General features: G+C 42.9%; 4 protein-coding genes across 6 annotated transcripts; 2 read left to right on the top strand and 2 right to left on the bottom strand.

Moving 5' to 3' along the window:
* Window positions 1–3,744: 3,744 nt before the first annotated feature.
* SNTN (sentan, cilia apical structure protein) lies at window positions 3,745–6,274 on the top strand. Its single transcript, XM_042823841.1, has 4 exons — window positions 3,745–3,845; window positions 4,202–4,236; window positions 4,809–4,948; window positions 6,116–6,274. The coding sequence occupies exons 1-4, from the start codon at window positions 3,745–3,747 to the stop codon at window positions 6,272–6,274; spliced, it is 435 nt and encodes a 144-aa protein (XP_042679775.1).
* A 24,159-nt stretch (window positions 6,275–30,433) lies between these two features.
* Window positions 30,434–38,411, bottom strand: THOC7 (THO complex 7). The gene is made up of 8 exons (XM_042823749.1): window positions 38,328–38,411; window positions 37,957–38,074; window positions 36,923–37,050; window positions 36,531–36,617; window positions 35,069–35,126; window positions 31,867–31,933; window positions 31,674–31,743; window positions 30,434–30,808 (listed from the first exon to the last, which is right to left on the bottom strand). Exons 1-8 carry the CDS (start codon window positions 38,344–38,346, stop codon window positions 30,741–30,743), a joined length of 615 nt encoding a protein of 204 aa, XP_042679683.1. The 5' UTR covers window positions 38,347–38,411; the 3' UTR covers window positions 30,434–30,740.
* A 97-nt stretch (window positions 38,412–38,508) lies between these two features.
* ATXN7 (ataxin 7) lies at window positions 38,509–119,326 on the top strand. Of its 3 annotated transcripts, XM_042823215.1 has the most exons (14): window positions 38,509–38,575; window positions 54,254–54,346; window positions 61,575–61,775; window positions 61,931–62,191; window positions 62,490–62,558; window positions 83,587–83,691; window positions 108,039–108,300; window positions 108,844–109,106; window positions 109,819–109,901; window positions 110,855–111,120; window positions 111,527–111,725; window positions 112,243–112,364; window positions 113,024–113,978; window positions 115,257–119,326. In XM_042823215.1, the coding sequence occupies exons 4-14, from the start codon at window positions 61,942–61,944 to the stop codon at window positions 115,272–115,274; spliced, it is 2,592 nt and encodes an 863-aa protein (XP_042679149.1). In that variant the 5' UTR covers window positions 38,509–38,575; window positions 54,254–54,346; window positions 61,575–61,775; window positions 61,931–61,941; the 3' UTR covers window positions 115,275–119,326. The 3 variants fall into 3 exon arrangements, with proteins under 3 accessions (XP_042679149.1, XP_042679151.1, XP_042679152.1); XM_042823217.1 differs by lacking the exon at window positions 61,575–61,775; XM_042823218.1 differs by lacking the exons at window positions 38,509–38,575; window positions 54,254–54,346; window positions 61,575–61,775; window positions 83,587–83,691 and having other exon boundaries at window positions 62,097–62,191.
* Window positions 119,327–122,004: 2,678 nt separating this feature from the next.
* Window positions 122,005–128,032, bottom strand: PSMD6 (proteasome 26S subunit, non-ATPase 6). Its single transcript, XM_042823219.1, has 8 exons — window positions 127,849–128,032; window positions 127,109–127,314; window positions 125,996–126,141; window positions 124,943–125,162; window positions 124,725–124,833; window positions 123,749–123,917; window positions 122,457–122,534; window positions 122,005–122,308 (listed from the first exon to the last, which is right to left on the bottom strand). Exons 1-8 carry the CDS (start codon window positions 127,991–127,993, stop codon window positions 122,212–122,214), a joined length of 1,170 nt encoding a protein of 389 aa, XP_042679153.1. The 5' UTR covers window positions 127,994–128,032; the 3' UTR covers window positions 122,005–122,211.
* Window positions 128,033–138,915: the final 10,883 nt, after the last annotated feature.

Genomic DNA, 138,915 nt, shown 5'->3' with positions numbered 1-138,915 from the left:
ATTATTTATGTAACACCTGACCTAAGCAAAGGTTGTTTCATAAAAGGCAGAGCTGGTGGAAAAGTTGAGAAGAGTAGTGACAGAGGCTCACATTCTCATGGAAGAATTGCCCCTTCCCTACTGGATTGGCCACAGGTTGGCTATTTCCTTGCTGCCATGCAGAACAGATGAGCTGGTTGTTGTCCCATACATCCCCCAGGGATTTCTTTGCTGTGAATTAGAAGGGATGAAAAAGCTTTTCATCTACGTCTTCTCAGATTAATGCACTACGGCAGCAGCAAAAGTAAAAACAAAAAAGATACATGTACTCGTCTGTGTTACATAAGAATGTATTTCTGAGTGCTTCCCCTCTGTTCCTGTGAGTTCAAGGCTTATCACATCCTTCAGCAAGCACTGAGGAATTTGAATTTATTTGAACTGAGAATAGTGGCTGCATAGCAGAATGTTAAGCAGCAAGACGGAAAAGACTTTATCTGATGTTTCCCCTTTTTAAGATAAACAGCTAAGTAAACTCTAGCATCCTCTGCTGCTGGCAGACCAAGTGCTTTTCTTCATCGTTAGTGAGTATCTCTGCCAGTTAGTTAAATAACTAGGTCAGCCTGGGAAAAAAACATTTTTTCCGTGGTCTTCTGTGCTGTCCCTCCTGCTTTCCCATGTGTTTCTCTTTCTAAACCATTTCTCAGCTGCCCTAGACAGGAGCAAATTTATGCTTTCCTGATTGGCAAAATCTCCTTCACCGCAGCCACTGAGCTGCCCGTACCAGAGCCTCCGTGATGGCTGGGACTTGGGGAAATTTCCTGCTCCTGTTGCATGGATTCATATTGCAATTGTCTGATGGGGTTAATTATTTCTAATTTGCAGGTGCTCTCAGTGCAGTCATGCCACATGCATTTAGTCTTCTGTCTACTAGCTTGGAGCCAGACTTGAATCTATACTTCTGTATGTGTGAATGGACAGCTATATAGCTTATGCTCTCCCTAACTTAGCCATTCTTTTTCAGGGTTGCCTTCCATTCCCTGCTGCTACTGAGACCAAGAGCTTTTCCTCCTGAAATTTTCTAAGAGCAGCAATAATTTGCATTTTAGTATTAATACGTGGTGTTGATTGCCCTATCATCCATCCATGCCATACATCTCTAGTGTAAAAATTTGGGTTTTGTGAGAGTTTTGGTAGAAAGTTTTAATAGTTGAGCAAGTGGAGAATCCCTTTTGTTCCATTTAGCAACAGTTTCTTTTCTTACGTTTTTATCATTGTGACTTTAATAATTTTATTATTTTTTTTAATGAGCATTGTTGCCTTTTTAAAGCCTAATCTTCCTATAATGAAATGTGTCTCAGAGGGAAAATTATTTGCTAATAATATATTTGTAGGCTTCACTCTGAAAATGAATACAGTGCCCAAACTGTTGGGATTGTCCCTTCTGTGTCAGACCTTCAAAGGCAGCGGGGAACAGGGTGCCTGCACCCAGGGAACCCTGCAGCCCTGTGCTCCTGGGCAGCCCCAAGGGGCAGCATGAGCAGATTTTGACCAACATTGCAGGCCGTATCTGAAGACTGCCTGGATGTGCAATGCCAAAGGATGTTTCTTTGCAGACAGCCTGTTTCTAATAGCTTTGCTTCAATGGCACTTCACCAGCAGTGGGATTCATTAATATTTTATTCATCCCTGATCCCAGAGCTCAATCCCAGGCTCACCTAGGAGCTACACACATGGTCAGGAGATGGGCTGAGGTGCTCGTGCTTCCTCCTCAGCTACACTGAAAGTCAAGTTTGGCAGTGGCTCAAGGTTTAGTTTTCTTCAGAAGCTTAGCAGCAGCTGAGCTCAATGAAGGCAATCAGGAAGCCTCAGCAGGAGGCTGACGTTGGTGTCACCCTCCCTCTATTGAGCTCCCTTTTTTGTTTGTGTCCCTGTTTCTAAGTAAAACCTCCACTTTGAAATGTCCCCATGTAAGACAGTGAGGAGCTACTAAGAGTTTACTGAAGGAATGGCAGCTAAGTGCATGATGGTGTGGGTGCACCTATGGCTTCAGGCCCCTGTGCCCCCTGTCCCTTGTCTGTCCAATGCAGGCAAGCCCACACCTGCCTCTGGCTGCTGTCGTATAGGGGCATTGCCAAGAGAGCTGCTGCTCCACTGACTCGTAGCGTGTCATCTTGAATGGCAGAAAGTACATGGATGGGAGGGGAAGACTCTGGCAAAGTACCAAGAAGGAAGTGGGGGCAATAATGCCTGCGAAAGCTGAACTGAACTGCACACAACGATCCCGCAGAGGTAGGTATCAGGTTGTGTATTTTATGCAGACAATATTGTTAACATGTGAAATGTGCTAAAAGTTGTCTGATAGGATCACCTGGGTATCTCACACATAAATAGAGTGTATCGAGATAGAAGCAGAACAGATGGCCCCGCTCCCTGCACACCTTGCTGACCATCAACATGTACAGCCAAAATCTCACTGTCTTCGAAGCTGATCATCTGCAAAGGCGAGGGTTAGCCTTGTGCTACCTGGTATCTGTAGTGCACTAACACTCTTGGAGCACTAATTAAAATATCCTGGAGAGAGAGCAGAGCCCAGGCTTGCCTGTACTTGTTAATGCCCCAGCAGAGCAAATCACCTGTTGTAGAGCTCAGGCTCTCAAAATCAGTTAAGTTACAAAGAAAAAAAAACCTGAGCTGAAGTCTGATTGACAGTGGAAAGAGCCCAAAGCTGGGGAGCTGGCTCTGCCTGGAGCTGATAAACATGCAACAGGGTCTGCTCCTCACTCTCATCTTTACCTTGGATGCTGCTGAGCCCAAACGTTGCTGTTCAGTGGATTAACCAGGATTGTAAGGCTTTTCATGCCTTCTTGTTGGGTTCAACAGATGTAAAAGGGAATTATCACTTCGATGTGATATCAAGACTTTTTTTTTTTTTTTAAGCTGATGGCAGATTACTAAGGCTGTATTCTTGTTTAATTTTAGTGTGTTAATTGATGGGATAATGAGCATTGATTATATGTGTTTTGGCTGCGTCATTGCAATTACGGGCTCTGTTTTATTCATGAGCCTGTCCTAAAGAACGCGCTAGAGATCTAAGACAGCTTAAACCTCTCAGAAAAAGGCTCTGAATTGTTTGAGTAATGACACTCTTAGATGGAAAATTAAAGGTTCTCTTTTCCCATGCTTTTTAAGATAATTAAAATCCACGAACAGTAAGGTGGTGAACATCCTTATTCATTAGCCTTCGGTAATTTAGCTTCTACTAAATGAGGAAAACATTTTAATTCTCTAGGCCATCTGTTGCAGTCTCCTTTATGTGTCCTGTTACATAAGGACTCATTCTGGGAAATTTTGACATCACCCCATATCCTTTCCCTAGAAGGATGCGCTGGATGAGGTGGCTGCGATTGCTGCCTTTTACCAGCCACCATGGGATGAAAACAGCTGCTCAGTGCTTGGTGTCCCGGCAGGGAATGCTGACCTCTCTAGGAAAGGATCCACAGCAAGGAAGCAGGCAGTGTGACACACAGCCTGTTTTCTAATAGCAAGGTTTGTGCCAATAAATAAAATAAAACAGATCCCTCAGCACCGCCTTGCAGAGGCTGCTTTTAATCCCAAGCATTTACTGATCCTGAGATCACCAGGTATTGCTTCCATTATTTATGGGGCACGGCTGTGGGCAGGCTGCTTGTACAGAGCCGAGCTTGCAGCCACCTGTTTGCTGTTGCTTGAGTTGCTTAGAGATCACAAACGCTGATCACAAGAGCAATGTGCGGCTGCAGAGCCAGCATCCCCAGCACCAAGCATTACTCTGTCAACCCTGCGCCCACCACGAAGAGCCCTCCAGCTACAGCAGGCATGCCCAAGCGGTGAGTGATGGCTTTAATCTTTGCATCTCTAGTGATTTCTGCCTGTAAGTCATTATCTGGGTGTGTATTTCTGCAATTAGCTTTCTGGGACTTGACAGAGGTTGCCATGCCTCTCTCTGGCAATTTAACGATCATCTAAACAGCCCCAGCATTTTCAGTCTGTCCTTGCAGGGGAGGGGTTCCATCCCTGAGCATCCCTAGGATGTTGGTCTTCATGCTGTGAAGGAAAGCTTTTCTCCCTTGGGAAGTCCTGGAATTCCAGGGGATTAAATGCAGTAAACATGAGCGAGGTCATCCAGGAGAAACTATACACATGCATCAGGTGATAACCGTGCCTCTTTTCTCTCTCCCTTCAGCATACCCATAACCAAGCAGCTGGCATCAATAAAAGGTAAGGGGCTCCACCCTCAGTGTTCATGATTTCTCCTCTCCTACTCACCTTTCCCTTAACATCACAGTCAAACCACATCCAGGATCTAACAGTAACTGTGAGCAGGGAGTGTAGGGTTTTCAAGGTGTGGTTTAGGAGCAAGGAGAGAAGCCCAGCCAAATATTTCAGCAAAAATTCCAAATACATCACAAAGCTAGTGTGATGCTCTGCTGCTGATGCTTACTAGTTGGGCTATGGTTCCCTGCCAGGAGTCCTGGGAGCCAACACCTATCAGGAGGTGGCTGGCAGGTCCCTTTGGGGACCAGACAGGCTCACCCTAACCCCTGTCCTTGCCCAGCATACCCCAGCTGTGATAAAACCTGCACTCACTATGGGACAGGAGGTATGGGGCTGGCCCACTCCATATAAAATCTAGGCTAGGTCCTCTGTGGGTATAGACACTTTCAGGCTCATTAACTTTAATGAAATGGCACTGATTGCTACCCACTCAGGATGCTTCTGACAGATTCCTTTCAATTATATCACAAACACTGCTTTTTCTGATAGGCTGGTTACTTTTTTTTCCCCCCTAGCTCTAGAAAAAGGCTCAGACCTTGAAAAAGCTTTTGCTACTGCTGCACTAGTGTATAACAACTCTGCTGACCCTGAGGGCAAACTCAGCAAAGCTGAAACCAAGAGCCTGCTGCAAACCCAGTTTTCAAGATTCATACAGGTGAGAGAATCTGAGCATCTTGGGCCCTGTTCCACTGCTGTGTGTGCATCCATCCATGGGGTAATCCCAGGTGAGATGCCACTAGGCTTGGTGCAAACATCTTTGGTTGATTAGACGTAGTCTCAATATAAAGCGAGAAAATGGAGTTTGGTGAGGAGTGACAAGAATAAACCACTGTTGTTGCACCTGCTTGAGCTCTTGCTAATAAGGCACTGTGATCACAAACCAACGAGGAAACAAGCTCTTGGATGATGACAAGTCCTTGTGCGTTTATGGGATAAGAAACCTATGGCAATTGATTAGGTGGTTGGTGGTTTGCCAGAGCACTGGCCTGATACCAGGAGGGTTGTCCCCATGTTGCAGAGGTACGTATCCCACCAGTGAGCAGCAGGGTGTGGAAAGCTCCTCCTATCCATCTCTCAAAATCAAAAACAACAGGAGTTTTATCTAAGTGGTAAAAATACATTTGTAAAACGAGTGCCTTTTTTGGTTTGGATTGAGGGTTTGAGAGTGTGTGTGTATTTTGGACGTCCCTTCCAACCCCTACAGTTCTGTGATTCTGTGATTTTGTTTGTTTGTTGTTTGTTTTTTAATCAATTAAGTAAGTGAGAGAGATATTTAGGACTAAAACATATGTACCATATGAAGATAAAACATCTTCCATAGCAACAGCAATATCCAGCAGGGTAGAGAATGGCATCCATTGAATTGATGTGTCTTAAAATCCACAGTTCCTACGAACTTAGTCAAGGACCTGTCTCGATTACTAAGGTTGGGTATTTTTTATTCCTTCATCCCCATTTTACTGAGCAACAGGGCTCCATTGCTTCCCAGCAGAGCTGTTGGCACACTGCTGCAGCTACCAGCTGCATGCATCACTGCCTCCTTTTCCGTTGTCATTGGGCATCTTCTGAAGGATGTGTTCTGGATTCACATGGTTGTTCAATATTTCTGATGGAGTTTCTTGGGATAATTTTAGAAAAAGTAGTGTGAGTGTGGACTTGAAAATCTGAATAGGAAGATAGAAAATATGTTAATTGTTACATAGGTATCTTGCTTTGTTGTGGGATTTTTGTGTTTGGTCAGTTGTTTTTTTTTTTTAAGGTGATGCAATAAAAAAGGAGCTTTGTGCTTAATGTTGTTTTTCTCATTGATGATTCTCCACAGGGCCAGGAAAACAAGCCGAAGTACCAGGAAATTATTTCTGCCCTGGATGAGGAGCCAGAGAAGAAAATTGATTTTGAAGATTTCATGATCTCGCTGGTCAGCCTCGCTCTGCTGTCTGACCTGCTGCAGGAGATCAAAAACGTGAAATCCACGAAATGATGAGTGCTTTGTAAGGAAAGCAGGGGTGAAACGCACACTGAGTGCTGCATCCCTTCTGCTCTTGCCTTTGAAATGGAATAAAGCCTTGCCCAAAGCAGCTACCTGTAGGTGATGTGCTGGTTGGGGTTTTTGCTGCTCTAGGAGCTGCAGCCCTGAGCTCTGAGTGCCAATGGAGCAGTATGTATGGGGCTCCCAGTCAGCAGCCAGGGGAAAATCTGCTGCAGGTTTTGGTAAACATTGGCTTGAGTCCATGTGCTTGGCAACCCACTGCTAAGCCTTCTGAATGGAGCTTTATTTATTGATGCATTTGTTTTTATTTCCTCCTCCAGGCTCAATGGGTGACCGCTATGGAAGGAATTTCAAGTCCAGTGTTTGCAGTGGTGTGCTTGTGTAACCAAGGGGTGAGCTAGGTCCATGTGTCAACCGAGTCCATGGTTTCATGAAAATGTGAGGAGAAGAAAGCAGCTAAGGAATAGTCAAGAGAAGGGATGGTGGGCAAGGGGCACCTAACGAAGCACAGGTTTGTTAACAGAGCCAACAAAGCAGTGCAACCCCTTTCATTTCCTTTTCTTCCTAGCTAGAAAAGAAGACAATGACAACTATTTAGCTTTGGTACATAATTTTTTAAACAGGAAGGCATCAAATGCTTTGGTGCTAAAAGAGGGGAAATTAGTGTCAGCTGAGTAACAAGCTTTAACTCCTTGACACGAAAAGGGTTTTAGTGTTCTCAGAGCTAAGAAGATGACTTGTAATGGATTTTGGTGTGAAGAAAGAAGAGCTGCAGCAGGGGGTTGGAAGCCAGCTGTTTTGGGAGAACAGGTCTGCATCATCATGCAGCATGGGATGGAGCTGAGAGGAGTGTGAATAGTTTTCAGAAGGGAGCTCAGCAGGCAAGGTGCTGCTCCATGGGGCTGATTCCAGGGCAAAGATGTTTTCTGGAGGTGAAATATTCGCAGATTAAAGTGAAGATTTAATCTGGTAGCTTCACCTCCAGGAGTATCATGGCTTTGTGTTGGTAATGTGCCCTCAGCCTCTTCTGCCAACCCCTTGTTTTCAGCCCAGGCAGAAGATCTGTGGAATCATACAAAATAAGCAGGTAGGAGAAGGATTGAATGTGAGTCCCTAGAAGGCTTTTCCTATTACTGAAGTACTGAAGACATAGCACTGCTTTGAAAAGCTTGTTTGAGAGACACTCAAACTTTTCAAACCCCAACTTTGAAATAAGGAATTTCTTAATATCCCTCTGTTACAACAAAAGACAAAAAGAACAATACTGTGAAGCCAATTAAGAAAGTGTTCTTTGAAGTTGCTGAGGCCCTAACACAGTTTCTGTTACTGGTGAAAAGTTTCTTAATCTTGCATGACTTGAATTAATGACTTAAGAGCCTTTTATCAGATCAGCTCACTCTGTCATCTCATCATGTGCAAACCCTTCATATTCTAATGCAGCTGGTGTGATGCACTAGTGTTCAGACTGCCTGGATTCCATCCAAAGACTTTGTGCAATGCGCAGCAGAAATCCAGAGTTGGAAGCATAACTCAATATTGAAACGGTCAGGAGGGAATCAGAGGTGCAGAGAAACTGTGTGCATGTAGCAGAGCTGGAGCTGGGTGCCAGAGCTTCACAGGAGTGTAGTGATTGTTTCTGAACAGCATGAATGGGATGTGCAGGTCTCCATCTGCATTCATCTTTGACAGCCCTGCCTGATGCTCTAAAGCAGGGGAATGCAGGAAGATGTTAGTCTGGATATTAGGAGAAAGTTCTTTCTCAGAAAGAGTGCTGAGGCACTGGCATAGGCAGCTCAGGGAAGTAGTTGTCATCCCTGTAGGTGTTGAAGAGCTGTGGAGATGTGGACACTGAGGGATGTGGTTGGTGAACATGGTGGGGGTGGGCGATGGTTGGGTTAGATGATCTTAGTGGTCTCTTCCAACTTTAATGATTCTATGATTCTAAGAGCCCCAGCATCTCCTTCTAGACTGCAGTAGGCAGAAGTTTGCAGCTCGGCTGTGGAAGATGCTCTTTTATTAGCTCAGACTATTTGCGGCCGCCCCGAGCACTCAGCTGACAGCTTTGAAGCTGATCTGGCACAGACAGCATGTCTGGCTGCATCCTTGGGGAGCTGGCTAAAAGCTTGCTTAAAAGGCTACCGTTGTGCTTTATTTCGTTCCTAGCTTGCTTCTATTGGAAGTGATGGGAGTTCATCATCGATTTCTCATAGCAGAGCCCATGCAAGTGCTAAGGAGTAGGCAGCTAAATTGATGAGATGCTAAATTGCATCTCCTCTGCAAGTGTGAACGTCCCATAGCTGATGTTCAATAGCTGATTCCCCCCCCTTGAAGTGAAGGCAGCTTGAAGAGCAGCTACTCAACACCTGACCTCTGTGGGCTTGGGCTTGGGAAGCTCTGCAGGCTTTGGATCTCAGTTTTAAGTTCTGTTCTGAAAGCTCTGAGTCATACCTGCAGGTCTGCGTGCTTCCAAATGACTGCCAGAGGAGAAATAGGGGTCAAGGAAGCTTCATCCTCAGATCTTTGGCTCAAGAGGATAGAGTAATTCTCATACTCCAATTAGCACACCCAGGTCAATAGGTTCTTACTTTATATTTGGATTTAAATCTGCAGCCTGCTAGACTTGGGAGGCTGGGACAGTCTGACTCTAGCCCAGTCTCTGCCAGGAACCCGAGGCCACGTGCACTGGGCTTGCAAACTTTCACAAAACTTTTAGTAAAGAGAAACGTGTTCCCCAGCTGGCTCACTGTTCTTGTACCCTCAGCAAGACCTGGCTGAGACCCTGGGGCTGAAACCTTACAGTCTGAGGGATGTGTTGCTGGGTGTCTCCTTGCCTCAAGGTGTTTGTCACTTTTTTGTGTGTGTTGAATAGAACTTCTTAGTCCACCACAGCAGCAGATAACTCCACTCCAGCCCTGGGAGCTCACTTCAGAGCAGATGACAAGCTTTGTCCCAGAATTATGTACTCTCCAAAGCACTGCAGTTTGTGAGCCACAAAGGAGCATTCAAACACCAATGGAAGAAAGAAAACCTCTTTGTTTTGGGTTCAGTCAGGGAAGCTAGATAAAGAAGAAATGGTGTTTTTTATGGTGCTCTGAACCAAGAGCTTATAATTCCTGTACTGACTTTTACTGCAGCCAGTAGTTTACATGGTTTCTGGTGAAGCTACATCTTCTCTCCTTGCTTGTCTGCTGCTCCCTCATCCCACAAGTGTTTATAGCCCTAGCTCTGAGTCTTCCTCCAGCAAAGGCAAACAGTGCACTGTGTTCAGCAGCCAGATACATCAGCCTGTCTTTCTAATCCCCAGCTGCACAAATCAGCCATTAGACTTAGATAGATTCAGAGCCACAGGACTTATCTTTTATTCATTGTTATTGAAGGAGTGAGTTTATGTTATGCACATCCACAACAAGAGCCAGTCTTAATCTCTGACATGTAACAAGGACGTGAAAATGTGATCCCCAAAATGAAAATAAAGGAATTCATGGGAGCAACCCTAGGGCTAGCCCTAGTGCTGGGTGTCTGCAGCAGAATCTCCCTGAAGGTGTTCAAGAGAAGGGTAGACACGGCACTGAGGGACATGGTTTTGTGGGTATGGTGGGGATGGGTTGATGGTTGGGCTTTGTGATTTTAGTGGTCTTTTCTAACCTCAGTGATTCTGTGCTTGTTGTGCATAGTTGGTGTAATGCCCTTTTCACTCTTCCTCCTATTCAAAGGTTCTGAAAAAGCCAACTTGGGCAGCGGCAATCACTTCTGGGCCAAAACACAAGTTGGGTTGAGCACAACTTCTTTCTTCTTCCCCTTTCTCCACGGTCTGCTCTCCTCACCTGCTGTTTTCTAGATTTTATTTTTTTTTTCCATCTGGAGATGCACAAGGCACATCACACACTGCTGAAATCAATGAGGGTTTGAGATCCTCAGGCAGACTTGTTTCAGGCCCTCCAGCCCAAATGGGTGCAGAAGCTCATTAGTGGATGAAATCAAGCCCTTTTTGACCTGTTTGACTTGTGATGATCAATAACTGACAAGCAGGATCCATGAAGCTCTTCCACCCTCACAACCCCCTAGCAGCAAGCAGCAGCTGCTCAGCCTTAGGGTACCCTCATGCCACCAGAGCAGAAGACAGCAAGTCACAGTGAGCAATCTATGCACAAGTCTTGCCTTACCACTCATGATTTCTGCAGGGCTGAGTAAGGGTCAGTCAATGCTACCAAACAGCGAGCTCTCTGGGAAGGCAGCTAAAGCTAACGTAACTTTCGGCTGGATAATTTCGTGAGTGTTCACTCTCTGCTTCAGTCTGAACAATGAAGCTGGGCAGTACTGGAAATAAACCAAGTATTCCTACATTGGAGACAAGCAGAAAGATCTACAGCCCAGTGCTGAGATTTTCCCTTCTCCAAAGGTGTCCCATGGCCCTCCATCTATTCCTGTGATTCTTGTTTCTAGGAACACATGCTGGTCTACATTGGCTTCTGGGCTGTTGGAGGAAGTCTGTGTACAAATGCCAACCCATTTCCCACACCTGCTAGTGGATGTTCTTTGATTTAGTTCTGTATTTGTGTCCAGCTTCCACCTGATGCCCTTTTGGGGTTTGTTTGGAAACAGCATACACCAATAGTCACTCAGGTTAAGCCTCATGGGGTAGGTTGCTCTTGATAAGGTGTAAACACCACTGTGCTCAGCAGGTGTGACTCTGCACCAAGGGAAGACTACTAACAGGTGATCTCCTTTTCCAAGACACTGCAACTAGTGCCAGAGTTTGCTCGGGTTCATGACCCCACTCTGAGGGTTTTATAGGATTTTGTCTAATTAACTTAAGAAAACAAATTGCAAAATTACCTTCTTACTAAACTGCTCTCACTATAAAATAAGGCTGATTACCTCCCTGACAAACTTTAATTAGGCAGCTACAATAAGCTGTAATACAGACCACAAATTAAAAACAGATTGTATTAGAGGTGGCTTTGTCAAATCCTGTATTAACACTGGGCAACATACACAGTGATTAAATGATACAGAAAAGCCCTTCTTTTCTCCTCTGGTAAGATCACTCACTGCTGGAGGATGTTTCTGGAGTTTGTAGGAAAGCCTCATGTTAATACCTAACACAACAGGGAGTGTTTATGAGTAGTTTGTTTCTATCAGCAGCTCATAGCCTGTGTTTTTAAGAGATTCAGCCTTCACGATCCTCTTTATCTCCTCTCTAAATTCATGCTTGTACTACACATGACCCAAGGTTACCGTAGAGCCTCCGAGGAACAGAAAAGCTTTATTACCTCTACATTCACTCTCCAATTTGTCTTTCCTCTTCTGGCATTTCAGTGCTTGGATCCAACTCAGCTAAAAACAGAGCGTGATTTGAGGGTGATTTGCATGAGAATTTTAAGCAGAGGCCCAAGCAAATCAGGCATTAATTAATGAGCACCTGAAGTCTTCAGCTGAATGCACCCTGAGGAGGAGCAATGCTAGCAGTACTTAAGTATATGCAACAGAAGGGGTAGGTAAGCATAACAAATGAAAGACCAACAATTAATTCTTCTCAAATATTTATTGTAGTCCTTGAAAGCAGTGGGGAACTGTAGGGTTTTTCTTTATCCTTGCTAGAGCAATGCAAGAGCTGCTCTTGCAGCAGGGCTCGATTAGAGGGAAAGTGCTTGCGTGGCAGCTGGCATCATCCTTAGATGTTCTAATGAGGAGCTCCCAGCTGTAGAGTGTCTTAAATCAGCTTGAAAATGTTGATGGAAAGAAAATGCCCTTCTTCTACAGAGCCCTGGGAAAGAGGAGAGGTGTGTTGGGCTGAGCAGGTTGTAGAGTTGGTGTGTGCTCCTTTACAGGTAGGTGTATGTGTGTGTATACAAGTAGAAAATCTCCAATTTTGCTGTACTGGTCTGTCTCCCTTACAAATTCTTGCCATCAAATGACTTTATAGATGATGGCTATGGAGAACAGCCTGGCTATCTTCCTTATCTGGGGCTTATTCCAACCCTTGATTTTTTATTTTTTTTTAATCCTTCTCTTTATTAATGCATTAAAGGATACTCACTCTTATCCTGTGACACTCTAGCAGCTTTAAGTGCCTTGGAGTGGGGCTTTGTCAAAAGCCTTTTGGAATTAAAATGTTGCTAAGTGGAGCGGGCAATCACTCCACTACTGGGCCCTTCCTGCCCATGGTGCTCTTCTTGACAAAGCTTTTCCCCTGGTTTTTCGGGTGCTGAAGTCAAGAAGTATCCATGCCCTTGCTCCTATCCCAGAGTTCTCTCCTGAAGTTTGATACTGTGCCAGTCATCATCTCTGTAGTGCTGATCTAAATGAGAAAGGGGTCATCCACTCTGGGTAGTTGTGAATAGAATCTTGGAAAAATGCTTGTTGAGAGCTGAGGGCTAACTAACTGGTGGTAAGAGTGTAAAGAACACAAAACCATGTTGTTGGTGGTGGTTGTTTTTTTTTTTTGTTTTGATGGGGGTTTTTTGTAATGTAATCTCTCTCTTCTTTCCTTCTCTTTGCTATATAGCCAGAATCCCAAATACATCAAATATTTTATGAGAGTTGTAATTTTGTTGTTGTTATCCTGCCATGGGTCACTGCTTTGTTGTTCAGAAACTCCTACACTTTAATACAGCCTGTTAGTTTTTAGGCAGCCCTAATAATAGCAGAGACCTGCTGCTTTGCCATCTCCTCTGTAACACACCAGTGCATCTTCCCAAAGGTGATTACCATAGAAGTCACCATCTCTCTCTCAAGAGACCCTTTCACAGGTGTCTGTGGTGGGAGCCAAGCCCTGGTCCCATGTGAGGTGTGCTCAAGTGAGCTCTGAGATACTGCTCTGAAATAGGTCTCTCAATTACTCATTAGTTAATGGCTCCTCTGGGAGGGATAGGCTGGGACTGGGGACCCTGCCTAGAAACACAGGGCCCAAGATCCAAGTGGTTTCCATGAGTTGCACTAACAGCCTGCTGGCATTGTGCTGCACCCAGTGTTTTGCTTGAAGGTGCTTGCTGCATTAATGGTGCTGCTAACAGCCGCAGTTGGGGTTGTTGCTCCAGGTGTAGCATTCCACCTGAACCCCCCTCTGCTGAGGGCAGGAGCCCAGCTTCTGGCTGGCTGTGACCACGGTGCTGGGAAGCCCACCTGCCCAGTCCTTGCCCATCAGTGCCGTTTTGTACCCGCTGCTCGGTTGGTCAAAGCATCCAACACGAAGCTGCATGCAATCCTTAATTTATTTTCCAAGTTTTCTCTTCTTTCCCACAGGGTTCTTAATTTGGTGAGTTAATGTAAGGCATGCTAATAGAGCAGCAAAGTCAGGAGGTGAAGATCTGTCTGCTGATACCAGACACAGCAGACTTCAGCTGCACTGCTGGGTGGTGCATGCTGATTCCCCTAAAACAGCTATATTGTGAACAGCAGTGCCTGTGTTGGTCTCCAAGGAAGGTGTTCGTGGCTTCTCATTTCTCTTCTCCCTCTGTGATGGGACTGGGAGCAATTGTGGGTGTATGATAGGAGCAGGCTGGGAATCTGCACACAGTGCTCAGGACAGACGTGTCTTATCTGTGGTTACAGCTAAGTCCTGGCTGGTTGCATGGGGTAGTAACGTCTGTCTGTAGCTCAGCACTGCAGTGTACTTTATTTAAAGTGTAAGGGGGGCGGGGGAGGAAGGCTGAGACCACTTCCACCACGAAGTTCAAGTCAGACAAAGGTGATGGATACAGACCAGTTTTGCTCTAACAAAAGCAAGTTTAATTTTTTTTTTTTCTGGTTGACTCTTATTAGTGTGTTATCAGCCCTTGAGCAGCTCACGTGTCCCACACGTTACTTATAGAAATAGAGGAAACATTGATTACGTTTGTAGAAGCAGCTCTCTGTGGTCTCTGCGTGGTGATGCGTTGGTGCTCTCACAGCACACAATAACGATGGTGGTTTGCATGTCAAGAATTAATTTTACAGTTTTCCTGCTTCAAGTTGCCCACAGCACATCCTCAGGTCACACAGATCGAAGCAGAGCCACTTTGGGATGCTGTACCTAGAGAGAGCGGCTCCAGCCAGACAGGGCAAGATTGCTCTGTTGCTGTTCTGAAAGACAAATGACCTGACTGCAAATGGCTGCCTGCTCATCCAAGCAGCATTTAGTCATTTGGCATAGAGAGGAGTATTTAAACCATTAAGGTGTGTGGTTCTGCAGTGCATAAATAGGTTACAAATTAGGGATTCTGTGGGGCTGCTTGCCCCTTGTGTGCAGCACTCCAAGTGATTACTGCTCTCCTCTTAGTCTAATCACAGATCCTCAACTCAGAGCAGGTTTCTAATTTAAGCACTTGAGTACAACGTATCCCACTAAATTAAATAACCCTTACCCAGACAGATCACTGCAGGAATCTCAAACACAACTGATTCTGCACCTGCTCTGTGTATGAGTTCTTTATTTCCCCCCAACTCCTGAACAGGGAGCAGAACAGTCATTCCTGTTGTTCACAAATATGCTGTTTCTACTCATTTAGTTATCAACACAGACTTCTGGCTTGTGCTTGAAACTGTGCAGACATCATCTTGGGCTGCCTTGAGTCTGCTCATGTCTTAATGCTCATCCAGAAGATGGACTTTGTAAGTGGGAGTTATCAGTTAAAAAGCTTATCCCCAAAAGATTGTGAATCAGACTTTAATACGCATGAAAATATTCAAATATGTGGCTTAATGTATGAATGAAATCGTTTCTCAGTAGACATTTGTGGTGTGCAGTTATTGCAGATGGAACCTTCTGGGACCCTGTGTGGAAGAGGTCAGCCCCATGGTTTTCTCATGGAAGGTTTCTCATTGCTTTTTCTAAATCAAGCAGTGCTGCCTGTGCTCCTCCATGCAAAGAACTTGAAGGCGTTGGACAGCAGCAGCACTAGTTTTTATGGCTTTCCACACAGGACTGGGATGATGACAGCAGCACCATCCATCAGTAACCTAGTGGCAGCTCTCTATGGGAGCTGATACAGCCAGGTGATAAGCTGCAAATTAAATCTCTTTCTCAATAAGCAGTCATTTAGATGGCACTTTTCTATTTATTTTTGTCTGTGCATGGTCAACAGCTCATTGCTTCTGGATGAGCATCCTCCAGACGGGGCAGCTTGCAGACAGTTCACTGGAATCGTTCCTGCCTTCTGGTTTTGATCTAAACCATCCACTGATGAACAAGATGAATATTTTATGGACAAGTGAATGGTAGATGCCATATTTCTTGTGTAAACTTTGAATAAGGAGGCACACATTAAAGCTCAGACAGTTTGTGAGCATCTCTCAGAAATGCCAATCTTTCCTTGGCATCCAAATAATACTTCAATTATTAATTAAGCTGCTAACACAAATGTGAGCCTATGGTTTGCCAGCAGAGCAGGTGTTGCTTCCCGTTGTACAGGTAAAACTTGGGGAGGTTGTGGAGTGTTCTTCTATGGAGACACCTACCTGCGTGCCCCAGTATGGTATAGCTTTAGCAGGGGGTTGGACTTGATCTCTTGAGGTTCCCTCCAACCTCTGTGATTCTGTGACTCCCAAAAATGGCTTCTCAGCGAAACCTTTGCTTTTCCACTGTGATCTTTCCAAGACTTGGTTCACTCTGCAGACTTGTAGGCTGCTTGGGGCTCTCAGCATCCTGCACCACGGAGGGATGGGTCTTTGTTCCCTCTTAAAGGGTCTGTAAAAGATGCAGGAGTGCCACCTGGAAGCTGCTTTTACTGGGCTGTGATTTGCCTTTGCTGTTTCTAAGCCATCACATTGCACCTGTTGGGATGGAAAGAGCTGTGCATTTTTAACCATGATAGCTTAAGTGAAATTAATGCTGTTGATTGGCTCATTATCTGGTCCTTCTAATAAACTCTGCTTTCTAAATGTCGTGAAGGACTTGTCTGTGCTAGATGTGGTAACAGCTGATCCAAAAGAAATGACTAATAGCTTGTCTGTAATTGTCGCGTGCTCAGGAGGATGCAAACATGTCACCTGGTGCTATGTGAGCAGTGCTGCAGTGCAGCTCAGTCCCTGCCATAACAGCTCAGCCGAAAACTGCTGAGCTTTGTCCACTAGTAGCACTGCCAAATACAGAGAGGTCCTGTTAAGTGGCTGCTTGTTGCTCTCCAGTGTCATTGTGATCTCACAGGCCTTGAAATAAAACAAGCTGTTGACACGTTAATATTTTTTATGTTCCCTCTTGTGCATTCTGTAGACCACAGGCATCTGTGCAATCGATTTACCCAGTCCTGATGTGGCTCAAAGACTGAAACTCCTCAGAGAGGCACTGACCAGCACCCAGACAGACAGCTGCTGATTTCACTGCTGCCCATCAGGGTGATAGGTTTACTTCGGTACAGCCCAGGTCTGTGGCATTCCAGCAGCTCATATCTCAGCCCAGGTCTGTGGCATTCCAGCAGCTCATATCTCATTTTGCTGCAGGAAATCTGGTGTGTCAGACAATTTTCTGTTAGTGTAAAGTCAGTGGCCAAAGATCTTACAATGGGATTTGGATCCCAGTCTTGCTATCAAGTGAGGAGACAGTTCTTCAGCACCTGAATATGATGATCCCAGTGCAGATGCCTGCATGGCTCCAGCTATCAGGAGTGGATCATATGGGGTGGCTATGGTCACAGGAGGGAGCAGATGTCCCCATTAGGATTGAGAGAGGAGTGGGATCTGTGGCTCCAGGCTGGGGGGGTGTTCCTAGTGCAGGAGATGGAGAAACCCGAGATGGAGGAAGTCCACTGGCAATGACAATAACTTGAGGCATCTCCCATTGGTTGCGTTGACTTCTGGAAAATCTGCATCCAGGCTCCCCTGCGTTCTCCTCAGTGCAGCACCCCCAGCAGCTCTGCTTGCTGGAAGAAAGATGCTGTGGCCTCGGTGTTTCAGCTGCAAAACGTGACAGCTTTGTGTGCGCCTGGGGAAGCATCGTAACCTGGTCAATTCATTTGTTGTATTTTAAAGGAGGGATGCAGTTCCACGTCTCCTAATAGATGAAATACTGCTCACAGTGCATCCTAATGCTCAGTCCTTGTGCTTGTTTCTGAATAGGTGTTGTTTGCTCAGGAAAGAGGGATGGTAAGAAGGCAATGATTATGCTCAAGAGAGAGCTATTAGAAGAGCGTGGTGAGGCTGTATCAGAGAAGTTGTAGCAGGATGTGGGAGGCTGATGGCAAACAAGTCGCTGATTGTTCATGGGAACTTCTTTATCCGAGATTAATGACAGGAGGTTATGGCATCCTGCTCCGTACACTTTTTTGGCCCTGGGACATTTGCCAAAGTTTAGACTCCAGCTCTGAGTGTTGACAGGCAGAGAGATCGCTTCAAAATGTGTTATGGACATAATTAGTTACTGTTATCACAGTTTTCTTAATTAGAATATCATAAAAAGGGGAAGTGTGATGATTTACATGGGGAAGATCGGAAGAGCAGTGATTCTAAAGGCCAGAGACTGAATGTCAGATGGAAGCATAAAGGTTATCTGCCTTTGGATGAGCGATGGTCCTCACCTGGGATGTGCAGAGGGATGCCTGCAGGTGCTCTCACTGATGACTGAATTATTTTTTCCTACTTTCACAGCCAAATTGCACGAGCCTTTGTTCGGCAATTGCCCATCCATCTCCTGCAGAATGGCTCACCCCTGCCAGGATCCTTGCAGTGCTGATAACTTGTAAATGTTAAAAGGAAGCTTATTTTTCACAAAGGCAGCCGCTTCTTTCATAAGCCGTGTGTGGTTTTTTCTTTTTTTTTCTTCCTGCTGTTTCTAGACGACCAAGTTATTTATTTTAATGATTATGGGGAGAAACTACAAAATTGTTTAAAAGAAAGGAATCAGTTAAAGGAAGCTCAGGTATTTTACTGGTACCTTCACCAGCAGATCCCATGCCTCTCCTCTCCACATTGCATTCCAAATTTCATGGAATCATAGAATTGTTGGAAGGGACATTAAAAATCATCCAGTTCCAGCCCTCTGCTGAGGAGCTGGTTGCAAACTATTAGCTCAGGCTTTGCAGGGCCCCAACCATCCTGGCCTTGAGCACCTCAAGGTGTGTGACACCCACAGGTCTCTGGGTGGCTGTGCTGCTGCCTCAAATACCTCAAATGTCTCCCTCTTTCCAAATGCCTTTGGGCATGATGCTGCAGAACCTTATTTGGTCTCCTTTTTCTCATGAAGTGTTGGACCTGGGGATATTTTGAGGACCTTTCTGACCTGTGCTGTTCTGTGATTCTATGAAGCAGTGATAAAATTGTTCCCAATGAATGGATATGTTATATTCCTGGTGAAGGTATGTCTTGGTCACTCCATGTGATCCCAGTACCCCATGACCCGAGGGAGCTCACAGCAGCACTGGGGCTGCTCAGAGAGCGCCTTGCACTCGCCCTTGCACAGAGCCATGGTGCCAGGAATCACAGGGATTGCCCAGAGAGGTGGTGGATGCCCAGTCCTGGGGATACTTAGGGTCGGGCTGGGCAGGCTCTGAGAACCTGATGGAGCTGTAGGGTGTCCCTATTCATTGAGGGGAGCTGGCCCAGTAAACCTTTAGAGGTCTGTTCCAACTCCAATGATTCTATGGTAATTAACCCCTGCCTCTCTCTCTTCCCTTGACAAACACTTTCTGGTGAACATGAATTTGAAATACTTAAAACTCAGTGCAACTTTTTTCCTCGTAAATCTGAATCATAGTTTTCTTGAAGGCAATAGCAATGTGTTTTTCTAATGGCTTTCCCTGTGAGTACAGTTGCATGAGCTTTTTTCTTTATACACCCAATCCGTTGGCACACACACACACTTATTGCTCAGTCATGATTCTGGGAGTCGTGAAGTGTCCGTGTCCATTGGGAACTGCTATTGCTACAAATACAGAGGATTGGGATTTTGGCTCTGAACTCATCCTGGGGAATGAATCCCAGCTGTATCCCTTCAGCCAGGATCAGTGGGGACAGCCCCAAACACGGCTGTGACTTCACTGGGAGGAAAAGAAAAGCAATATGGGATAAAAACCCACCAAACCCAGCGTGTTTGCATGAAGGGTCTGTAATTTTCATGTTTAACACTCCGTTAGATCTAATGGAAAGCTGGTATTTTTCTGGAGGTGTGAAATTAACCTTTCAATAAAACTAAAAGCCATCTCAAGCATTTTCAAGCTGGAGTTTAAAGTAGAGCAATTATGAAACTCGCTGAAAGGCTGCCAAGTTTTCTTGTTGAAAACTGCTGCAAATGAATTATGTTTCCCTTGTGATTTACAGCGGCGTGAGGGACTTTGGTTTGTATTTAAATCTGTTTCTGTTGAAGACTATTTGTAGCTTAAAGAAATCCAATTTCTTTGGACAAAGTTGTCAAACTCCATCAGAGAAAATTGCTTGCGGTGTCTAATACTACAGATTGCTCAGAAACCGCATTGTTTTCATGAATGTCACTCGTAGCAATTACATGTCTGCATGAAAGCAGATTCTTTCTGTTGCTCAGCAGAGCAGCTCGGCTGCAGGCAGCAAGGGAAGGAGAGCTTTTCCCTTCCTTAAATCTTATCAAAGGGAGGCTTTTAGGGGCAGCACCTTCGTGCCATGCTCTGTTATTCCTATCTGGGTTAAAAAAAAAAAAAAAAAAAAAAAAAAAAAAAAGTAAAACACAGGCTGTGCACTCGTGTTTGTCTATCCATCTATCTATAAATATACTTGTGTGTGTGTGTATATATATATATATACATAAATACTTGTGTACATATATATACGCGTATATATATACTTGTGGTCTCCCCATAGAGAACGATGTATAGCAATGGGATTGATATGGGGTGGTGGATAAACACTGAGGCAGCACCCCAGTGTCTGGAGCCAGGCTGAAAGCTGTTTGCTGGGAATGGGATTGAACTTCCTCTGAAATTTGCCTTGGGGGATGTAAATGGCAGATATGTCTGCAGAAGGGAGAATTAACATTTAAAATATTTGTGTGGAAAGGCCTCATGTCACCATATACAAATAACCTCCTTCAGTTTGTGTTGACACCTGCAGCTTCATTTGGAGCCTCATAAACCAGCTCCTCAGCCACCCTGAAAGCCCAGCAGAGCCGTGCTGCTAATGCTGGGTGGGAATTGAAATGCACGTGGCTGGAGTCATAAATTACAGCCCCTTCACAGCTTCATTGCTCTCTTTCAGATGCACTCTAGGGCCTCAATTTCTTGTAGTGAGGGGCCTTGTAGCATAATAGTTGCTCTCCAGCCTTGGTCCTGCCCAAAGGATGGGCTGCTCTTTGGTAGAACAAGGCACCCTGGGGGCCTGTCCTGCTGATGGCACAAGAGCTCAGCAGCCACTGCATTGTTTGCAATCATCTCTCTGCCTGTGTACCTAATGAAAGAGATACCATTAACGTGTCAAAGTAACTGATATTCCAGCAATCTCTGTAATTATCCTCTGTAAATGTCTGTCAGCTGTATGGGTTCGTATGTTGCCATCCATCCTAATGGGAAATGTGCTCCTGCAGATGGGCTTGGTGCTACTAGCATTAGCACAGTAAGGATGATTTACTTCCCTGGAAACCTATTTGGATACATAGAATAGCTGGTAGGTAATTGATTTCTTGGTAAAATTCAGCTGAGTGTGTCATGATTCTTCAAAAGCACAGCAAAGTGGCTCCTAAAAGTGATGAATCATGTTTCTGCTCACTTTTATGTCAGCCTCACGTTGATGTAGAAGTGGGGTTTGGAGGGGCAGGCTCAGCTCCAGCAGCACTGAAGTCAGTGTTGGTTTAAGGAATGCTGGATGTGGCTCTGCTGTCCCCATGTCATCGGGGCAGCATCCTGGAAAAGTGAAGGAGCTCTAACAGATGCTGACTGTTTTGCTGCATGTATTCTTGAAGAGTGAGCTGTACCTGAGTTACAAACACCAGCAGGAGCTATCAGAAACTCCCCATTATAACTGATGGTGTGACCTCAGGGAGGGTAGCAGCAGCTGTGGTTGGGGCAGGTCCTGCTTTGTGGTGTGTCCCAGTGCCAGAGGAGGTTTAGTACATGAGACCTCCCTTGTAGTTCTTTTGTCTCTGATTCTTCCCTTGCAGCCTCATCAGAATGATTGAATTAGCTCAGATCAGCTGCTAATGTTTTGTGCAGCTGCTTTGGCTGAGTAGTTTTCTACAGTAAGATGCATGAGGGGAATATTTGTGCAGGATTCCTGAAAGGATTCAGTGCTTATGCAGCTGTTAACCTCGGGAACTGATCAAAAAGGCAGAAAATTGCATTTCTTATTTCAGGGTATTACATGGTTATATGCAGTTAACAGCACAAGAGGCCTCATTTTCGTGCAAATCTCCAAATTTTTAGCATTTTAGAAAGCAAGATTTTTCTTCAGTGCATCTCCTCTGCCCAAGGCCCTTCAGGATGCCAAACCTTTCTGGTTTGGAATTATGTGAGAGTCAGTCACGACCACTTGGGCTGTGCTACTCAGGATTGTGGTTTCCTATCCCCATCACCAGGCCCTAGTTATGAGTTGGTGTGCTGCCTTCTTAAGTTTGGTCTCCCCAAAGTGGAGGAGTGGTGGTGTAGTGCAGAAGTTTCTGACTCTGCAGCCAGAACAGGGCCAAAAGCACGACGTGCATAGAGCTCCCTGGAAGCTTGGGAATTTCACAAACTCTCTGGAACTAGGGCAAAAAAAAAAAAAACAAAAAAAAACAAAAAAAAAAAAAAGCCTGTTAACAACATATTCAGGGAGAATAGACTTCTGTACTTAGCAAGGTCATGGCCAGACGGTGTGAATATGAAAGTGCAAGAAAATGGCTAATGAACAGGATTCATCCGTACTAAGGCACTCTATAACCTCTTTGAGTGCTACAAGTGGTGGGGAAGTCACTGCTGAAGTGACTGGAATTAATGAGCTGTCTCAGGAATTTTATCAGGTTTTCTATGCAAGTCTTTTACTTGCTCCTGAGGAGATGGATATATTCAGAGAGAGGCAGAGAAAAATTTCCTTTGTATCTGCTTAAAGGCAGAGTGATCATGAAGAGCTCCATAAGCTCAGGGGGTTTATAGTCTTCATGCTGAATTTTTATGGGAGCTTTGAACAGCATCAGTCCCATTAGTAAAGAAATACATTTAACCTCTTCAATCTACTGGTTTACCTCCTGTGGCTCCAATCTGACAGGATTCCTTGGTGCATGAGCACATCTGAAATGATGCAGTGGCACGAATAGCTGGGACTGGGTGTGGGATTTAATGTTGATTTTTAATAAAGACACTTGTCTTCAGCTTGCACAGAGCTGTTATTACGTAACGTTTTCCCAGGGCTAAGGTGATTGAACCATCCTTCGTTACACTGATTAGCAATCATAACAGTTTCCAAGGAAAACAAAAGCTTGAAGATCTTAGTTTGCTGTGTCAGTGACTAGATAGCAGATGAAGCTGCCATGTTTCTTTGCCTATGCTTAGGGTGGAGTAGAAGGAAAAGCTCCAGTTTTCCCTCCTGTAGGTGGTAGCTGAAGCTCACAATCACCATGTCACAAAATTACCCTTGTACATCGTAGAATCATGAAGGTTGGTAAAGACCACTGAGGTCATTTAGTTCAGCCATCAACCCATCACCTCCATGCCCACACATAGAACCACAGAACCACTGAAATCATTAAGGTTGGGAAAGACCTCTAAGATCAGCTAGCCCAACCATAAAGCACTACTTTGCATTACTGAAGGGTAAATATTATACCAGAGTAGCTGTGCTATCAAAGACAAGTTATTCATATGCCCATGTCATCTTATGACATGCCGTCTTGGATTGGAGCTCATGGGTGAGCACTCACCTCCTTCCTTGCTGCTGAGCTCTTGGTTGGCGTATGAACTGGAAGAGGGACATCGCCCTTTTCTGTTAGCATTTCCTTCCAGAAATTGAAAGGCTTCAAGGCATCAGGATGTGTTTGGCAGTGTGTACATGCATGCATCTATTCATAACTTCCTGTGGCAACAGTTATCCTCTTTTTATTAGAAAGTCTCTCACACATATCTATCTATCTATGTGCACATGTATAAACTGCATGCAGGAGTTGCTCTCGTGCCCTGAGAAGAGTGCAGAATAAGGGAAAACACAGGGCAGAAATGTGCTTCCCTGACATTGTGTTGTGCCTGTGTGTAAAACACTAAATATAAGTAGGCAGTACAAGCAGAGAACAGCGGTTGTTCCCCTGCTTCTGCTTTCCTACTCAGGAGCCCAGGGACATGAGCTCTGCTCCAGGTGCCATGCAGGGATGTCAGCAGGGAGAGTACCGTGTGCCAGGAAGATAAATCCTTTCTTGGGGTTTGGTCTTGATTAAGAAATTAAGTTGCTATTTCTATTCTTAGAATAAAACATGGAAAGCTTGAACAATGAGCTGGAAGTAGGCAAATGGGAATCGTGTGTCACCTGGAGAGCTGGATGTGCAGAACAAGTGAATGGGTTCAGAGTTTGCTATCAGCCTTCTAAAGTGTACAGCTATAAGGTTTGGTGGGGGGGATTTCTTTTAATCAGGAAAAAAAATGGAATGAGCTGTTTTCAGTAGTTGCTTTTATGGTTTTAGAAGCAAAATGCAGCCTGTTCAGGGAGAAAGAGTGAAAACTTGATGAAACTGGTTTAATATAAAGAGAGGTAGCCAAAACACTTTGAGCTAAGGATAAAATAAATACATTCCAGACTGAAGGAGGGTATTGTAGAAGTGGTTCCAGTACAAAAGCAAATGCTTTACTCCTGGATAAATCTCTGCGCAGTCTTAGGGCATAGATGGAAAGATGCTGTAAATCCTATAGACGTAACCTCAATGTTTCTTAGTGTCTGATGTTGAGAAGAAGCTAAGGCCAAGCACAGGACGCTTATAAGTAATAGCATCCCCCTGTTTCATAGAATCATCAGATCATTAAGGTTGGAGAAGACTACTAAGGTCACCAAGTCCAACCCCACCCCACTGTGCCCATTGATCACATCCCTCAGTGCCACATCTCCATGGTCCCTGAACATTTTCAGGTACAGCGACACCACTGCTCCCTGGGCAGCCTGTGTCAATGCATCACTACCTTTCCTTAGAAATTTTTCCTAACACCCAATCATTCAGTACAGTTGTTGAGCCTTCATCATCATGCTTACTGAATCATAGAATCATTGGAAGATAACTGGAGGCCCACAGCTCGCTGACATAAGGATCTCGCTGAAATTTCCCCAGAGCATTAGGTAGGCAAGAAGCATATCTTATTTTTTTTGTATTTCTTGCTAGTTCTCCCTGAAACTTTCATTGCTGGTCTATGAGCATGGAACTGCAAATCTCATTTTAACGTGACTGCTGTACAGCTGAACTGTCAGCTGCTGAAGTTACTAGATTATAATTATATCCCTTAATCACAGACACTGCCACGGTGTTGTTCACCACTGCAACTGTTTCCCTTTCCAACGACTCTTTGGGATCCTCAAGCACAATGTTATTGGGTGGGATGCTGTCACTGTGTCACCTCCCCGCCAAAAGCAGAAGCATGCAGTCCTGGTGTGATGCTCTGAGCGGGGGGTTGTACATCACTGCACAACCTGCTCCCTTTGCACCCATGCAGAACTGGTGTTGAAATGGGTGAACAGGAGGAGGACTGGGTGCTCACTGCCCCCTGCAGCTGATGAGTAATTGCAGGCACAGCCACTGTCAGGCAGTGATTTAAGGATAATGCAACCAGGAACCTCTCTTGTTCATTTGCACTGACGTATCCATGCAATCAGCTCATTTTGGTTGGTTGCTATTACTTCTTGGGGGAAATTGCTACTTGCAGCTCCCCTGGGAGATGTGTAATTGCAAAGCAAAGTTTGACAGCGGGTAATGATGGGACAATGCAAAATAGCAAGGTAGGCCAACTCTGCCGTGCTTCTCTGAGTGTCAAGGCAAACGATAACAAGCACTTACTCCTCCATGTGGCTCCATTTCTGCATCATGGTGGAAGCATGGTGCAGTGCAAAGGGGCTACAGCTTGGTGGTGCCTGGGCTGCTTCAGTAGAGGAGCAGCGGTGTGTGTGGGACTTTGAGCCAGAAAAAAAAGAGAGCCAAAAGTACATTTAATCCATTGGAGTTTCCAGAGGTGCTTTTGTGCTGTGTGCCTGTGCCCGTATGTGATCCAGAGGCATGTGCATGTGTGCACGCACTCGTGCATGTAAGTGCACATAGAGAGGTTAAAGGTCTGGTGCTGCAGAATAGGAATAAGGCAGAGACAACCAGCTCACAGTTAGTTTCCTTTGCCTTTCTATTCTGTTTTTTTTTCTTTCTTTTTCTTTTTCCTTCTTTTTTATTCTATTCTTTCAGCTCTTCCAAGCAAACAAGCCTGCTGGCTGTGGCTTCTCAGGCTCTGTCCCTCCCTGCAGGCAGTGCAGCAGCTCAGCCGCCTTTCAGAACTCTGCTCTGAGGATGTGTTGTAGTTTGGTTGTTTCTCCCCATGGAACAACATCCCGCAGCTTCGTTTTGTGCTCAGCCAGGCTCGGTTTGCAGCTCCCTGCATGCAGGTTAGAAGGTTTTTGAAGTCCTTCACTCGCGACTTGCATTAGCAGCAGAAAGTAAATATTCCCACTGCTTTTCAGCAGTTCTCCTCCTTGGGAGCTGTAAGCAGCATAAACCATCAGTGTGTTGGCAGCAGGCTGCGGGAGGAAGCAGCACGCTTCAAAAACTCGTGGCATCCGATTAAAGAGCACCCAGGGGCCAAATGAGCACCGGCAGAGCCTCAATTCCTCTGCTCCTGCAGAAGAGTGCTGCTGTCAGAAGGACCTTTTCCCTTCCTTAGGATTTTGCCCTCAAACTGTGCTATGATTGGTGATGTTTTCATTCTTTCTCTTTTGATTTTATTTGTTCCTGAGTGGCTTTGCAACCTCTGTGTGATTTCCAGCACAGCCTCTCACTGAAGTCATGGGATCTGTATTGCTGCATCCTTAAGGTTTGCCCCACGCTGTCCCTAAGCGTTTGCAGTGTGCCAGATGTTCTGCAGCATTTAGCAAGTCAGCGTCGTGTGGCAAGCCTGCAAAAGAAGTGAGCTGTTTCATTTTAACACTCGCCATGTTATTTGGTGTAGGATGGCACAAACATTAACCCATGTACTTGTAGATTTGCAGTCTGTGTTTAACACTGAGGCTTAGGGGATGTCTTTGCATCCTGGCACTGAGAGACAGTGCTCTGGAACACAAATCCCCTTTCAGCATCCACTTCTGTTCAGCAAATGTGCTGGTTGTTCACAGTGCTGGAGCAAGGAGATTACATGGGTTTCCTCCTGTGCCTTGTGATCCTTTGTTGTTGCTTGAGGCGCTCAGTGCCACAGGCAGCTCGCTGGGTTGGGCAGTGAGGAGGAGGAAGGCAGAGCAAGGTGTAAATACCAGTAAAATCTCTGCCCATTCAAAGAAGGCTTTACTGTCTCTCACAAAATCCTCCAGCTTCAGTGTTGTTTGGGAGCTCTGTTAGTTACAGAACAGTGCTTGAGGGAAAACACTGTGTTTGGCTGAAATCTGTGGAACTTGTGCAGAAAGTTCAGCGTGAAGAGGGATTTCTCTGAGGTTCATAGGAAGAGTGAAATGATGCATTATTTGAAAGGTGCCTGCAGAGCACATCCCTACTACCTCATAAAACAAACAAACCTGAGTGTTTACTAACGCCTATGCCAGCTGTTGCCTACTTTAGGAGTTCTCACACAGGATAGATAACACTCTCAGCAACTTCTGTTGGGTTTTTCAGTACGGTGCAGCAAATTCTGAGCATTGCAGTGTGAAATGATCCCCAAATGGCTCTTGCCATGGCCTCAGGCTGCTGGGGCAGAGTGTGCTCAGGCAGGAACGCAGCAGCATGGCCACAGGGCTGGGCTGCACTGCTGGGCTCTGTTCTCCCTGCCCCAATGTGGGAGAAGCTGCTGGAGGTTGTGTCGGCTTTTTGGCTGCAGTAGGCTGCTCCAAAAGTAATGTCTCCTATTTTATTACACTGGCCCACAACATTAGAGGCAGGTGTTTGTGGTATGGTAACAGATGTTGAACCTTTCCACTGATGTTCCATTAGATTTTGTTGTGGTGCAATGAATGGCAGCAGAGGGGCAGTCTGATAAAATGGCATCTGATAAGGAGCAAAGGTGTGTCATTGAATTCCTCCTTTTGAAAAAAAAAATTGCACCTGTTCATAGATGTTGATGAAGATCAAACAGTGGATATGAGCACAGAGAGGCAGTAGATGATGCGATCTGATTATGGTGACAGTGGAGCACCTCTGTGGGTGCAGATAATTATGAGAATGGCACACAGGCTCTTGTTCATTACAGGTGAAAATGCTTAACTAATAGTGATGACTATGTTGAAAGACAGTGGTTTTGTAACAAAGAGTTTGCTCTATCAGTGTTGTGCTTTTTGTATCTGTTGTAGTTCTCACTGATGTAAATATAGGCTGCTCCAAAAGTAATGCCTTCTAACCTTGGTTGCAGGCTGCTCACATTATGCCAAGGGGTGCTGACTTCAGTGCGGGACCTTTTGCTGCTTCACAGCTTTTTATATACCTGAGTGTTTCAGTTGAGGCTTTGGAAATTAGGGTAGCTTAGGTGAGAGACTCTGAAAATCCCCCATGCTGGGTATGCATAGAAAACCCAGCGCGACTTTGCAACCTAAAGAAATATATATATATATATATATATATATATATATATTTATTTATAAAGAAATATATATATATTTAATTCTTATATATATAAGAATATATATATATATATATATATTTTATATATATTATATATATTCTTAAGAATCACCACTCCTCGTCCGCTGTTCGGGTCGAACCACCCGCGCTGCTCCCGTTCGCATCCAGCTCTGCCGTCTGCTGCCCTCTGCCGCTGCCGCAGGGCCCCGCAGCCCCGGCCGGGCGTTCGATGGATGTGTTCAATGGTTCACATGCAGCACAGCGTTGTTCTCAAGTATGTATTCTATAGAATAAAAAGCACGCGGGTTCTCAGAGCAAAACTGACACTACTTGGCCAATGTTCCCCTTTTCCTATCTCTTTTCTCCCTCAAAAAGGAGCTTCGTGTCAGCTTGTCACTTCAGCATCTCCCTGTCTGCCTGTTTTTTTTTTCTTTTTGTATCCATGTGGCAATGAAATCTAGCTGTTGCATTTAGAGATGCGGTCATTTCTCAGCTGCTATGGGAAGAAGGTAAATCATAAAAGCAGGAAGGATTTCTTATTTAAATGCCACGGTTGTCTCCGTGTGTACTTTGGGAGTCAATGCAGGTAAGAAAGGTTGTAACGGGAGAACTTTCTAGGAAGGGATCAAATAGGGGCAATCATCTGTCCTGGTACTGGAACAAAAAGTCAACAGAAGAATGAAAGGGATACAGATATGTATTTTCAACACATACAGAGCAGATTAGAATCTGAATCTTGTCTTAATAAAAGACTTTGAATGTCACCTGGCAGTAGAGTTCCATTTGATTTTCTCTTGGTGCAAATCCATTGTTCAAGAAGCAAGAGGTTTAAACACTGAAAAAAAAAAACAGGAGCTAAGATTTCTGAAGTCCCACCAAGGCTGTACTTGCAACGAATTGGTGTCATACATGTTCTGGCTACTCTCCAAGGCAGCATGGTGACACCACCTTCTTACTTTGTCATTTATGGTCTTCATCATTCATAGATTTGTGATGGTGACTCCTCCCTGATGTAGCAATAATTTACTATTGTTGCTTTGCAAAATATTTTGCTGTTCACTGTTGTTAGGAGGAGGAAAAAAACACAGAGCAGTACATACTTCTTGACAGTGTTATTTTTCATATAAAATCCTTTGTTTGCTCCCCTCACCCCCATTCTGCAAAATCTTAAGTGCACAAGAAGAGCATGTCTATACAGGCTTTAACAGGCAAACCTGAGCTTCCCCTGTGTTCTGAGTTGACCAGCTGTGAACCAGAAGACTTTTGACAGCTTATTAGTCTACAGCTGCACTGTGCTACTGAAGTTGTACGACTTCTCATTCAGCTGGCTTGCCTTTAGCAAACTTGGAATACAAACAAAACAATCTCAGATGCCTGCTCAGCTCAATGCACGCAAATTCACTGTCACTGAGAATGGGAGTTACGTGGCATTTGGCCTACAGAAACCCAAAGCTGCAACCCCAGAAATACCACTTAGCTGCCACCTTTTTTGAGGAGGTGGCTCCATTCTGTACAGTGCTGTTATTTTAGGAAAACAGCATATCATAGAATCACAGAATGGCTCGGATTGGAAGGGACCTCAAAGACCACCAGGTTCCAGTCCCCTCAGCACAGGCGGGGATGCTAACCACTGAATCAAGCACCCGAACAGGCTGCCCAGGGCCCATCCAACTCGGCCTTAAACACCTCCAGACATGGGGCGCCTACAACTTCTCTGCACAACCTACTTATGTTGTGGTCTGATTGAGATCCAAAATGTTTTCCTTTACCCAAACCACCAGAAGGGCTGTTTTAACAGGTGATATTCGAATATGGGTAACAGGTACTGGTACAACCTCCTACTGCCCCAGGATCTTTGCCTGCTGCCTTACAAAAGCTTACAGCACACTCAATTCTCTTCTGTCAGCAAGGTTGAAAGCTGTATTTCTTACCTCCCAGCAAACTGCAGGACAGTCCAGGTGGGTGCACTCTACGCTCCCTATTAATAACCAAAATATCTTGGATTCTTTAACATTAACGTTACAATTGTTGCCTACAGCTTGCGTTTGTTATCACGAGGAAGGAAGGGCTCCACAACCTATTTCATAATACACGGTTAACAAATAAAATCCAGACGCAGGAAAAAAGGAATTGTATCAGGACTAGAATCCAAGTTCTACAAGAACAAAGTACTTAAACTGCAGTTTTAAATGTGTCACTTCAAAATGCACTTTTGAAATGGATGCACAGAACACAGCATTGTGAGGCTCAGATCACTGCAGTGCTTTGGATCAGCTTATGGGGAAAAACAAACAAATATAGTATAGTATGTTGGTTTACACTCCTTCAGAAACACTGATAGAAAACACATCACTTCTACAGAATTAGACTAGTGTGTTCTGGTCTACTTAGAAAGTTTAAGACCTTGTTTCCGTTTTAGATCCCACTTGGACTATGGCATTGAAACTGGGACTTGTGCAAAGGTGCACTGACATGTAATATCAAGTAAGAGGAAGAGGCCTTACTATTCAGCTCAGTGCCTACCAAATAATAGAAAATTGTTTGTAAACACTTTTTATTGACAGTGATTTGCAAACACCTCAGTTCACAATTGATGTACAGAAGATTCACCTTTTGTAAACCAAAACATATTTCTTGTCAAAGTTTATGGATTAACACAAAGGGTCCATCTGTACAGATCTGGAATTGTTTGTACCAGGAACAAAAGCAAAACAAGTACTTGTGTATTAAAGCTCACAGAAGCAATAGAAAGTTTTCAGCTCCCGTTCTTTTTCTATTGGCATGAAAACAAAGCGAGGACGTATGTGTATTCTTCAAGAGTATCATCAGTAGTCCTAACAATGTTTACTGTTTGGTCTCTGCTTCCATCTGAGTTTCTTGAGATTCTTCAGCTTCTGAAAGTTTTTCATCATCTAAAATAACATATTATTGTTATTTAAATGTGCTTAGATTATATATATAAACTATAGTGCAAAGCTGTGCCAGCTAAAGTATTTTGTGTTGATTGCCTTAAATCTGTAGTTGAGTATTGTTTTATACAAAATGCTATCTTTAAGGCTGATTCTTCCACAGTTATTACAGGAAATATAGGGTAAATCCTGCAGGATCAATTCAAACAAATAGTGCCAGCCTGCTTCAAATTTTATGTCCTATCTTTGTTTATTGATGTTTTATTTCAGCTAAGGTGGTTCTTCCACTAAACTCTTACTTCCTTTACAAAATTCCAGAAATTGAAAGCTAAACCTTATGGTCATACAAAAATGTATTTCAGAGACTAATACTTCAGCAAGTGTCATTAATGCTTAATAACAATAACCTTCTGCTAAACTGCATCTAGGATTAACAGTTCATTCTGCTTAAGAAGATCTAGAGGGCCTTAGAGAATGAAAGTCTGCTCTTATAGCAACATGTGTATGTTAATCAGGTCATGCTCACAGACTATACCAATTATTCTGTCTTCAAAAGACATAGCAAGCATCCAGTAAATAATATTTAAAACAAAATTATCTGTATTATTAGAGCATAAAAAGTAAACACCGATTTTTTTTAATATGGTTGGTATGATTGAAGTATGTTTTGACTGTGTTTTTGAATTTAGCTCTTGTGTTTGACAGCTTTATTCCCCATTCTATCACGGGCTCCCTGCCTCACAGGGTTAAGTCATTTAGCTTTTTTGTATTCAAATTTGCATGTAGCTTGTCCACTGCTGCAAGCTATCTCATCTTCTGATCTGCCAAAACCCAACCCATGCATGTGTTACCTAAGAAAATCACTTACTTTCTAGGGTTTGCTGAAGCTCGTGGATGGTGCTCAGGAGAACATGAAACTGCTTTCTTCTCAGCTCCAGCTGGAATGATCAAGAGTATATTCAGAAAACTCAGAGCATATACAGCCAAACAACTCATAGCAGATTCTTGTTTAATTATGTTCCTATTAAATAATTACGCAATAATCTCTATGAAAAACCTACCTTATCTTCAACATTTTCTTTAATGTGAGAAAGGTGTTGAAGTTCTTTTCCCAAAGCTTCTAGCTGCCTGGAAAGGAATTGTCACAGTAATTTATTTATTTTTTTTAAAGTTCTCTGAATTTACTGAAAAACAGGTTTAAACTAAGTAATAAATGAGCAGTGTGGCTAATAGTACTGCAAAGGTAAACAAAGCATAATAACAGGAATGACATACGTGTAAGGCTACTTCACCTAAAGAGGCAATAAACACAGCAATTGTCAGATAAAGTACTCCATCTCTGACAATAGCCTGACCAGACACAGTAGTGGATATCATGAACTTTACAGTAGATTTACACAGAGTAATCCACATTTCAGATGATACATGACTTAGCTTATTCCTTAGAAAGCAACATTCAATATTTGTACTCCTGTGATCCATAGATATGCTCTCATTTTCTTCTCCCATCCCAGTTATTATTTTAATTAAGAGATAAAGGAAGTATGCAACATCTATAATCTTTGTTATTATTCCTGTCTTCTTTGGATATGTAACCTGTCAAGCCCTCTTTAGGACCCTTCTGCAAGCATTTGTTTTCTGTTCTCATCTGGTCCACTACAATCCTTTCTGAGATCTGGCACAGAATAATCGGTACGGTATTCTAGACTAGCTTTCAAATGAGGATGAAGCAAACCTCCAGTTTGGCCCTGCTCATTTTCCTGTAATGCCTCTTGTAATTTATGATCCATACGATGAGATCAACCTGTTTCTTTACAGGTCAGGTGGATTGAGGCTGATTAATTAGCAGGCAGAGCTGTATACAGGTCAGCAAGGGAACAAAGTTGTTTTTTTCTGAAGCACTGAGAGCTATTGCAACTAGTCTGGGCAGGGAATCACAGAAGGGCTTCCAGTCACGATGGCTGGGAAAAAGCTCTGGTTTAATGCAACCTCAGGGTGTTGTCTATTTCTGAGGTAGTACACTGGTATCTGGAGGGGAATGCCTTAAATATGGTTGGGTGTGGCATTGTAAACCTTCCTATTATGGAAACAGACTGACAGCTTATAGGCTTATGCAATGATTTCACTACCTGGCTTCTAGTTTCTGAAAGGCTTCTGTTTCACCAAACATTGTTTATGCGTTGCTGTCAGCTATAAGCAGGCAGTGAGAAGACAAGCAATTTTCTAGCAATGTCCGAGCTACACCTGGTGTTTTACTTCTCTTACTTTCAGCTCCAGAAAATCTTTGCCTGATCTTCTCATTTTTCTGTCTCCTTTTCTAAGACTGGTGTCGTTGCTTCATGCTGTAACAGCTCTTTTGATAAGGCAGGTAATTACACTGGCGCTGCCATTTAGTGGTCCGGCTCCTGTCACTTCCTGACTTGGCTACTATGCATTACTCATGACTAAGTCAATAACAATTTCTCCTCCTTTGTGCTGCAGGACTAGTTGTTCCAAGAAATAGCCCCTTAAAAGCATTAAAAAAAGTGTTTTTCTGAACTTTGTCCTGTTGTGCTGTATGACTTGCTAAAGCTGTAAGTGCAGCCCTTGCAATAAACCATGGTGTTTCTCCTCACAAGTTTTCTCTAGAGTTTTTAGTAACTAAGAGTTGATGGTGAGTCTCCCTCCACTCTGACTTAAGGGTGGGTTTTCCTGATTCACATTATGTGATTTTCTATATTTTTCTCTCAAACTAGGGAAAGCCTTGTAATTAAAACACTTTCTATTAAAACAGTTTCTATGTTTAGTGTTCACATGGGGAAGTCAGTTAAAGCTGGAATACATATGAAGTAAGCTCTCTCTAAAGATGTTTCCATTCTCTTACTATGTCTGATTTTTAAAATCTGTAAAATAGAGACTCTGCAAGTCCACATCTTGGCTTACAGGGGGGATATGTTGCAGACACTCTTACAGTGCATGAACAAAGGGTTATTTCTAACAATATACTCTTCCAAGGTGATAAGAAATTAAGTTTAAGAAAAGTTAAAATGCTAAATTCATTAGCTGACCTTATTGACATTTACAGCTCCGCTCAAGAAACTGACACTTGGATGTGTTGTGCAAAATTAAAACAACTTCCCCTCCCAGACCTTAACAATCTGGCATCTTAAAAAAAAAAACAAAACACAAAACTATCAATTAGTTGTTTCCATTCTAAGTCAACTGACTTATCTGAAAAGCTTCACTTTTAATAATCCTTTTTTTATGAACCCTTGATAAATGGCACATGCTGAGTAATGAAGTAAAGAAATAAGTAAGTCACAAGAGAATGAACTGTAATAACAGAGATTGAGGCAATGAAGTCCAAGAAAAATATAATATATGAGAAAGAAGCATATGAAATAGTGTCAGAAGTTTATAGCTAAACAAATTGCTAACATTAGGATAAATAATATGATAAATTCTTCCTGCTGCTATAAAACAGCATGGGACATGAAATAATAGCTTCCCTCTACAATTTCATTGAAAGCTGACAGCAGGATAGACACGAGCTACATTTAAATGAGAAAGTAATCCATGTCATGCTTTTAATCAGGTAAAGAAGAACAAACTTGTAGATGCTGTAAGTCCTGGAATGTTTCTGTGGCTTAATAACATTCAAAAGATGATCTCCTCCTGACTGCTCAAAATGACCCAAAAGCACAGGTAGCTGATCCAAACCCAGCTGTGACAAGTAATACTGGAGGTTATATGCAGGACGAGTTGGACAACAGGTAGGTCTTACCTACATGCCAGGGCAGGCTATACTGTGGTACACAAGGTAGTAATTTGTAAGCAGGCATGCAGGAACAACTACTAGAAGGAAAACACAGAACAACACTACAAGCTTTCTCTACTTCTTATTCTATCTTACTTGCCTGTGTGATACATATTCTGCATGATTACTTGCTGCTGCACTTTACAGCACTGCCGTGCTATCTCTCTTTCCTGATCAACTTGTCACTGATAAACTGCCGTGCATTTACATCTGAGTTCATCCATTCACCTTAACAATGGAAAAACTTCAAATACAAAATTATTAGTAATGCTTCTGAACCCATACAGATAGAGATTAATGAAGGAAAGCTGATAAGGGCACAATTTTAAAATGAAACACCAGTTTTTCTTGCATCAAAAGAAACTATGTAACAGGGACAAAAAGGTCAAATTGTGAAACCAAGAAAATGTCAAATCTGGTGACTTAATTTGCTGGTTTATTGTAATCTAATGCAGTCTCATACTTACTTCAGTGTTTCGTGTCTGTCTGGATGGTGCTGTATGACTTTGGCCAATGCATCATATTCTGAAAGAAATTTAAATATTATTAGTCTAAATTCTGAAGGTATAGATATAAGAATTTAAAATTCCCCATCAGTTCTTTCTACTTCTCAAAAAAGTGTCCTAACATTTTCAAATCTCTACGTAACATCTTGCACATAAAAAAGGAACATTCATGTAAAACTGTATAAAAATATACTATAACAGATCCAAGTAGATGACTACATGAAAGTCAGTTTTAAATAAAGATCAGGTGATACTAAGCCTTTAATTACTTACTCAAACTTACCCAGTTCTAGGGATTTTTTAAAGGATAAGAAAACATGACCTTTAGATAGCTCTGCACTGCTTCAGATGTATTTGTGTATGAATCTTAAGTGTTGCTTTCATATATAATCTAATACATATAGGAAACTGTGGATAGGATACTACACAGACATTTCAGATTTTTAGAGAAAAATAAAACGCTGCAAGAGAAACAACAGCTTGATTTAACTTTTTTTTGCACGTTAAAAACGACATGATGGTTATGTAGACAATTAAAGTGGGCACTTCCTAAAGGTAATATTTTACATACACTGATCACCTCATTCAGATGGAAAATGTGGGCAGAATATCTTTAAAAGCAAACACTTCTGACCTGTGCTTGTAAAAATCTAAGTACTCTACTTTTCTACTGCTTAAGGCTCTTTGCAGTTTCTAATAGAGTCTAAAATTATCCACAAAACACACCTGGATGTGGTTTTTAAAGGTTTTAAAGCCTTTTACCTGTTACAGCTGTTCTTCTTTTTTTTTTTTTTTTTTAACTATTTATTTTCACATTTCAATTTTTAGGAAGCAAACTTTTGCTTTCCCAATTGCTAAATTTTGATAAGACTATTGCAGGGAAATGTTTTAAGTTTCAACCAAAAATATCAAATCCCTACTTTTAAGAGTAGGGAACAGATGTGTCTAATAGGTGGTTTAGAGGTATTCTGCAAGGCCGTATTGGTTGGTGGGTATGCAACTGGCACAACTGCTCCTGTATTAGCTCTTACTTTCCTCCTGAAGAGCTGAAGGAATACACACATGATTTTTGGTGCTGGGTGGAAGCCTATTTAACTCTTTTGTCTTGCTGCTAGTAATGTGCTTTAGCTCTTAAGTCAGCTGAATTGTTAAAGGATGCTTGGGAAGGTTTCTTTGGCTTGAGAACACCTCTGAGCTACTCTCCAAATTTTCCTGGTGTTATGTGTCACTGAGATTTACCGGCTTAACCTCAACAACCAAACTTTCAGCAGCTTGTGTGGAACCCACCAGATAACGCTACATGTAGCGTTAATGACAGCATTTTCTTCTGCATTTTCAAGAACGTGTAATCTATTTTCTGGTACAATGTATTTTAAAAGATAACACTGCAATAGAACCGCCCAGTGTAAATATTGCTCCTTACCCTGGCGATTTTTTCTAATTCTTTTTGCTTGCAGGATTTGTTTCTTGCATTCAGAAATCTTCTCGTGTGCTGCAGCTATACTATTTTCTTTAACAGAAAGACACAAATCAAACAACAAAAGCCAACAATCCATTCTGCTAAACCATCACAAACAGCTCTTTACACGATGGCCTGCAAGCTCCACGAGGTTCAAAGCTATACTTCAACAGACTAAAAAAAGTTTTTATTCATACACACTTTAAACACTGATAAGATACAAGGGCAACTATGACTGGTATTAAAATATTTTTAAGTCACCCATTATACGTTTACATTTTGTTTATCAGACGTGACTCGAGCTTCTTTATGAAAGAGAAATTCAAATAAGATTGACTTTTTTTCTCATCCTTTACCTATATCCTTGTAGATTTTTTCATAATTTTCCATCTCTCTCAGGTTCATGTCATATACCAGAAGAGTTTTTCCCATTGAAAATTCACACTGTGATAAAGTACTCAGCATTCGTTGGTACTGACTGTAACTGAAAGCAAACAAGACGTTTATTCCTCAGCAGCATGAAAATACCTGCCCCTTTTTATATAATCAGAAAACAAAGCCTCAGGTAACATAAGGAATGGTTAGAACAACAGCAATTATTCAAGTAATAAAATATTTCTAAGATTCGATGTGTAACTATTGAAAGTGCAGTTAAAAATGAATGCTGCACCAATTAATTCTATCATCGTGTCCTTAAAGGTGCAAAGCAGCATTAGAGCATGGGCAGACTGCTCCAGGGATTACACCCTTCCCAACTAGGGCCGGCTCTGTGACCACCACGATTAATATTTAAACACTCCAGCGCTTCTCTGTGCACAGCATCATCACAGAATGTCCTCCTGGAATTTATATCCAGCATCAGCACAGACCCTGCAGCAGAACAACATGTTGTTGCTCAACCTTTAGTTCTTTGGCCTGTTGTTTTCCTCCTTCTTTTCAGGGCAGCACAGCAGAAGCAGCACAGCCCCCACCTAGCAGAACAAATGCAGAGCCGCCAACTGGAGCACTCAAGTCGTGATCCTGTTGTAATAACAGGACTGCTGAATTGTGAAGCAACGTGCAGAGCCCTCACTGCTCTGTTAGATTCCAGGATGGTTTGCTCTGTAATTTTTGACATTTCTTGCCGCAGCTCCTGGGCTCTGTCCTGAGAACCACACAGGGCTGAACATAGCAAAGATCATAGAATGGCCTGGGTTGAAAAGGACCACAGTGATCATCTAGTTTCAACCCCCTGCTGTGTGCAGGATTGCCAACCGCCAGACCAGGTTGCCCATCCAGCCTGGCTGGATCCATTTGAACGCAGTTTACTTTCTTTGTCTAAACAGAAACTCAGTTTTGTGCTGAACCGCAAAGCAATGAGTTTCAAGACTTAAAAACAGCAAACAAATACCCTTCCTCCTGAGATCCGGAGTTGCACCACTTGATGAAACTCTTCACCAGCAGATTGATCCTCCTGTCGTCCCCGGCTCCGTCACCATCAATGAGAAGCCGTTTGCGGATAACTTCATCTGTGGAAAAAACGGGGTTTAGCGCTCCGCGCAGGGAGCACGGCACGGCAGGGGCTCGGCCAGGAGGACGCGGGCGAAAGAAAGAAGCGGGGCCCGAGAGGCCCGGCGGAGCCCCAGGCCGCGGCGCAGAGCGTAGCGGCACGGAGGGCCCCGCGCGGGGCGAGGCCGAGCCGAGCAGCCGCGGGATTCCTCCGGGGAAAGCGGCCCGGAGCGGGGGCCGCGGGGAGGGAGGGCGGCGGGGAGGAGGTCTCACCGTCGGTCACGGCCCCCATGGCGGCGAGCGGCGGAGCCGGCGGGGCGGCGGCAGCAGCGAGTGAGGTCAGCTTCCCACAATGCAGCCGGCGAGAGCGGCGGCCATGGAGGGGGAGGCGGCGGCGGCGGCTGGGGCCTGAGCCGGCTGGCGACGAACGCGCGGCCCGGCGGCGGAGCGGCGGGGAGGGCCGGCGAGGAGGCCCGTGCCCCGCGCGGAACCGGCCCCCTGGCGAGGGACGGCCCCGCCAGGTGAGCGGCCGACGGGGGAGGGAAGCGGAGGTCCCCGCGCCCGCGGCCAGGCTCCACCTCCCGACCACCGCGCCCCCGGCCCCGCCGCCCCCCGCCCGGCCACTCCACCATGCCCTCGGCACGTGGCCCTCGCCTTTCGACGCTCGGCATCGAGCCGCGGGCACGGCGCTGCGAGCGCGGGGGAGCCGGGCCGGGCACCCCGGGTCGCGCTTGGGGACGTGGCTGTGGTGTGTGCATTGACACGAGGGGCAAAGGGAAGGGCGCGGAAATGTTGTCCCTGCGGGGTTTCCTTTGGGTGCTAACCAAAGCAGGCTGTGTCCATGGAAAAGCTAACCAGCGCTGCGCTGAGCCAGGAGAAAAGAGGCGTTAGGCTGTTGGATGAGATCAAGTATTGGGTTTTTGCCTTTTGGACCAAAATGTTGACACCTGCGCCGTGCTAACGTTGATAATGTTGCTGTCGGTTTGGTAATGGTGCGTCAGATGTGTGCCCAGGCGCTGACATCGCGGCATTGCCTCCTCTTGGTTGGACACTAAAGACACGCAGGCTCGCTCCGCTTGGTGCTGTGCTTTAACACAGAATGGGTGTAAGGAGGAAAGAAGCACACCAGCCTGCAGTCTCATCTCCATCTTCCTGGTTTTAGAGCTGTGAGTGATGATGGGATTTTTTTTTTGTTAGGGATGGAGGTGTGTAACAGGAGTTTTACGTATTGCTAGATTGTTGCAAGCCAGCAGTTTGGGTCCTGAAGTGACACCTGGTGGGTTCTTGGCCAGGTGCTGCTGGGGAGGGCTGCAGCCTGCAGTCATTAAAGCCCCATCTGAATTTTTCAGAATGAAGAATTTCCAGGGTAGAAAAACTGGGTAAATATGCTTTCTTCTTCATTTTTATGCATCGCTGTATGATCTGTGAGTGAAATAATTTGATGTGATTTGCAGAGTTATGCAAAGTTTAGGCCAAAGAGCGGGCGATGAATCCCTGAACTGTGCGTGTGCATGCAACAATACCTTCATGAAATCTGAATGTTTCCATTTAATGTATTTAGTTTGATGAAAATGTTTGCTTTTCCCAAGGCTTTGGTCCCTTTGGTATTGAGTGTTCTGGCAAATGGTGAGAAGGCGGCCTAAGTGAACTGTAGAGATTTTATACAGCACGGTTTGTTGCTGCTGTCCCCTCTCTACCCACTGATTTCCTCTTAGAACTTCAGCATCTTGGAGCATCCTGGTCTTATCAATACTATTCTTGCCATACTCCTATCTCTTTCCTTTTCTACTGTGATGAGAAGTTGAGCAGAGCTGTATTTAATATAGGAGGGAACTCTATTATTGCAATTACTGGTTTAGTAATGCAAGAATACTTCTGTTGTTTCTTGTTCTTTAATATTTTCTCACTTTTTGTTTATCGTTGCAGTGTTGGTCAGATCGCTTTACTAAACCCTCCACAGTGACAAATACCTTGAGTAATTAATTTAGAATACAGCAATCTGTATAATTAGTTAATTATTTTTAATGACTTTTATGCCATTCTTGTCTTCATTCTTGTCTTATGTCACTGATTACAGCATTCTTATAAATGCTCTGTCCTGGGTCTTATAAGAAGAATTTAGGGAACAAACCCATTATTTTTTCTTTCTGAAACAGTTTTCAGATATCATCAGTGTTCATTAACTTTCCTATTTCAAAATGGGAGCTAGAACTTGGTAAATGCATCATGAAGAATCTCACTAAGCTACATATTGATGTTAAATCCTGCTGTCTTTCCTCTTCTGTTTTGCCACAACGTGTTTTGCCCAAGATGCCAGTTCCAGCTTGCTGGATTTCTGTACTCATTCACTGTGTCTTTGGAGTCTTCTTTCAGTTCGCTCCACTTCTAAGCAGAGTTCCTCATCTTGTAAGTATAAAACAACCTTTGTTGCACATGTATGGGGTGCGTGTTGCACTGGGCTGTACCCAAGGATGTTTTTTGCATTAATTCAGTGTTTCATGTAGGTCTCTGGAACGGGCTCTACTCATTCTTATTTATTTATCCTTCACCAGTTCTTGTATTCTGTGCAGACTCCATCAGCTACAGCCGTTTATATAACCCTTCAATTAATAGGCAGAAATACTGAGTAGCATTGGACCTTCACTAAGAAACCAGTATTGCAGATTCATGCAGTAGGAAAAAATGTCTTGCACAGGGCATAGCATATTCCTCCATGCCGGGTAATTTGGATTAAGTACCTGTGCAAGCTTTCAACCAAGCTAAACATGATGTAGATTTTCCTCTTTCCTTGAATTCCTTTACATGTGCCACATGGTAAGACCTTGAAGCAGCTTATACATAATAATTTGTTACACACCTGTCCTTGTCTAACCAGTGAAATGATCCTCTGTAATGTTTCCAGGTGTCCCTGGATACAGTGTAAGCTGGGTACCTTCAGTGCTGTGAGATGTTACACATGCATGGAAGTGGCTTAGAGTTTCATCATCCTCTTTTTTTCCTAAAAAAACGGCTTTTAAGTACACTTATTATTTTTTTAATTGAAGAAATCTGTTAGTGTTGAGGTTTTCTTTCTTGAAAAAAAAAAATCTGAAATAATTTCACAGAGTTTAAGCTAACTTTATACATCCTCCCCTTTAACTACAGTGTATATATATATATACACTTTCCAACTGCAGAAAAAATTAAAGGTAAAGAAGCTTTTCATAGTATTCAAGGGTATAATGAGCTATGATTTTTAGAGCTAAGAAAACATCTTTAACTATTGATGAGGTGGATTTAAAATATTTTTCCTAAGCCACCCTAATAATTTATGAGGTGGTTTTAGATTCCAGGTTTTCTTCGTGTTGAATAACTTCTAAATCAGACTGTTGTGTGGCATTAAATCTTGCAGAGATCTAAGTATAGTAGGTCAGAAACTACAAGGTATTTTTATCCAGTCCAACCTATATTCTTGTCAGAAAGTCGCGCCAAATTTATTTAGTGAGACCTATTTTCTGTAAGCCTAAGTTTAGCATTACTGTCCTTTATTTCTTTGTTGATTGTATTCCGTGATTTTGTGCACGACTGATATTGAGCTAACCTACCAGTGTCACCCTGTTTTCTCTTGTAAATTACTGTTACGTTTTGTCTGCAGTCTTCTTTGGCTTCTTTACCCTCGGTATTTACAGCAAATCAGCAGCAGTGTTTCAAGTAATTGCCATATTATTCAAGTAAAAATTCTTAGATGCTTGCTGTCTAGTTCTGCAGATATTCAAATATTCACTCTTGGCAGATAGGACTGAATTTTTTCAAAAGAATAGTTAAAAAAGAAAGAAAAAAAAAAGCTTTTTCTTTTTTTTGTCTTAACAGTGTGATTCTTAGCCTTGTAAAAAGCTTTCCTAACATGGATCCATGTGTTTCCACGGAGCTAGCCCATTTTCATAGAGTTACAGCATAACAAGAGAAGGAAGAGCAAGAATGCTCTTTGGGACTATGGGTTCCTGCCTGGTGAGAACATCAGGGTGCTTTAACACGTGTCTCGTGGAGCTCAGTGTCATGAAACTGCAGCAAGCTGTGTTAGGTAGTTAGATTTTCTCTTAATGCAGAAGTCATTAACCCCAGAGGTTTCAGCTGCATGTGTGATGCCTAGGAGGTTGTATGCCATCTCTGTGATCCATGATTTAAAATGGCTTTGAGGTAATTTTTGGGTGACATTTTGTATTTCATGCATGTTATAAGGAAGCAGCCATTTGTGCTTGTGGAGCTGTTTTGAAAAAATTAGTCACTTATCTGGTAGTCTCTTTGTTGGCAGGATGTTTTAAGTGTGTCATTATGTTCATTGGGTGAACAATCAGAGGGCTGCAAATACCTTATTTACTCGTGTGACATCTAAATAAATAGCTGGTGGTGTTCCTGAGGAACTTTTGCAGAAGGTTCAGAGGGAAGCCAGGTGTTTCCTGCTTGTGCCTTCCTTGAGAGAACCCCATGGCCCAGTGTTGGCCTCAGGAGAGCCACACACAGCTCTTGCACAGGGCTGAGTCAGCCCTTCAGGCCTTACAGAAGGTAGTTTGTTGTTTTTTGGTTGTTGCAGTGTGTTTCTTCTTACAAGCAGCAGAAATCTGTGGAGGAACACCTAGAAATTTTACATGGCTTTCTGAGCTTGGCAAAGTAAGATCCTGTGCCATGGGAAGATGTTGGAAGCAGCACTTCTGTCTCAGAAGATGGAGAAAGTATTGTGTCTATTTTGATTAACATATGGTTTCTGTTTAAAAGCAGTTTTATACATTGCCATGGACCACTTTATGGCTTAAAATCATATTTTCTTTTAATAGAGTAACTCTGTCAGTTGTAGTGTTTAAGAAGAGCTGTGATTCGTGGCTCCAGAACAACGCAGTACTCTGAGGCATTTGCTCACACCCTGGCTTCTGAGTCTGAGCAGGGAAACAGAGGCATGGTCACATGCTTTGGTGATGCCTGCTCATTTTTACATTCTTATGTTTTAATGCATCACGTCATGTTTCTGACCATTATTACCCTACAGCAGTGACTCAAAGCAGGGCAAAACCCCCAGAGAGAAGCAGTGGCCTTCTTAGGAAGAAGACATGCTTTCCTCCCTCTCATTTTCTTTTTCAAATGGGCCAAGCGTTTCTTTGAAAATATTGCTTCAGTCCTGTGAAAGCAAATGGTTTAAACAACTGTTTCAGAAGATGTATGTGGAGAAGATAGTCCATCTTTTCCAGCAGAGGCTGTGATCCAGATAGGGAGATGCATGTTGTGGCCCTTCATCACTCTGCTCAGACAGGTTGTACCAAAGGGAAGACTCAACCTAGCTGAAGCCAGAGGGGTTTCCATGAAAAAGGAGAGGGCCAAATGCTTCGGGATTTGCAAGTGTTTCCTTAGAATTACACCAGCTGAAGCAGCTGGAAGGAGATGATGAATATGCACATTTTCTACCCAGTAGCTAAGTAGGAATGTGCTTAAATCCTGCCTGTATCCAGGGCTAAGCACCTTTCTCTAGGGAGCATTTTGGATTCACGCTCTCTTGAAATTAGGATCATAAGCTCTTTCTTTCAAAGGGGGGAGTAAAGGTCAGTCTTTGCTTTCAAAACCCGGGAGGTGGTGATGGTTCTGGTTCCCTTTTTGTCATTAGCGGGGCTGTTATCCGCTAGAACGCTCACCACGTGTGGGAGCCTTCAACCCAGCCATCCTCCATCCGGAGGAGATTAATGCTCTTAATTCCTTCCATCAGAGCGAATTTTGTAATCAGCAGGCTGTTGGCTAGTGTAAGGTGGTAGTGCTGTCAGAAGGACAGAATGAACTCGACTCTGTAGCCCAGCACATAGCTATTAGACGGCTCAGAACTAAAGCTTTTAAGGAAATAATGCATAAAATCAAACCAGTCATTTCAGAAACACGAGAGAAAGACATGCAAGCATTGCAAAAATCACTTTCAGATTGAAGACCTTTCAGATTCTCTTCAAAGATGTGTATGAGTGCCTTTGTGGTAATTTCCAGATTTTATGTGCAAGCAGGAATAGAAGTTGGACTTGAAAAGTGTAGGTAGAAAAAAACACCTTGTGAAACCATAATGAAAAAATCTGTCTGATAAACTGCTTTGGGGGAGGAGCAAAAGGTAGCTGGGACAATGGATTTCACACCTGCTGATAAGGGAGAGGTTGGACACAAATACATTATGTATTTAGATAGTGTACGTAGATATATACGTGTTGTACATCTATGCAGATTTTCTATGCAGTTGAGATATGAAGGTGGTTATATGTGTGGCTGTGAAAGTGACTGTGTATGCAGGTTAAGGTCAATTCATATGAAAATCTATGCATTCAGGCCAAAATGTTATTTCTGAGTAGGATTTACAAAGCTCCCAGTCCAATCTGTGTTGTAACAATATTTTGGTAGAGACTTGGTATAAACAAACATTCTGTTTTGGGTTTGTTTTGAAAAGTGTTAGTGCAGAATGTCTGAAATCTGTAAGGCATTCTTTCTGGCCCTCTGTCTTTTGCCTTTATTTTAATGAAAATATAACTATCGATTATATGTGGGTAAAAGTGCTCTAATAAAGGAGAAAAGGCAGAAAGATTGGATTTTATTACTTAAATGAATAAAGATGGGCTTCTAAGAGCTGAGGATAAAACAAAGCCATGCTAATAATAACTACAACTGTGCACCTGTGATTTTGTGGTTCATTGTAAATGTTTTCACTCCGGTTTCATTCCAGTGTTGCTTTGGCAGTTACATTTATTGAACGTTTTCTTCATTTCTGAGATCCGCTTGTGGTTTGTGGGGTGTGAGCATAAAGTTAGAATGGGATTGAACAAGAAAATGGCCCAAAATGAAATCATGCACATGTGTGTTAGCACATATGGGGATTTTTTTACATGATGTAATGAGTTTGAAATTGAATAAAATACCTAAAATGCACTTGAGCTGCAGGCACTTGGCCCGGGTTGGAACGGGAGAGTATTTACAGTGCAGTTTTCTAGTAAAGCTTTTCTTCCCTCCTGTTACGTCAAAAAACTTGAACAAACAGCAGCCACTGGCTGTAACTGTAGATCAAATGTCATCAAAGAAATGGAAGGAAATAGCTCAAGAGCTGCTGTTTTCAAATGTTTATGTTAAGGAAATCTGTCCTGATCTTTCAAGCTCTTGAACGTATTTTGAGCTGTAGTACTGAAAGGCATTGAAGTGTTTTCAATGGGATTTTCCGCAGTGCGAAGGGAGATGGCTGGTTTTGAAAGGAGCACTTTTAGCCTTAACTCTGCAATGAGTTGGGTTTGCTTGTTTGTTTGTTCTAAGATTGCACTTTTCTGTTGGATGAATTATTAAGATCGTGCACCACATCCCCTGTGTTAGAATTTAAAATGGACTCAGGGTAATCACAGCTCAAAACAGGGCTGCTTTGTGTTTGCATTTCAAAATAGACTTCATCTTTAAAAATGTCAGCAGTAAAATGTATGCACTATGTATGTATTATTGTATTATATGTATTATGCATATTATATATGTAATATGCTTGGCCCCTATGTGTGGGACATGGCTGATGTCCCCTGGGAGCAGATACAGTACGCACAACAGGGATGTGTTTCAGAGAAGCAGGCGTGTTCCAGCAGATCTCAGATGTTGGAGTCGGCTTTTGATGTGGTGGCGACACAGGTAGCGAGTTTCCTAAGGACTGGTGTATTCTCACTGAATCTTCTTTGTTTGTAATTGCCTCTTCATAGAGCCACTTCCCCATCCTGTCTTTCTAGAACTTGGCGCAGAGATGACAGTTCTAAGACAGCCCTTTTGCGACCTGCCTTTTCTTCTCTTTCTGCTTGTATCAATGAGCGCAGCTGCTCTTCTGTATCTCTTTTCTTGGTGGTTGTTCTTGGTGCTCTTCTGCAGGCATTGCTCCTTCCCAGAGACCTCCTGCAGTAAGCAGTTGTTCTCTGCTGCCTTCCACGCAGGTGGGATCCTTTATTCAGCTGCAGCACTGTCACTGCTTGGGGAAAAGAGCAGCCTAGCACAGGATAGCTGCTGGTAGGTACAGGCATTCTTTTCACTTCTATCAAGTCACATTTTGTAAAGATTTACTTTGAAGCTTTTGGATTAATCTTCGTCTGGTTATTTTCCTTCATATTTGGAAAGCAATTTTCTATGTTTCTAATGCTTCACCAACTCTCTGTGCACCATCTGTGATGTCAACAGGAATGTGCACAGTTTTGCTGCAGAGCGATGGGGACAACCTCCTTTTTATGTTTGTGCTCAGACCATAATAATGACATTTTATTATCTCGGGAACATTGAGTTTTTAAAGTGGTGGAATATCACGCGTACTTTTGTTTATAGGTACAAAATGCTACATACAGAAGGAGCATTGACTGTGTTCGAGCTGAGTCTCCTAAACTTTGCTATGCAGAAAATTACGTAGATTATTAAAAATCCTGAAAATCAGCCTATTTGACATCCTTAGTTTGAGATAAAGTATTCATTAACTGCCCACATGCAGGACAACAGGGTCGGTACCAAATGAAATCAGGAAGGAAGAGGTGTGAAGGTGCCAAAGAAATTGCCTAAAGAGGTGAAAAACACATCATGGAAAGAAGTGCTGAGAGAATGTAATTCCTTAGCTTAAGTGAGAGGAGGCTGAGAGAGTGAGAAGACAGTTCTGTTGGAGGGCATTGCAAAGCGAGGAGCTTATGGCAAGTAAGGAAAGAACCAGGTCAGATTGCAGCAAGGTAGATTCAACATGGACAAACAATTTTCTGGTGAAGTAAAGTTGGAATAATCTTTTGCAGGTACAATGGTGCTTCCATTGCCTGAGGACTTCAAGAACGGGTTCAATTACCTATTTTGTTCCCAACAGATAGTCTGGCTTTGTGCCTCGGGGCTGAGTGATAGGCTGTCTGACCTCTGGATGTTCCTGCTTCCCCTCCTTTGGTTAGCAGACATCTAAATAAAACTGCACAGATTCTACTAGGATCAGAGTATAAGACCAATATACACTGGAACTTCTTTTCCCCCTCTGCGGCCTGTTCAGCAGCTTTACTTCAACTCGAGTTTTCCGTATTTGTAAGAAAGGCTATGACAGTTGTTAGGTAAAGATTTTGGTTTTCAGTGGGTTTTGGTAACTAACACTAGTTAGTTACACATACACGTTACACTAGTTAGTTACGACGCTGCAGTATCTCTTCCTCTTTGAATATTCTTTGCTCTGATGTTACATCCAGGCTAGTTATGGGATTGTTATTCTACCTGGAAAAACCAAGAGAATTTGTGCAGTGCTTTGTGCAGGTCAATGTGGCCCGAGCGTGGATCTGAAGGAGCAATTGTTGCATGTCACTGCATGCATGCAAGAGGTAGAAATTGTTGCTTTTGATAGACTACAGTGTGACTTTGGTTCATAGGTGCTGTGAGCTTTGTAATGGCATTTAATTTTGTCTGTGGATATACACCTAATTAGGGAAAATGTACTTCTTGGTGGGACTGGCAGTAAGAGGGAGGTGCAGTGTGTGACCTGGACATTATATGTCTGTTGTAATGATAGAGGTGAGAAGAAATCTAATACTTTCATTACCAGTCTTCTTGACTGTAAGAGGAGTGAGGAAACTGGGGAACTGATTTCTTCACAAGACATTAATAGCTATAATTAATAAATGGCTTTAATTGCCAAAGACTTTGTTAGCAGATACACACCAGCGGCTTCTTACCCATCTGTGGTTTGCAGAGAAAGTCACTGCTACAGGGATGCAAGTTATAATGCAAGTTATTTGATCTCCAGGTAAATAATAGCAATGACAACAAATCCTTCCTTTTATTTAGGTAACGAGCACCCAGTGGTTGCTTGATTTGTGAAAATTGAGTGTCCTGTTAATAGCCACGTGAGTAGTGATGGAAAAAATAAGATATTTTATATAGTATAATAAAGAGCCCTGAGTTAATATAGTTATAACCATGTGACAGATGGATACTGTGTGAGAAGTCTTGTTGGCTAAGTGGGCTTTTGTAGACATTTGAGCCATCGGTTTGTTGGTGTCAGTATGAATACAGATTGACTTGCCAGCTAAGGATGGCATTTTGCACTCACCTTCGTAGCGTGAGCACACAATGTGGAACACAGGACTTACTTGCAAAGCAGTATAATGCTGCTTTATGTCTATTTTCCCCAGGTGTACAACTCCAGTGTTCATAACAAAATGAAATTGTCTTTTCAACTTAGAAAGAAAAGACAGGAGGCACGGACCAAATGCTCATTAGTCATTAAGAAGAGAAACCCAAATAATTTTTGAGGTACTTGTAGCCTTTTAGAATATGAGTTCTCGTTGTTGTTGTTTTTAAATGGTTGGGATTAACATTTCTCTCATTGCTCTGACATTTTTCTCTGCTCCTTAACACCAGCGTTGTGTGCGAGCTGGTGGCTCCGACTCTAGGTGGCAGTCAGTGGTAGGCAGAAGGGAAGGCTGCTGGGTGCTTTGGCTTGAACCCTGCTATCTGCTCTGGTTGCCCTCTCTAGTTGGAATTTTTGTGGTGTTCGGTAGCAGTAAGTGTCACTTCAGCTTCTCCCGCTTTCAAATGGAAACAGAGATGCTGTGAAGAAAGAAATAAGCAAAAAAGAAAGGCAAAAAATAAGGGTAACTGAGAAAACGGTGCAGTGAGACGTTCACAAAGGAGAGCTTTGGTGATGCTAAAAATAGTGAAGAGACTTCTTTACAGATCAGCAAGACTCTTGTCATAGATTAGCAGAAGCAGATTTCAGTTTATGATGGGAGGAATCCTCGTTTCCTGCTAAATTCAGTTTCAGTAGGTTGCAAAAGGTGCAACCGGGGATGAGAGGAGGAGGAGTACATTGTTGTACCCTGGTTTTTAGAAATGAGGATTTCCTGACAGCCTCTCAGGTGTGTCATTTGAGAAATACTTACTGCTTTAGATGTCATGTCTTCCACCTCTGCCCTGTCCCTCACCCTCCTTTTGCAGTGTCCGTCCTCTGCTCTTTATTTCTAACCTCTCCTGTCCACTTACAGGCAATTCCTTTCCTTCATTCCTGTCAGGTCTTTGCCTCTTGACTCTCCACTTTTTCTTCATTACAAAGTAGAGTAGGCTTCAATTTTTCTCTCTCCTTTTCCTTGAACAGGTCTCTTTGCCTGCCTGCCCAGTCACTGCTTGCAGTTGGACGTAGTGGTGCTTGCGTGCTGCTGCCTGTTGTAACTGCAGAGCAGCAGCAGTCTCTCAGTACTTGCTGCACTGGGATGATTACATTTCAGGAGATGAATACAGTTTGATAAGAAAGCTGTTGTTGTAATAAATACAGTTCAAAAACAGGAATTAATCTATAAATTTTATTGATACATGGTTTTGAATTCAGTGCCAAATTACAGGCTTGTTTACCTCTGCTCAAATCTCAGTAAGCTCCTTGAGTTGCTCTGGGTTTGCAGAGGGATACTTAAGATCAAATCTTGGCCTACAGTCTCGACAGTAAGAAAATGATTTACTGTTATGTTATATATATGTGCATGTAACAGCGTTTGTAAGGGGCTGTGATGCTTCAAGTGCTTTGCACGTGTTCTGCAAGGCAGGTCTTGTGCTAAAAAGCAGTAACTGATAAGCAAAGGCTGCTGATTCTTGCTTAATATAGTCCTAGCGACATCCCTTCATTTTTTAAACACAATAGTTTGACAGTGGAAGATACAGATTTCTGAAAAGTAAGATACCATGTTTGCAGGAAAAAGGGGAAAAAAAAAAAACAAAAAAACCCACAAAAACTAAAGCTTGAATCAGATGTTTATTTTTACATGTTTGTAGTGAAAAATACCATTGGCACATTATGTCAAGTCTTGCGATTCACAGTCAAGTGTGTTTCCAGAGACAGCTTGACAAATGTGGTCTATCATTTGTGAGAGAAAGCTTTCTGAAGAGAGTTAGCAGTGATCTAGTGCAGTTTTCTGTGTGAAGCTCATATGCAAGAAAGACGAGATAGAGATAATTTTGGAATTATGTCAAGATTATGTGTTAGTATGACAGGTATCACAGTGCCTAATAGATGGCACAGCACAGAGATAATGAAGAGTGATGCTTTCTGTTCCCAGCCCTGTGCTGGGTCTGGTAGGTAGCTGTGGGCAAATCACTCTCCTCAATTTCTCTGTAAAATTGATGATAATGATGTGTATTATTTTGTGTTTCATTTTGAGATCTAAGGGGAATACATAAAAATGAAGTGGTACAAATGCGGTGGGAAATAGAAGGCAGTAAAATAAGCGTTTGTATTACAGGCAGCTTTGTACTGGCAATTGACAATAAAATTATTGATTCTTCTGCTTTTCTTTCCTGTTGAAGGTATCAGTATGTGTTTGTTCACAGGACTACAGAAAAAATCTTGCTGTTTCTTATGATACTCTGTTTTTCAGTGCCTCCTGCGGAATTTGCTGTAATGTTATTCTGCCTTTATTCTTGCCTATTCTGGTCCCTGTGAGGGACAGAAACAGCTTCAGTTCATGGAGGATAAGGACAGAAAAGGTCTGTCTATCTCCCTTTTCTCTGTCTCCTCCCTTTCTATTTCTCTGTCTCTCTTTGGCCATTGAAAATGTAGGTCATATTGCATCACCATAAAATGGAACAGTCAGAAAGGTGTTTGAAAAATGCTGACATCCTTAGCCTCGGGTGCATGCCAGTGTCCTTTGTTTACATTGAGAATAGTGTGGTACCCATGTAAGAACCAACATCTCTGTTCAGGTTAGTGGTATGGGACCTAAATTATGAGCCAGATTTTAAGATGCCTTTCATCTGCCTGCAGTAATTTAAAATTAGACAGATAAAATGCAGCCACTCACAATAATGATATACACGAGGAGCTAATTTGTAATCTTTAATCTGCAATAACCGTGACTGTGTAGCTTGAATATTACATTTAACAGAGAAGCTCGGTAATAAATTTTGCAAATCATGTTAATCATGTATACTCTGCATTGTCTTGATTAACTGTGCCTTTTTATCTTGAGAAGTGTCTGGGCTGATATTGCATGTTTGTGCACCCTTTGAAATGAGCCAAGTGGGATTTCATTTCTTTGTGGAACAATTGATATTCCTGATGTCCAGCATCCTTTTGCTTGCTACCAGCCTTTTGTGTTGCCTGTTTTTCTGATGTAATACAAGTTGTTATGGGTGTGAAATATTCCTGTCACACAAAATACGGAACGTTTCGTTTTCTTTACAGATGCATACGAATCCAGGTTTTAAAGAAATGTATAAATATAATTTCAACAGTCCTTACTTACCTTAGTTTGCAGGAGCCTAATGTGCTTTTCAGATTGAACTTTCAAATGGTGGCATAAATCATACAGCAAAATGTAGGTATTTTCAACTAGAAGACAAGATCCTGCTTAGAGAATATCTGTCATTATTTCTGAAACTGAGTAATTTTTTAGCCTGTCTTTCCTCGCTTTGTGTGGTTGTATTTAAACTGTTGAAGTGTGATATGCGAAGGCTTCTTACGGCTTTTTAAATTGCACTGCCAAAGAAGACTTCTTGGTTGTGAGAAAAGATGTTGCAAAACAAATGTAAAATTAGTGATGAGATGATTTCCTGAGCAAAATGATCAATGCAAATCTTTTTTTGTTGCAATTAGACAGAGGAAAATGACACTAGTCGGAGTTGAGATACCTCAGGTACACCTTGCTGTGTAGTTATTTGTGTTTTGTATCAGCTCCGTTAGAATTATTCAAAAGGCTTTGTTTTAATGAGTTAGGCTTTTCATGAGAATATGTTTGTCTTAAGTGGATAATATTCATTATTCATCATGGCTGTGCCTCTGTTACCTATGTAGATACACTTTTCACCAGGTTATATAGCTTTTGCTCTGCCCAATTATGGCTTCCTGTATTGCATGGTATTGAACAGCACTTGCAACCGAGTTCCTTTGGCGTTCAGGCAGTGGGACTGACATCATGCTCAGTCTGGTTTGAAAACGCAGGCTTTCTGCCTCTCCTTGGTTTGCTGCTTTGAGAATCTTTGTCACCTTTCCACCCTTCAGCTCGCTCTCCCTTTTCCAGCACACTGAAGTGCTTTCCTTCTGCAGAGGGAGCTCCTCGTGGCTTATTCTCAATCATCTGATCCCTGCCTTACATTACTCTTTGCTGACAGTTGTGGTTGTAATTGACCTGCTGTAAATTCTCAGTAAGAATTGTTCCTGTTCTTTGCCACCTATTATCCAGAGAAAGACTCCTCTTTAAAGAGTCATTAAACTGTCACTTTATTCTTCTGAAGTTTACTCTCTTGACTTGCTTCAAACTCAAATCCAGATGTAATCCCTAGAGCAAAATTCACAGGTGGTAACACAGCGTGCTCTGATCTCTTGTACGTAGGAATAAAATGTTTACTGTTTTTTCATTCACCCTCATCTGCTCCGTTGTTTGTACTTCCCACTGATTGCCCTATTCCCAGATTTTTAAGCTTTCAGAGAAGCCTTCTGTTTTATGGGTGACTTTTTGGTTTCCATTTTTGCACGAAGCAGTGAAACCTGCCTTTTATCCAACTTGTAACATTTAAAGCAAGATAAAAGGAAGGGTGTTCTGCATGCAGAGCTCCCGAATTCCCTGAAGAAATCGGGCTTGAGATTAAGCAGTTGAGTTTCTTTCATGGCGGGAAGATCATATGCTTGAAGGGGCTGAGACTGTGAGGCTGAGCACTGAGTGATCTTCTGCAAAGGGGAGAGTCTGCATGAATTCATGTCCTAAACAGGCAATGGAAAAATGAAAACGTTTTTGACAAACATTTCCTTTCCCAGCAAGCAGCAACAAGAATTGAAGAGAAAGCTTAATGTTGTAGGATTTGATTAGATATTTCTGTGTAACATTTATTTATGATTTCTGAGACTTCTATTAGTGTAGAAACTTGCTAACAGTCAGTTACCTCGAGTCTTATTCACTGCAAAGCAGAACAGTAAATGCAGAGGGGAGAGAAAATAATACTGTGCGTGTTCTCAAGTGTTGTCCACTGCAGACAAGAATCTGTATGTATTTATTTATTTTACCAAGCAATTAGAATATCATGAAGCTCTGTTGTGCTTCTTAGGCTCAAGCATGTTACTGAGCAGAGTAAAGCTTAGTGAAGGTAAGAAACTGTAAATGTATCTGTAGGTCTTATCAGTCCAGTCCGTGTCAGCTGGTAAGCTGCAATTTAAAAGGAGAAAAAAGGGTCTTGTCCTCAGTGCACAAAAAGAATTTGAAAGCATGAAGTCAGTTTGCAGGCAGCTTCCCAGAAGGCAGGAAGAGCTTCGTTCTGCACCTTCCGTCGGGCTCAGCCCTCCCGCCCCGGCACGGCTCGGATGCCCTCTTGGACTGCATTCCTCTTGTCTGGACTTTAATCCTTGGAGAGGAAAAAATAATTCTCTCTGAAGTGTCATCCGTCCACAGCACTAGATGGCTTGTTTGTATGCATCTTCGTGGCTTCTTAGTAAAATGAAGGAAAAATGCTGGTTTAACTTCAAAACGCTAAGGCCAATTATTTGATCTTCAGTATAACCCATGCATGAGGACGGGTGAAAATTGTTTTAAAATTTTAGCCAATTAGGCATTAATTTGCACTAAAACAAAGCCAACCGTGCCAAAATTTATGTGAGCAGTAAGTTTGTAAGCATTAAATGAAAGGACTTTAAAAACTTGAGCTTGAGATCAGGGAAGTTCCTGTTGTGGGAAAAGCTTCTGTGTATCTTTCTAATTTTTATTAAATCCCTCATCAGCAATACAGTAATAGTCACTAATGACTCTTACACAGGGGATCATTTTTAGCTATCCACGTTCTGTGACATGGTGGTAAAAATGTCAGTGGCTGCGTACCGAGAGCTCCTGTTATTGGAGTCGTGTTATATTCTAGAAAAATCCTGTGCAGAAAATACAGCGCTGTCGTTTTACCAGCTGGCCATACAGACACCAATTTCTGCTTGGAAATCTGGTCAGAGGTTGGCGATGTGAGCGCAGTAACTGGGCTGAAGATTGAGATTTAAACCAATGCATACCTTTCTGGTAATGTCAGGCTGCCGTTTAAAGAGCTGTTCTGTGCAAAGAGGGCATAACAGTTCCGTGCTTACCTTTCAATTTTAAATTCATTGCAGAAAATGTGTTTGTAAAGCTGATAGAATGCTTCGTATTGGATTTTAAATAGATGTAGTCGGAGTTATGAAACTGAAATAAGGTTTCAAATGTCTTACTGCTGTACTCCTTGTTTTGTTTCAGAATTAATCAGATACAAGTTAGAGAAAGCTTCCAGAATCTGAACAGATGAAGATCAATTGATAAATCAACCCAGTGATTCGCCACAATTTCAAGGTACTGTGACATGCTTACCAAAATATTTTCCTTAAGCATAATGTTCACATACTTTAGATGTGAGGAGCGTGGAGAACAGGATATTAACAGGGTTGCAAAGCAAGCCTGAAGTGTTACCAGATGCAGTGGGGAGAGGTTGTTTTTTTTGTTGTTTTTTATTTTTTATTTTTTATTTTTTTTTAATGCAGGTGTTTAATATATGTTTCAGTGGAAAATAGAGTGACTTCACAATCGACCTAAAGGGACTTCAAGCTTGAAACAGTCAAGCTGGAAAAAGATTGTAAGCTGTACCTCAGTCACTTAGATCAAGTGATTTGGACAAGGAAGGTTTGGCGTAGATATCATGTGACAATTTAAATGTATTTATTACAGCTTAGAAGATGTTAACTTCTTTTTTCTAAGTAATTAATTTTATCTATTTCTGAATTTCTGTCATATTTTAATGTATTGGAAGGCTCTAATGCTCTGGTATGTACCGTAGCCTACCAGAAAGTACAATTGTAAACTGGGGCAAGAATTATACAGTTACTGAACGCAGTTGAGATTCTTCTCCATAACTGGCAGAACATTAGGAAAAAAAGTGAGAATTATGATAATAAGTTGAAATTTGGCTGAAGAGCTGATTTTACAGATTATAGGAACTTCTGATTTATTGAGACAGTATCTGTTTCTTTCTCTGTTTCCCCTACATGTTAATATTTGCTCTGTATCATCACGTGCATTTCACCATCTTGTGTATTTTTTCTTGATATAACGAAAGAAAAGATTTTGCTCAGAGTTTGCATTTTCCTTATACACAAACTTGGAAAATGCAATCTGCTTCAGACAAACTAGTATTTGCTGTGCAAATCATCTTTTAGTATCTTTTAAAGTAGATTGTAGCAGAAGGGGCCATTACAGTGAACACAGAGCTGGTCTGCAGAATTTATTTAAGTGGCAGAATTAATCTGGGCTCAAGAAGAGTGCAGAATGTTTGTCACAGTGTTGCTCTTAAACTGCTGTCTTCTCTTGAACAGCTCAGCAAAATTCCTTTTTAACCCTCAATTCTGCATTTGAAAGTTTATATTTTGAAAGTTTATGTGAAAGAAAGTGCTGTTTCAGGAAGAGAAATAGTGTAAAACTTACCTATGGGCTCCTTTTGCAAGACTGTACAGCTTCAGGCCCACGGATTTGGGCAGGTTTGTGGCTCAATAGTTATGGCTTCTGCCTCAGCAGAGAACTTGAGGTTTGCTGTGCCAGTTGACAAAACTTATGCACACCAGTTATACTTAATAAATCTTCTGTGTGTTATACAGTGGAGGCCAAATGGGTTTGGTGTAATATTGATCTTTGAAGTTAATGCAGGTATTTTTTGGAAAGTGTGAATTAATTGTAATAAGATATGGGAATATTCCAGAAATCTGGATTTTTGTACATAAATCCAATGATAGGACCAATGGAAAATGAACTCAAATTCCTTTTATTTATGTCATCAAATATGAAAATGTAGCTAACTAAAGAATTTGGTTAAATTTAGCATGGAAACATGGGATGTATATCCCAGGTGCTTATTTACATTAGAGCAGAATTTCTTTTTCTTCTTCAGTATGTTTTTCAACTTTCTAATCACTTTGGTGGTTTTCTGATGGACCTCACCCAGTTTTTTAACATCTTTCTTGAACTGACCCAGGCTTTCAGCTTCCAATCTCTGTACAGTGACACTTTCTTCCAGTGCATCTACTTGTTATCCAAGATTCATGTAGTGTGCGCCTCACGTGGTGAGGATGCATTTAGTCCCATCATCCAGATGGTCTATTGAACAGGATTGGGCCCACTGTTGATCGCCAACGACCTCCATTTCTGACTGGCTGCCACTTTGACTGTGAGCACAGCAGTTTAGCCTGTTTGCCACCAAATCTGAGGCCCACGGCCTTTTGAGCTAACGCTTAGCACCCATGGATATGATTTGTATACCTGCCCATGTCCAGCTGGTATGACTTTTTTGTTGCTAACACGTTGCACACGTTGTCAGTGTGGGTTGCATCAGTGAGCAGAAATGAAATTTCTGAAGAATGGTGCAAATTCAAATTTTCCTGTGTGTGAGTGCTCAGGATCCTTGTCGTGATGGTGGTCAGCATGGCAAACTTCTAACGGTACGAGCATTCGGGCACTCACATCAGAGACAGACAACTGCATTGTGGTCTCAGGGAGCTCTCAAGCTGTGTGGGCTGTGCATGGACCCAGAGTCCATGGATTACCACAGAGCCATGGACAAGCTGGCAAGAAACCAGTCAGGATTTTGAAACCTTGCCTAGTAGGTAGGTTGTGTCTTGATGATTGTTGATATCAAAGTATTCCCCTTAAGTGCTTTGATTTCAACAGATGGAAATTCGGCCCAAATATTTTGTTACAGTTAATGGCGTATTATAATCACTTTAAGTTGTAATATCATATCAGCTGTGTATAAGGTCATACCCATTTCTTATTCCTTTGATTAAAGTTATTCATCTGTGTAGCCACATTGCCAAGATTGTTTTAACATTTCCAAACTCAAAAGATGAATTCAATACCACATCTAAAATAAATAAAGATTAGTTTGATTTCCAAGTCATTAACTGAAGTATAATGTGTAGTTTTACCTACTGACATTTAAAATTTGCAAATGTTGTGTGACTAGTCTGTATTTTCTCTATTAAATTCTCTGCAAGAACTGAGAGTATTTTATAAGGCAGATGCTGTGTATTTTATAAGACGTGGCAGTGGCATACATTTATCATCTGGATATTAAAATGTTACATTATTTTAATTTAACAGTGTAGTCACTGTGAAGTTTAAATCAATATGTGAGGGCATCCGCTGTGTTCTCATCCGATTCTCAGATTTGCTTACAGTTATTAGGCTCCATTCCCTGAGTGATTCTTCTCAGAAAAAGATACTTCAAGTTAGTTTTCTCATCTGAACAATATAATTTTTTCTTTCCTGGTACAGGTGGTTTGTAGTAGACATCCACAGTAATTTCACTTTCCACTATTTAAAATAGCTCTATTCCAAAGCTTCTGAGCATCTTCAGCTCTCTTTGAAGTGTTACTCATAAATAAAATTATACTATTTCCAGGATCTGTGAGAAAAGGATAATAGGTTGTCATGGTTTGATGTTTCACTTTTTATTGTGTGCTGCTCGTGGTTGTTATTCTGAGGGATCACAGTCCTGTGTATGAAGGGAGAAGTCGCTTGATTTCACTGGAGGTGAGAGTGAGCTACAGATTACCATAATGCATTTAGTTGTATTAACATTTTCCTATGGTGGAGCTTAAATGAAATGATCTGTTTTGTTATTCTGGATAGTTCTCTCATCACCTGGACATGCTGATTTATATGAACTTTTTATCTCTTGCCTTTCTACTTGCCCAATTATATTCTTCTACTTCTCATAGTGCAGACATACTTTAAAATGCACAAAATTTGCTCCTAGTTCTGCTGCTGTCAGCAGGAGCTGACACGAGGGTCGGGATTTCGCTTCTGTGTGTTACCTCCTCCAGTTGTCATTTCAGCCTGACTCTCATCTACAAACAGGTCTTTGTAATAATATTTTTCTTTTTCCTGATTGCTTCAAACCCTTTGGTTACAATTAACTTACTTGATTTCCTTCTGTGCCCCGATGCCCCTCACTTCTTTTCCTCAAGAGGCTATGTGGTGAACGTGCTATTTTCTTTTCTCATAGCCCTCATAGGTTCTTCTTTCTCTCCCTTCAACATTTTAGTTCATGCATCCTTTCACATTTGTTGTGGAAAATCACCAGTGAGTAACATTGTACTTCTGCTCATAAGAGTTTAGCTGCGGATTCACTCTTCCTTTTCCATTCCAAATGAGAATGATCACATCTCAGGTCTTGCGCGGAGGTTGTCTCATAGATTCTAACTGAACACCTGAGTGAGGTGTTCCCTGTTTGAACAGCTTTCCAGGACCACCTGGCAGAAGAATGAAACCTGTCAGTGCATGTGGGGAAATGCCTGCAGTGTCATGACACAGCGTAGCCTTCCTCAGTTTTCAGCAGTTGTTTGCTGTTGGTAAGCACGCTTTTAGTTGAAGCATTACCAACCATGCTTAATATATTGCTGAATCTGTTCAGTGAGCTTTGAATCTGCATTATCCCCTTTTCTGTGTGTTTTGTTTTCCTGACTCCATTCTTTCTTTCCATTTACAGGTTGTGTTGTATTTTTATTTGTTTCTCTTCACCCCACTACTTGGCTGTCTTCTCCGCATGAGCTGCTACTTTCTGCTGTTCTCCTGCCTCACGTTTCCTTTTCCACTTAATGTCTTTGAGCTGAACTATTCCTCCATGTTTTGTTTTTTTTCTCTCAGTTCTTCACTATGTGTGTTGTTGTTCAGTCACAATCCCATTCCCAACATCACTTCTTGGGCTGTTTTGCTCCCTCAGGTAAGCCCTTTGAATCGACAGTGTTTCTGGACAACTTTTTGCTCTCTTAAAGGAGCATGGGCTTCTTGGCAGCTCTTCCCACTGGAGTGTACTGCCTGATCTTGACCTGATTCATCGCTCTTAATTCTGGACACCTAAGAAGCACTTAATTTAGTTGCATGGTCATCCTTGACTTTGTGGTTAGTGAGAAGAAAACGGCTTCTTCAAAAACTTTTTTGGATCAGGAGGGACCAAACTGATCTCAAAAGTTTCCTTGGCTCTCCTGATTGCCCAGCTGTGAATGACTGTACTTCCAGCCAGGGTGTGTCAGATTCCTAATAGCCATCTCTGTTCAAAGTATACAGCTTATATACATGTTTTCAGTTCTGACCTTCTAACGGGATGGATTTTCAGGGCTTTGCCTCTTTTCCTCTAAAATCAGCAGCACAACCATGCATAGTGCTTTGGAAGTGGTTTAAGAGAATGGAACTTGTGTGCTTCAAAATAAAAACAGAAACAACCTGGTCACATCTTCAGCATAGTGAGTTTGTGGGAGAGAATATTCCTCCTCTCTGACTAATCAGTCCTGTGCACTGAACTGATCAACCCATCTTTCTGCTGCCACTTTCCTCCCTCTGCTGGAACACTGATGTATTCATGGCATAGTGGGAAAAATTGTTACTAGAGGAAGGAAGCTTACTAAGGGAGGCCAGACCACAAAATTAGATCTGGAGTGGGAATGTATAGGAACAAAGCTATGGAAGAGAGAGGGGAAGAATCACAACAGGCTTGAAAGAGCAAAAAACAGCAAGGAGGAGGCAGTGGGAGATGGATGAAGTAAAGTAATTATATTTACTTGTTTGGCACTTCTAAAGCTAGAGCCACTTCTGAGTAACTTGATGAGTATTCATGCTAGAACCTGAATAGCTGGCAATAAATTAGCTCATTAAGGTACTTACCTAATCAAAGGCAACTTTATCAAATTAAGCCATTCTACCTTGATGTAATTCTTCATATATAGCATAACATACATAACATAAATGTTACTTCAGTAACATTTAAAGGAAAGAGTGGTAATGTATGAACAGTAATTCAGTGTCAGTGTAAAATCTGTTGCTGCTGAAAGGCAGGTGGTGGTGTGCTCTGTATGGACACCCATCACTATTTGCTATAGGATGAATGGAAAATAAATAACAATAGTGAAATTCTTTGTGAATTTCATGGGCCCTGCCATCAGTCTTTCAAACTGCAGCAGGGACAGCTAGCTGACAGCTTCCTTCAGGACAAAGCAGAGATGTATGAGCACAGTTTGTGAAATCATAACATCTGACAATGAGGGTATAATTGTCTGTAACACACCTTGTTCTATGGCTGGAGTCTGAGTTCAGCTGTGGGTGTTTGCGGAGCACAGAATCAATCAGTAATTGATTCATCTCCCGTCTGGCTGGCTTTTACAGCACAAAATTAGTTGAACTTCTGTTCAGAAATTCAGGATTGCTTTAACACCTGACTGACATCTCCCACTGATGTGTTTAGCTTTAATTGTAAGTCGTTATTTATATTATAAAACACGCTCTTTGATCATTAATAAAGGAATAACGCCCCTCATTCTTCAGTTATCTTTCAACTCTGGTCCCTTAAGCGCTTTGTCCTCATATGTGGCCGTGAAGTGGAAGGAGATTCCACTGTTCTGGGAGATGGCAGTTCAGTTAAAGGCATCGAACTGATCGACCCGGGATCAGGGCCCAGCTCCAGGAGCTGATGGATCACTTCACCTGGCTGTGGTGCTAGTCACTGGGCTATCTTTATCTAAATCTTACGGTGTTTGCCTTTTAAGTTGCCTTTTCTTAGGCAGTTCGAGTGATCAATAAGGGAGAAAAAACTCCCTTACAGTGCCGTGTAACATTGTAATACAGAACAGCCTGAGTTTGACAGACAGTGATCAGTGGGCTGGAACGCCGAAACCGTGCTTATAATTGCAGCCCATCCTGCAATTACAATCACATCCTGATGTGATTGTACACAGCAAATTTTACACTCCTACATTTGGAAAGGAGCACCGATAGCCTTTAAACTCCGTGCTTCTGGGGCTGTGTTTCCACGAAGGAGATAATGGAGCGTGAACCAAGCCCGGCAGGGCCGGGCCGGAGCAGCCCAACGGCTTTGTTGGGCGTTGAGGTTTTACTGCGAGGGCGCGGAGCGGGCGGCTCCGGGGGGATCGCTGCTGAGACAGCGGCCGGTCGGAAAGAGAATCTCATAGCGAGAAGCCTGGCGTCGGAATTAGTTTATTAGAGAACTCCATAGCTTCGTTATTAACAGTTAAGGGGAGCGAACGCGTCTTTCAAATACTTTCAGTTTCAGGGAGCTCGCCGAGCGCTCGTCACTTGTAGCGCCTATCTCAGGGCACGGGCAGCAGCCCTGCGAGCCGGAACAGCGCTTCTGTGCGGAAGTCAGCGCGGAAAGCCAAACCGGGGCGAGGAAGGGGAAACCGCCGCGTTCAAACGGCCCGCGCCAGCAGCGCCCGTAACGGCCGCGCGGGAGCCGCTGCCCGGTCCTGTGCCGTGCCGTGCCGTGCCGCCGATCGTCACTCGCGGCCCTCCGGCCCCGAAGCGCTGCCCGGCGAGGGGCCGCCTCCAGCACGGCGCAGGTCCCGGGGCGGGGGCGCGTTTCCTGCTTGCCGTTCGCCGCTGCCCCGCCGCTCGCCGGCGGGCTTTAAGGAGGCCCGGAGGGGCGGGGCGGGGAGACCGGCCCAGCCCCGTGCCCGCCCCTCGGCCCGGGACGGCGGCGGGAGGGAGGCCGGGCGGGGTTGTGATGCGGCCGTTGTTTTTGTAGGGTCGCGGGTCGTGCTGCGGAGAGGGAAAGGCGGCCCATGGAGCCGGGGAGCGCCTGGCGGGCGGCGTAGCCCGGCCCCCGCCGCTTTGTTAGCGCAAACACACAAACGCGCCCAAACGCGCCTCACCTGGGCGGCGAAGAGGAGGGAGCGCTCCCATACATAATGGGCACTCGGCTCCTGCCCCCCGGGCCGCCGCAGAGGTGAGTCGAAGCCGCCCCCGGGCTCGCAGGCTCCCGAGAGGAAAGGCAGAGCCGGCGGGGAAGGAGGGGGCGGGCGCGGGGCTGACAGCGGCGCGGCGCCACCTTAAGCGCGGCGCCACCTTAAGCGCCCGCTGACTTTTCTCGTTACATTGTAGCAGCGGAAAGAATGTCGGCGCGGGCCGCGGGTGACGTCAGAAGGGAGCAGCGCAGAGCGGCGGCGGCCAGGCAGCGGCAGCGGCGGCCCCGGCACGGCGAGGGAGGCGCAGGCGGAGGAGGCGGGAGCGGCGCCGGCCCCGCCGCCACCGCAGCGGCAATGGCGGCCGTCGGGGAGCGCAGGTCCCTGCCCAGCCCCGAGGCGATGCTGGGGCAGCCCTGGAGCCACTGGGTCGACGCCGCTAAACTTCACGGGAACGACGGTGAGCGGACGACCGGCCCCCCCGCGAGCCGCCCTTCTACCGGTGGGAGGGCCCGGGAGGAGGCGATCTCCCCTCTATTATCCCCCCGCTCCTTAATCCGGGGCCCGACCTCTGGGGGAGCCCGAGTGCAGCCCGGGCCGGGGGCAGCAGGTGGGCAGTCCCCTCCTTCCCGCTCCCCCTGCCGGGCGCGGTGCTGCCGAGCATCTCCGAGCGGCGCTGCCCCCCAGGAGGGTCCGCGTCCAGAGCCGGGGCTGTGCCGGGTGGGCGTGCGCTGAGCTCCGGGCGCTTTCTGTTTCAGGAACTGCACTAGAAGAAAGTTTCAAGGAATACGGGAAAAATCGAGAAGCGATGCGACTCTGCCGAGAAGGTGAGTGCGATTGGTTCGTGGGGAAAGTACCCGGAGAAGTTTCCCGGCTTGGAAGTAGGTACCGAAGGGCTCGCACGGGCAGGAGGTGGGGAAACTCCGCTTCCATCCAACCGCTTTGCTTTGGGACCTGCGGCCTGTCAGCAGGCGATGCCATCAGCGTTGTCATTAAATAATATCTAATCACAGCTGCGAGGTTAAGTACAGGTTACTTATTGTATTGACTTTACTGTGTTTCTAGTGGGATTTTCTCTGGTCCTAAGTAATCTTCAGGAAGCTGCGTGACAGCGCTGCTAAGATCTCTTCTGAGCCAGGACGTTTGCATTCGGATCGTAATCTGTGTGGTGCTCGGACGCTGCTCGCCCTGTCATGTCAGCGAGTTGTGTTTATTTCTCAGTGCTCAGTGAGAGTGACCTTTCACCTGTGATTAGCAAGAGCTCAGGAAGGGCCCTGTTGGTTTCTAAAGCGCTGCTTGGAGTTGTAACCAAATGACAGATGACGCCTATAGGCTGCCGGTAACTTTGTGACAGGCAGTGGGAAAACAGTAAAAAGCCTGAATGCTGATGTTCAGTTCTCTCTCTCTCTTTTTTATTTATATATATTTTTTTTTCGTTTCCGACTTCCAAATTTGCTTTGTAACAGAGAAACATTCTCAAGCTGTATGATTGTTAGCACAAATTCACTTAATGAGAAGTATGTGTCGTGGAATAAATGCCAGATCAGTTGCACGTGAGTCACTTATTTGACATTGTTAGGAATGGAAGTTTATCAACTTTGTTTACAGTCAGAAAAAACAGAGCTTGTAGGGAGCTCAGGAGATGATCTGATTCAGCAGTTCTGCTTGGGAGCTGCAAACAGCAAAGGAGAATTGAAACGTGTTGGCATAGACTTAATAAAGTTGGGAGGGAGTGATCTATACTGAGGCTGAGTGAAAATGTCTATTTATTGTCAAACTCCTCTTGCTAACGTTTAGGGAAAAGATGATTTATAGGACCACATTCAGTGAGCACTGGGCTGTAAGAGAGATGTGATAGAACACCATGCTGAGATATTCAAACTTGTTTTGCTATCTCTCAGTTGTGTCTGTAAGTTCTCAGGTGTTTCATTACTTAATTGCTGAGTTCCAGTCTAATAATATTTGTGTTGGATATTTCATTTATTTTTCTGAGTAGGCAGATAATTTAAGTGTTAAAACAGCCTTTATAACAGTAAGTACATGTTATCCTAGTAAAGATTTTGTTAAGAAGGATTTTCAAACATTTTTTCTTATTTCTACCTCTTAAAATAGGAGCATCTAAGGTTTCCAGATTTTAATGATTAGCTGGCAGGGTGATGAATAATCTTTAGGTTGTTTTTTTTTTTATTTCCTTCTATAAAGAGATCATGAAACTGTTTTTTGCATAGTCTGACTGAGACACAGCTTCTCTTCTCTGAATTCAACCATGAGAATGACTTGTAGGGTTATGGTTTGAAGGAAGGAAAATTAAACAAAAAAAAAAAGCCTTCAAGAATTCAATCTGAAACTCAGTTGCTATATCAGACTTTCAAATGTCTTTTTATTTTGATGCTATCATGATGTGTGAATGAGGCACTGACTTGGCTTACACGTATAGCTGGTCTGCAAGGAACTCTGCCTACAAAGCAGAGCAAAAGATAAAGTTGTACTAATTAGATTTGCACTGAAAGGACATGGGGATCAGCAAAACACACCAGCATGTGTGTGTGTTGTGTTAAACAAATCAGGTTTTGAGAACGCTGTAAATGATTCCTTTACCCAGGAAGAATTTTGTATTGAAAATTGAGAAGCAAACGTTTGTTAAGCAATTGGACTGCCTGAACAATGGACTTTAACCTGGAAAATATTAAACAAATTAAAAATTCTGTCAAACCCAATTCTAAGCCCAAGATTTTTGTCACACTGCACAGTATTTAAATAAGGTTAAATACACAACTCACTGTGCAGAGAAAGTTCTTCCATCTCAGGTTGGGAGTTGAGTCAGAGGCCCAAATTGACAAAGGATTTCAAGGTTATTTAGGTTAATTTAACCTTGTATTGCAACTCTTCCAGTTTGCATAAAGGAATTAAATATTCATGGCCTGGAGAGGGAGAGAAGAAGGGAACATGGCTTTACAGTCCACTTATTCTAACTGGTTTCAAAACCAAGAGCTGTTTCTTTTATTTAAGAATTGTCAACTTTCAGATCAGGCTCCAGCCAGTCCGTGGACCCACTGAGTTAGAGTTGCTTCCTTTTCCACATGCTCTTTTTTTGCTCTTAGTCTTCTGTTGGGAATTAGCTTCAGCATCGCTGTGCCCAATGGTGAGAAATGAGTGTCAGGCTTTTAAGCAGCAGAGTCTGGATCTCCTGAATGAAGAGTGAGTGTTCTCATTGTCGTAATGCTGTATTAAAAAGAGGGTTAAGGTTACCAGCTTCTCCTTTTGTTGTGCTTTAAAGGAAAAGAATGATGCCTGTTATTCTTTTAAAGAAATGAAAGACGTAACTGTGTTATTCCAGAACAGCATCTGTAAACTTAGAAGAGATGCAGGATTTTAGGAGCACGTTTGTTACTGGAATTTCCTATTTGCTGATCAAGCAGCTCCTCTCTCAGCATGCTGGTTGTTGTGAAGCCTGATGAGTCCTTAATACCTGTCAGGGATGCCAGTTCTATGCAGGGATCAGGAAACTAAAATTAGTTCATAATCTCAAATATTTTTTCTGCATCTAGCCCTCCTTGACGTACCCAAGCTCCCATCAAAGCACCAACTAGAAACTGTGGCATCCCAAACTCTCAGTGTTCCTCTTGTATTTCCCAGTTTCTGTTTTGCTGCTTTTATATGCTTTCTGTTCTGCTAATCCATAATATACAGTTGTTCCTGCTGGGATCCTCGAAGACCTTCACCAAAGTGAGAAGCTCGCTGGATGCTTTCCTGCATGATGCTTTCTGAGGCAATAAGAGACCATGCTGAGCTTTGATGTAGAAATTAGAACCACAGGAATATGGTACGAGCCCAAAGCACTTGGCTTGCACTGGCTGTGGGAAAATCCCCAACAGATGAAAATGAGAAATGGACATCCTTCATCATGGGGAAAAGTCTTATTTTGAAGAACGTTTTAAATCTATCTTTGTACACCAAAATCTTTTTTGTGACAAATGGTACTATCCATTTAAGTCTGTGTTATAACTGCAGTGCAATCGCTTCTTTTTGTAAGTAGTTCACACAGCAGAATCATTGCTCATCCAGTCACTTAATTACTTACTATTTGTGAGCCAGCTGAAGGTGTGACTCCCTGGCCACACGTTTGCTGTGATGAAGAAACTTCAGCATGTTGCATTGTAGTCTGCAAAAGAATTCTAAAACAGTGAAGCAGAAAGCCTAGTTTTCTTCTATTCTTCTTACATTTTGAAATGAGACTTTGATGATGTGTCATTCAGACTTGTTTGTGTGATACTTGCAGTGTGTGCCATCAGATGCATACAATGTGCTCACATGTACTTAGTTCATGTGAGAGATGCAGTAGATGTCTTGATACTTTCCCAGTTGAAGAAAACTACTGTTAGTGCTCAGCTTTGTAATAAGAATTTGAAATGTTTCAGCAAAGGCAGACATTTTTCCAGGAGATTCTTGCTGACCAATGTTGAATTTGGTTTGCTTTAAGAAAACTTTCAAACCCACTGTTTTCATGAGGATGTTCTCTAAAGGGAGCTGTGATTTCATGCATAGAGTTTGTTCACAGTAACTTTGACAGGCTCCATCAGAGCCACCTTTAACTTCTTGCAAACTTTGACAACAGGTTGGCTCCTTTCATTTGTGGATTGGGAGAGCTTTGAGTAGAAATAATGCAGCCTAAAGCCAGGCCCTGGGACTGGGGGCTTGTCCATCCCACAGCCCCCTGCACTCCAAATCAACCGTCGCTCCCCAACACTCCCATTCCCCCTGTAAATTCCCACTTGCTACCAGCTAGCCTGTAATTTCAGATTCTCACCCCTGGACCCCGTAAAAAATAAATAAAAACCTACAAAGCTGGGTTTGAGCAAGAGAGACAGAGAACATATTTGCTCTTAGGAAAGGTATTACATTTTCTGTAGTATTTATTAATTTGTGCAACTCTTTTTGAAGTCGTGCGAAAGTATTAGATTATTTTATGTGTCAATATAATAATCTTGAAATATGTCTAATAATAAAAATACTATGGAAACAATAGCATCTCCGAATGGAAAATAAAGCCTGGAAGAGCAGGAGAGAGATTTGGTTGGACAACTTGATAGGACCTGAGGAAACAGTTTCAAACTAAAAGAGGAGAAATTTAGATTGGACATAAGGAAGAAGTTTTTTACGTTAGCAGTGGTGAAGCACTGACATGAGGTGACCAGAGAGGTGATCGAAGCTCTGTGCTTGGAGACACCCAAGGTCAGGCTGGATGGGTCTCTGAGCACCTGACTGACGTGCAGATGTCCCTGTTCATTGCAGAGGAGTTGGACCAGGTGACCTTTAAAGATCTCTTTCAACTCGAAAGAACCTGTGATTCTTAGTAAAAACTGTTTTTGTTTTTAATAATGTTTCTAGTGCATGCTGAATATTTGGAGTGTCTTGCTAGAGCTTAAACATCTTATGCTTTTTGTTACACATACAGCCTTATTTCTTAATGTATTTTTAACATTCTTTGAGCTGTGAATTCCCTCAGTGCTGCCTAGATCAAGTGCTTCACTAGCTCTCCCACCAGTTTGTAGACAACTGGCAACAAACTATAGGAGAAGGAGGAGGACAGCATTTGTAACTCAGGTCACAAGCTGGATTTGATCACTTGTCATTGCAAGAACTGTTCAATCTTGGCTAAAAGGGGGTCTTTGTCACCCTTATAGCACCTGTAATGTCTGTGAGTGCTTTAACTGTTTGAACTCGGAGGTTGTAAGGATCCTGGGGGAGTCTTGATTGCTCTGTGTGTACGGCTGAGCTGTTTCAGGTGACGTGGTCCAGTCAGTGGTGATGGAGGGAGGTGCTAAGAAGACAATTCATCACAGGCTGAGGTTAATTCAGCAATGGTCCCTGATGTGCTAGATGTGCTGGGAGGTATCGCAGGTAAGAATTTATGTTGGCTGTGTAGCATGAGTCTTGTTGTATGGTATCACTCTTATAGGTTTTTAGACTCTACTGGTCTTAATAAAACAAGTGCTGAATTTTGTGTGAGGATGTAAATCATCAGTTTTGGTGGATGCCTTCAGAAGACAATTTGGAAGAATTTGTTACCATAGGGATCTATCAGGAGAGCAGGTGGGAACAAATTCTGTTCAGTGTTGTGTCACACTCTATGAACCTCTTGACTATTCAGCAGAAGCTTTGGGATTTGATCACGTTAATTGTTATTAATGGGAGTTACCAGAGCAGTGGGAGTACTGAGATGTTCCTGAGAGCTCTGCCATGAGCTGGTATTCTTCTTGAGCCTGTGCTGGGCAATCCAGGGCTGAGCTAGAAGGAATCACTAGAAGCATCTTTATCCCATAGACCCAAGGTCTGGAATTTTCCCATTGGCAGGTTTAATAAATAATTAAAGCATGGAGAAACTTTTGTTCCAAAATTAAGTTGTAAATACAAGTGAGAGACGGCATCTTATTTCGAATTTAAATTTGTTTTTCTTCAGCCTCAGGAGGTGCTTTATTGAGTTGATTTTCGTTGTGTTAGATCACATCGAAGATGCTCACAGTGTTCTATAGTCGCTTACTGCCTGAAAATACACTGAGAATTTTTAATAGACTGAAATAAATATTTTAAGGTAGCAGCACAACGTGTGATGCTGCTTTTTTGACGTTCTGTGTAGCTGTGCTCAGACTGTAATGAGATAAATCTCCTCTTCGTTTCATTGCATTTTAATTGGCTATTTACAGAAAGCATTTTAAGGATTTGTGGAGCAGTTATTGTAAAACAATTACGAGGAATCTTTGAAAGTACACTGAACTGTTTAAGAAAATTGTGGAGATTTTGTGAGAGAGGTGGAGAAATAGGGTATTTGAGAAGTTGCTACTTCTGTCCTGTTCTGCAGTATCTGGCCAAGGTTTTCTTTCTCCTTGTTATTTTTTCACTTAAATCCAAGTTTTGTGTACAATATTTGATTATTTCTGGTGAGATGAGTCACATGTTATAAATAGAATGCTGTAAAGATACTTCGCAGGTTTTAGCTATTACCATAGTATTAGTCTGTTATTGCAGGGCCTGGGAGACTTTCACTGGAGTTACAGCTCCAAAACTGCCTGAATTTATCTGTTAATATGTAAAGATGTAAGAATTTTTTTAAAAGAACCTTTGAAATAGCTATTTATGCATGTACATAACAGTCAGGAATTCACTGTTATCTTCTTTAGGGAGTATATATATGAATAGCTAGGTTATTCCTATGCAGAATACAGAAGAGATGATGTCTTAATAATTGATTAAACATTGCTTTTTCTATAATTTCTCTTCTATACTTAACAGGCATTCAGTAAGAGAAGATAGATGCAGTAAGTATCATACAGAAATATGATTTTCCCATGAGTTGGTAACGCAGCGCTGTGGTCCAAGCAGAGCAAGAAAGACACAAAGGCTTAGTGAAGGCTGTTTCTAAATAAATGGGGTTAAGAGGATGGAGGTTGCTCTCTCTGAAGTAACTGTTTTAAAAGCTGTTTCTTTCATTGCAGTGGATCTAGACAAGGAAATACCCACAGTTCTTGCACCTCTTTGCACTGTGCCTAGCTGATGGCAGTAGAGGCCAAGTGCCAGCTGGTGTTACATGTGATCTTACCACTTATTACGCAGGAAAATAATATTTAGTTTGTGATCAAGTATTCTAAATTGCCTGTAAGATGCTTAAAAATCGCTTATCTCTTTTAATGAAGAAAATCACCGCTGTGGAAATATGCATGGTACTCAATATTATTTCCTAGATACGGTTGGAGTGCATTACTGAAATGAATACAACTTTGTATTTATACTTTGGTTTTAGCAGCATTGAAGCCTAGTAAAGAGAATTCAAAGTCTAATGGAGAAGAGTAACAGGAATGTGAAAGCGGTTGTCGTGGATGGAGAGGTATTTATTGTAGTCAGTGTTCCTGTTGCTAGAAAGCCTTTGCAATCAAAAGCTGCCCTTGCTTGTGGTGTTGTGAACTAGGACAGGTGACACAGTGGCTCTCAAACTGTTTCTTATTGAGAGTTATGATTGCTAGCTTTGGAAGCAGTTGCTTTGATGGTAAATATTCTCCGTTGTTTGCTTGAGTAGATGGTACTCAAAGACTTGGTTGTTTGTGTGTAAACTGCTTGTCAGCCTCTGTGGAATAAGCTGTTTAGTGGTAACCTGTTTTCCCATGAGAAAGAACATTTATTTACAAGCTCGCTCCCGCCCTGATTTCAGCTGTTGGTAGCTTCAGACTAGGGAATAGACAAACTTCACTGATAATAGGAGGTGAAAGGGATAATTCATAATGCCTCTCTTCCCTTCTGCTGGGATTATAACAGTCAGAAAACTTACGCAGTACTCTTGATCTGCTTTACTCTGGATAAGCAGGACTTTACGTGTACCTCTCATCAGCTACGTTTGTAGTGCAATAGGAAATGCAGTGTTCCTAAGTGGCAGCGTAGGAAAAACTGTACACAAAACAGCTGAAGTGCTCAAATCCCATAGGGAGCAACTGTGAGGTTGTAAGTCTGTCATATGAACTTTTTCTTACCTCTAGATCATGTACAGCTTTATTTCCAGAAATTCTGTTGGACTGTTTGACGTTGATATGACTGCCTGAAAGTCTTACAGCAGCTTTCGTTATAGTGAAATTTAGAAGCTTTAATGCATTAAATTTGAACAGTAAATAGCACACTGAATACACAGTAAATTGGCTGTTTTCAAATTCTATTATACTTTACCCTTCATACATTCAGTTGCGTGTGTACAGTTTTTTTTCACTGACTGCATGAGCTACACAGTGTGTGTTGTCGGTGGGAAGGCTGGAGCTGTACCTGTTGATGAAGTGGTATCTGGGGGTGTGAGGTCTTGCTGTGAGCCACTACAGTCAACAAGGCTTTTGCTTGTGACTGGAGCATGCACACAGGATCGGGTTATTGGGCTCCGTGGGCGAGACGGTTTGCATTTGTAAGATAGCCACATTCACTAGAACTTTGTGATCAAACAACCAGCAGAGAAGTACTGTGCTATGCAAACATTTTAATTGTCAATCCCTAGATATTGTAGCCATTGCTTTGTCAAGGTGCATATAGCCTAAATGCTACCCTCTGGCTATTGTTTCAGGCTAAAAGACAGAACAAAATCTATACCAGTTTACACCCGGGGTGTGGTTTGTAATCTTTTATTTCCTCTCAGCAATGCTGCATTAAGCAGCCCCTCCATCTTTGCTGAATCAACCATTTGTCACATTCCAACTTAGTTGTTTACCAAAACAAAATGATGCCTGCTAAAATTAAACAAAACTTTTCCAGCACGTATTTTGTCTGATAATTCTAAAATCCATTGGGACATACTTGATTATGTATCTTGTCAGAGTGAATCTGATCTGCATTTTTCCTTGACTACCTACATGGTTTTATCGCATGGTAGATCTTGTATCTTGTTTATCTTTAAGAGGGTTGGAGATATAATATCAGCAAATAACTGCAGTAAAAAGCAGGATCTGTTATAGTATGTAAGTGTATTGTTAAATGTAAACAGCCAGTAATAGTTTGTTTTACTTAATGTCATGGTCAGTATTACCTCTTTTATAGTTTATTTCCAGTAATTAGCTATGACAGAAAGCTAGATGCGGGAATTGAAAAGCTTTGCCTGGAATTCCTGAGGTGGTTCCCTGTAATGCTCTGAGCTGCAGAAAATACCATATGCATCTATGTTACCCTGCTGAGCAGGAGTTGTCACCCACATTTCTCTTAGTGGAAGGGTGTTGCAAATGATGCCAGGAGGAAAAAGAGACTTTGTCTATACAATATACATTAATGTGAGCCTTACCAAACTGTACTTCTAAACAAATCTGCTGTGGTGGGGACTATCCAAAAGCCTCAAGTTCTGCAAAGATTTTAACTGTCTTTATTTTTGATGGATATGTCAGTGGAGTGAAAATTGTTTCCAGTAGTCAGACACAGTGTGTGGTGGTTTAGAAGATTTTTGTTGGTCTTTGGTTTGTAAAGAATTCTGGTTTTTAGGATGCTTTCTTAGCTGATTCGTTTTCTGTAATATATGGTCTGTGTTTCTTGTGTATGTTCAGCTCTGCTAAGAGAGACAGCAGTCATCCTGTTTTCCCTGACACTCAGGCACTGGGAAATATCCCTCTGGTTCTGCAGGGCTGTCCGTTTATGCCCCAAAAAGCAGGGGCACGGTCCTCTGTGTTTTTTGCTGGAATACAGCTTGTGAGTCTCTTCAGTAGTTCTTGAGGCCCGAGCGTAATCATCTGAAGCGTTGGCTTGATAGCCTTGGAGATAAGAGAGCTATTTTTATCCACGGAGTAGGTAGAGGAGACAGGAGTAAAATCTAGACAGCGTGCTGTGGCTGTGCTCCTCTGGGGCTGAGAAGGAGCAGTGAGAGCCACGCTGCCCTCAATGGCCGCAGCCATGCGAAGCTGAGCGCTGCCAGGTGGGCCCAGGCTGCTTCAGGGCCGGGCGGTGCTCCTGCCTGTGAAGTGGGAAGGCCTGATGGGAAGATGCACGACCCTAAGTTTTGCTTCTTGTTGAGTGGCAAAGTGCTGCACTGTGCTCCTGCTCCCAGCGCGGTGAAGGGAGGGACTGGGCTGAGCCGTGCTGTGCACCGTCTCGAGGCTGCAGAGCAGCCCTGTGGGTTCCCGTGGTGGCCCTGCAGTGCCCTGCCTGGGGCTCCTGCTGCATCTCCCCCAAGTGCCGCACATGGCTGCTAGAAGCAGAAGCTGTTGAGCGATTTCCAAGCGGCGTTGTGGGCTGGCTCTGGGCAGACTGGCTGAACAAGTTCGGCGGCTGCGGCTTTGGCTCCCTGCCTGCCCTGGCTAACCCGGGGCAGCTGGGCGCTGCAGCTGGGACCTCAGCCCCAGCCCTGTACTGCACGCGTGTGAGCGCTGTGCCAGGCAGAGAACCTGCTGCTGTCACAAAGCAAGGTTTCCTTTTCCCAAACATTTGCAGCAGTTCTTTAGGAAGGTGGCTGCATCTGTGTTCAGTGTGGTGAAGGCTGGTAAACTGCAAATTTGTTATGGTATCAAAGAATTCTGTTCACCTCTCAATTTTCTGTTATCGTTTTCCTGTTATTAGTTGTTGTCATTCTGTCATCTGTTTGACAGTTAACCAGGGCTTTGCAGCGTTCTTTCCTGCGTCTTTTTTCAGTGCAGATTCTGTATGTTCTTTGCTGTGTCTCTCAGTGCTGACTCCACGTGTCTCCCATGCCTGCTCTGCTGTGCCTTTGCAGACTGTACCACGAGGTGCCCAGATGCTCATGCTCAGTGGGTGATGGGGTCTGCGGGGCACCGCTTGCCTGCCTCTGCTTGGTGTGTCTGATCTGCTACATCTGCACAGCGATGATTTTCTCTGGCTTACTGCTTGTGTAATCAGGCTTATTCTTCTTACAGCCTTCTTAACAAGAGATGTCCGAATATTAAACTTGGTGCCCCGTTCAGTCCTTTGTTTTTTTTCTCCTCTAGTGTAGAACACTTTTGCTTTTTGACCTACAAAAGGGAGAACAGTTCCTTTCTTCTTCCCCCTGTGTATTTAGGCCCCTTCATATGTACCCATCCCCCTTCTTCCTGGAGGATTGACTGCAGGCTGCAGTGGGACCGGAGGACAAAAGTAGCTGTAGAAGTGTCTGTCAAAAGTGTGAGTTGAACCAAAGCTACCAGATCTGTATGTTATGTAGTTGAGTAAATTCTTTTTCTGATATACCAGCTGACTGAATTAAGGGCTTGAAGTTTACTGGCTGCTCAAGTAAGTTACTGAAATATTCAGTCATCTTTATTTAGAAGCATGATGTCCAAGTTTAAAATGAGTGTCGCTACCTGTGTGCCCAAATCTATGAGAAAAGTAGGTTGGTTCTCTTTACCATAACAACAAAAGCATTGTTTTATTTTCCACTTTATCTTTTAAGCCTATTAAATATCAAAGTACTGTGAGTTTTTTTGCTATGGAACATTTATATACTTATCGCATATAAATATGCATAAATATGCAACTTGCACATATATTTTTTAACATCGTATCAAATTAACTGTTAGGGAATGTGTGGAGCAAAGGAAGTACATTTTAATGAAGAACCAATAGTGCTTGCTGGGAGGGATGCAGAAATGTAGATTGGCATTCCAAAAACGACGGGCATTGGTTTCCTTATAGCTATATGATTGAAACAGTCTTATTTTTGAAGTGGACGTACAAGTGTATGAAGAATGGGAGTGGCAGGGTGGGGTAGTTTTAGGTAATTAGGTTGCCTAATAAAAGAAAATACTGAAATAGAATTTAGCTGACAGGTCATCTGTATTATTTTTCTTAATTTTTTTTTGTACACGCTAATTTGCTGGTTCACATATCGAGCACACGATGCAAAACAGAATTCCCTGTGAACAGCAGCATTGTCTTTGCACAGCTCACGAGCAGAGCTGTGCTGCTGTCACGCAGCAGGTCGGGCTGGCTGTGGTCAGCAGGGAATGGGGGTAGAACAGGTTCACCAATGAGCACAGCACGTGTGCCATGTGGCAAGGAAAATAATGTCTTAACTGTTTTGTTTTCAAGGTGAAGGCTGCGGTAGTACTGTCACGCACAAGATGCGTAACCCTCTCTATTGGTTTGTGAATCTTCAGATGTTTAAAGGTTATATCCTTTCTGCTATTTGTTGCCACTTTGTGTTGACACTTTTTTTTTTTTGGTTTTTAAATATTACTGTGTGCTTCATTGTTATTTTCTTACCCATTGTTATTTTCTTACCATATCTTTTGAGATATGTTTCACTCAGACAGCTTTTAATTAGTAAAAGCATGCATAAATCTTCATGTGAATGGTTGTTACTGCTCTGCTTCCTCGGTTACTGAGAGCCAAGATCTGCACTGCTGTGGTGCGATGGGGCAGTAGCATGGGGAAACATGACAAAAACTTCAACTGAGACACATGTGCCACTTTTTTCTTCAAAAGCATGCCTAGATAAGAGATGGGAGAGGGTGAGGAACTTGGGTCGCGTTCACAGTTTGCAGTCATAATGCATCAAAATACTTCCGCTGCATTGAGCAGTTTTATGTAAACTGTAAGTTTAGATTTAAATCAAACAAACTTCCTTTTTCTTACTACAAGAGTACAGCTGCTGCAAAGTACACAGAGTGCTATATATAAAAGAGGAGGAAAGAAATGTTGATGTAAAAACAGTTAATAACAGTAGCGTGCTTTGAGGTATGTGACTTAAGATGTAATGTAGGCTATTCTCTCTATGATAGAGTTAATTTTAATTGAGCCTAGTCTTGTGGCTAATTTCTTGGCCAGAGCTCTTTTTTCCACATAAAAGACACTGCTTTTCTGCATAGTAAGTGAAGTGCTTCTGTGTACCCTTTCATATGAAATCACACCTGCTATTAGTATTACTGTGTAAACTTTCTTTATTTCCTGAATTCTGTTCAAGTTTTGTGTCGCAATTGCAGAATTGAACTCAGTGCTGAGAGTCCCTGCAGTTATTTTGGGATTAGATTTGTAACAATTTATTTATTATTTTTTGCCGCAGAAACATAAATAATAATTTGTTGGCTTCCCTAAAATATGGCAATGACACAGTGAGATCATGTCACCTAAAAATAATGCGTGACTTTCAGTGAACGTTTGCTCTATGGTGATGACAAATTGTATATTAAGCATTCATGTAATATATAAACTGACTGGAGAAATTTAAAATATCCTCCACTCTGAAAAGTAATGAATGAGTAAATGGAATAGTTTTTGCAAATGACTGACTTCATCCAAGTTGCTGATGGAAACCTAATGCAACAATGCAGTGTATGTGGAGAATAATCCACTGAAAAGCTTTAAATATGGGACTTGTATTTCACTGCAGGTTTTATTAATTGATTGTTTTGAAGATAACCTTCTGTAAACTTAGAAAAACTGTGTGGTATTTTGAAGTTCTGAGGGAAGCATTTGACATATGTTTTGTGTTAGACTTTTAGAAGATTGTGGGTAGCTGAATTCATATACAAAGAATTTAACTAAATACTTGGACGTCTGCTTTAATATGTGTTTTATATGTAATTTCAGGAACATTCAAATCTTGGCAGCCTAAAATTAGAACCCCCAGCTGCACGCTAGGCTGCAGGTGCATGTGTGCATGACAGGCTGTTGGTGATTGCTGCTGTTTTTTATCAGTGGGCATGCTGTAGAAATTCCCCAAGACCATTCGATCTCAGAGGAGGCAACAACTGTTGGTGCTGTGTTCTGCATCCTCAGCGAGAGGAAAGACTGCAGGGAGAATCGCAGCGATCAGGTGTTGATAGCCTTGCAGAAGGGCTGGCTGGTGTTTGGACTTGCTCATTGGTTCTGTGCAGAGGAGTCGTGCTGCCCATAAGATGCAGCAAAGGCTTTTTGCTGGAGGTGGAGGGCTGGTCCAGGGCATGGGCCTCTGGCAGTGTGGTGTGGCTGAGTGCATGGAAAGCAAGAGCAGGCAAAGGTAGGTTGTCTGTGACCATTCATGTTTCACGGTCCAAAATTCTGTCTTGAATTTGAGGAAGCAATATAAAAAGCCATATGTTAATTTATCCTTGCAGGACTGTAGCATGTATTCCTTTGGATAAACAGACTATCTTGCATTCTAAAAGGAGACTGGAGAGAGAGAGCTGTGCTTTTAGAGATAAGATGTTGTCATCCTGTTAAAGATCTGCAGCTGATCAAATCTAGTAGTGCAGTTGCTGTGCATGGTTAAACCAGATTGTGGGCTGTTTTGGTCCTGAAGTGAAATCACTTCTCTGAGCCAAAACTTTGGAGGTTTGGGTATTCTTAGGACTTCAGTGAAATTATATGTGATTGTTCCATTTGCCAAAGTGGTAAATGCAGTAAAAACATTTGATCAAGGCTTCAGCTGTTCCTTTCTTCATCCTATCAATCAGTAACTGCGTGGTGAAACAAAGTTCATACACTTGTGCTCAGAGCCCAAGAAGAGCGATGTCTGTCAAATGTCTCCTCAAATAGCTGTGCTTTGAAAGCTGCGTGTGCAAAAAATGTAAGCTACTTAAGAATGTACAGAGCACAGTTGGCAGTGAATTTCAAAGACTGGTTGTTACCTTGCAGAAAGTACTGTGGTAGCAACGCTTCCCTTTGAGCTTAAGTGAAACAGCTTGAGTATCTTTTGGCTTTTAACTTTAGCAGTGCAGAGTGGGAATGCCCATTTACTGAGCCTTGCTTTGTACTAAGACTTTCTTTTGTATCTGAGGCAACATGTGTATGAATTGTGCAGGGTATGGTTTTGTTTTCAAAGGTATTTCTGTAAATGTGAAAGTTCTGTGTTGTTTGGTTATGCATATATTCTTTGCAAGCACAAATTTGTTGTGTCTGCTCATGTAGTACATGAGATATTTCTGTTCTTCTAGCTTGTGTTGGAATTCTGCAAAAAAACTCAAGAATCCTATTGAAATCCCTTATTGTGTTTTAAGCTCTGTGGTCACTAAGCACTCTGAATATTATGCCATTTTATTTATTTTGTTCGTGACATCTCCTTAGGAGTATTCTTTTTTTTAATTATTATCTGGTATGTAAAAAATTGCCAGAAGATAAATTTCATTTTAACATTGATAAGTATAGAAAAGGATGGGTGTTCAGGATTGATAGGCAGTTCGATTCATTTCTAGAAACAATTTGGAAAAATATCATTTAGCAAATAATATTGGAGTTGTGGAAAATAGAATGTGCTCATGAAAGGTGTATTTTGAGATGCTAACTTAAGTGAAAACAAAAAACATCATCTGACTTTCATATCAGTTAAAATAAGGGGGCTATATGACTTGTCTTAACTAAAGCCCCCAACCATTCCCAACTCACTACACTACTGCAGTAGATCTGTGGGCACAGCTCCTGGTCTGGAGGGCGATCTGTTGTAGTGCTATTGGAGCAGGAAGCTTGCTGCCCAGCAGCTTTGCATCCAACATCCTCCTTGCACCTGAATATTACTCGTTATCGACAGCTGATGTCAGCAACAGAACCTGTTGGACTCCTGTTGTGAGGATTTTTGGCACAATTTTGGCTTTTGGGGTGGACTACAGGCCGTTGGTCGGATTTCAGCTGAGCTCAGCCTTGTTCAGTGCTCCTGGTTGATGTGATGCTAAGTGCTGAGCGAGTCGCCTGCCTTCTCCCTCCTCATGCCTCATTCCTCAAGTTGCAAGCTTTTCAGAGCAGTGGTTTGGGAAGTTTTGTTTGCGTTCAAGTATCAATATGACATGCATGTTCTTCATGACTGTAAAGAATAAAGCAATAGGAATATGTTATTGCTTGAAGATGAGAGTATAGCAATGGAGCAAGAGTTGTAAGAAAATTTACAAAGGTGACACCATAACTGTCTTCCTTCAAGATGACAACCAGTGTCAAGGTACTGCACCTGAGTCTGAATCACCATACCACGTAGTTATTTTACTATTATTTTTCTTTCTTTTTTGACATTCTTTCAGACTTTAATGAAAGATTGCATTATCCTACAGAAAAGTTCTAATAAAAGCCCTTAGAAAAGGAGATCTACTCTTACCATGAGGTAAAACAAGCTGTGCTAACATTATTTTTACCACAGCGTACTCAAGACTGATTCTGTTCTAACAAGAAGGGAAAGCACAACTAGAGTAGAGCAATTACACTCGAGATAGCTTTTGTGTACTTTATTTGAACTTAAACGTTTTTGTCCATGAAGTCAGTAGTTCAAATAACTCAGATTTGGCAACATTTCAAAATAATGGAATATATTTGCAATTTCTGTACATTATAGCTCTGAAACAATTTCCTGAAATCTTACTGGAAGCCCTGGTGGTTTGAGGAGAGTTGGTACATTCATTCAGGGTGGGTTTGGCTCGGGCCCCAGTACAGAGAAAGCAAATTCTGTGGTTGGGGAGTTGTGAAGATAATAGGAAGTTACACCTGCTATGAGCACAGAGTTAGTAATCAAACACAGTGCTTTTTAATGGGGATGCAACTAATATTAACTGTAGCTGATTAAAAACGTTTTGTAAATATAACTGAGCTGGAGCACGTTATGCTGTGCTGTCTTTGCAGCCAAAAGGTTCTGCTGTTCCCATTAGACATCAACATGGGAAATGTCCACTGTCAAGATGTACTGCATTGGAAGCAGTACATATGTGCTTGTGTTAAATCAGACACAGGCTTCTGAAAAATAATATTGCTAAGCAGATGTTCATGCTGGGTATGGGAAGGAGAGAACTGAGTGTTAGTAGTCTTCTATCTGGAAAATACTTATGGACTGCTTTTATGGTTTCTTGTCACTTTTGTTTTTCCATTGAGCTTCCTGTTCTTCGACCATATCTCTAATAGAGTTTATTTTTTGCCCTTTCATTTCTGTCCTCACTGCTTTTGCTTTCTCTTCCTCTGTTTCATTTTTCACTCCTTGTTTTCTCAACTGTGGTGAGCAGACTTCTGCAAAATAGAAGGCAAGGGGATTGGACTCGATGATCTCTGGAGGTCCCTTCCAACCCCTACAATTCTGTGATTCTGTGAAAATAGGAAACTTGCATCTGGTCCCTAAGAACAGCCAGGATTTGGACTCTCTGCATTGCGCTCCTCTAAAGATTTTATAGCCTCATCTTTTTGTGATGTTTTGCAAAAATTTTAGAAAGGATGCTGCCTTTTTAGATGCTGGGATTGTTACATGGCACAACAGTCCCAGACTACAAAGGAACAAAATTTATAGGAAATTGGGTAAATTTGGGAGGTAAAAAAAAAGAAAAAAAGAAACAGTAAAAGAATGTGCAGTAGAGCCGTGCTAGTCACTGAATTCACCAGTTCTAATGACTCCATAAAAGCAAACTGACGACCTGTTATCTCACTGCCTGTTTGTAGCCTGTTCTATTTGTTCTGTTGTCTGTGACGTTCAGTAGCAGAACTGAAAACGTAGAGGCGCTTTTAGGGACTGTGAGTGAGACTGTCCCAAAGGGAAATGCTGAAAGCACCAAGAAGTCACCTGCTGACGCCTGCTTCTGCGTGCCTTGCTGGAAGAGGAAATGGCAGCTCAGGGCAGACATGTCCCTTGTTACGTGGTGGTTGGGTATGTCAGGTCCTATGCTATTGTTGTCTTTCCTTTTTTTTATTAGAAATATGCTGATTTGGCCTTTTCCATATGAAAAGCATTTTCCTTATTGCATAGTAAGCAAGTAATGCAGTTCAGATATCTCAGAAGTATCTGTGACACGTGCTTGTACTGTTCTTGGGGAAGTGTACAGGAATATATCATTAGAATTTACTTCTTTTTAAAGTGGAGCTGAGTTACATTTGAAAGAAATGAATTCTGGAGGTTACAATGTTCAGAGGTGTAATGTGGAGGTAAATTAAGTCATTTTTCTTCATGGTGTTAATAGAATTAATGTAACTAGCAGCTCGTATGACAATATTTGTGTGTTGCCACCACATAAATACTACATTTATGAAAAGTAAATTGAAAGTTTGAGGTCTTGATTTAAATTTCTAGTTTGACCTTGAAAAACATTCCCAGATGGAGAGAGTTAAATCAGCTCAGCTCTGAAAGAGGAACATATGAATCACGGTTGCTAGGCTCTTCCGTGAGAGGCATGGGCTTTACATCCACGGCTAAGTATTTCAGAAGTCATCTTTAAACTCAGAGGAACGGAGCGTTTGAAATGATACTGGTGGAATACTGTAAACTTCATTAGACTTTTAAATGGAGAATTTGCATGTCATTAAATGAAATAGGTATAAAGTATTAGACAGTGGAATATCAGTGGCAAGACTTCTAAACTGTGATACGGGGCTGTGGGGGGAGAATTCGAACATCCATCTCTTTCACTTTGCTGTGTACATTTTGTTGAACTATTCTGCATATTCTCTAATACTTGCACAGTATATTTTATGTTATTCGCATAACAGTTTCGCATTGGTGTTTGTCCTTTTGGGACACAGGAACAGAAATAAGAGTTCCTGAATCCTCTTCTTGCTCTGCTGACTCGGAATGACACGAAGCATATGAAGAGCGTTGGCATTTACGTGCCTTACAGGCTCCTGTGTTGGGCAACGTGGTTTCAGGTTTGAGCCAGCCCTTTTCCAGTGATCTTCATTGTTCTAGATAGAATCACAGTCTGAAGTCAGATGCACTGTGAAGCTCATCTTGAGTCTGTGGAGAGTGTTGGTACTGCTTGTTGCCTGCTGACACCTGCTGTGTTACTCTGTGGGTTGTCCTTGTGTCTGTACAGCTCTCAGCTGGTCCTGTGCTGGTTGTATTTGGAGCCCTACATTTACAGCAAGAAAAGGATTTTATTGCATCAATTTAAAATAAATGCTTTGGTAATTAAAAGCTAAAAGTTAATGTTATCACATAGGAGAAAACAAAGGATTTGCATTTAGGACTCCAACATCTTGGTACTCTCTCACCATCTGCATGTAGGTGATGCTCTGTATCAGTGGCTGTAGTGTACTGGAGGCAGAAGTTCTTTGTGCCATCCTGCTGCAGTCTGGTGCATGACTTCCTCTGAAATTACAGTTGTGATTTGCAGCAAATCCTTTTTTCTGCATCAACTGTGTTTACTCCTGGGATGGGTTTGGTGAGTTTATGTGTTCAGTAGTGCTTTGGCATTGCTTTCTGTCACTCAGAACTTTGGTTTTCAAATTGTAAAGAAGTGCTTCCCAGTATATAGGGCTGCTCCTAAATTATTCCAGTTTCTGGGGATCCCGAAACTGAAATGGGAAACAGGAAAGCATTTGTGTTTATGTCAACTTCTGCTGATTTGTTTCACTTGTAGTGTAAAATTACAGCTCCCTATTTCCAGCAAATATTCATAGGGTGCTACTTGAATCGAGTGACTGTGACTAATGCCAAGGAGTGCTTTATCTTGCAAGACAGAGAGAAGCAGGCAAAGGGAAGCAGGCGATCCTTTTGTCATCTTTGAGGGCTGGTTTCCCCCTGCATTTTGTACAGGCTGGTGTAAAGTCTGTGAATTCAGTGTTGTCAGAAAAGGTTTGGATCTGAGAAAAGGTTACAGGGTGTGGGTTTACAGTTCGTTAGGCATTATGCAGTAGTAGCCAGTCAGTGTGCTATTAACAATGTAAATAGCAGGCAGTGTACACTGTTATTGTCCCATTCATCACAGTGTATTAGTAGTCAGATGGAAGTGACCATGGACTATTTGTGGAAACTATTTCATGCGGACCTGCCCAAAGAACTCCTGCATGGAGTGTTAACCAATGACCATTAAGTTTGTATGTTTATATGGAATATTAATATTTATTTGTATTTCTTCTCCTTAACCAGCTTAAAGCTAAATCACATAAAGGAAACACTGAGAAATAGAGAAGTATTATTCCTCTCTTGCTTTCATCTAGGGTATGTTTACAGGATTTTGCCTAATTGATGGTGCATTAGATATACCTGGAGGTCTCAAAACATTTTTCTTTTCCCAAGTACCGTACAAGTAAAATTTTTTAAACAGTGCCACTCAGTACTTAATGAAGCACAGATCGGTGTGTCATAATTTTGTAACATAACTGTTGTTGCTGAGAAGTGCCTGCGAAGCAGATAAGCATAGCTGTGACCTGTCACAGCCACTTGAGTCGTCGTGTTTGGGTCCAAAGGCACAATCTGGTTGCAGCCGCCCTTCTAGGTGTTGTATTCGGTTTCGGTATAGCTCCATTAGTGTTTTTGAAAGCCTGGGACGTGCACCTTCTTTTGTAAAGAAGAAATCATGACGTTTCTGGAGGAAAACCCTTATTCTTCAGGAGCCCTTCACTCTGGAAGCTGCTCGGTGTGGATGTGTTCTTTTGTCTGCGAGAGGCAGCGTGCAGGCAGCGCTGCGGCCCTTGTTTGCCTTGGGTTATGTCAGCGGCGTTCTGAAAACGCAGCGACTCCATTTACTCCACAGCCAGAGTTCTGTTCATCAGCGAGAATATCTTTCTAGTGCAGTGCAGTGTGTGGTTACAAACACATCTAGGCACGTGAACAGCTTTAACACAAAGCGCCAGGACTGGTTCTAGCACAGAGGTGAAGAACGTCCTTAATTTCTAATTTACTGCTAACGTATAAATCTATCACTTGAGTGTTCTTAGAAGAAAATAAGTTTTCTTATATCAGTCTTAATCCTTTAAATAGTGCTGTAAATCCCTTAGCCATGCTCTTTGGCAGTGATGAATGAATATGCTATTACGTGTGCAGTTTCCTCTTTTTTTGTCTTCTAATGAGTAACATTTTTAGTTATATCACTGTAATAAACCTTTCAGTTGGGTTTTAAACGTTAAACTGTATTCTTAAAAACACTGTTGGGGCAACTAATTTTATTAGTAAAAGTCTGCAAGTATGTATGTTATCTCCCAAATCCACACATGCTCTGACATACTGTTATCTCTCTATTTCTCTCTTATGTAGCAGTTACACAGATCTCTGGCAGCAGATGGCTGAACTATAATGCACTGCTAAACGAGTAAAACCATTAGGCATGTAATACTACCTGCCCAACGACTGTGCGTCTAAAATGGTTTAAAAAAAATGCAGTAAACTTCGTCTTAGAACTCATTTAATGAAATTGGAATAAAATCCAAGCTTGTTTCAGAATACGTAAAAGATCCCTTTATGTTGTGTCTGTCTCTTATTACATTCTTGCATCTGCTATAAGGTGGTCAGTCCTCAATCAGATTTCTAATACATGTTTTCTACAAATAACACTTATTTTACATTTGTCTTTGTAGGGAGATTTTTACTCTTGTAGTACTCTAGCACTGAAGGATCTGTTGCATTATATGCTCTTTTTTTCCTCGTTTTCAGATTTTATACATGTGTATTGAAATTATGATTCAGCTCTAGTGTCGTGGCTCTGTAATTAAACTGTTTTTCAATCATTGTAAGCAGCTGAGAGATATGCCATTTTGTCTTTTTGTTTTTAGATATGCCAATATTTGGTCTTTGCCCGGCTCATGATGATTTCTATTTGGTGATGTGTAACCACTGTAATCAGGTCGTAAAACCACAGGCATTTCAATCACATTATGGTAAGTGCTTAACTATTTTTAATAATTAAGGGTGAGGTTAAATCAGGATTAAGCCTGGCAATTTTTCTTTTTTTAATTGATGGTACATAGAACATTAAATTATAAATAATGTCAACGAACATAACCTGTGTTTAATCATTTTACATACATAACAATGCAGTTACATGAAGATCTTGTTCCTTTCAATTTTTAATGTCTTCCTGAAGCACTGCACACGTGCAGTTCGGTGTTGAAATGACATGTGTACTGTATTTCACAGACAGGATGTGCAGCGTGTTTGTATGTGTCATTTCTCCATGTGTATTTACACTGATTATTTTTACATGAGGTTCCATTGCAGTTTGAACTGTAACTTAACCAAAAGCTAAACTTACAAATTCTGCTGTAAAACATAATATGCTTCCAAAGGAGCAGAAAGCTTATTTATTTTCAGTAGTGTCAGTCTGTATTTATTTTAATGGTTCGATGGTTTTGTATATAAACTGTGCTAGGAAGCTCTTATTACATTGGCTGGTGCTAGCCAACATTTATAGAGGACTGAGAAAATACAAAGTGCTCTGCAAGTTCAAGTGTTCCTTTGCTACCTACAAAAAGTAGCAGAGAGAGGCAGCAGACCTTCTTTTCCGTACATATCGAGGTTAGAAATTGATATCAAGCATTTTCATGTCAATATGTAAATAGAAGGTTTTTGGTGTTCAGCTGTTTGTTTCTTGAGAAATTGAGGAGATGTTAGCGCTTGATTAGAAACAAAAATAAACATCTGAACTACTCCTTCCTCCCTGTGTCTGTCTGTTTGTATGTGTTCCTTTTTTTCCTAGCCCAGTATCTGACTGCTTGCTTTGCTGCTTAAAGGATAGAAAATCTTGGATATGGGTGGGGAGTCTTTTCCAGATCTGAGAGCGAGCAGAACTTTCCTTGCATCTTAAATTCTCCAGCAAGAAAAGACACGTTTGCTTCTGCTGCTTCCTTGAGACTGGGAAATGGTCTTCCTGTGCAGTGCAGAGGGTGCACTTCTTGTTCTTTCTCACTTGGTTTTTGTGTTAGAATGCCATACAGGATACATCCCAACCCTTGCTGCTGGATTTCTGCAGTCACTCAGTGAAGAATCTGATGGATGTTATGATTCTTGCTAGTTTGTTTGCTTATCTGTGGATGGCAGTAGTAGTAAAATAAAAAGCAAACTCAGCTTATGTCTCCAGGGCTATAAGGAGCGAGAAGAGCAGAAGGGAATACGCTTCTCTTACTCCAGTTGATGTAAGCCTTTGTATATGTTGAGAGCAATTCCACCCCTTGCCAGTGTGATTCCTCACCTGTCACTGAGTATCAGTTTGGGATGTCCAATAAGTCCTTCTAAAATATCATATTAAATGGATTCTGCCAGTTAAAAATAAATTTATGGGGGAGGACTGGAAGGTAACTAGTTCTGAGTGTTGGCATCATGATTCTTGTGCCTCAAGGCCAGGAATATCAAGCTGGTTCGGGTTGGCAGTGATGGAGGAGAGCTGTTGGCCTCTGCACATGATTTGGACTGGTGTTCTGCAATGAGTTGGTGACCCCCAGCTGCTTTCTCGTAACTGGAGATCCATACTGTAGGGGCCAGTGTTGTAGTTGTTGGCGTGACAACCTTTGGGCAGATTGAAAATAGGTTTCAGGAGCTGTATTGCTTCTAGACCATGGACATGGAAGTATTGGGTTTTGTAATGCCGCTTGTATCAGTGTTCAATTCATTCTGAGAAGTGTAGTTTATTGTAAGGTCATTAATTTAAACTCTCCTGTAAGCAGTATTTGTAATTTGAAAGGAACAGCACAAAGAGGCAATTACAAAATGTAGGTATGGAAAACATATTTTCAAGATGCAACGTTCCTGTTCTGTATATGTTATAGGAGTGTAAGCCTACTAATATTAGATCAGTTCTCTGAGAGAAATGGAGAAGAAAGGGATGGAAATGACAAGGCTTTTCTTAGTATTTCTTAAACCTATTCTGAACAATGAAGACGCTAAACAAGTGCTGCAGCTTGCAGAGGAAATGGGAGGAGCCGATCTGATGAGAAAAACAGGCTTGGGTGGGGTGAAAATTATTAAAAGACCTTAGTTTGCCAAACTAATAGTCGCAGAAAGGTAAGAGGGCTGACTTTGTGATTCCACGTCAAGCCAGCAACCTTGTCTTCTGTTTCCAACAGTCTCAAGATCCTTATGTCGTTGGCCCTTGTTTTAGCAAACTAAAACCTGATAAATATGAGAGATGATTGATTACTTCAGCAGTGTACTCCTCACTCTGTGTACTTGGAGAAGGAAATAGCTGAAGTCCTCATTTGGTTCTTCTAAAACAAAAAGTAGGCTAAGAAAATAAAGTTTGAATTCGTCTCAGTCAGTTTTCCATGGATTGGGTCTTTTCTTCGTGCCTTTATTTCAGGGACTTTAAAAGGAGCGATTATTTTCATGCACTCCAAGATTACAGCATATTCCTGAAGCTGCACCTTTTTTGTAATGATCTCAGTCTTTTTATTTGTAATCGTTACCGGAGAAAATATTGCTCAACTTATGGTGGCATGTGTTGCTTGTACTTGGAGTTCTTTAACATGTGTCACATGGGATTTTGGTTTCTAAAGTAGAATGTACCCTTTTAAAATGTCACTTTTGTCAAAGGAAGGGTAAACAAACTATCAACTAGGCCTAATGAGCTAATTAATTACTTCTAAAGCATATTTGTGATAAACTAAGGTAGGCTGAAAGTGCATTGCAGGACATATGATAGGTAATTTTTCTCCCGTGTTAGTCAGTGACAATTTGAACATAATCTTATTCATCAGAATATTTTACTTTTTTTAGTAAAATATTTCGCTTTTTTAATATAAAACATACTTTTATATTTCATGGCTTTTTATGTGACTAGAAGAGATACTAATTCAAAGTTAAATATATTTGGAGGCAATCTAGGCATGTATTTAGAGTATGAAGTGCCCTTCTGACAACTTGGGTAATTGGAACAATTGGTAGTACTGTTAGTGCTGTTGTTTTATAGAGAGATAGATGTAAATACATATACAAATGCTATCATTGGCTTTTAAAATTCTGTGACATTTGCTGTATGCATATGACACCATATATATGACAGGGGTCAAAATCTGTTGGCATTTTTGGAAAGTAATCTGATCATTTTTTTTCTAAAGCACATTGATCTAGATTTCCCCTGGCCTGTGTCCATCAGCTGCTTTCAGTCTGTTCCAGTGCCTTCTCCTCTTGGTGTGGGGCAGCCCAGGGGCTGGCCTGCTATTCAGAACAAATCTTCCTTCTGTCACACCTCAGCTGCTTCACTTTCAGGATTGAACAGATGATTTAAGCACTTTATTGCCAGCATTCTTGCTGCTTCTTTTGGACTGGCTGCATTTTTGTGGCATCAGCATCTTCTTTGGAGCCGAGATCAATCAGTGGCGAAGGAGTGAAAAAGCTGTGACACCCGGGCACTCAGTCCTATGAGAGAAGCACCTGAGATCTCTTATCCTGTTGACCTCTTCTGAGAAAGCACAGTATTTTTCTCCAGCTGCAGCTGACAGTCTGGTTGATCGTGTGCCAGCCTCTCCAGCTTCCATGTGGCATATACATGCCTTCTCTATTACTGCTGGGTGCGTTTCTTGAGTCCTGTGCAGTTTCCTCTCTTACTCTATTAATTCTTACAGTAAAACTGATTTTGTCTGTCAACCATCACCCTTATCAGGAATACTTCCTTGGCAGCTAGCCTGCGTTAGGACTGAAAACGTTGCTTTTATTTCCTCCTTCTTTTTGCCATTAAAAATCATGCTAAATATATAGATGCTTGCTATACTACAGCAGAAAGCTGCTCTTTGCAGAAGACGTAGCTGCAGTTATTTCAGGTACTTCATGGCAGCCCTGAAGTGCAGTGTTTTTGGAGCCATGTGACCTTTTGCTGGTATTTCAGCCATTCCACATGGTTACTGCATCTCCCTTGTGGTGATCGGCCTCCTGTCTGGAGAGAACTGCTGCCCTTCCCCATCTGAGCTGCTCTGTGGTGGCTCGCAGGGAGGAGATAGACAGCTCACTGGTGTGGAAGTAGCATCAGTTTAGAGACGTGGATTTTCTTCCCTCTGTTTTTTTTTCCTATTTTTTCTTTTTCCAGCAGATTTTCTTGTTTCCATAAATACCAAGTGGGGTTATAACTGCTAGCAGTAGGTATGGCATGAGGAATGCTACCTGTAAAACTGATAGCATCTGAGTCACACAGTGATTGTGGAAACCATTAATACGGTAAGCATTGGAAAGAGACCATTACAGTGTGTCAGATTGTTGAGTCATTATAGAGGTATGTGCCATGTTTTGATTAGAGTCCATAGGTTTGGCATGCAAGTAACTAAGGCGAGCAACTGCTCTGAGCTTTGCTTTCTGCTTCTCTGTGAACCAAGGGGAAATACCCAAGCATCTGTATTTCTGCCCAGGACATGTTTAAAGTGTAGGTTTCAGGAAAGGAACAGTATTAGAGATTTGTACACTTGAGCTTTCCAGGAGGCTGTGAACTTGAAATGAAGATTATCACACAATCTTATACTCAACCTGCAGAGGCCAAGGAGGGCAGATCTCGGTCGCAGAGAAGGGTGTTCACATGGATCCATCCAGCAAGTCACTGTGAAATCTCACCTGAATCTCCTTCATACATCTAACTGTATGAGCGTATTCCTTTCTCCTTCACCCGGTTCTCACACCCACCTTTAGCTAGCAGGTTTACTGCTTTGGCTGATCATAGTGGTGTTCTGTTGTTTTTAATTTATTTGTTAGCTTTTGGTGTTAAGTGCCTGCATTCAGAGAGTACAAATAATAGTCATTGTGATTTTAATTGGGATGAGCGATCCGTTAGCTATCTCTGATAACATGCTCCTGTATTTTGGACATTATATCATGAGTGATTCAGATATTATCACAGAATCATAGAGGGTTGGAAGCAGTGTAATGTTCTCAGTTTCTTTTGACACTTTGTGAATTGAGCATCAATTTGTCCTACCATTTTTGTGTTGTCTCATGCTTAGCAGCAGCTAATTCTGGAAATCTAACATCAGTATTTAATACTTTAAAAGTTTTTTGAATTCTGCAGATGTTTTTGTTTAGAGTGCTTAGCAAGTATTACAAAGCCAAAGATAAAGTGTCTGTGCAAGGCAGCATTTGAGGCAGATATGAAAAGAAAGGAATGTACTGAATCTTGTTCCAAAGCCATTGGACCTGTAGTGGGAGTTTTGTTTGGTGGGTTTTGTTTTATTTGTTTTTTTCTTGTAAGAGATTGCATGAGCTCATCTGTGTTTTGGAAGGATAAGTTTTCTTTATGGCTTGCATGCTTTTGGCAACAAGTAATTTGTTTTGGTAATGAAGTGTCCACTGTTCTCTTATGACTTCTAAAACAGTATGAAAGTATTTTATATAAATCACAGGGATTTTCTTGGGTATCAGTAATTTTCTGTAGTAGTCTAATAACCAAGATAAAACTTGAATATTATCTGGTGTGTCACAGATGTGCTGGAGTAATCTGCCAAGCGTATTGCCAAACATGCACAGGTGGCATTTGGCATATTATAGCCTGAGTTAATGTATATGATTTAACAAATTATCATTGGCAGCTTCAGCAACTTGTGTTTAAACACGGAGTCCTCTTGCAGTAGTTCACGCAGTCTGTGTTCCAGCAGTTAGATCTCCGTTCCAGTCTCTGGATCCAGCAGCAACTGGTTGAATTTCTTCTTGGCAGAGATACGTGAAATTCTGCAACTTTTTCAAGAATCGTCTTGGCATATTCCCAGAAAGGAATGGGCGCAGAGGTCAGCACAGGATTCATTTCAGAAAACCATTTCAACTGATTATTTACTTATTTAAGAATAATGCATTGTTAAATAAGAAACTGCTGCCACCTGGAAAGAAACTCTGTTATTATTTTGGGGGGTTTGAAATGTGCACCCCAAAGCCTTTAGCTTGTGTGCGTTGGGATTTAGAGTCTGAAACAGTTCTGCCATGCAGGATTTGAGGAGTAATGAAAGTGTGTGCTGTGGTTACACAGGCAGTTGGTGTGCAGAAGGCTATTTTTGTAAGCGTAATGGCTGTGGTCTTTGTTTATGACATGGAAACGCAGGGAGTCTGTTCAAGAAGTCGATGGCGGTTTTGTAGTATAGTAGAACTTCCCTTTTTTTGTGGGTACATGGATTTGTCAACCTCTGGTTGAGGACATAAGGCACTAAGATCAACAAACAAAAATCGTGATGTTCAGCTTCAGATGTAAAGAAAACTGGCGTGCCGCTTAGGATGTAACTCGTGTTCTGCCCACTCACAGCACCACGTGTGCTGAAAGAATACGAACTGAGAAACGCTCTGGTGTGCTTTTGGCTTTTGGTTAACAGGAATCAAATTTCATGCCATTCAGCACTAGCAGCAGGCCTGCATGCGGAAATCCTTGTGTTTTATTGCTCGCTGGATAGGGAGTATCTTTTTATTCCGTTCTATTGATGTTAAAGTGTTTTTAAAACAAGGCTAATGTAGATAATTATACAAATGTTATGTGGAAACCCTGTTTGTTTATAATGATCCCCTTGTGAAGTACTCAAAGACTGGGGCAGACCACTCCCTTTTCAAGGTAGACATCAACACGGGGAGAACAAGAAGAAAGGAAGAAAACAACACTATTTATGTTTGTGGGAAAAGAGGAAGTAGTGCCATGTCCACTGTGGCTTACAGAAATACTTGTTCAGCAAGAGGCAGAAAGTTAGTGGGTTGATAACAGATTTCAGTACGATCTGAAGAAGGCAGGGTATTGTGATATAAGGAGCTGTTGAGTGTAATTGTCTACAGTTTCACTTTGGAAGCCAGCTGTCAGGTCTGCTATTCAAAGAGATCCAGAAGGAGAGAGTTAACTCATCTGAAAGTCAATGTAAGGTTTCGCCACTGAAAATTCATTTGGTGTTTGGAGCACAGTGCAGCTCTCAGAATTACTTCAGGTTTTCAGCAGATGCAGCAAAGGCAGTTCTGCATTGGTTTCCATGCTCCACATCCTTGGAAGACTTCCTTCTAACTAAAAGGGCTCTTTCTAATGCTTAAGCCACTCCTTTGAGCTGGAGCTCCGCCAGAGGAGGTGGCACGCATTGCGAGGGCAGGCCATGGGCACGCAGCCTTTGGCAGAGGGCCCTAAATGGAGCACAGCAGAATGAAGCTGCAACCTGTTTAAGAGCTAGGGAGCTGGAAGGGGGCTGGATGTGTTGTTAGAAGAGCAGCAGGATTTCTGCTGTCATGGAGGTGGACCTGAGACTGGGTCATAGCCATCGAGATGTAAACATGCTGTTGGGGAGCTCACCATATGTAAGTCAATCAAATATTTATAGGGACTTCCTCATTATTTTGAGAGAGAAGTATGTGTTCTCATGCAGTGAATAGACTATTCCAAGAACTACAGATCTCAGATGAGCACCACTATAATTCCAGGGAGAAGTATTCTAGGAAGCTTGTAAAACAGTGTTGAGTATTGAACTGTCATGAAGAAAGCTCTCTTTTTTTCTTGGCTACTCGTAGTTTCAAGTGGCACAGGTTGCACCCTCTCATCCCACCAGCCGTCTATCGAACAAATGCCACATTTGGAAGAGGAAGGATTTACCCATAGCCCCTTTTCCTCTGCATGTGCATCTATGAATGGCAGATAGGAAATCTCAGCAGTACCATTCAGTCAGGTTAACTTTTGGCCAAGGTACTACCACTCCCAGCTGTAATGCTGCAGGAGGGCTGGGAGCTGTGCAGCACCTGGAGGGGTGGAAAGGATGGGATGGGATGGGATGGGATGGGATGGCAGAGCCCAACTAGCACAGGCAGGAGGCTGGAGGCTTTGGCAGAGTTTGCAGTGCAGCCAGAAGTGGTTTGCAGTCTGGGTGCGTGTCCAAGGAGAGGAGGGGAAAGAGAGAACACAGGGGAATAGCTAAAAAGGGAAATGTAAAACAAAGAACTGAAGTAAAACGTGTGGAAAAGAAATAGATGAAGACAATAAGGAGGAAGCTAAATAAAGAAAGCAGGAGAAAATGACCTCACAGAAGGGAGAATGAAGAAGGTAGATTATTGCCTTTGTTACTTTGTATTGGAGGGGGAGTGGAAGAAGAAAGCGAGAGATATCATTAGACCAAAAACAAAAGCAAAACCAGAAGCTTTTTCAGAAGCATTTCCATTCTTAATATTTTGGCAGCAATGTGTGTAAGTGTGATTTGTGTAATGTCATGGTGTTCTCAGACTCAGCATGTTTTGGGCAGAAAAAATATAGTTTTTAATTGGGACATTTCTCCCAGCTTTGTGAGGCACTGACCAATGAGAAGGGAGATGGATAAATGCATTTGTGTGCACCTACCTGTCTGTCATTGTCATTTTCTTCTACAGTTACGTTGCGTTTCTTTTTGGCTGATTTTCTTAATTGTACTTAATAATCCCCTAAGTAATTATTTGTAGAGAATCAGAAGTCCATAGGATGTGTGTAGCTTTCACACAGCTTTTGCAGCAGGGCAGGGAGAGGAAAGTGTGCCAGTTCTGTAAGTGGAGAGGAGATGAGGCAGTGTGCTAGATGGAGGAAAGGTATCCGTGCAGGGCCCACGTGAAGGCAGTGTTTTGGAAGAACTTCATCTGCTGCCTCAGGAGGTGTGGGGATATTCTGAAAGCTATAGCCTCTCGCATACCTGCAGGGCACAGAAATTGTCATCAGATGTGAGCATGCGTGTCACACTTGTGGGAAAACGTAAGACAATGTAATTCCTACTAATTTAAAAGAAATCAATAGCAATTTGGTTTTGGGCACAGCTGCAGTGTACGCAGGCTGCTTGTACTTAGCTTTCGCTTAGGCACTGCATCAGGTAACTTCCAGTTGTTATTTATTTGCTTATTTTCCATCCACACTTGGCTGTGTTTGGCTTTCTAAGTAACTTGCAGCCATTCATATCATCCCTTTGATTTTTTTCCTGGGCAATGTGATACGTTTTAAATCTCACATTTGATATGCTAAGTCTAGAAACTAGCTCTTTTAAGAGGTTACCAGAAGAGGGAGTGTGTATCACTTCATGTACAGTGAGAGCTCCACATTTATTGATAAATCTGTAATCACAGAAGAATTTTTAAAAAGTAGTAATAGAAAATGCAGGCTGACATTCACTCTAAAAAAAGTACAGTTTATGCCAACTGTAGGCTTCTCACCTAGTTAAGTTTAACAGTTTAACACTAAATAGTTGTATCCAAGTAATGTAAATGGTCTTGAAGTCTATTCAGATTACTAAATGTTTTGTCATGTCCAGCTGCACCAATGATTCAAGCTGCTTTTCAGTTGCAGTCCCGGACTAGCTCTTGTAGTGCCCATCTCTGGAAGAGCTCTGTAACAATGTGAAACTTGAAAACAATGGCAATATTTTTTTTTTTTTTAAGGCAGGAAATAGAAACAGATAAATATGTTATGAAATTTGACATTAGCCTGTGTTATTGTTGTTGGCTGTGTTGCATTTATTAGATATTCCATCAGTAACAACCCAAATACTTAAAAACCCTATTATCTGTTACTGATGCAGCAAAAATACACAGTAGTGCTTGTATAGAAAATCAAGGTTTTTACCCTATATCTTCTAGTATACATGTCCTAATAAACTTGCAATGTCTGAGAGAGCTGCTGGCCATAACATTCAAACTAGTTTCTCCAGGTTGTATTAGAGAAAGAAGAGCCATCATCAAGAGACTCTTTCCTGTTTTCTGTTCTCTGTTCCACAGATAATGAGTTGCCCATGTTGGTATGAAACTCTCACTCTATGCAGTGGTTTCTAAAAGATGCAATTAGGCAAGGTTCCTGGAGAGTTAAAGCAGATTCTACATAACTGAGTTTTTCCTGACTGTTTGGCAAGATAGTCAGAAAATCTTTAACTCAAAACTCTATACATAGTAGCTTTCCAAAAGTAGTGTTCCCTTGCAGCCAGACCATCTTTTAATGTTTTTATCCAAAGGATTTTGTTCCTCCTTCAGGTAGAAGTTGTATTGTGCTGTCTCCTGTGTGTGACCCTGCAGGATGCCAAGAACCTGTTTGTCTCTTTGTCAGTCAGAAGCCCTGGCTTCTACAGTGTGTTGCTGCTCATTCTGTTAGGTAGGAGGTGCAACACTTTCCTTGTGCTCTTGCATCTCAGAGTCTGAAGCTTTCAGATGTTAGTGAATTTATTAACAGAGCTGGGTTTGAGCTGATCAGTAATTTTGTTTGGTATAATGTTGATGGGTTTAAAAGCTGTTCGTTAGCATTTGTAGATACTCACGTGGAACTCATGGCTTGTCTCCTTCCTGAGAGGAAAATTGGATCTATCTGCTTTGTTACTACATGGCTGAAGTCTTTGTTTGAGTTAGTAGGCAAAGCATGTTGATATTCTTACAACTGTCAACTATAGTAAGATGAGCTTAGTGAAGTAATTGTTTTCCATTCCTTTCACATTCCTAGATCATAGAGGGAAACCTTACAGTCCCACTCTGGCCCTTCTCATTGTTGACACTGGACTCACTAGTCCTCATTCTCTTCATTTTGCTTTGGCTTTCAATCTGTGAAGAGCCACCTATAACCAACTTTGGTGGTTCCGTGATTTTATGGTAACTATATGCATTCCTGGAAACATGTCATGTTGGCCCTCTCCTGGACTATAAAGTTCTAAACCAACAGTGTCAGTCCCCTCCCATAGTGCCAGGTACTCCTTGACCAAAGGTCATTGTGTGGGTCACAAAGCTATCCACCATTCAGCTTCTGAAAATACCTGTGATGGCCTCAATAGCTACAGAAATGCTGTAAGTCTGTATTGCTGATGCTTCTGCGTCAGTTGTCACAGAATGAGAATGACAGATTGTGTCACTTAGGAACTGTCCACTACCAAAATTTCCTCTGTCCTTCCTGCTTTAAAAGCTGCTCCAGATAAAAATCCAGTGATTTCAAAATCCATTGTCCCATGGCTCTGGAGGGCAGGGATTTCATTCGTAGTGGTGCTTCAGAGCACTTCTTTCCAGATTTGGAGAAAAAGTGAGACTTTGGAGACGTATCAGAAGCACTCCTTTACTTTTTATATAATTCTGCTGCTGTATATGGTAAGGTTGGTTTCATGATGTTGCAGCATGTGGGGGGGTTCTTTCACTGCATAGCAGCAAAGTGGTTTTTCCAAGTAACCATGAGTTCTCAATGGATCAGCTGTGAGAAGTTCGGTGTTGACTCGAGGCCTGTCGTTCCCTTCCTTCCAGGAAGAATAATAATAGTAACCCGTAACCAAACAATCTCTTTGAAGCAAAATATTTACAACAAAATCATTTTAGAGGGTACTAAATGTAAACCTAAGCAGGCTGCAGAGTAAGCAAGCCTGCTTTATGTAGTGTTGATATCAATCAGATGAAATTCCTTGCAAGTTTAAATCTTGGATATCCCTTAAAACTTTCAGCATCTGGGCAAAATGACCCTTATCACAGCTCACAACACAGCTCTTTGTCGTGGCCAGTCGTTTAGGAGTTGCTTCAGCCCCCAGCCCTTTCCCTGTGATCAAGGCACTTCTTAATACTTGCTGCTGGTCGCTCTGCTAATTGCAGGCTTTGGCACAATGAGGCGTGCAGTTTGGGAGGCTGTCAGGTCTCTGAGCTGATCATTTTGTCTTTGTTAGGGAAGGAGCAGATGGTGTGAAGGTTTGAGCAGAACAGTCAGGACTGGGGGAGAGGGCAGGAACGCTTCTTGCTGCAGCACTGCTGGTTTGCACCAGCCAGCTTCAAGTGTTGTGAAATTGGTGCCTGAGATTGCTGAATTTCTAGAGAGGATAAATGAGCTGTTTCATGCACAGTGTAGGTAATGAAACCTTGTCTGTGGCTTTGTGCTGCGTGTTTTGCCATCGCTCACCCTCCCGTTGCAACACCTCCTGCCCAGTGCACACACACCTTCAGGTTGCGTGTTGTGTTTTGGTTTGGTTAGGGGTTTTTTCTGCCTCCCACTTTAATAGGACATATGCACGCTGCTTCCATACTGGATGTGTGTGCTTAGTGACAGCAACACTCATGGTATAAATACCTTCTCATTTTTGTGTGTTCAGTGAGTAAATGTAGAAAGGAGGGCACCAATGCTGCTCTGTTATCCTGAGACACAGGAAGCAAAGTTTATTTCTTTGCAATGGTTGACACTATTCCTATTGTCCTTCTATTGGCTGCTTTCTCATCAGCCAGGCCCAGGATATCAGGCTATGCAGCACAGCAGAACTAACTCCCCCCACCTCCTGCACTGAATGATTTCATCATCCCGGTGCTACGTATAACAGGTTGCTTTTATGAAGTCAGATGACTTTTCAACTTATCAGAATGCCCATTCAGACTCCTCATTTAACTGCAGCACATCCATCCATCAGTTTCAAGGTGAAATCCCCTCAATGCTGACTGAAGTTGCTCGGAAGTCCTTGTTCATTAGAAAATAGTAAATTAAAAAAAAAAAAAAAAAAAAAAAAGCTGTGTTCCAGCATAGATGTCAAAATCATAGATTCTGTTATTGCAAGGCATAAAACCCAGTGCATTTCAGCAGCTGCGTGCTGTCAGCCGGCCGCTCGCTTTCTCGCCGTGTGAATGTGCCGTCATGCCTCTCGCTTCCATTCCAGCCCCAGCTCTGACACCCAGCTGCTGGGTTCCTACTGATTGGACTCTTTGTCCTCGCTTTCACTCACAAGGAAGACAACTTACTATATTGTTCCAGGCTGGAATTGAATGGCCCGATCTCAGTCAGTTTATTTGTGGAACAAGAAGCAAAATAAGTTACTCACCCTCTTGGTCCTAAAATGAGAATAGACCAAATCAAAGACTAAGGAAGGAAAATTTGAGTTGGTAAGAAAACAAACACATCAGTGCTGGCTCCCCACATGGTAGTTTAAAGTCAAGAGTTTTGGGAACCACTAAAATCTGTTGGAGTCTTACCCAGTTTTAATGATAGGTGTCAAGTAGAACAGCATACAACAGCAACAAAGCCTCCAGAAGCACACATGGCTGCTACTGATTTTGGCAAAGGAGAAAGATGGCTTTTTAAAACAGCTCAGTGCAGGAAAATGTGTGTATGGCTGTGCTGCCTTTAATGAACGGGATGGATGCTGGAGCTGTAGGCTGCTGGAGGAGCTGATTGCTGTGTGCCTGCCTGCAGAGAGGTGGGAAAGTTGGTGTTCCAGAAATGCGTTTGAGGATGTCTTTATTTCTTTCTGAGCTCGTTGGTTGGAGGAGTCGTCTCTGGGCTTTTGTACATCTTTGTAGAAACAAACAAAAAAACCAAAAAGGCAAAACCAGCCCTCCTAAAATGATGCTTCCTGCATCTGCTTGACTGTTGTAATGCAGTGAGCACAAAGGTATTTGCATGAGTGCATGCATATATGTCTTTCTCTTAGCAAACTTTAAGTGGAAGAGTGACTTTTTTGCTTTAAAAATGAATCTGAATGGCATTTGATAGGAAAGGCCAGAAACTTTACCTTAAGGCGATGGGCATTTAAAAGAAGGGCAGAAGCCACTAGCAATATGTTTCTTCCCATTCTATTTTTGTCATCAAGTACCACTATGCTTTCTTTTCTCTTCCTCTCATTCCCTTCTGCTTTCTCTTCATTTCCCCTTCCGCTTTCTCTTCGTTTTCCCTCTTTAGTTTCCCCCCTTTTGCCCCCTTTCTCCTTTACTCCCTCCCTTTTTTATCTTTCTGCCCCCTCCCTTTTTTTTTCCTGCGTTTTTTTCATTCTTTCCTCCTTTTTTTTTTTTTCTTTCTTCCTCCCCCTTTTTTTTACTCTCATAATTACTCAAGAGCCGCCCCAGCAAACAATAATAGCAAGAAATAAAAAAGCAGCCCCTCCTGCAGGGGGCCGCAGCCCGGAGCTCCGGGCGCCTGCTGGGGCCGCTGCCGGCCTGCCCGCTCGCTGTGCGAATGGAAGAGCGGCTTAACCTCCGGCCCCGCCGCGATGGCCATCTTCGATCGCCGCCGGCTCCACCTCCCCGTCCCGCTGGGCCGCCGCCAGCGCCACCGCGACTCCAGCGTTGCCGGAGGTAAAGCCGCGGCCCGGGGCGGCCCCGGGCGGGGAGGGGGGGGACGGGCGGGGACGGCCCGCGGCGCCGGAGCGGGGCCGGAGGAGGTGGAGCGGGGCCGTGCCGCCGGTGGACTCGGCGGATCGGAGCGGATAAGCCGAAAATGAGGATTAAACGCGAGCGGCCCGCGGGAGCCCTCCTGAAATGACATCGGGGCGATTTGGCCAAAGTTCAATAAGCGGATGGGGGAGCGGGGCTGTGCCAGCGCTGCGGTCACCGCGGGGGCTTTCCTGCGGAAATTCGGCATCCCACCCCCTTCAAATCCAGAGCGGTCGGGGTGAAAAGAGAGGGGCAGATTGCAGCGGTAAAACTGCGGGTTGATTGCAGTCTTGTCAGGCCTCTAGATAAATGGGCGGCTTTTAATCAAATCGTTAATTAAAGAAAGAAACTATTAAGGACTTGTTCACTTGAGCTTGTTTTCCTGAGCTCGTTCATCCACGTAATTCCCAAACCGGGGGGCAAATCCGTCCCTCCTTGCTGCGGGAGGAAACGGGAAGCGCGTTGGAGCGAGCGCAGCTGCAGGCTTGCTGCAAATGCTGATGGAAAGGGCGCTGGGGCTGCACGGGCGGCGTGCTGCACTGCCGGGAGCCTTCGCAGAGCGGTGGGAAAAGGCTGCTCTGTTTCGTTTGAAAGGCATTGTTGTGCAAGCGTGCTCAGTTCGTGCCCTCGTTCGGCTGTATTGGTGACTGCTGGAAGACTTTGCTGTGCTAATGCTGTTGTACAATTTTAGTTGGTGTGTGGCCAATGTGTTCAGTGCTTTTAAACACGGGAACAGTTGGTTCGTGCCGGTAATGATTGACCATGAGTTAAGCTGCAGTGATCCTTTTTTATAATTAAAAAAATGGCCGGTGTAAAGGTGTAAAATAACATAAGGATCTGACTTCAAAAACAGCAATAAAAAGCCCCACAACTCAATTTATTCTCTTTTCCACCGAGGTTGCAGTTTTGGTATTAACTTCCAAGAGATTTCACATTTCAGAAAGGCGTTTGATTTAGAAACATCTTTTTGAAAAGCTTTCCTATTTGCTTTACCACCAGTTTGTTTCCCTTTTCCACCTCTCAAAGTTGTCTTCTTCAGTCAAAACCTGTGCTGAGAAGCTCTTGCAGGGCAGGCAGGTCCCCCACATCCACAGTGCCACCCAGGCTCCTCTGCATGGTGTTGTCAGGTGTTTGTTACTGCACTTTGGTGACAAGCCTGTCTCCTCTGGGGTCCAAGATCTCCTTGCTCATCACATCCTGCAGCAAAAGGCCTCAGCAGGGTTCTCTTTATCTGTGCTGTGGATGGCAGTGCCTGGGTGTTCTCTGTTTTGTTTGACAAATGGTTTTTAAGTAGTTCTCACTCAGCATGTTTTGTAGCAGCAGGGATTGAAGTTTGCTGCAGGTAAATAGCTGCAGGGAGAATGTTAAAATTCTCAAATGTGGTGCAAAGAGAAGCATCAGCAGGATGAAAGGTGGACAGGTGTTAACTACTACATTAAGTGATAAAGGCTGGTGAGCAGCCTTGGTGATGTTGGATGAGAAGAGCGTGGTGGGAAAGGCCCATCCTGACCTCTGGGTTGGCAGCCACTGGCCAGGGAGTGGAGGAGTCACCGTCCCAGGAGCTGTCAAAGAACCACAGAGATGTGGCACTGAGTGATGTGGGCATGGCGCAGCACCTCCATTCAGTGGTGCTTTCGTTTGTCACTGTAGCTTCTCCGAAGTTAATTTCAAACAACACATTTGTTAATAGCAAAAATACGGCTAATTCAGTGCCTGTCTTTAATCAGTTGACGCAGGTAGTGCCGTGTCGTCAGGCTGCCCGGAGGTTGGTGCTCATAACGTGCGTGTTATAATCTCTGCATGGGCCGGCTGCCATCCAAGACACTTGTCTGTCTTTCTGTAGTAACTTTTGCAGTATTTCTGTTCCTGTGCCTGACAGATTTACAGGCCTGCTCCCAACCCAAAATTTGCATGGTGAGAAATGCATCCTTCCCTTGCCTCTGCTTGAGTCACTCAGGACAGCACACCACGAGTTGGATGTTGTCCTGTGGCCTCTTGTTCTAAGCTCTGCATTCAGGTCTGATATGCCCTGAAGACCCTGTCCTGTCTCTGTTTTCCCATGTTACTCCTGGGAGCTCCTCACAAGGGTCTCAACAGCTGAAGTGAACCCAAGGGAGCATCACTAATTACAGTTTGCCCCTGCAGCATGGGGCAAAACAGTGCCTGGGCTTGGGGCTGGCAGTGCTGCACGGGTGGGGGCTGCAGGGCCATTTCCCATCACTCAGGGGCAGCACATGTGTTAGAAAGAGTAATCCTACACCCTGAGGCATCTGATTGCAGAACTACTCGTGTGCTCTGTGTGCAAGGCTTTGGGAGGGATTAGTAACAAATACAGAAAAACTGAAAAATTAATGTTGGTAATGTGCAGTGCCTTGTGGAAAGGAAGCAGTGTCAGAAAGGGTGCACCTGAAGGTTGTTTATTTAAATATGTTTTAGTGTTGCTGGTTTTTTTGCTGCATTCTTAATAATGCTACTTGCAGTCTGTTCCCTCCCCTCCTTTCTGCGGCGTTGGTCTCTGGGGAGCAGTTCTGCTGCAGTTTTCCTATGGGGAAAGCCGAAGCCATTCCTGCTGACTTAGGATCGCCTGGTTAGAAAACCACAGCATCATCCTGGCTGTGCTGTAGCTGTGATGTTTAAAATGCATCATTTAAATAATCCAAGTTACGGTTGCAGGATTGTCTCCTTTTTGACAGCTGGTTTTAAAGGTTCGAAATTGGCATTGAGAAGCTTGTAAGGAAAATGAGCTTTTTCTCCTACTCCGTTTTCTTCAACAGTAACAGAAATGTAACCCTGTTTACACATAATTTCATACCCATTAATCTAAAATGTTTGCAGAGTGATCACTAGAGTGGATTTCACATCTTGTAAGTAAATCTCAAGAAAAACTTCTAATGTATGTATTTAGAAATCAGAGAGCAATTGGTTTTATAGTGTTGTAAGCAGCCAGTGCTGCTCAGTAACTACTGTAATGAAAGAGGACCCTAATGGTAGCTATTAGTATTATTCTTATTGTTCAGAAGGATGTGGTCAACTAACTAACCACCACACTTCTCAGGACTTGAGAAAATAATTTCCAGATGTTCAGTGTTAAATGTTGGGAAACTTGGGAGAGATGGAGTAGCACCCCAGTGCTCACGGTGAGAGTGGGGAAGGAAAAAGCCAGAGCCCTTCTCCATGGTGGTTCTCAGGTTCTGGACTTTGCTCTGATTTCTAGTGCAAAATGCTCTGGTAAACTTGTTCTTAAAAACAGGCCAAAGTGAGAGCTGGGCTAGAAGCTTAAATACATCATTCCAAACAGTTCAGTGGCTTTTGGCTGAACTGAGGTTTGGATTTCATGAGGAGGTGCTGTTAAGTGTGCTGGGCCATCATCAACCTGCAGATGTGCATTATTTATGTGTCTTAAATCAGTGTGAATTAAATGGAGGGGTTTCAGAACTGGAATGATACATTGAAGTCCTGTATTAATATATATGAGAGTTTTGGATTCTGAATGGTGCATTTGTAACTGAAGCACATCTTTAAAAACCCCTTTGGTCTTTGTAATTTTGAATTTCCATAATGAATCGGTGGATGCTAATTAAAGCATAGGCAGATTTTGTGTGCTCTTTAGGGAGATTCCAAGATGTGCATTTCCAAGATGATTGACAGAGGGAATGCTTTAGGAATTCCCATCTGGAGCAATGAGGCCTTGGCTCTGGTTAGGACTGCTGGACCTCCAGAGCAGGAAATACACAGCAATGCTTCTTGTAAACAAGATACAGAAAACATATGAGAGGTAAAACTTAGTGATGATTTTGTGCCCTACCAACTTAGAAATGGCCCTGGGGCATCCACAGTCAGTTCTTGGTGTATTTGTTTTATTTGTCTGTTGGCTTCAGGTTTCAAAGAGGAAAGTGATTTTTCTGAGTCCTCTTTGTCAGAGAGTGTAAAAGTTTCCTCAAATATTCGAGTTGGAGCTGCCAAGGAGCGTTTCAGTGTGAGCAAACATTTTAAGTGGAATTGTAAAGATGGTTAATTTCTGTGGTTGGATTTTGCACTGTAATGCATGACCTGACCTGAAATTCTGTTTTTTTTTTTGCTTTGGGAGAATGAGTTTATCTTCTTTGGTGCTGCAATCTTAATGAAAACGTAAAACTGAGTGCTGCAGTGTACGTGGTGAAGGTGTCATGTGAAAACATGCAAACCAGCAGTTTAAATCTCTGCTAGGCAAAGCAAACCTTTCAATGCATCAAGTTGCAGAAGTGACCGCTGGGTTTTAAAATATGCTCTTCAAAATTGGTTAGATATTGCACTTCATTGGGTTTTTGATAGCACCAGTCAGATACATTTTTAAAGTGGGGTTTCATCATTGTGACCTGATTGTCTTGTTATGGCATGTGGTTGCACACAGGCACGGGAGACGCAGTCTGCATGTCTGATGTCCTGAATATTTTTTGAGCAAGGAACTGTTGAGATATGAGCTTATATCAGTATAGCTAATTTTGGCATAGTCTATGTAAAAGATGTTACATAAACCTATTTCTTAGATAAGAAGTTTATACCTATTGCTGCTTATTTACAAAGAAGACAGTTGTGATGAGCATGGGAGCATGTGCACGTTGTGTTACTCCGTGTGTGCACTGCCCTGCCTTGTATTTCCTATGCTGCAACATCATTGCTAGGCCTGCTTAATACTTTTGCCTCTCCCGCTCAGTTGTTACTTTTCCATGAATGGAGTGACATCAGCATACATGACAATCAGGCAAGCTTTCTTTTTGGTTTTACTAACATCGAGCATTAAACAATAATATCAGCTGCTGGTTGCAAGCAGAACGTTTTTTATGAAACAGGAAGTCCCTCTAGAGACATGACAGATTGTGCTGCTGCCAGTCAGCCCTTGGCGGTCTGTCCTGCTGATGCTTGGGCTCTGTGAGAATTCTCTTCTGTAACTTTCTTGCTGGAGTGTAAAATAAAACTTAGTGTAGATGCTGCCTGCTTGGCTCCGTGTCGGTATAACACCACCCGGCTGGACACAGCGACCTCATCTTGACTGCAGTGCAAACAGAACTGATCAGATGATTAAAGGGATGTCAGCGGAAGATTAAGGCAGAATCTTGGGTATCTGGGTCCCGTGATTAGTGCAGGATAATGAAGCAGCAGTAAGTGAGCGAGCAACAGATGAAGGCCCTGTGCAGGCGATTGCTCCCAACCAGCTGCACGCTGCCAGGATGGCATCAAAGGAGGAGCATTTTGATTGATGGGCCTTGATTTGAGCTCCTGGGTTCCTCTTGCAGCATCTTTGTGGATCTGTTTTTTGGGTTTGTTTGTAATTTTTTTTGTCGCGGTGAGGTCAGTGTGGCTGAGGATTCAAGCTGGCAGGAGAGGGTTGTGTCTTAAAAACAACCTTTTTCAGAACACAGGACTTTGGGTACTCCTGGTCAAATCAGGATTTACTGCTCAAAATGCTCTTCTGAAGTTGTGGACTTCATTTGTTGAAGAAGTGGAGTAAGATTGACTCCTCTGCCTTTGTGTACATCACTTGTGATTGTATTCTGTTAAATTCATAGAGTTATCGAATGGCCTGGGTTGAAAAGGACCACAATGATCATCTAGTTTCAACCCCCTGCTATGTGCAGGGTCACCAACCACCACACCAGGCTGCCCAGAGCCACATCCAGTCTGGCCTTGAATGCCTCCAGGAATGGGGCATCTACAACCTCCTTGGGCAACCTGTCCCAGTGCATCACCATCCTCTGAGTGAAAAACTTCCTCCTAATATCTAACTTAAACCTCCCCTGTCTCACTTTAAAACCATTCCCCCTTGTCCTGTCACAATCCACTCTCATAAACAGCCGTTCCCCCTCCTTTCAAGTACTGAAAGGCTGCAATGAGGTCTCTCTGGAGCCTTCTCTTCTCCAAGCTTCTCCAAGTGGCTGTGCAGCAGCCACAGACCTCAGCCACTTCATCAGACTCATGCTGGGCTTCCTCCAGTCCCAGTCTGTGTCCTCATGGCATGCACTGCATCCCATTTTTTGGAGCAATTAGAAAATTAGTTCTCCAAAACGACAGTAGAAATGTGCACTGGAGAAAATTTATCCTCAGGTGAATGATGCTTGTTTTAATATGACTGTGCTAATTCATCTCCGAAATGATAAGTCATACAGTAGATCAGCATGATGAAAAAAAGATAAGCTTGTTTCAAGTAGCACTTATCGTGCTTTTAGTTTAGATTAGACATGTAGATAATAGTTACAGAAATGTAAGCTTATGCTTTGTTTCAGTAAACTTATTTAGTTCTGTACTCTGAATAATACCCTTACACCTAAGTTAACCTACGCTAAAACTGAATTGTGTCTGGAGTCACGACATTTTTCATTGGATTAAACTGGCCCTGTGGGTTTGAATGGGTGTTGTTGAGTTTTAGCGATGGCTCTGCCAGCACTGACACAGGTCAGTTTGACTCCTTGCCCAGTACTTACGTAAGCAGTCAGTATTAAAAAAGTGGGTTTATGAAACTCGATCTGTACATCGTGTTTGCTGCCCAAAGCTATTAATTGATGCACTTGGAGAATGAACACCACAGAACACTTCCTGAAGTTTGGGGACTAAGCGTAGATCTGGGCAGAAAAATTGGAGAACTTTTACTCTGATAATATACTTATTTTTGTTAAGTGTACAGCAAATTAGTATCTTAGGAAAATGATTTTCTCTATGAAAAGTATATTTTCTCTTATGTTACTGTGGAAATAAGGTTATAGACCAAAATAAATCTGAGTGTTTACAGCCTAGAAGCAGTAACCAAATGTGATGGGCAACTGTTGTCTTTCTTCCTCCTTTCCTTTCTTTTCCAGGTTAGTTAACTAAACCTGATAAATTTAAGCTGCGCTTAATACTAAACATTAAGTCACATTCCACACAGTGCTGTGAGTTGGATTTGCAACTCATCACTGATTACATTGGGGACAAAATGCTGTCATTCAACTTGCTTTAATGTTTGCAAATCTTCTGTGTGTCTCCTGCAAGTCTGAATGGGATCAAGGGGAACTTCCCAACTGTTCATCCAAAGCAAAAGCTCCTTCTGCTTTAAAAACAAACAAAAACCTTCCCGTGAGATTTTAGAGATGGGAGCCGCCTTGGACAGGTGCAGTGCTTGAAATATCACTGTGAAGTTTTGCAGGAGCAATCATAACATTAAAAAGTGCTACTTTTCTTTCAAGAGTTGTACGAAGGGAAGGTGCACGTATGTCAGCTTTTAAAATCCGAAAACTGAGCACCTGGAGATGATCTTATTTTGAAGTATTTTCAAGTCAAGTTAGAATTAATGGCATATGGGAGCTACATTAGATTGGCACGTGATTAGCAGAATTTATCACTGATATGCTGGCATAATGTGCACAGTGGTCTTGGTTATTCAGTGACAGTCTGTGTAGTAATTTGTCTGTGAAGAGAATATGTCAGTCCATCAGCAAATACACTGGAAATGAGTGAAGTCTTCACAGTTTTAATTTTATCTCTTCCCTTTAGTGCATCATAACATGCACTGGAGGTTTTCGTCAGAAACACTAACAGGACTGGCAGATCACCTCTCTTGCATGCTATTTTATATCATTCTTGGGATGGAAAAATCGTAGATCCAGAGGCTTTTCCATGCCCTACACTATGATGTATTGTGATGTGTAAAGGCAGTGATAACCTGATCTTGAAGCTCAGACCACTTATTTAAGCACCCACATGAAGATCTAAGGCTTTGTTTTGGTACGGGTTTCCCTCAAATGTATTGGTTCTGCTGTGGCAGATTTTTCTGTAACAGATAACTGGGGACACAACCAGAAGACTCGTGTAGCAGGGAGCACTCTGCCTCCTCCTGTGCCTCACACTGCAGTGAGAACAGTTTCCCTAATAATGAGCAGTAGGTAATGGATTGAATCAGACTGTCTGCCCTGTCACTGAGAAGTCTGCTAACATCCCAAGGATATCTGTGCTTACTTGTGCTGTGACCACCTGTGTTTAGCTAAATTAAGACACTTCAGCAGTTCTGGCAGAGAAAACATCTTTGTAATGCTGCTGTGTATGTTGTGAATGAGATGTTCAGTACTGGGAATGTAATTTTCAGAAGTCTCAAAATTCCAGAAAATGCTCATTTGGCTTTTCTTTGCGCTCCAAATCATACAACTGTTTGTAGAATGGAAATTGTCTCTGACAGACAATAGTCCTGTGTTTTGATGAGCCATTAGCCTTCGCTTTCCTAGGTCAATGTTTCTGATTATCAGCAGTGACAGATTTGCCTCTTTCATTAACTCACGTGTATTGAGATTGGTGCTACTAAACATTCATGCAGATAGCAGTCAGTAACATCTCTGTCTGGAGCTAATTGAATGGTACCAACTGAAGCTGCCAGGAATCAATAACACAGATTAATATTTTGCCCAGTTTGTTCCTAATGCTGGGAGGCAAGGAGCTGCTCAGTCTTATCCTAGGTTCATTCTCTTCTCACCTGCCAAGCTGTTTCCAAGGAAGCAAAATTCTCCTTCACAAAAGGGGGGAAAAAACCCAAAACAAACTCCAAATATTACGTTAGCAGGCTACTAAATTATTAGAGATTGTTTGTAACTCTGTTAAGTACTCAGACTTCGGATTTTCTAAATACACAGAAGCTGGCAGAGTATTGAGCAATTTTTCTCATTATCTCATGGAGTAATCTCATAGGGTGTAGCATTGCTGAACTAATGGCCCTCAAATAGTAACTTATCAAAGCTGCTCAGGGATTCTTGCCATTGCTATAAAAAGACTTTTGGCAATAAGCAGTATGTCATATTAGAAGCACAGCCATTGACTAGAATATAAGTATGCTAGCATACATGAGAACTCTTCAATGGCACACGGTTCTAGAAAACTAAGCAGATCATCCTGAATGAACATCACAGGTTCCAGCTTCCAGCTGTGAGTGAAGTTCTTACCAGCCATCGTCCCCTTATCGTGTGATTGCTGTACTTAGAAGGGGAGGGAAAAACAGATCCCATAAGCAGAACATGGATATATTACTTTGTATTTTCCATAGTGTCACAGACTTGTGCACAGGTTGTGCTGCACTTGGCTTTCACTTTGTTGTAACGTCATGAGTAGCCTGCTTCCTTGGCAGCTTAAGTAAATTCAAGTCAAAATGTGTAAAGGATCCAGTGGTGGACGTGGGCACCATTAACAATGCCAGCTGGGAAGGAAGTGTTACCCACAGATGGACCTGTTAATACTCTGTTCTCTCTTAGATCCATGGTTTGCATATACTTGATTGCCAGAGGGACATCTCTAAGCAGGTGTTGATTACGTGCAGGGATCGTTTAGGAATCACAGGTGTCCAAAGATCAGCTGAGCAAATGCTCTGTTAGCTGTCCATGTAGGCAGAGCTGGGAACTCCGTGCAGCTGTTGAGTATTCTGTGTCTGAGAATCCATTATCCCAAAAAAGTACTTTTGAATTATGCGCTATTTTAACTGCAGTGGTTCTAGAAATGTATTAATGGTTAATATTTAATGCTGACAGTTTAATGTTAATTAAATCATTTCTTTTCCAACATGTCTATTGATAAAACCTGACTGTTCAAACGCTTGGATATCCTTTCTCAAAGAAGAATATACATTGCTCCTTTTCCTGCTAAATAGAATTCTTCTTTACGTTGGCCATATATTGAAAGGATTGATAGAATCAATAAGAAAACCAGAAGGCATGTAACTCATTGCTAAGCCCTTGTTCTCAGGGGCATTCACACTGAAGGTCTGGTAGAACACACGAGAAGATCATCAGAAAGTGAAATTTTGTTTTTGCTCCAATATCAGTTTGATCATTAGGAGACGTACTAACAGAGAATAGTTACTGCTTGAGGAAATGTGGTATTGAACCTTGTTTGGCCTGGGGATTGAGGTCTCTCTGCTTTGTGTTTCTGAGTTCTGCTCTGTAAGATGGAGAATGGGGAGTGTATCGTAAAAGCTGAGCTGTAGCGACTGAGCAATGGAGCTCACAAAGTTAAAAGAGACTCCTTTAACTGACTGGGGACCAGCAGTGAATGGAGCCTCATGGATTACAGGGACTCCTCACTGCTCCGTGTGTGGCAGAGGATCTCCCAAGCCAGCAAAGGAAAAATGTTAATGTAGTAATTGACAGTATGAAGTATTTAAGAATTGTTTCTGTATGGGCCTTGCGAATTTAAACCCCCCTCCTTCCCCCCCCTTCTGTTTCTTTTTTCTCCTCTTCAGAAAGAAGACACAGCTCCTCCAGCAAGCCGCCTTTGACTCCTCCCTCCTCTTCAGTATTTTCCCTCATTTCATCTTTCCCTTCAAAAAACAAAGGTAGCGGCGGAAGTGGGAGCAATCGTTCATCCAGTGGAGGTACTAGTGCATCATCATCATCATCATCAAGTTCCAAGTTGTTGAAATCACCCAAAGACAAGCTGCAGATCAGCGGAAACAACAGGTTAATGCATCCGGTACAGCATAGCAAAGTTCCCCATGATAAAATGTGAGTATGTCTGTTGAGAAAGAATTGAGCGTTAATACTTGCATAAAAACTGCTGTATCAGTAGAGTTTCTTGTTGTTTCAGAGGGTTTTCACTTTGACAGATCACTTTAAACTCCACCAGATCTCTTTGAGCAGCCTAGTCTAAGCTGATAGGTAAACTAATGCAATTGTTGAACGCAACACTTGCAAAGGTGCATCTTGAGTCACTGTAAATAAAGGCTGTGCTACTAGGGGGTCTTCATTCTTTGATCTAGTCTGTATACCTCCATCATAGAGAAGTTTCTGAAGTCACTGATGACTCTGAAATACTTAAGAAAAGGTAGCAGAAAGCACAGAAGGAATGGGTGGACATCACCAAAGATGTGAAAATACGTAAGAAAAAGAATTAAAATACTAAAACTGAAAATTAAGGATGAGAGTCTAAATTTGTATTACTAATAGATCTGAGTATTGAGTAATACAATATTTTAAGTACTTTTTGTAATCTATGACACATTATACTATCAACTGCAATTTTTTCTGTTTATTTTTCATAAACAATAGTATGACTCCATCTGTCAAAGTGGAAAAGATTCATCCAAAGATAGATGGTGCCCAACTGAAAGCTGCTGTTGGTCCAACTTGTTCTACTACTGTGAGTTCCTCAATAAAGACTGGCCTTAATTGTCCCTCAATACCAAAGCCACCCTTGCCTTCCCCTGGACAGATACTGAATGGTAAAGGTCTTCTCTCTGTGCCTCCATTTTTGGAAAAGAAACCTGAAGAAAATACAAATAATAGGAAATTTTTACATAAAAGATTGTCAGGTAATTGCTTTTAAATATTACTTGCTATATTATTTGTGTACGTGTAGAAATACACATATGGAAATAACCTTTAGAAGCATATTAATTCTTAGAACACCTAACTTGTAATGAAGTACACTTACGTATTAGAACTTGAATTTATGATTAGACAGGTTCATAAGGGATGCAAACAACTTGAAACGTGGCTGTTGCTTTCAGAAACCACCTGATGTTACAGTTACCAGTTTGTGTTTTAACGTTTCTCTCTTCCACTGTCTTTAAAGAGGTTTAATTTTCCTTCTTTCCCATATGAAAACATGGTATTACAGTGCAGTAATTTTGGTTGTTGGTAGAATTATAGAAAAGCAAAAAATCACCCTGTGTTCATATTTATCGTGACATTTAAATGTTTTTTGTTTTGCAAGATCATTTGTGTACGTAAAAAACAAGTAAATCCTAATGCAGCTGAGATAGTCCTGCTTTGTGGTCTCTGTCAGCGGTGAATTTCTCAATTCTGTTTGCAGATTTGAGAACTGTGTCAGCACGTGGTAAATCTGCTGAGAGTAAATAAACGCATTTGTACAGTTTTATTGTTCATATCTTTGTGTACCTTTGCATGTGTCCTACCTGAAAACATTGGCAGAATAGTTAAATTCTGTGAAGAAAATGTTAGTATTTCAAAATGTCTTTATTGTAACTTTTCAATGATGGGATGTTTGTGCATCTTTGACAGAGAGAGAATTTGATCCTGATATATACTGTGGTGTCATTGATGTGGAAACCAAGAAACCCTGTACTAGGTCTTTGACCTGCAAGGTAGGATGTCTTAATCAGAGTAAGATTTTGTAAGGTTTACGTTTGATTTCTGGGGGAATATAACAGAACACAGGAAAGTGCAAGCTTTGGCAGTCAGTAATTGCCTCTGTAAATGCTTCCTCTCAAAGCACATTGCCAGCAACCAAGAAAGAGCTGTTTTCAAAATCCAGTTAATTATTTATCCAAAAACATATTTCTTAAAGTAACCTTCAGTTCTTCATTATTGGGTAAACCTTTTAAACACGGATGCTGGCACTGGAATGCTTCTAACTCCACGTGTATGCAGCACAGCCAAGCTGTATCCTTCTCTTTCTCCAAGCAAAACCTGCAGCAAATACTTAGCAGGTGTTTGTGCAAACGCCAGTGCCACTGGATGGACCCCTGCAACTTACTCAGAAATGAGTCTGTGAGGATGCTGTGAGGTACAGCTCGGGGTCAAACCGAAATAAAGCAACCTTTAATAACTTTCCATCAGATAAAATATGTTCTTTGGCTCAAAAGTTTTTGAGAGAGAAGTGGGTATCAGTCAGTCCCAAAGAACTGAAAATCCCAATCCCCTGCAATTGTGTAATGATTAGGCACTCTTATGAAAAGCAGCTAAACTGTTAGTAGGGAAAGTCTCAGGTGAAAAAGCCCTGTTCAGCACAAAGGTAAATGAAGCTGTCACTAACACACTGCAGGAACTGAACTTTGGTAATTTCTTCTTTTGAAAAGCAATTTGAAATAAGTTTTAACTCAGTTGCTATTCTTCATTATTTCGTATCAAGCAGGCATATGATCACACCACCCAAACTGTCCAAGTCTGTTCCATAAGTCATTCTTCTCCTTTTTTTTTTAACTAAGCCACAAGCGTGGTGATGGTCTGTATTCTAGAGCTCTGGACATGTGTCTTGAGTGTTTAATTTCCACAGATCTAATGGCTTGGGATTAATGATTTATTCATGGATTTGCAGACACATTCCTTAACGCAGCGGAGGGCTGTACAGGGTCGAAGAAAACGATTTGATGTGTTGTTAGCTGAGCACAAAAGCAAAACCAGGGAAAAGGAACTTCTTCGACATTCGGATCATCATCAGCAGATGCCCCCTCTCAGGGAACCACATCCCTCACCTACTAAAACTTCCCAGGAGCTGCACCAAAATTCTCATGGAGTTACTCTTACAGAATCAAAGCCTTTATTACCTAATAAACCCAAACCTCACCCCCCCAGTCTTCCAAGGTAAGAAAAATCAGTATATTCAGTAGTATGAAATTAATACCGATTGCTTTGTCATGTGGATTTTGAAAGAGAGAGGGAGATCTTTGGGACAGGGTAGCATTTTTGCTCTAGCCCTGGTGGCGGTCTGTCTGCAGTTAACGATTGCACGCTGAGTTGTAACTCATAGCAAGAAGGGTTGGGAGTTCTACATAGTAGAAGCTGACTTGCATCAATTTAAACATTTTTCCAACAATTGCTGCTTTTGCAGGGGCACAACATCTCCTGTCCTTCCCCTAAGTAGGTATGTTATGAGACTCTGGATCATATCAAATGACTGTTAGTGTGAATTTCCTTCTGTCAGTACTAAAATGTCCATAAGTGCTTATTGCCAAGCCTTGCCTCAACCTTTGCTGCTTCCCTTGCCCAGGCCTCCAGGCTGTCCAGCCCAGCACAGTGGAAATGCCCCCAGCGATTCTCCTTCAGTCCACGAGTCCCCTCACCCTCCCTTGCCTGCAGCTGAGCCAGCATCTCGGTTATCCAGTGATGAGGGAGAATGTGATGAAAAAGAAGAGCCTGTTGAAAAACTGGATTGTCATTATTCAGGTCATCATCCTCAACCAGCCGCTGTATGTTTTAAGTCAAAGTTAACCTTGGTCTCTCACTGGCTCTGAATTTGTAAACAAGCAACTTGGGGGTTTTAAGGGTGGATTTCTATTATGTATATATTTTTTCAGGTTTTAAAGTACTTATTTTCTTACTAATTGATAGTGGAGGCTGATTTATTGTTACTGTTTTTGGCAAAATGTTGACTGCTTCACTGAAGAAGCAAGTTGAACCTTAAGGTATAACCTTAGCAGTAGATGCACCTCTCCTGATTCCTGCCTGTTAAAACCACTTAGTTTACATTAAGTCACAAACTTCATTGCCTGGCTAGGCTAAAAGCAGGTAAGCTGACAGCTACTCGGAAGAGATGGTTGCATGTACAGAATTTAAGATAGTTGTTACATTTTCATCTCTGCAGTGTAACATCTGTTCTATCCTTGCTTTAGACGTCTAGAAATGATAATAATTTTGCATGTATGTATAAACAAATGTTTTGTTACTAAAAGTAGAAAACGCCAGTAAAAAAATCTGTCTTTCCAGTTTTGCACATTTGGTAGTCGGCAGATTGGAAGAGGTTATTACGTGTTTGATAAGCGGTGGAACCATATTCGATGTGCACTTAACTTCATGGTGGAGAAGCATCTTAATTCGCAGATGTGGAAGTGAGTACAAGTGGAAGAGTTCTTATTCTTGTTGGTATTTGTAGAAATACACAAAACCTGTAACTCTAGTTAGAGAAAAATAACCCCTCCTTTAGATTAGTGAAGTCAAAGATGGATGCTTTCTGTTTTCGTAGAATCACAGAATGGCCTGGCTTGTAAAGGACCACAATGATCATCTAGTTTTACCCCCCCTGCTATGTGCAGGGTCACCAACCACCACACCAGGCTACCCAGAGCCACATCCAGCCTGGCCTTGAATGCCTCAGGGGTGGGGCATCCACAACCTCCTTGGGCAACCTGTTCCAGTATTTCACCACCCTCTGAGTGAAGAACTTCCTCCTAAATCTAACCTAAACCTCCCCTGTCTCAGTTTAAAACCATTCCCCCTTGTCCTATCCCCATCCACGCTCGTAAACAGCCGTTCCTCCTGTTTATAAGCTCCCTTCAAGTATTGGAAGGCTGCATTGAGGTCTCCCTGGAGCCTTCTCTACGCTAAACACGCCCAGTTCTCTTAACCTTTCATCATTGTTCTCTTGCAACTATTAAGCGCCAGCAAGATATTTTAGTGCTGGAGTGACTGCATCTCTTGATTGATGATACTAAATATCATCCCAAAGAGTGGGAGCTACCTGTTTCTTTCTTTTCCTGTTTACCCACAGGAAAATTCCGCCAGCATCTAGTAGCACAGCAGCAGTTCGTGCACCGCACCGGACAAATGCGATACCTGCTTCGCAGTATGGGGTCAGCACGACGGGTTTCCTCCTCCCCACCACTGTTATGTCCTCTCCAGCTCTGGTGTCTCCTTCCTGTACGTCTCTGAACAATAAATCGGTACCATCACATGGAACTACACTAAATGCAAATCCCGCTACCTTGGGTGCAGTAGATCCTGTCTGCAGTATGCAATCAAGACAAGTGTCTTCGTCTCCTTCAACACCTACAGTGCTTTCCTCTGTACCTTCACCTATGCCCAGCAAACCTCAGAAGTTGAAATCCAGCAAATCTTTTAAACCTAAGGAATCTTCTGCTGGCAGTGGCACCTGTAACAGCACCGGCAGCGTCAGCAGCGGCGGCGGCTCAGGAAAGAAGCGTAAAAACAGTTCCGCACTGCTAGCACCTTCTCATTCCACAGAGTCCTTCAGAAAAAACTGCGTGGTTAACTCTGGAAACTCTGGGACCTCCTATCACCCATCGGTGACATCTTCGTCCCACAGCGTTGGCCTCAATTGTATGACTAGCAAAGCTAACTCCGTTAGCCTCAAACATGACCAATCAGGGAGGGGTCCTCCTACTGGAAGCCCTGCAGAATCAATAAAAAGAATGAGTGTGATGATGAACAGCAGCGATTCCACTCTCTCCTTAGGGCCATTTGTTCATCAGTCCAGTGAGCTGACTGTGAACTCGCACAGCGGTTTTTCACATTCGCATCCTTCCCTAGACAAACTAATAGGGAAGAAAAGAAAGTGCCCACCTGGTTCTAGCAGCATAAACAGCAGCAGCAGCAGCAAGTCAAACAAAGTTGCCAAATTGCCATCGGTGAATAACGTTCACGCAAAACACACTGGTGCAATCCCAGGGACACAAGGACTGATGAACAATTCTCTTCTTCATCAGGTAGGAACTTTTGTCTTGAAATAAGCCAGTGCGAACGCGTCTCTCCGTGTGCTGATATTTAGATGTGCTCTCTTAATTACTGATAGCCAATTTCAGACGCTTCAAGGAAAAGACAGTTCTCTTACTTGCTCGTTCTCTTTGAGTCTTTTTTTGTAGGACATTTGTGCAGGATTTTTACGAACACTGTAGTATAAAGTGTGAGTTTGTTTGTGTATTTTTGAAGCCACCTTGAACACAACATCCCAGGCTCCCACAGATGCTCTTCCTGTCAATCGCTCTCAGATGAAATTCAATTCTTGCATTTAAAAACAAATGATAGTAATTATAAAATCTTGCAGCCAGCCGTGGGACTGAACTGAATGTCTCAGCCTAACTTCTTGTTCTCGTGTCAGTAATAAACACTCTACGAAGTGGAACATAATGGTGCTGATAACAGAACTGTGATAAAATAAGCTTATTATCCCAAGGTGTCACTGACTTCTTAGTATTAACGAGATTAAATTTTATAAACAAGATAGATAAAAACCTCTGTAGTCTATAAAACAAACATTTACTATAAAAGAAGCTGGTCTCATGGGTATGTAATCTTAAAAAAGAAAAAGTTAGTTTGGAGTTTTAGTCTTTTGAACAGGTTGCGCTGGACTAGAATTGGGAAAGAAGTTTCTTCATAAGTTAAAATGAGCTTAAACTTCTTAACGCTTCAGGTTGGCTTGAAGGATCATTTGGAGGGGTAAAATAATTTCATATGCAATTAAAAGTGTAGAGAAGATGGAATTTTAGAGGGCACATTTGGAACTAGATTTTTCCAGATGAAAACTAAAGGTTCTTTTTGTTTCCTGTGGTACTAAAAGCCTGAGATCTGAGCGTGCCAAGAGGTAGGAGGTCAGCGAGATCTTTTTCAGATCAGCTGCTGAATTTAGAGTTTGAGCTGTGAAGAAGACTTTCACCACTTGTGTTTAAGATAACAAACAATCATTTATTTGACTGAACCTTAATTTTGGGCTTAGCTAACAGTTGTTACTTCAACTGCAATAAGAAATAAAGGAAAAATGCAATTTGGAGGAAGGAAGTCATGTCCAAAACCACTCTAACTTGAGAAAGCACTAGCTTGAGCATTGTGAAGTTTCAGATGAGCCAACTGCGTATGAGTGGTGTGTCAGATTATGCCTGCTGATTCTCCCCAGAATATGCTCTCAATATCCAGAAAATGTATTTTAGGAGCTCCTGCTATAACAGCCTGGCTCACTCATACTTCTCTCCCATTTATTTGCTCAAAAGCCAAAGGCACGTCCCTGATAGCTGAATATACCATGGTGAGAAAAGAACTGGACAGTTTTCACTACAAGCAAAACCTCCATCTGGAATTCTGGACTCCAAGATGCCTTGAGTTTTCCCAGCTTCCCATGGTCCTCAGGTGTGGAAATCTACTGGACTGTCATTCAAACAAGGAATTTCCCTGAAGCCATGTCTGTAGCAGTGAAAATACTAGAAATGGACACTGGATGAAGTTCAGCCACATAATTGCTCTTATCAGTGTTAACAGTGGTCTGGACTAGTTTGCTACAAATCTGTTGAGATTTACTTACAGGAGTACATCATCTTGCCACTATTTGACATAGATTGGCTGGGCAAAGGAATGTTTTCTGGGGGGGAAATAAACATTACTGTGGACTTATTTTTATACTGATGGTGTCTTTTGTAGGTGATAGCTGCCAGGTGGACACTGTCAGCAGAGGGGACCCCACAACAAGGGGCACAAATGCGTGAGGCACAATGGAAAGAAGCCCTCGAGAAGGGAATATGGCTTTAGTGTTTTTATAGCAATGTTCCTTTAATGGAATATAAAAATAGCACAATTCAAACAAGCAGTCTGCGTTTTGCCCAGCCTTTTGCAAGTGATTTGGGGTAAGAAGGTATCAGGAGTTTAAAAACAAACGTTGAAACACCAATAGGAACAGTAAACAGCAAAAACTTGTTTGAGGCCATGGCTCAGAAAGCAAGTATAAAAATGTTGTGCTTGGGTGATACAGAAATTATTTTTTATTCTTTTGGATAAGATCTGATTGCAGAAGAAGTTAATTGTTTTTTAAGCAGTCCAAAAATATGAAGCAAAGGCAAATAACCTCTAGAACTATGTGCCCAAAGAACGTATTTCTTGACCTTTACTGTATGCCATCAACCTTTGTTATTTGTAAAATAACAACCGTGTTGGTTACGTTAGGCTGGCTTGGCCTTCCAGCCTGTAAAAAAAAAAAAAAAAAATAGCCCTTTTAAAGTGAAGTATTTAAACTATTTAAATATTTTCTAAAAAATAGTAATAATAATAATAATAAAAGTCACTTATTTTATGCCTTCTTTGTAGAACTGAAGCGTTGATGCTTTCAACCACTCAGATTTTATTTTATTTCCCCAAAACTGGGGAGCGGATGACAGCTGAGTTCCACGTCAGGTGCAGCTGTGCGCATTGCAGCCGTTGTGCTCCTGCCTGGCACTGTGAGTCGGGGGCTCTGCACGGTTCTGTGCACCCTCTCAGTCTGCAGGAAACGTTTTGTGTTGCTTCAGAACACCTCAGAAGTGAATTCAAGGGCTCGTTGTATTGGGGTTCGGTTCGTCGGGGTTCTTTTGTTAAGTTTTTAGGTAAAGTCTCAAAACGGACTGAACTTTTCTGAAGGGGCAAAGCCAAGGCAAGCAAAGTATTGACCAAGAAGACATTTTTCTGCCTTAAAGGGGCACCAGCTGTCGCTGAGAACAGACAATCTGAGCCTGTCACGTTGTTCCCGTTGCCCAGCCTTCCCCATTTCGGTGGCAAGTTGTACATCAGGGAATCCAAAGCCACTACCAGTAGCAGTCGCTGAGTTGTTTACCTGACGATGCTTTCAGTTTCACCTGAACTTGCTCCAGAACCGGTGTCGTACGGCAAAGCAGGCAGCCTCTATGCAGACACTTGAGCTTCTGAATGGATACAAGAGATCACTCTTAGAAAGCGACGCGTTATGGACTCTTATTATGCAAACTTTAATTTAAAAACAAAATCCCACGCAACTTTTCAGGAACAGAAGGATTTGTGATTAATAAGGCGCCCTACTGAAAGGAGTGTTGGAACTGTGATGGGTTTAACGTGAAAGGAACCAAAGTATTACGCCACAAAGAGAAATCAAAATGCATCATTCAGTCCCGCACGCGTGGAATCAAATCCATGCTGCGAGGAAATCTCTGGGGCAGAAATGTCACTTTGGGACTGTCTCAGTCACAAGTGCGATTCGACTCTTCTAAATATAAAGGAGACAATTTGGCAAGAACGGAATCTCGTGAGTTTGCGACCAAACTCACCCTGTTCATAAGGTTCTGTTGATCCGAAAGCAAAATGCAAACTCCTGCTCCTCCAGCAGCACAGGAAGGGAGAGCAGAGCCGGGCTGGAAGCTGCTGGAAGAGCGGGCTGCAGCACTGCGGGTCTGTGTGCCCATGGGCATGGATGGAGCTGCCTCCATGTCGTGTGTGAGACGTCGGCTACAAGCAGAGCGTTGTGCCCGGAGCTTCTACTGTCCCCTGGTTCTGACTGTAAATAACAAAGGAAGCTGAAAATCAATTTTCCTAGCGAAAATGAATTTGCAGTGGCTGGGTTGTTTCTAGACAGATTTTGGTATTAATTTAAGAGATACACTTTTTATAGTCTTTCCGACTTCTCGTTGTGACTCCTGCAGTTTTCTTAACCTAAAAACATTGCTGCAATGATGAACAAAGAATTATACAAGAAAAAGAAAAACATACTTTTGTATCTTTATTTTGGAATTTCTTGTTCTATTATAAATATTGAAGTATCCCTATTTCAGAAGACGTATTTTGTTAATTGATTGTACATATTTAAATATGTATTTTTGCACAGGTCTTTTTTTCTGATATCCAGTTTTGGTACAATTGAGATCATCTAGTATTTATTTATTAATTAATTAAAAAAAAAACCACAAAAAAAAGAAAAAGCAAATACCTTTTCTGTTATATATATATATATGTGTGTGTATATATATATATATAATTTGAAGTGGTTCACTGCCAAGCCAATAGCAACATGCCTACTTTGCAACTCAAGGGGTGCCTCCACGTGCCTGGAGCCACATCCCTACCACATCCCTCGCTCCGGCGTTGCTTCTCGGTTGCCTGACTCCAGAGGACTCCGTTTAGTGACACACTGCTTTCCTTGCTTCGCGTTGGTGTGTGCGTCCGTGTGGGTCTCACGTGGTTTCAAACTAAAGGAAAAACTGAAAGTGCCTGATAGAACTCGATCTGAGCTCGGACTGCTGAGACAGCTTCTCCTTAAATGACTTGAATGTTCAGTTGAAATCTCGGAGCTTGCTTTTTCCACCTATATATAATAGATGTGTGTGTATATGTGTGTGTACATATATATACATACACGTTTATATATATATTTTCTGAAGTTGTTGAGATGGATTGATGGCAGAAAAGCAAACAGTGCTGGTGACTTTTGTGCTTTGTTTCCATTGGAGTACCTTGTGCTGGAACAATCCCATTAGTAGTGCAGAGCGGGAGTAGCGCCAAGAGTTCGGAGCGTGGGCTTCCTTTAACCAGCAGTGGATTGAACTGTGTCATTTGGGGCAGGAAGGGGATGGGGGATTATTCATCCATAAGTGAAACAACTTAGGAAATGTTCCCAAAAGTCCATATTCCGGGAAAGGAAAACAAAAACCCAGTAAGTACCTCTCGACACCACTCAGAAATAAAGATGTGATTTCCAAATGACATTTCTAAGGCAGTTTGTCTTCCTGTAAGAGTTCTCTTGCCAAGGAATCTCTCTTATCTCTCACTCATTCTGTCCCGGAGGAGGGAATTGGGCTTGGAAAGATTCTTCACGTTTCGCTGTTGAGCAGAAAATAATCATTTTTACATTTTGTGCGAGATATTTTACGTTTTAAAGAGGATAATTTGAAAAATGAGCACTACGTAATGTCAATGTGAATGTAGGCCTTGAAAGCGTCTTGCTCGGTGTTGAGCCTGGTTCTAAAAGCAATCTCCTGTGTACAATGTGTGAATAGTTTGATAATTTGTATACATAATCAAGAGCATCTGATCAGCTGAACTCCGTGTTGGCTGCTGTATAGTACATGAACAAATGTCATGGGATAGAAAAATTACTTTGGATATTTAAAAGAAAAATAAATATATAGTCTATTTGTTTTGTAACAAGTTTCTGTAAATAAAATAATTTATACTATTTATAAGAAAAAGTTGTGCTTTGCTTCATGACAAAGATTAGTTTGTTGAACAAACATGTTACTAAACAAGGCAATAAAATTAGGACTTTTCAATAAATGAGGTTGGTTGCATGGAACGCATCCGATGTTTCTGCTTCATTTTACCATCCCTCACCGTTCAGAGGAACCGAAGAGCTGCGACTCAGCTCTGGATGGGCTGGGCAGGCTGTGTGCAGTTCTGCACAGCCCGTCTGACTCCTGCACTGGGCCGGACTCCACAGCCACAGCAGTGCTCTTCTTTTTGTTTTCTTTTTTTTTTTTCTTATTTTAGCTCTAAGCACAAAGTATTTTTCAGTATTTGGAATGAATGCTGGAAGAAATGGGGCAGGCAGTAAGCAGGTTCTTTGCTTCCAGTACCAGTGTTTCAATAGCAGTGTTACTGTGGTGTTGGCTGATTGTTCTTCATCTTGCCTCCCTGCAAATATCTTCTGGTTTCTTCCCCTTTCTTTCCTAACTCCTGCTCCCTGCTATCAGCTGCTGGCACTGGGGTTGTGCTGAGCTGTGCCAGAGACGTGCAGTTGTGCAGCAGAGCTCTGCTTGCCATCAGAGCCATCTGCACCCGATGCAGAATTGCTTTCAGCTGCGTTTAAAATAGGATGCTGGATCCCCTAAGACCGACAAGGTAGAGAAAACCAGCTGAGTCTATCCCTATAACTGACTCTGTGGGTTGTCCTGGAGCTCTGCATGTGCTGTCTCTCCCTTTGCTGCACTGGGCACACTGCACTGCAACTCCACATGGGAGTGAGCAGAGCCTGTGCCCTCTGCTGCTGCTTCTCCCACCAAAGCAAGTCCATTGGCTCAGTAGCAGTGGTTTGCCATGGAAAACGCCTCTTGATCGCAGCTGGAGCGCAGCCCAGCCATTACTTCAGTCCTGGAGTTTGTGGACAGAAAGTAGGGCCTCTGCTGCCACTCTCACAGGAAGATGCCTGTAGCCAGGACGAGGCGTTGGCTCCGTGCCTTTGCCACACGTGCAGCGAGCTCAGCAGAGCCCTGTGAGCCACGGCACACCGCAGCCTGCCCTCACTTACCCAGCTACTGCAGCAGCTGATAGAAGAGCTTGCCATTGGATTTATTTAAATGCAAATTTGGTTGCCTTTATTATCATCACGTTCTGCTGCAACAAATAATCAAACACACGTGGGCTTGTATGATCTGCTGTGAGGCTCTTAATTTGTCTGAATGCTTTTCTCAGTGCTTTGGCTCAATACTGCATTAGCTATTGGATTGGTTCCTAACAAGCAGCATGGGACCTTTGTTGCAGAAAAGCAGCATGTGCTTGATTTGCTTTTGTTCTTCTGGCGCACCAAACTTCTGAAGACTCATAAACCTTCTCTGAAGTTGTTCAAATTAACCCGGATTTAAACTTCATTGCAAGGAAGGAAAACCAGCCTGAGACATGCGGGCAGCAGGCTGCGTCCAAGCCCACGAGATACGGTTGTCACTGACAGCTGCCACCCAATCCATACAAATCAGCAAGGACAGAGCACTGCTGCTTGGTTTTGTTGCTCTCTAGCAGTGCTGGAAGTTTCCTCCATCCTCTGCTTTACAGCTGAGCTCCATTCACTTACCTGCAGCCGTTCCTGTCCCCAACAGGTCTTTTTTTTTTTTTTAAAAGCAGATGAGATTGTTGTCTGCAAGGCTAGAGCTGGAGCTCTAGAGCCCAATCTTCAGTGAGAGATTAAATGGAGCCTTTGCAGGCCAGCAGACACAGCTGAACCAAAGGACAGTCACACACAAACTAGATTTCAACTGCTTTGTAGAAAAGCTTTACCCACAGACGAGTGTTCTCACAGCTTAATGATGGCTAATATAGTGCAGAGCAAGGGGGGAAGTGTCATGGTCGTAAGGCTGCAGCTTGGAAGCAGCATCTGAGTCTGACTACCTCAGTGCCAGAGCTAAGTTGGCCTCCCAGGGGGAAATTGGAGAATGGCAGTAGTTCAAGGAACTGCACAGGATTAAATTACGAGAGAGAATGTACAACTTTGGCATGCAGGCTATAAATCTATGGATAGGTGTCAGGACCAACCCACAAATTGGGTCAGACTGACACAATCAGAATTAAATTGAAATCGTGAGCTAAAACAAGCCAAAGGAAAACGTACTGTTATCATCAGAAACTGAAAGATAAATGAAAGTTACCTTGTGTTTAAAGGAAGCAGAAATCCTATCACTTCTGCTTGAAATTGAATGGAAATTGAAGCGCTACACTCAGATCAGAAATCACACTGAGGCAAGTCAGAGGGTCTTTAAGAATCATCCAGGGCAACTCCTGTTGTTCTACACACTGCTGTCATCTCGAGAATACAAATATCCTGAAAGGAAAATTCACCTCTGCACCACAAAGGAAATCCCTCAGTTCAGTGGGCCCTATGGCTCATACTGTTTTGTAGTACTGCCATCTAACATCCTTAGCATTTGTATCTATGGACAGTGGAAAAGATGTTACCAAAAAGCAGCCAGAGCTGCAGTCTTCACGCCCTGCTCTGCATCAGTTCTAGAAAAAGAAAATGCCTCTTCTTTCTGCCTTACACTGCAATTCTCTCATGTCAGAATTGATCCTGCCTTGACCGTGCTCAAAAAATGACAAATTTTTGGCTATTATTATTTCTTGGCAATTATTTCACCTTTGATTCAAATGTAAAGGTCTTAGAAAAAGGATCACTGTGTTCTTTCTGTACAGATTTCCACTCGCTTTGTTACAAAGCACTGAGCATCACACACATTCAAGTGAAGGAATAAAATATATTACAAGAGATCAATTTTACCAGACATTTAATAAATGAACTGGGATCCATCCCCCAGCGTACATAAACATTGTGTACATCATGAAGTGGAAAGTAAAAACATGAGCTCTCTCGCTACTATTTTTTACCTACAGTATACCAAGTTATACAATATATTTATAGGTTACTTCCAAAATGGTTTAAACATCTACATTTTGCATTCCCTTGCATTAGAAAAATTACATATTAATTACTCTGGAAAGTTTCTGAACTCTGTTTAGCAGCAAATCTCCTTTCTTGATGGTTTCTTGGTACTGCCAATTCTTGCTATCCGGCCTAGAAATTGTGAAGGGGAAACAAAAAAAACATTTAGAATTGAGATCTTTTACCTCATGAAACTTACTGCATAAACATAAATGTGATCAAAATTCAGAACTCAGCTGGGCTGTAAAAATGTAACCTCTAGCAATTGACGTCCTCCTACCTGTTAGTTTCTACAATCTCATTTACTTTGTCTATTTTGCAGTGCAATCGCCCAGCTGCAATGAATCTCGAAAGCTCCCTAAGAGAGAGAAAAAAAAGGCTGTTAAACAACACTTCTCCAAGGAAGTACAGGCCTACAAGCATAGGATGTGCTGTTACAAAACATCATGGGCATCTATTGCTGAAGTACATGCAATATGTTTTCAGAAGATGTCTTATACATTCTCATCTTGTTAAAGCTTGGACACAAAACAAGCACCATCATTCCAACAACCCCAATACAACCTGTCTCAGTATTTTCTTCTCAAGCCAAAATCTCACTCTCCAGTTAAGTGAGTCTCATCATTTAGCTCAGCTGTTCAAATCCAGAGGTGGCACTCGGGTATCAAACCCATCCAGAATTCATCCTGATGTAAATACTGCCAATTCACTTAAAGAGTCTCCTAGCAGTCCTAAACGTCTCGTTTGCTTTGCTTTATCAGCCAGTGTTCCACGTGACACTGCTGATATTATAATAAATAAATAGTAATAATAAATCCTGGGATATGTGGTAAGACAAAGCCACATTGCTAATAAATTACCGAGAAGCACAAAAGCTAGTATGACTTAGCAACATTTACCTCTGAATTGAATGCTATTTGGTGCCTCCTGAAACACCTATTGATTCATTTCTGAACATTTCAAGCAGTATTCATATTCCTCTAACACTGTCCTATGTTAGAAAATCTGAAATTTCTTTATGAGAGAAGAATGGCTCCTGTGAAAGCATTTGAAACAAAGTGTTTCACACACACGGCCGAGGTAAAAGGCACTTCCTCACCTCCTGTCAGTTATCATCATGATCTAAATCTGATTTTGTTTCTTACACCAGAAAACAAATTGTGAATTGAGACTGCAGTGTATGTCTGATTTAAGTTAAAAACAGCTGATTCTATTTACTTAGCAGAAAGCAAGCAAAGCTACACGATGAGACGTGCAGGGCAGATAATGTGTGGGAATGTGAGTATTTACCTTGGTGTATTTGTGGACCATGCTGTCCTCTAAAATGTTAAAGGTTACTGCTTATTAAGGTCCATAAGAATAGCAGGATAAAGAACAGAATTATTCACTAAAGAATAGTTTTTCATGCGACCCTCAGAGTGAAAGGAGAACTGGGATAGTTTTCACGAGAAACTGTACCAAATTACTGTCTTTACTCAAACATTACGTTCAAATGCAGCCAATCTCTTCCACAAAAGCATAACCTTGGTAGGTTTAAAACACACATTCTACTCAAAAAGCTTAACAACTTACTGATCTATGAATTCTACACTGACTCCAAACGCTTCTGCCATGTACCCCAGCGTCAGAGAGCGGTAAGATTCCAGCAGCTGGCTGTAGGCATGGATCCTCATTTCCCGCACGTAATATCGATAATGAGGTGCAAACAACCAATCCTTCTTCATCTCCTGCTCTACAATTGCTGAAACAAGAAACAGAAATCTAATCAGTAAGAAACGTGCAGTTATCATCCAGGTAAATCAAACAGTTCATACGCAATCAGTGTGAACAAAACTACATTGCTCTCCTGCACAGCTCAGGATGTGAAAGGCATTCTGTGCCAGACAAAAATAAGTCTGTAAAAGCTATAGTAGTTCTAGAATCAGAAGTAGTGATTAAATGCAAGCAATACTATGGCAAAGCTAGTGATCCTACTTGTCATCATGGAATACTTTTAGGATGTGAATCACTCTTCCCTATGTGCTGCAGGGAAACATTTGCACTACAAATGAAGTCCAGAATGAAATGCTCTTTTTGCTTATTCTAAATATCTAATTTTCTGCTTTCCTAAAAAGAACTGCCAAGGATGACAAAAGTTTGAAGAAAAGCTTTTCTTTGGTCAGCTTTCAATAAAGAAACCAAACTGGAAATGATAACAATGATGAAAGCTTCAATTACAAGCTGGGATCTCAGTGTCCCTAGGCACAAGGCCTTTAGTTTATTTCAAAGATCAGATTTCCAAAGCTTACCCATTTGGCCTGGTTATTCAGGTAAAATCCTGCTCCATAGCTATTTTCCAAGTCTCTTCCAGCTAATTAGATGTAATGTTTCATTAGGCTCACTGCATGTTTGGTTTTAATCATACAGCATCAAACTGAAAAAAGACATCGCTGTCTAAATTGTGGGCATTTTCTGCTCTGGTTGTAGACTGCAGCTATAGCACAGAAACTGTGAATGATGTGAAACAAACCACTACAGCACCTGGAATGCTCTTACAAGACAACTTTACCTAAAGACTGGAAAAAGGCTGCGTATCGGCATTCGTAAAGAGAAAAGAGGTACTGCCGGACGGCTGGCAAGCTGTGCAACACCTCCAGGATCTCTGCTCCTTTAATTACCTGGAAACAAAGGAAAAGCATGCTTAAATATGATTCCTTTTAGCCCGGAGATAAGCAGGTTAAAGCGAGGCTGGGTCTGTTGGAAGCAGGTATCACTTGCTTTCCTTACCTTTTCCCTAAGGTCAGGTCTGTCTAATGCAATCATGCTGACATAGACAGTGTAGGTTACAAATGTTTTGTAGTCCATAAGTTCATAGGATGTAAACGTTGAAACTGTATCAAGGAAGAGCTCTGCTGCCTGTTTGAAATCTCGAATAGCTACACAGTACAGACCCTGGTACACTTTTAGACGATTTCTCCTATCCCAGTCTCCTCCTTCTTCTATTAGACTTAAAATAGAACAAAAAAGAAAATTACTCATGTAAAATTATTATGGGATAAGTCACACCAAACAAGTACAGTAAATCAAGTGATAACGTGCAATCAGAGAAAGCAAAATCTCTTATATGCTACAACTTGCAGAAACAATCTAGGTTTCATGTACCTCCCAGGGGTAGCAATGACACTTCCTTGAGACGTGCACATAAATATTACCATCAGCTTCAGCTGCAACAACAGACCTCCACCTCTTTTGCTGCTAAAATCAAAGCTGTCCAACTAGCAGCACAGAAAGAAGTTACCAGTGGAACAGCCAAACTTTCAATAATCACATTAGTCACACCAACTTTATGTCATACGAAAAGTTTATAACAGTGAAGTATTAAATGCTGGCATCCCAGAGATAAGCTAGCTGTGGAAATGAGGGCATAACATGCTGGCACTGGGCTCCTGCTTCTGGAGGAGAAACCGGCACTTTATCAAGCCAGCTGGATGTGCTGGGTTCAGGTGGCACCCCTGCACTGCACTTCATTGTACTGTATTGTATCCAAACTTGTCTTCCAACAGCTACAGAAGAGAGAAAGGGGGGTGGGCTACAAAGTCCAATCAAGTTGCTTGAAAAATAGCTGAAACAACACGTTAGCTTTGCTATTGTTTCTGCCTTCATAAAAGACTAAGAAATAGGAAACTCTCTAGTCCAAGTTAACACCTGCCCATCATTCTGCGATTCTGTCTCACAGGCTGTCACTGTCATTTCTTGATGGCAAGGTGGGGTTTTTCCCATTTATTTTGCTACAGTTTGTCTGAAAAGTGCTTTACTGCACTCAGCCAACCCAAACAGCACCTTTTTGCCTTTTCAATGTTCCGTGTGATGAGGTCGTTGTCCATGTAAAACAAGCCGATCCGTAGGAGATAGAACACAATATCCAGACGGTGTCCCAGGGCCACAGTTTTGTCATAAGTCTTGCGAAACGCAGTCAGAGCTCCCTCCTAACAAAATCACCATTTGCATTATAAGAACGTTCAGAGCAATCAGAATATCTGCAAAGCATCTGCCGTCAGCGCGCCAATTGCACTGCATTGACTAAAGACACAGGGTAAGAGAAAAACAACATCTACAAATGGAAAACAGCTTTTTCCCTTTTCAGGGCAAGTGTTTTCTTTTTACAGCCTACTTCTTTTTCACTGCTTAATTTTAATTCCAGCAACACCCTCCCCCTATCTCCCACCCATGTATGTGCTGTGCCATAGAAAAAGCCCACTGCAAGGCAGCCAGTTTCCACCCAGCACTCCCAGAAATCTATCCAGTTACAGAGGTTACAACACTGTGTTTCTTTCATGAAAAAACTGTGCTATTGCCTTAGTTTCAGCTGGGACAGAACTGTTTTTCTTCAGGTTCATGCTCTGGTTTTAGGAGGAAAACAATGTTGATACACAAGGATGTTTCTAGTTGCTGCTAAGCAGTGTTGTACAGAGCCAAAGCCATTTCAGTTTTTCAGCTCCTATTAGGGAAGGGCTGGGGAAAAGGGGTTCCAAAGAGCTGGGAGGGGACAGAATTGGGAAAGAGGCCAAGGGGCAACCCCATAACATACAACATCATGCAGAAGGAGAGTTTTGAAGGGGGTGGGAGTTCATCTCACCCTCTTCTGCTGTTTGGGGGGCAACAGGCAACTGCTTGTGCATCACGTTATATAAATTGATATGTACATTATATATCCATACGTATGCACATATCCATATACGTTCATGCACAAATACATCCACATATATTTATAACCGTAACAATCATTCTTTTCTCTTCTCTATCTTAGTAAATAGTTTTAACTCAACCCACCAGTTCTGCTCCCCCCTGTTTTCCCCTCCAGTTCTCATTCCCACTGGGAAGAAGAGGGACCGAGTGAATGACTGTGTGGTGCTCAGCCACTTGCCAGGTTAAGCACAACAGCAATGAGCCCACCTTGTCCCCAATCCTACACAGGTACTCAGCTTTGGCCATCATCGCATCTCGGATTTCACTCTCCCCCAAGATCTTTTCAGCATCTTCCAGTTCATTGTCAAGCCGTTTCAATTCCTCCTCATTAGCTTTCTTCATTTTGTTCAACAGCTCCGTGTCTATCTGCCACTCCAGAGACTTGCACAGTGCTTCATAATATGGAGCCATGTCTGAAAGAAAAGCCAGAATGCTTTGGTTATAGAAAGACAACACAACTGACCATCAGGTCCTTCTGAAGCCAGGTACCTGTGACATCCATGCAGTCAGCAGCACTTTACCAGGGCACTGCTTCAGTGGGCCCTACCTGGCACATTTCCCTGCTAATTTTCTGACTCTGCTCTAAATCAGCACTTTCCTTACTATTTATTTATCCAGCCTTTCGCACAGTGAACCCAGCCACAGCTCGCACCTTTTAAAACCTCCAAAAGCCAGGCTAAGCGTGCAGGGAGCCAGGAACGGGGCAGCACTGCACTGTGCCCGAAGCCCTCCCTGTTCCACCGCCCAGCCCTCGCGGGCTGGCGGCCCGCACCTACAGCCAGGCACAGAAACGTGCACACGGACACTGGTATGCACACACCGACACGCGACCGCCCGACCGCCTCAGGACTAACCTGAGGCAGCCAGAGTCGGCTGCCCCCAAACGGACCCGGCCTGCTGACAGACCGACACCCGGACAGACAGACCCCCGCTCCGCCCGCACTCACTGTGAAGCCTCACGGCCGCCATCAACTCATCCCGAGCGGCGGGGTCGGGCGCGCGGGGCCGGAGGCTGAGAAGGAAACGGAGCTGGGCGATACGGAGGTCGGGGTTCTTGGGCAGCCCCTCTTCCTCCAGGTTCTCCAGCGGCATGGCGGCGGGGCTCGGGGCGGCTCGGGACGGCGGCGGGCACCGGGGCGGCGGCGCGGCCCAGTGACTCAGCCGCGACGGGCGGAAACGGCGGCCTCACTTCCGGCGCTGCCGCCGGCTCTGCAGCGCCCCCTTTCGGGCCGGAGGTGTGCGAGAGCTCAAAGAGTAGGGAGTGCGCATGCGTAGAGTGGAAGTAGTGCGTGGTGGGGGGGTTGTGGCAGTGCGCATGCGCAGAACGGGGCAGAGTGGGCGTGCGTGGTCTATAGGGGGTGCGCGTGCAGCAGTGCTGTGCTCGTCCTATGGCGCTCAGCGCCTGCGGCGGGATGAGCTGCGGTTCTGTTGCGGGCTGTGAGGAAAAGCTTCTCCTTCTCCCATTTCTGGGTTTGACACCTTTCAGTTCGCCATGAAGTCAATCCTTGGGAATGAGAGGAGAGTAAGAGAGTCGATTTTCCCGAGTGCAGGTATTGCCAATACTCCGTGTTGTGCTTGGTAACAAAGTGAAACACTGGTTAATTAAACAAAACGGCACTTCTTGTCTGTAAATATTTGCCCACACTTTGCATACTTATGTACGCTTAAGGGATAACCAGCAGTGCAGGAGCTGCCTGCGTGCATGTGATGGTCCCTCAAATACGTATAGCAAGCAGCAAGGCCTGTGGTGACTGTAATTCATCTTACAAGGCTCTGTGTCATAGAGAATCTATACTGTATGGATCGGTGGAGGAGGTTTTTCTCCACCGTGGGCTGCAGCTGACTGCTGCCCAGCTCGGTGGAATCACAGAATCACAGGATGGCCAGGGTTGGAAGGGACCTAAAGCATCATGAATCTCCTACCCCCTGCCACATGCAGGGCCACCAACCTCCACATTCGATACCAGACCAGGCTGCCCAGGGCCCTATCCAGCTGGCCTTGAACACCTCCAGGGACGGGGCATCCACAGCCTCTGGGCACCTTGTTCCAGCACCTCACCACTCACAAAGTAAAGAACTTCCCCCTGACATAATGATTGTGAAGATCTCCAAAAGGGAGATGCACCAAGGCCTGGCGCTGTGCTGCCATGAGAAGCTCTTTGCACAGAACCCACACCACGAGCTGCAGGCTGACCCCAGGAATACCGATTAACTTTGCTTGGAGCCATGCTGTGAGCCTCAGACTTTTTCATCTGATAGGACGGGTGTCTGTTTCACTTTAATTGGTGCCCTTTATTTATTTATCTGGATACTTTCAAATCACTAAGTCCTTCCCTGTTAGCACATCGGGGATGCTGTGAAGAGCAACATTTCATTTAAGTCTTTTGCAGCATTAAGGTATATTAGTTGGGGTATTCCAAAAATCAAGCCAGGTTAGGGGGAGTTAGTAGGAGTTAGCATCCGAGGGGGACAAAACTAAACTTTATCATTAGTTAGAGGACTGGGAAGCTGTTAGTATCTAATAGCAGTAAGACACCAAGGGGCAGGCAGGGTGGCTGTGGGGGTCTTCTGCTCCATCACCTGCCACAGCCCTGGGTGCAGTGTCTTTGGGCTGCTCCCACGCTGCTCCCATGTTTATCCTGTTACATCACCAAGGTGATGGTCCTACAGGCACGTACTACACACACATGCATATGATCTATGCTTGAACCTTAAAGGCTGCCTTTTTTTTTTTGGGTAATATGTTCCATTCCCCTCATGTCAGAATGCAGAGACCAATACCTCCTGCAGATGGGTTCGGTGGGATACAGCACACGGGACAGGATTTGCTGCTTTTTAAGATGTTCTATTGGCTGTCGAACCCCACAAGTCTTCATTAAGGTTTGTCATCTCCAGCTGTGTGTCTGTATCTGCCTCTGCCTTTTTAGGTAATTTGTGCTGTACACTTATACTAAATGATTGCTTTTATTATATGTGATTCCTTCCAATGGGCACTTCTCTGTTGACTATGATTACTGCCACGCCAACTGGAAATGCTCCTTTACTGTATAATTAACTTTATCTGCTTAGCTACAATGCCTCTCACTGGTAATTACATGCACTTCAACTCTTTCTTTGCATTTCTAAGACTTTAAGAAGTGCTGATTCCTCTTGCCCCAGTCTTTGTCCAGACTGGATGGTTTTCACATGTCTACAATTATATCTATTTCCCTGAAACAGCTCCACTGTAATCTGGATATTGATTTCAGTACATATCATGTGATCTTTAAATAAGCCATCTGCTTGGAGTTCACTGTGCTTTACACGTGCCGGTAGCAAAAAGCTCACTCAAATCCTCAGGTTGGTGTTGTATAAGCCCTCCTGGGTGCCCCATCACTGCAGACTTCTAAGGTGAGGCTGGATGAGGCCCTGGGCAATGTGATCCAGCTGTGGATGTCCCTGTTCATTGCACAGGAGTTGGACGAGATGACCTTTAAAGGTCCTTTCCAACTCTATGTGATTCAATGATCCTATGGTTGGGCCATTTTTACTGAGATAATTTGAAATGGAGAGCGAGAATTCTAAGATTTTTCCATGCTTCTGCTGCCTTGGGAGCTACTCCATTTCCCCCTCTTAGCTCCTGTCAGCCTTTTTTTGAGGTGCATTAGCGACTTTTGTCCTTTGTGGGTTTTTAAAGCTTCTTTTTCAAAGGAAATAGTCTCACACAATTACACCGCCTGCCTGTCAGTCTGTGTGTCTGTTCTGAAATGCATTTTAAACCCCTGGGTCAACCCGAACCAAATTTGTCAGCTGTCACGAGTCCCCAATGACGGCCAATTGCTTGAACTTAGGTCCAAGCCACGTAGGGCTGAGCCGAGCTGGGAAGGAGCAGCGGTCGTGGTTAACCCATGCCTGCATCTCAGCACCAGTGCCAATGCCTCTGGCACAGACATCTCTTAGGGAAGGAGATCAGCAGTGGGGATGGCTGTGTGGCCATGCCAGGATGAAGGCAGGGAAGGGAAACGCGTTGGGTATTGATGAGGCACATTGTAAGAGATGGGAGCGCTGCGCTGGTGGCGATGGGGGCAAAATGGGAGAAAGAATAGCTGATCTGTGGGAAAGCAGCCCTCACTGGTGCGTGCACACAGAGCAGCACCTGCCACTGTAATTACAAATATTGATGTGCTTTGGCAGGTCTTTTGCACAGCTTCTTTTCAAACACACAGCCTCATTTTATTTTTCACTCTTTGTAATGACAGGTCATTTTCACATCACGCAAAGAAAAGAGCCGGGCTAAGAAGCATCGAGTAACTTCTATTTAGATCTCATAGCAAATCAGGCAAACATGTATTAATCAAGGCAAGCAGTGTTTGATGCAAACAAGAGTGCAGTATAACATTATGCTGTCTTTTAAAATAAATGCCACGTTGGAGTGGATGCAGTCTAAGCACACTGCTGGATTCACAGGGTAAGACACTGCTCAAAAACTGATGGGAGTTTGGCTCTGAGCATTGCTTATGTGCCTGGAGAGCACCTACCTAAAGCCCATTCATTTGGGCACCAAATTAGCTGGAGAAGCTGCTGATGCTCCTTGTCCTGAGTGCACTAAGTCCCAAGGTGGGGATGTGAGGGCCACTCATGTGAGCTGCACCAGCATGGCACTGCTGTGATATTTTCCTTTCCATTTCCTTTCAGCACTGGCTTTCCATTCCTCATCTCCTCTGCTCCAGACTTTTCCTTTTCCCGTGTGCTTTTTGCATTTGGGGGATGGCAATTCACCTTGCCTGGTAAATGAGACAGTTCTCCTGCTGTCACCTCCTTTCAGTTTGAGTTTATACTGCAGTATATCAGATGCTGTGTTTTACGTGGTGTGATTTACAACTCCCTGTAACTCATGTGAGCAGGGTGCAACGCCCGTGCACTTTGCAGATATTCACCCTCTGAATCAACCTCTGCTTTGCCCTGACACACACACCATGACACCTACATATATATCTAATACTGCTCTATATGTACTGTATAAGCTGTACAGACTATACGTACTATATACATGTACATGCTACTTTATGTATTTATATACACACACTTCTTACAGTTATACAAGTAACCATACAAATACTATATAGATAGCATATATATATGGTATGCTGTGTATAAGCAAACACACACAAGTGTGACTGTATCAATCTATGTGTATCTGCCTATGTAACAGACGTTGCAGGATGCTTGTTTGCATTTGTTCTTTTTCCTTTCAGAGCATTTTCCTCCTGGACATTTTGCTGAGCCATACATGGTTTTTTTCTTTTACTCTTTTGTTTTTTCCCTTTAAAAACTGTTTTTTCAAAGGACGTCTAAAATTACTGAACAATTGATTCCATTGACTTTTAATGTCTAGAAGCTCTGCAAGGAGGCTTTCCTGCAGCAGCTATTTCCAGTGCCTTTTTCCTGCCTACCTTCCCTGGCACTGTGTGCCACTTTCCTTGTAGTTTCCATGACAATTCTCAGAGTTGCAGGCAGCCTCATCCTTGCTTGCTGTTTTGCAAAGCTGTCCTTGCTCTTGCCCGTCTGAAGAGCTGGCTGCAGCCATGCATGCATAATTAAACCCCTTGTTTTCCTATTTCAGGTGTAGCGTGTTTCGTACCCATCATTATAACAGTGGTGAGAGCAGGGGATGGAGAGGGCAGGTTGTGTGCTCTGTTAACCTTCTTAGAATGATACAAATAACTTTAACTTTCTCTCTCAGCTGCTCTCAGCCTGAAGCCCTTTGCTGTTTCTCTGCCTGCCTTTGCTTTGTCTTCATTTGACCATTTCCTTCCGTTATCCCCTGTGCTGCCTCCATCCACGCTCACCTCCCTGCCATCCCCCGGCTTCCTCTTGTGAATCCACTTCAGTGTAATCCAAAACGCACTGCATGGATGTAGGAGCCCAGAGAAATATTTGCTCTGGCTCTGGCTCTCACCTAGCGATGCCAACGAGCTCGGAGACGGCAGACTCTGAGCCCGGCAGTAAAATGAGCCTTTCCCGTAAGTTTAGAATTGGAGTCTTTCTCACACACTGCAGTCAAAATGATTGTCAGCTCAAATAGCTCCTTTTAACTCAATTCAAAGGAAAGCATTCAGAGTGGATTCTGAATTTGCACCGTGATAAAACTAATTACAATTACCTGCCCGTCACTGAAACAGAGATCGTGCCGAGTGCCACAATATTTGAAACACTGTTCTAAGGCACAAACACACTGAATCAGAAAGAAAAGCTTCAAAGGCCAAAGCGGTCATCTTTTAAGCATTCTTAATTTCCCTTGAGGTAAAGGGAAATGGCGTTCTGGGGGACAGGGAGAGCAGCACATGGCCCACTGCAATCGTGCTGCATGACTCATAGAGCATCCTTAGACCTCCCAGCCTGCACAGTGGAGTGAGCAGCCCAAGGGGTGGCAGGAGAAATGGAGAAATGAGAAGGAAGGGGAGGAATGAAAAGGAAAGGAGAGAATGAGAAGGAAAGGGAGAAATGAGGAGGAAAGGAAGAAAGGAGAAGGAGAGGGGACTGTGGACAACCAGCCCCACAGTTGGCACCCCAGGCCAAGGGCTGGAGCTGGGACCTCAAAACCAGGGTTGGGGTAGCAGCAGGCAAGAAGTGGGATGAGCCAGAGAACCACAGCTGGGGTTCTCAGATAGCATCGTTCTGCCTGGGGTTGGACTCGGTGACCCGGAGATGTGAGCAGTTGGATGGTCACAGCTTGTTTCCCCACCGAGCACAGGGGTTTATGGCTGGCTGTGGTTTGGCACTTGCTTCTTGTTTTGGCTTCACCCCAGCTGTGCCGTCTGGGCATGACAATCCCCTGCAGCACATGGGTTTGCCCTGGGGTCCAGGAGCTCAGAGCACTTATCATCGGTGAGTTCAGCCTTCTGGGGATGATGGAGTCGAGGTGTGGCTGCTCTGCAGTCCCCCACCATCAATACAGGGCAGCTGGCATCTACCTCCAAGTTGGATGAACCATGAGAACGCACTGGGCGCTGGGTACACAAAGGCACTGGCAATCCTGAGAAGAGAAGAGGGAATTTTTCCTTTGGCTCAAAGATCCGCATGGTGAGCGCTGTTGTTTTTAATAAGCTCACAAAGCTTTCTTCTTTTTTCCGTCCTGAACACATGAGGTATTTTCATTTCCTAATGACTGTGTGTTATGTCCAACTTCCAGAAAGCCTTTCGCCTGAAAAAAATAGCAAAGGCTTTTTCAGCTGCTGGAGTGAACAGGGTGGAAGTAATCATGGAACAAAATGCTGGGATATTTGCTCTGTGCTCAGAGGTTGTGTGGCATCTTGTATTGTCTGAAACAGAGCACCAGATAGTAATTACATCTGCAAATCTCTCAGACTGGGGCAGCGGGGAGAGGAGCCAATCTCTGTGACTCTGCAGAGCTGGAAGAAATCTCAGATATTTCTGTTTGTCTGCAGAACAGCTGGGGACTTCTCAGGCATGAATCTAATTAAGCGTATTCCTTGCCACAAACACTTCAAGCCCCATTTCTGAGATCCGGATGTCTGACCAAAATGAATCTTTAGGAATATTGCTTTCATGCAGCATGCTTTTTCTTTTCTTTTTTTTTTTCTTTTTTTTTTTCCTTTCCTTCTATCTGGGCAAAATTAAATTACATTTATAAGCTCAGCTCAAAATTCACTGAAGTCGATACTATTGATTGATATCTGGCTATCAGCAGAATGCCATGCATTAATTATAGCTGTGTGTAATGCACGAGCCCAGAGAGGCTCCTCTGTGAGTGATAGCAGCAAGGAGCATCCTCCCTGCCATGGCACCAGAGCCTTTGTGCCCTGGGCTTACAGGAGAGCACCGAGGCACCAGGTCCCGCTCTGTGATGCACAGTACAGCTGTGGCAAAGTGCACTGGCAGAGCTATGAACCCTAGAACCATGAACTGCAAAGAACTTCCTGGAGTCTCTTATACTCAAAGTTGTTTGTCTGTGCTCCTCAGTTTGATTTATGTTCATTTGCATATACAATGCATGGGCTTAAGACAGAGAATTCTCCTGATGTTTTTTCGCCTCTGTAAGAAATACGGCGGGATGTGGAAGATATGATCATCTCCCTCCCTGGTGGCATCAGTAAATATCACACATATCAGATTAAACCCTTGACATTTTTCCAACAGTGTGAAATTTGCTTGAAGATGTTGGAAAATGAGTTATAGATGTGAAAGCAAGGCTTGGAATATGAATGCAAACACGTTAACCCTAAAACCGATGTAATTGGCTCTTCCCTGTATCCTGGAGCACAGCACTGGGTGGGGAGAGAGGGAGAAGCTGGGGATGCATGGGGTGAGCTGTGAGACAGACAGGCAACCTGAGCAGCAGCAAAAGACTGAACTTTATGGATGGGATGGGAATGCCAGCAGTGACATGGACATCACCTGCTGCAGCAACATATGCAGGACTGCAGTGAGCGGCATCAGCAGAGCAATCCCTGAGGGATGGGAGAGATTTTGTGCATCTTAAGGAAGAGGCTGATTTTAATCCAGCAGAATCGTGGCAGTAATTACAGTATTTAAAGCAGTTTGCTGCCTCTCATTAATTCCCTGAGCATTACCCCACTGCCCCTTTAGAGATGACCAAGACAGAACATGATGACATCTGCTAGTTGTGTGCACACTCAGAAAGCTGTGGTTACGTGCAGGGACTGTGAGCATCCCGGAGGTTGCCATGGAGATGCCAGGGCTGGCTGTGAGACTCATCGACCATGGCTATACCCACTGCAGAGCCCCTTACATCCTTCCCAGGGACACAGGCTTCACGTGGCTTGGGTGGGTGGAGGCAGAAGCTCAGGACTCTGCTACCCAGAGAGGTGGTGGGGACACCAGGACATGTATCAGGGTCTGTGTGGGCTCAGAGGGATCGGAGTGCTGGAGGGATTGGGCCTGAGACCTATGTCTGCAAAAAGAGTAGGGGAGGAATTCTCTGTGCCAGTTGTCACAGCCAGATGTTCGTGCTGGATGCTCTTTGTTGGCCTCGCTGACCTGGCCAAGGGTTGTTGTGCTCTTCTCAGAGGCTGCTTTTGGGGCACTTGCTGCTGGGAAACACAATCTTCAGCATGTGGTAAGTGTTAGCATTAGGTGGTGGAGTCACCATACCTGGAAGTATTTAAGGAAAGGGAAGATGTAGTATTTAGGGACATGGTTTAGTGGACGATATTGGTGGTAGGTGGATGGTTGGACAGGATGATCTTAGAGGTCTTTTCCAACCTTAATGATTGTATGATTCTGCGATCAGTTAGCTGAGAACATGCTGTGCCACAGCAAAGGTTGCCGTTTGGTGTCAGGTGGCTGGTTTTCATGCAACAGATATTCTGCCTTTACAAAATATACATCTACCAGACAGAAAGGTGACGTGGCTGACACACAGCTCATCTATTCTTAGATTTGGCATTTGGGAACACAGTTTCACCACTTCTATCTGGCTGGAAGCAGGTACTGTTTCACGGGCAGGAAGGCTATCACTGTTAATTAATCTTGACTCTCATTTGGAGGCAGGATGATTGCATTCTCTCTGCATGCCCTGCACAAGCTTTCCTGAGGGCTCAGCCACTGCCTGTGTTTTGCAGCTCTGGGTTTGCCAAAAAGATCAGAATTCTGCTGGCAGCGCCACCAGTAATGAGAAAGTGCCTCTCATCCCAGTGCCAGGTCTAGGGACAGCCATTGGATGGGCTGTTGGCATTGCACAGCATCACCATCTCCCATTGCCCACCCTGCCAAGTCCTGTTCCATGGCAGCAATCATCCCCTTCTAAATACAAAGTTGGTGCAGCTCCTGTAGATTTCAGTTACCTGAGGTCAAGAATACTGTTTTTATTACCAGATATAGAAACAGGGTCAGAAAGCCATGGATAAATAGGGCAGAGCATCTAAAGAAATGAGAGGAGACCTAATTATGGGATTGAAGTTATGGGATGCAGCAGATTTTTGTGTCTCTTTGTATTTCTGCAGGAACATGAAATGTTCTTTCTTCTTGCCTCAGCCCGTCAGAAATCAGTACATTTTTAGCTGAAGGTTGGAGATGGGGACCAAATGGCCTTTGGAATTAAGCAGCAGATTTCAGTTGTCTGGGAACAGCTGGAGAAGTGTTAGCATTTCCTTCTCTGTGCACAAGACAGAATGGCTGACCTTGAAAACGGAGCAAACAGTTGGGCTTTTTTCCCCACGTTTTCAAACCGGAGTTTGGAGTCACCACCACCACATGTCCAACAGTGCTTTCTACCACCTACCCACTCCGTGTGCTTAATTTAGAAGGACAGAGTTATGCCATACCAGGATATTATAGCATTATTGCAGCAGTAAATTCATCCTCACTGCTTGCCCTGCTGGAATGGCATGGGCCGCATTTGCTAAATTTGCAATGAATAAATAATGCAGGATGAGAATTGAAGCCAACGCTGTTATCGGGACCGTTGGATGAAAGCACATTGGGAACCAACATGGATTTGGATATTCTGACTGCAGGGTGATGGAGTGGGTACTGGAGAAATCCCTGCTCTGGAGGAGCACACGTGCCGATGGGAAGGGGTACCCTGCTGTTCTTGGGCTGGCTTATCTCTGGGACAGAGATAACAAGGCATCTCGCTCTGTGGCGGTGAAACTTGATTGCTGCCTTATCAGCCAGAGCTCAAGGGGTGCATGCATGCTGTTATTAAAATTGTTATTTCCTCACGGTGCTTCATGGAGATGATAGGGGCTGTGATGCAGAACTCTGTGTGTGTGAGAGCACGTTGTGCTCGCCTCTGTCAGTGAAAATCCGTCTGCTTTCAGCGCTCACTGCAGAGCAATGTCTGCTTCTTTTGTCTTTTGCAGTGAGCAGTGGTCTATGAAGGTGTAAAAGTTGCATGCAGCAGAAATGTGAAACTCGCAGTAACTGGTTCAGGACAGGTAAGCAGCTGCTCTGGCAATAGAGGTTAATGAACAAGCTTTCAGCTTTCTCCTGGAAGCTCCCCTGGATCCCAAACCTGCCCAGTTTAACAACTCAGGGTCCCCTGGAGAGTTCTTTCATCCTGCAGTGCTGCTTCTGGCTGCTCTTGTGCAGAAGGGACAGAGCAGAGGACAAACCAGCCCGGTGTGGGGTACTCTGTTGGCAGCCCAGTCCCAGCACCTGCTGGGGCACACCATCCCCAGGCTGATCCCTGACACCAGCTCACTTACCCCAGCAAATTCAGTTTGCTTTAATGCAAGCAGGAGGAGCTTGCTAGAGATGCTGGAGAGATTCTGGGCAGTGGCTGTGCATCCCGAAGTAATAACTTCATTGAAAAGAATAATGCTTTAAACCATTTTCATTTTGCTCATCATGTCTTCAGAGTGCCTGAATATTCTGTCAAGAGTTTTGGGTTGTTATGACCTGAAAGAATCAAACTATCTCTGTTCTGACAAGGCTGATACACTTTGACTGACGCTAACTAAAATCAGCTTTTCAGCCTACGAAATGTTACAGCATCATTTGCATACAAACTGGGAACTAGACAAGCTCCTGGAAATCTCTTGCACTTGCGAATGCTGACTCTTGAGATGAATAAAAGGAATTTTACACCCTGAGCCCAGTGGATGCTCAGCAGTAATGATGTCCTCATAAACATTGGTTTGAAAATCCAAATTACGAAGGTGATTCTGGGAGCATTCCACCTTTCTTTCCCCAGCCAGGCTCTCCGGCTCTCTCATGGCTGTTAACAAGCAAGCATCATTAAATCTTCAGATCTCTGGGGCTGCCATAAAGCCTCCGTGGGGAGCAGTGCTTGTTTTCTCCAGTTCTCTGTGCATCCCAAATCAACTTCCTCTCTATGTCTTTCACCACGCACGACTGTGTTCATACATATATGCAAAGCATTGTTCCCCTGAGCAGAGCCCTCAGCCATCATGGCTGGGCCAGGTGGTGAAGCAGGCACTGCTGACTCCCACCACTAAAAAATCTAAAATACAAGCTGTTGGAAATGGATTCTGTAGGAATGGAGGCTGCTAATAATGCACGCTGATGAGCACAGGTCTCCAGCCCCA

This window comes from Centrocercus urophasianus, unplaced genomic scaffold, assembly GCF_019232065.1.
Source record: "Centrocercus urophasianus isolate 14NV4802_14NV808 unplaced genomic scaffold, USGS_Curo_1.0 seq_22, whole genome shotgun sequence".
NCBI lineage: Eukaryota > Metazoa > Chordata > Aves > Galliformes > Phasianidae > Centrocercus > Centrocercus urophasianus.
This window is presented reverse-complemented; position numbering and strand designations above follow the sequence as displayed.

Excerpts from the sequence above, each read along its gene's own strand:
- SNTN (XM_042823841.1), top strand. The coding sequence starts at position 3,745 with ATGTGCGGCTGCAGAGCCAGCATCCCCAGCACCAAGCATTACTCTGTC. Across the intron at positions 4,237-4,808 it reads GCAGCTGGCATCAATAAAAG|CTCTAGAAAAAGGCTCAGAC; the intron begins GTAAGGGGCTCC and ends TTTCCCCCCTAG. Across the intron at positions 4,949-6,115 it reads AGTTTTCAAGATTCATACAG|GGCCAGGAAAACAAGCCGAA; the intron begins GTGAGAGAATCT and ends GATTCTCCACAG.
- THOC7 (XM_042823749.1), bottom strand. Across the intron at positions 35,127-36,530 it reads AATTAGAAAAAATCGCCAGG|AATATGATGCATTGGCCAAA; the intron begins GTAAGGAGCAAT and ends AATTTCTTTCAG. Across the intron at positions 31,934-35,068 it reads GACAGACACGAAACACTGAA|GCAGCTAGAAGCTTTGGGAA; the intron begins GTAAGTATGAGA and ends ATTCCTTTCCAG.
- ATXN7 (XM_042823217.1), top strand. The coding sequence starts at position 61,942 with ATGTCGGCGCGGGCCGCGGGTGACGTCAGAAGGGAGCAGCGCAGAGCG. Across the intron at positions 111,726-112,242 it reads ATCATCCTCAACCAGCCGCT|TTTTGCACATTTGGTAGTCG; the intron begins GTATGTTTTAAG and ends CTGTCTTTCCAG. Across the intron at positions 112,365-113,023 it reads CTTAATTCGCAGATGTGGAA|GAAAATTCCGCCAGCATCTA; the intron begins GTGAGTACAAGT and ends GTTTACCCACAG.
- PSMD6 (XM_042823219.1), bottom strand. The coding sequence starts at position 127,993 with ATGCCGCTGGAGAACCTGGAGGAAGAGGGGCTGCCCAAGAACCCCGAC. Across the intron at positions 127,315-127,848 it reads GGCGGCCGTGAGGCTTCACA|ACATGGCTCCATATTATGAA; the intron begins GTGAGTGCGGGC and ends CTTTTCTTTCAG. Across the intron at positions 125,163-125,995 it reads AACATTGAAAAGGCAAAAAG|TCTAATAGAAGAAGGAGGAG; the intron begins GTGCTGTTTGGG and ends TTCTATTTTAAG.